Source organism: Passer domesticus, chromosome 5 (assembly GCF_036417665.1).
Source record: "Passer domesticus isolate bPasDom1 chromosome 5, bPasDom1.hap1, whole genome shotgun sequence".
NCBI classification, from domain to species: domain Eukaryota; kingdom Metazoa; phylum Chordata; class Aves; order Passeriformes; family Passeridae; genus Passer; species Passer domesticus.
The window spans coordinates 442,399-583,871 of NC_087478.1; the positions used below are offsets into that span (position 1 = coordinate 442,399).

Genomic DNA, 141,473 nt, shown 5'->3' on the forward strand with positions numbered 1-141,473 from the left:
ATCCCAAGGATGGAAATCCATGGAAGCCTTCCCAAAAATCCATCCCAAGGGTGGAAATCCATGGAATCCTTCCCAAAAATCCATCCCAAGAGTGGAAATCCATGGAATCCTTCCCAAAAATCCATCCCAAGAGTGGAAATCCATGGAATCCTTCCCAAAAATCCATCCCAAGGGTGGAAATCCATGGAATCCTTCCCAAAAATCCATCCCAAGAGTGGAAATCCATGGAATCCTTCCCAAAAATCCATCCCAAGGATGGAAATCCATGGAATCCTTCCCAAAAATCCATCCCAAGGGTGGAAATCCATGGAATCCTTCCCAAAAATCCATCCCAAGGATGGAAATCCATGGAATCCTTCCCAAAAATCCATCCCAAGGATGGAAATCCATGGAATCCTTCCCAAAAATCCATCCCAAACTTGGAAATCCATGGAATCCTTCCCAAAAATCCATCCCAAGAGTGGAAATCCATGGAATCCTTCCCAAAAATCCATCCCAAGAGTGGAAATCCATGGAATCCTTCCCAAAAATCCATCCCAAGAGTGGAAATCCATGGAATCCTTCCCAAAAATCCATCCCAAGGATGGAAATCCATGGAATCCTTCCCAAAAATCCATCCCAAGAGTGGAAATCCATGGAATCCTTCCCAAAAATCCATCCCAAGGATGGAAATCCATGGAATCCTTCCCAAAAATCCATTCCAAGAGTGGAAATCCATGGAATCCTTCCCAAAAATCCATCCCAAGGATGGAAATCCATGGAATCCTTCCCAAAAAATCCATCCCAAGGGTGGAAATCCATGGAATCCTTCCCAAAAATCCATCCCAAACTTGGAAATCCATGGAATCCTTCCCAAAAATCCATCCCAAGGATGGAAATCCATGGAATCCTTCCCAAAAATCCATCCCAAGAGTGGAAATCCGTGGAATCCTTCCCAAAAATCCATCCCAAGAGTGGAAATCCATGGAATCCTTCCCAAAAATCCATCCCAAGGATGGAAATCCATGGAATCCTTCCCAAAAATCCATCCCAAGGATGGAAATCCATGGAATCCTTCCCAAAAATCCATCCCAAGGATGGAAATCCATGGAATCCTTCCCAAAAATCCATCCCAAGGATGGAAATCCATGGAAGCCTTCCCAAAAATCCATCCCAAGGGTGGAAATCCATGGAATCCTTCCCAAAAATCCATCCCAAGAGTGGAAATCCATGGAATCCTCCCCAAAAAATCCATCCCAAGGATGGAAATCCATGGAATCCTTCCCAAAAATCCATCCCAAGTGTGGAAATCCATGGAATCCTTCCCAAAAATCCATCCCAAGGGTGGAAATCCATGGAATCCTTCCCAAAAATCCATCCCAAGGATGGAAATCCATGGAATCCTTCCCAAAAATCCATCCCAAACTTGGAAATCCATGGAATCCTTCCCAAAAATCCATCCCAAGGATGGAAATCCATGGAATCCTTCCCAAAAAATCCATCCCAAGGATGGAAATCCATGGAATCCTTCCCAAAAATCCATCCCAAGAGTGGAAATCCATGGAATCCTTCCCAAAAATCCATCCCAAGGATGGAAATCCATGGAATCCTTCCCAAAAATCCATCCCAAACTTGGAAATCCATGGAATCCTTCCCAAAAATCCATCCCAAGAGTGGAAATCCATGGAATCCTTCCCAAAAATCCATCCCAAGGATGGAAATCCATGGAATCCTTCCCAAAAATCCATCCCAAGGATGGAAATCCAAGGAATAGTCCCAGGGATGTTTTGTTCCCCATGTTGGAAGAGCAGGGTGAGGGAGGTGTGGTTGTGGGGTTCCAAAAATTCAGGTGGGTTTGGGGTGGGAAGAGCCAGGGGCAGGAGTGGGGTTTGGAATCAGCTCCAGGCAGGAGGAATGGGGGAAAAAAAAATAAAACTACCAAAATTCCTGAGAATCCAAGGAAAAATTGGAGGTTGATTTTCCGTCCCACCAGAATTGTGGGCAGCAAAATCAAATTTCTTTCTTCAAAAAGAAATTTCCACACCCAGGAGTTTGGGTTTGGAATCAGCTCCAGAGATCAGAAGGGGGGAAAAAAATCCTCCAACTTCCCAAAACTCCTAAAAATCCAAGGAAAAATTGGAGCCTGGAGTTTGATTTTCCATCCCATGAAAATTATGGGCAGCAAAATCTCAAAGTTCAAATTTCACAGAGAAATTTCCAATGGGAAGAGTTTGGGATTGGAGTCAGCTCCAGACAGCAGGAAGGGGGAAAACCCTCAAAATTCCCAAAATTCCAAGGAAAATTTGGAGTCTGATTTTCCATCCCACCAAAATTATGGGCAGCATTAAAAAAAAAAAAAAGAGAAAAAGAGAAATAAAAAGAGGAATTTCCAGTGTGAAGAGTTTGGGTTTGGAATCAGCTCCAAACAGCAGGAAGGGGAAAAAACCCTCAAAATTCCCAAAATTCCAAGGAAAATTTGGAGTCTAATTTTCCATCCCACCAAAATTATGGGCAGCAAAATCTCAAAAGTTCAAATTTCAAAGAGAAATTTCCAATGTCAGACTTAGGGATTGGAGTCAGCTCCAGACAGCAGGAAGGGGAAAAAAACCCTCAAAATTCCCAAAATTCCTGAAATTCCAAGGAAAAAAAATGGATTCTGGAGTTTGATTTCTAGGCAATTAAAAATGTGGGTTTTACCTTGATGAGTTTGCAGATGACAATAAATCCTGATTTTCCCTGGTGCCAAGGGCTGGGATGGAGGCAGTCGGAATATTTGGAAATATAAACCCCTGGAAAATAAAAAAAAAGGGAATTATTTGTCAGCAGGGAAAGATATTCCCAAAAAACTCTGTAAAGAAAAAGGGGGGAATTCTGGAATATTCCCAAAAAATCAGTTATGGGGTGATAAAGGGTGTTAATGTTCCCAGAAAATGAGAAATATTCCAAGAAAAATAAGAAATATTCCAAGAAAAATAAGAAATATTGCCAGGAAATGAGAAACATGAGCAGGAAATGAGGAATATTCCAAGAAAAATTATAAATATTGCTAGAAAAGCAGATCTTGGGTAACAAAAGCAGTTCCTATTCCCAGAAAATGAAGAGCTGAAGGAATGCTGCCATTCCCTGGGAAAAATCCCACCCTCGCCTGGCAGAAGGATCAGAAAAAAGGGAATTTTCCAGGGGTTTTTGCAGAAAAACCCAGGAATTTTGACCTTTTGCCTTGGCTTTGGAAGGAGTTTATTCCCAAAATGGGAATTTGGAAAGAGTTTCACTCCCAGAGTGGGGATTTGGAAGGAGTTTTAATCCCAAAATTGGAATTTGGAAGGAGTTTGGAAGGAGTTTATTCCCTAAATGGGAATTTGGAAGGAGTCTATTCCCAGAATGGGGATTTTTTAGAAGGAGTTTCATTCCCAAAGTGGGAATTTGGAAGATATTTTATTCCCAAAATGGAAATTTGGAAAGAATTTGGAAGGAGTTTCATTCCCAGAGTGGGGATTTAGAAGTGATGTGAAGGAATTTCATTCCCACAGTGGCAATTTAAAGGAGTTCCATTCCCAGAGTGGGAATTTGGAAGGAATTTTGTAGGAATTTTATTCCCAGAGTGGGAATTTAAAGCAGTTTCATTCCCAAAATGGGAATTTGGAAGTGATTTTATTCTCAGAGTGGGAATTTGAAGGAATTCCATTGCCAGAATGGGAATTTGTAAGGAATTTGTAAGGAATTTGAAGGAGTTCCATTCCCAAAGTGGGGATTTTGAAGGAATTTGGAAAGAGTTTCATTCTCAGCATGGGAATTTGAAGGAATTTGGAAGGAATTCCATTCCCAGAGTGGGAATTTGGAAGGAATTTATTCATAAAATGGGAATTTGGAAGAAGTTTTTGAAGAAGTTTTATTCCCAAAACGGGAATTTGGAAGGAATTTGGAAGGAGTTTCATTCCCAGAGTGGGAATCTGAAGGAATTTGGAAGGAATTCCATTCCCAGAGTGGGGATTTGAAGGAATTCCAACCCCAGAGTGGGGATTTGAAGGAATTCCATTCCCAGAGTGGGGATCAGAAGGAATTCCAGTCCCAGAGTGGGGATCTGAAGGAATTCCAACCCCAGAGTGGGGATTTGAAGGAATTCCATTCCCAGAGTGGGGATCAGAAGGAATTCCAGTCCCAGAGTGGGGATCTGAAGGAATTCCAGCCCCAGAGTGGGGATCTGAAGGAATTCCATTCCCAAAGTGGGGATCTGAAGGAATTCCAGCCCCAGAGTGGGGATGATCTGAAGGAATTCCAGTCCCAAAGTGGGGATGTGAAGGAATTCCAGCCCCAGAGTGGGGATCTGAAGGAATTCCATTCCCAAAGTGGGGATCTGAAGGAATTCCAGCCCCAGAGTGGGAATCTGAAGGAATTCCAGCCCCAGAGTGGGGATCTGAAGGAATTCCATTCCCAAAGTGGGAATCTGAAGGAATTCCAGCCCCAGAGTGGGGATCTGAAGGAATTCCAGCCCCAGAGTGGGGATCTGAAGGAATTCCAGCCCCAGAGTGGGGATGATCTGAAGGAATTCCATTCCCAGAGTGGGGATCTGAAGGAATTCCAGCCCCAGAGTGGGGATCTGAAGGAATTCCAGCCCCAGAGTGGGGATCTGAAGGAATTCCATTCCCAGAGTGGGGATCTGAAGGAATTCCAGTCCCAGAGTGGGGATCTGAAGGAATTCCAGCCCCAAAGTGGGGATCTGAAGGAATTCCATTCCCAGAGTGGGGATCTGAAGGAATTCCAGCCCCAGAGTGGGGATCTGAAGGAATTCCAGTCCCAGAGTGGGGATCTGAAGGAATTCGAGTGCCAGAGTGGGGATCTGAAGGAATTCCAACCCCAGAGTGGGGATCTGAAGGAATTCCAGTCCCAGAGTGGGGATCTGAAGGAATTCCAACCCCAGAGTGGGGATTGGAAGGAATTTGAAGGAATTCCATTCCCAAAGTGGGGATTTGAAGGAATTCCAACCCCAGAGTGGGGATTAGAAGGAATTGGAAGGAATTCCAACCCCAGAGTGGGGATTAGAAGGAATTTGAAGGAATTCCATTCCCAAAGTGGGGATCTGAAGGAATTCCAACCCCAGAGTGGGGATTAGAAGGAATTTGAAGGAATTCCATTCCCAAAGTGGGGATCTGAAGGAATTCCAACCCCAGAGTGGGGATGATCTGAAGGAATTCCATTCCCAAAGTGGGGATCTGAAGGAATTCCAGCCCCAGAGTGGGGATCCCCTCCCCAGCAGGACCTCACCTTTGGCAGGGTCCCCCAGGCTGCAGCTGCTGCTGCTGTTGACGCGCAGCCCGCGCTCACACACCCGCTGGGCCTGCGAGGGAACAGCAAAATCCCTCTTTTCCATCTTTTTCTTCCAGGATTTACTTCCAGGAAATGAGAGACATTCCCAGGAAATCAGTTACTGGGTGTTAATATTCCCAGAAAATCAGAAATACTCCCAGGAAATCAGAAATTCCAAGTAATTCCGAATAATTCTGTATAATTCCACGGGCAACAAGGAAAATTCCTTTTTTTCCAATCAGATCCATACCTAAAGTCCCTCAGGAGCCAAATAATTCCCAAGAATCCCAAATAATCCCAAAGCATTAAAAATAATTCCAAAGAATTACAAAGAATCACAAGGAACTAAAAAAAAAAAATCCCAAGAACTGCAGTGGCAAAGGAAAATTCCTTTTTCTCCAATCAAATCCATCCCCAAAACCCTCCAGGAGCCAAAGAATTCCAAATATTTCCAAATAATTGCAAATAATCGAAAAGGATCCCAAAGAATTCCAAAGAATCCCCAAAAAATTCCATTTAATTCCGGTGGCACCAAGGAAAATTCCTTTTTCTCCAATCAAATCCATCCCTAAAACACCCCAGGTGCCAAAGAATCCCAAAGAACCCCAAATAATTCCAAATGATTTCAATAAGGATTCCAATAAGAATTCCAAATAATTCCAAATAATCCCCAAAATTCCTAAAGAATCCCAGAGGAACCAAGGAAAATTCCTTTTTCTCCAACCAGATCCATCCCTAAAACCCCTGAGGAGCCAAATAAATAATGCCAAGTAATTGCAAATAATCCCAAATAATCCCAAATACTTCCAAATAATCCCAAATAATCCTAAAGAATCCCAGAGGCACCAAGGCAAATCCCCTTTTCCCCCTGAGAGCCACCCCAAACGCCCCAGGAGCCAAATAAATAATCCCAAATAACTGTAAATAATCCCAAAGAATCCCAAATAATCCCAAAGAATTCCAAATAATCCTAGAGAATCCCAGAGGCAGCAAGGCAAATCCCCTTTTCCCCCATCAGAGCCATCCCTAAAACCCCCCAGGAGCCAAATAAATAATCCCAAATAACTGTAAATAATCCCAAAGAATCCCAACAAATCCCACTGGCACCAAGGCAAATCCCCTTTTCCCCCCTGAGAGCCACCCCAACCCCCCCCCCAGGAGCCAAATAAATAATCCCAAAGAAACCCAAATAATTCCAAATAATTTCTAATAATTCCAATAAGAATTCCCATAAGAATTCCCATAAGAATTCCAATAAGAATTCCAATAAGAATTCCAATAAGAATTCCAATAAGAATTCCAATAAGAATTCCAATAAGAATTTCAATAAGAATTCCAAAAATCCCAAACAAATCCCCGAGGCACCAAGGCAAATCCCCTTTTCCCCCCTCAGAGCCACCCCAAACCCCCAGGAGCCAAATAAATAATCCCAAATAACTGTAAATAATCCCAAATAACTGTAAATAATCCCAAAGAATCCCAAAGAATCCCAAAGAATCCCAACAAATCCCAGAGGCACCAAGGCAAATTCCCTTTTCCCCCTGAGAGCCACCCCAACCCCCCAGGAGCCAAATAAATAATCCCAAATAACTGTAAATAATCCCAAATAATCCCAACAAATCCCACTGGCACCAAGGCAAATCCCCTTTTCCCCCCTGAGAGCCACCCCAACCCCCCAGGAGCCAAATAAATAATCCCAAAGAAACCCAAATAATTCCAAATAATTTCTAATAATTCCAATAAGAATTCCCATAAGAATTCCAATAAGAATTTCAATAAGAATTCCAAAAATCCCCAAAGAATCCCAGAGGAACCAAGGAAAATTCCCTTTTCCCCCATCAGAGCCATCCCTAAAACCCCCCAGGAGCCAAATAAATAATCCCAAATAACTGTAAATAATCCCAAATAATCCCAACAAATCCCACTGGCACCAAGGCAAATCCCCTTTTCCCCATCAGAGCCACCCCAAACCCCCAGGAGCCAAATAAATAATCCCAAATAACTGTAAATAATCCCAAATAACTGTAAATAATCCCAAAGAATCCCAAAGAATCCCAACAAATCCCAGAGGCACCAAGGCAAATCCCCTTTTCCCCCTGAGAGCCACCCCAAACCCTTGAGGAGCCAAACAAATAATCCCAAATAACTGCAAATAATCCCAAATAACTGTAAATAATCCCAAATAATCCCAAAGAATCCCAACAAATCCCACCGGCACCAAGGCAAATCCCCTTTTCCCCCCTCAGAGCCACCCCAACCCCCCAGGAACCAAATAAATAATCCCAAATAATTGCAAATAATTGCAAATAATCCCAAATATTTCCAAATAATCCCAAATAATCCTAAATAATCCCACCTGCAGCAAGGCAAATCCCCTTTCCCCCTCAGAGTCACCCCCCAAACCCCCGGAGCTGCTCCCGAGCCCTTCCCAGCAGGATCCCCGGGTGTGAGGGGACACGGGGCAGGGATGTGACCCCAAACCCCGGAGCTGCTCCCGAGCCCTTCCCAGCAGGATCCCGCGGGTGTGAGGGGACACGAGGCAGGGATGTGACCCCAAACCCCGGAGCTGCTCCCGAGCCCTTCCCAGCAGGATCCCCGGGTGTGAGGGGACACGGGGCAGGGATGTGACCCCAAACCCCCGGAGCTGCTCACAAGCCTCTCCCAGCAGGATCCCCGGGCAGATCCCGCGGGTGTGAGGGGACACGGGGCAGGGATGTGACCCCAAACCCCCGGAGCTGCTCCCGAGCCCTTCCCAGCAGGATCCCCGGGTGTGAGGGGACACAAGGCAGGGATGTGACCCCAAACCCCGGAGCTGCTCCCGAGCCCTTCCCAGCAGGATCCCGCGGGTGTGAGGGGACACGAGGCAGGGATGTGACCCCAAACCCCCGGAGCTGCTCCCGAGCCCTTCCCAGCAGGATCCCCGGGCAGATCCCATGGGTGTGAGGGGACACGAGGCAGGGATGTGACCCCAAACCCCGGAGCTGCTCCCGAGCCCTTCCCAGCAGGATCCCCGGGTGTGAGGGGACACGGGGCAGGGATGTGACCCCAAACCCCGGAGCTGCTCCCGAGCCCTTCCCAGCAGGATCCCCGGGCAGACCCCGTGGCTGTGAGGGGACACGGGGCAGGGCGTGACCCCAAACCCCACAGAAATCCCCCCCAGGTCACCTCCTCCTCCTGCTCGAAGGGCAGGAACGCAAAGGTCTCCTGCAGCTCCTCCTGGCTGTACCCTGCAGCGGCCTTGGCGCGGGCAAACGCCTGCAGCTGGAAAAAAAATCCAAATATTTTGGTCTCAGGTGGTGCTGATCCCAGAAAAAAATGATTTTTCCCAATTTTTTTTTTGAAGGATTAGGGGGAAAATGGAATGTGGTGCAGCACAGCTGGGAAAACAGCTGGATGTGGTTTAATTGCTGAGACTTAAAATGAAAAATAAATAATGAGGTGTGAGGAAAATGAAATACAGTAGTGACAGGAAAAATCAGCAGTGGGAATGGGGTGAGGGGATTTCGGAATGGGAATGAAGGGATTGGAAAAGGGGGAATGTGGGATTTGAAAAGGGGGAATGAAGGGATTGGAAAAGTGGGAATGTGGGGGTTTGAAAAGTGGGAAATAAGGGACTGGAAAAATGGGAAATAAGGGATTTGAAAAGTGGGAATGTGGGGATTTGAGAAAGGGGGATTGTGGGGATTTGGAAAGTGGGAATGAAGGGATTGGAAAAGTGGGAATGAAGGGATTTAAAACTGGGAATGGGATGAAGGGATTTGGAAATGGGAATGAAAGGATTGGAAAAGGGGGAATGTGGGGATTTGAAAAGTGGGAATGAAGGGATTGGAAAAGTGGGAATGAAAGGATTTAAAACTGGGAATGGGATGAAGAGATGCGAAAATGGGAATGTGGGATTTGAAAAGTGGGAATGGGATAAAGGGATTTGAAAAGTGGGATTTGGAAAGTGGGATAAAGGGATTTGGAAATGAGAATGAAAGGATTGGAAAAGTGGGAATGTGGGATTTGAAAAAGTGGGAATGAAGAGATTTAAAACTGGGAATGGGATGAAGGGATTTGGAAATGGGAATGTGGGATTTGGAAAGTGGGAATGGGATAAAGGGATTTGGAAAGTGGGAATGAAGGGACTTTGAAAGTGGGAATGTGGGAACGCAGGGATTTTGAAAATGGGAATGTGAGGACACAGGGATTTGAAAAGTGGGAATGAAGGGATTTTAAAAATGGGAATAAAAGGATTTTGAAAGTGGGAATGTGGGGATTTTAGAAGTGGGAATTAAGAATTTTAGAAGTGGGAATTAAGAATTTTAGAAGTGGGAATGTGGGGATGAAGGGATTTTGGAAATGGGAATGACAGGATTTGAAAAGCAGGAATGGGGTGAAGGGATTTTGAAAGTGAGAATGTGGGGATGGAGGGCTTTGAAAAGTGGGAATGTGGAGATTTGAAAAGTGGGAATGAAGGGATTTCAAAAGTGGGAATGAAAGGATTTCAAAAGTGGGAATGAAGGGATTTCAAAAGTGGGAATGAAGGGATTTCAAAAGTGGGAATGAAGGGATTTTTCAAAGTTCATATAGCTGGAAAAAATAAAGTTAAAAAGAAAAGAAAAGTGGAGACAGAGACATCCCAAAAATCTGCCTTGAGGTCACTCCAACAGAAAGCAACCCATGGAAGGGAATTCTCCCAATTCCAAAGGAATTCTGGAATTCCCAAGGCTCCGGGAATTCTGAGCACCACTGGCTGCATGGATTGTGGGAATGGAAGTGCAAGGAAGGGGGAAAAACGTTGGGAATTTCGAGAGGGAGATGAAACAGAGCTGGCATTCCCAGCATTCCCAGAAAATCCCGTTTTTCCTGGGATTCCTCACCTCACTCAGGAAAAACTCGTTTTCCACCAGGATGGCTCTGCTGTACTGGAAACCCTGCTGGGAGCTGGAGTGCAGCGAGGAGCTCTGCAGCACGGCCACGGCCCGCTGCAGCAGGGAGCCCTGCTCCTCGGGATCCGGGGAAAATCCTGGAAAACAGGGAATATCCCAGTCAGGAATTGTCAGATTGGCTCCTCGGGATCCTGGGAAAACCCTGGAAAACAGGGAATATCCCGGTCAGGAATGGCTGCAGCAGGGAGCCCTGCTCCTCGGGATCCGGGGAAAATCCTGGAAAACAGGGAATATCCCGGTCAGGAATGGCTGCAGCAGGGAGCCCTGCTCCTCGGGATCCGGGGAAAATCCTGGAAAACAGGGAATATCCCGGTCAGGAATGGCTGCAGCAGGGAGCCCTGCTCCTCGGGATCCGGGGAAAATCCTGGAAAACAGGGAATATCCCGGTCAGGAATGGCTGCAGCAGGGAGCCCTGCTCCTCGGGATCCGGGGGAAATCCTGGAAAACAGGGAATATCCCGGTCAGGAATGGCTGCAGCAGGGAGCCCTGCTCCTCGGGATCCGGGGGAAATCCTGGAAAACAGGGAATATCCCGGTCAGGAATGGCTGCAGCAGGGAGCCCTGCTCCTCGGGATCCGGGGGAAATCCTGGAAAACAGGGAATATCCCAGTCAGGAATTGTCAGATTGGCTCCTCGGGATCCTGGGAAAACCCTGGAAAACAGGGAATATCCCAGTCAGGAATGGCTGCAGCAGGGAGCCCTGCTCCTCGGGATCCGGGGGGAATCCTGGAAAACAGGGAATATCCCGGTCAGGAATGGCTGCAGCAGGGAGCCCTGCTCCTCGGGATCCGGGGGAAATCCTGGAAAACAGGGAATATCCCGGTCAGGAATGGCTGCAGCAGGGAGCCCTGCTCCTCGGGATCCGGGGGAAATCCTGGAAAACAGGGAATATCCCGGTCAGGAATGGCTGCAGCAGGGAGCTCTGCTCCTCGGGATCCGGGGGAAATCCTGGAAAACAGGGAATATCCCGGTCAGGAATGGCTGCAGCAGGGAGCCCTGCTCCTCGGGATCCGGGGGGAATCCTGGAAAACAGGGAATATCCCGGTCAGGAATGGCTGCAGCAGGGAGCCCTGCTCCTCGGGATCCGGGGAAAACCCTGGAAAACAGGGAATATCCCGGTCAGGAATGGCTGCAGCAGGGAGCCCTGCTCCTCGGGATCCGGGGGGAATCCTGGAAAACAGGGAATATCCCGGTCAGGAATGGCTGCAGCAGGGAGCCCTGCTCCTCGGGATCCGGGGAAAACCCTGGAAAACAGGGAATATCCCGGTCAGGAATGGCTGCAGCAGGGAGCCCTGCTCCTCGGGATAATGGGGGAATCCTGGAAAACATTTTTTTCTAAATGCAGCTCCAAAATGAAAATCCAGAAAATGGGGAAATTTTTTTTTAATTAATTAATTAATTAGTTAACGAGAGGAAACGGAGCCCAAGTGGCTGCACCCCTCAATTCCCTCCTGGATTTTGGGAAGATGTATCCCAACCCTAAGGGAAAAAATTCCCAGGGAAAAAAAAAATCCCAAATCCTGGCAAATGCCAGGGCAGGAGCAGAAGGTGAAAGTGAAAGTGGCCACGGCAGAAGGGAAAGTGAAAGTGAGAAACTCGGGAATGGCACCGGGAAACTCGGGAACAGGGAACTTGGGAATGGGAACTTGGGAATGGGAAACTTGGGAATGGCACTGAGGGAATGGGAAACCTGGGAATGGAAAACTTGGGAATGGGAAACTTGGGAATGGGAAACTTGGGAATGGGAAACTTGGGAATGGCACTGGATCCATGGGGGGAAATTTGGGAATGGGAAACTTGGGAATGGCACTGGATCCATGGGGGGAAATTTGGGAATGGGAAACTTGGGAATGGCACTAGATCCATGGGGGGAAACTTGGGAATTGTGCTGGATCCATGGGGAAATGCCAGGAGAAAGAAAAGGAAAAACTTGGGAAGAAGGAGAAGGAAAGAAGGAGAAACTTGGGATTGGCACTCTGGGAAATTGAGAAACTTGGGAATGGCACTGGATCCAGTGGGAAAAATTCAGGAAACAAGAAACTTGGGAATGGCACTGAGGGAAGGAGAAACTTGGGAATGGCACCGGATCCATGGGGCAAACTCCGGGAATGGCACCAGATCACTTGGGAAAAACTCGGGAAACAAGAAACTTGGGAATGGCACTGAGGGAATGAGGAACTTGGGAATGGCACCGGATCCACTGGGAAACTCTGGGAAGGAGAAACTTGGGAATGGCACTGGATCCATGGGCAAACTCCGGGAATGGGATCAGCCAATGGCACAGGGCTGGGAGATCCAGAGGGGATGGATGATCCCTGCCCCGAAATCCTCGGGAATTCCAACTGGCCCTGGGGAATTCCCACCCTTTGAGCCGGGCACTCCTGCAGCTCCCAACATCAGCTCGTTGGAATTCCTTGGAATTCTGTGGATCTGCTGCTCCCTCTCCTGGGCAGGATGGGCGGAGCCAGGGAATCCTTGGGATGGGGAAAGATTTCTGGGATGGAACCCAACATTCCCAGCACTGCCAGGGCCACCACGTCCCCAAGTGCCACATCCACAGGGATTGAAATCCCAACAGGAATGGGGGATCCATCCTGCCCTGACACCTTTTCCACGGGGAAATGTTCCCTAAAACCCAATCCAAATGTTCCCTAAAATCCAATCCAAACCTCCCCTAAAATCCAATCCAAATGTTCCCTAAAATCCAATCCAAATGTTCCCTAAAATCCAATCCAAATGTTCCCTAAAATCCAATCCAAACCAACCCTGGCTCAGGTGGAGGGATCAAAAATGGGACCAGGGAATGCTGAGCTGCTCCAGAGCACGGAATTCCCAGCTGGAATCAGCCCTGGGCACCCCTGGGTGGGATCAGCCTCCCACACCAACCCACTGGGAATGGTTTATCCAGTCCTGCCTTGCTGGAATTCCTGGAGCCAGGGAATCCTTGGGATGGGGAAAGATTTTTGGGATGGGACCCAACATTCCCAGCACTGCCAGGGCCACCACGTCCCCAAGTGCCACATCCACAGGGATTGAAATCCCAACAGGAATGGGGGATCCATCCTGCCCTGACACCTTTTCCATGGGGAAATATTCCCTAAAATCCAACCCAAAGCTCCCCTGGCACAGCTGAGGCCGTGGACTTCCAAAATGCAGGATTTTCCTGTGGCTCATCCCGTTTTCTGGGATCTCTGGATGGCCTCAGCACTCAGCAACTTCCAAGGGAGTTTTCCCAGCCCAGGAGTGCAGAATTCCCCTTTTTTAAAACATTTTTAACCTTAACATTTCAGCAGCATTCACTGCAGGCATTTGGATGCTGCCAAACCCTCAAAATTCCACGATCCAGCAATTTTCCTGGCTTGATCCCAAGGCTGGAATGAGCTGGAATATTTGGAATCAGCAGCAGGATCAGGTCTGGCACCACCACATCCCACTGTGGATTTACACCAAAATTTGGGATCCATCCAGGAGCTTTTCATCCTGCCACAATTCTCCCAAAAACCAGTTTGTGTTCTTCCAGAGATTCCTTGGGATCACCTTTCCCAAATTATTTTGGAGTTTAATTCCAATTTCATCCCAATTTCCTTCTTTCCCTGTGGGAAATCTCCCAGAAAAACCCGAGTCTCCCCCTGGCTGATCCAGAGATTTTTTTTTCCTTTTCCAGCTGAGATCCAGGGATTTTCCTTCTCCAGCTGATCCCACTGCCGGGAGCTGTTTGCTGAGTGGACTGGGAACAACAGGAATTTCAGGAAAAATTGGATATTAGGGAAAATTTCCCCCCTAAAGAGCGTGGGAAGAGGTTGCCCAGGGCACTGGAGGGATTTAAAAGCTGGAAGTGACGCTTGGGGACACCAGTGGTGGCCTTGGCAGGTTTGGGAATGGCTGGGCTGGATCTCTGAGGGCTTTTCCAACTCTGGAATTCCACTTTCCCAGTTCTTCCCCACCCCAGGACACAGGGAATGATTTTAACCCTGGATGTGCTGGTGGCTGAAGCAGCCACGGGATGAAGGATCTGACCTCACCCCAGGAGGGATTTTCCACGTTTTTCCAGGCAGATTTTGGGAATGGGATGAGAACAAAACCTCTGGGACAAACTGGCCTGATGTTTCCCTGTGTCTCCTGGAGATCCTGCCCCAGGATGCTGCAGAGGAGGAATAAAAACCACCCACAAATGCAAAGATTCCACCTTTTCCTCAGGAAATGGAGCTTCCATGGGTTTTCAGGATGCAGCTCCACGTTCCTAAATTAATCCTCCTTGGCCCTAGCCTCAGGAATTACATCCTGCCTTGGGGTGGGATCATTCCTGTTGCTGTTTTGAACTCGGTGAGCCAAGCTGGTTGTTCCTAAGCAAACCCAGCTGCTGGACTGCATTCCCAATTTTTTTTCCCATTTATTTTTTTTTCCCAATCACCCAGGGCTGATTCCAGCTGGGAATTCCACGCTCTGGAGCAGCTCAGCATTCCCTGATCCCATTTTTGATCCTGTTTTTGCTTCCAGCCATTCCAGGGGAGGTTTGGATTGGATTTTAGGGAACATTCCCCCATGGAAAAGGATGTGGAGGCTGCAGGATGTTTTCAGGGCCTGACAGGATTTATTTGGATGGGTTTAGGTGCTGCAGGGAATTCCTGGCATCTTTTCAGGGCACTCTGCAACCTCCAGAGAGAGCTGCACTCAAGCTCTGATTTGATCCCACAGCAAATTCCAAATCCCATTGGATGGGCAGGGAATTTTAGCAGTTTCCTCGTGGGAAGGGAAAGGGATGTTCCTGCATCATGTTTAAAAAAAAAAAAAAAACAAAAAGAAAAAACCCTCTTTGTGTCATCAGAAATTGCAGCAAATCCGGGTGTTTCCAAATTCCCAGCCGGAATTTTGTTCCTTCTGTTCTTTTGTTTGGCTCCAACAAAAGAATTCCAAAGGAAATGTTTCATCCAGGAGGGAAAAGCTGGGAAAACCCAGCCTGGTGGAGAAATGATGGAGCCTCTCTTGCTGCAGCAGCAGATGGAAAAATTAAAGGGAAAAAAACCCAAAAAACCAAAAAAAACCTCCTTGGGAGGTTCAGGCTGGATGAGAAGTTGCAATTTTCCCTCTGGAAAAGGACAGGTCCCCATTCCTGGCTGGACAAAGCCACATCCACCCCACTGTGATAAAAAAAAAAAACTCCTCAGGGCAGGAATCCTCCAGCTAAAATCCTTCCAAGAGCAATTTCGTGGATTTTACAACCTCCCTCCTGCTCCCTTCAGCTGCTGGGGGAATTCAAAAGGTGGTTTTTACACATTAATTGATAAAAATCAGGAGTTTTTGTCCCCAAACTTCAATTTTGTCACCACACCCAGGGCTGTGGCTTCACTCAGGTGACACCTGACTCTCCCCAAGTCACCAGCACAGGAATTTTGGCACTTGGACAACAAAAAAGGAACATTTTCTTTACAAAATCAGCCAGTTCTGTGATTTTCCAGAGCTGAGCAAGCAGCAGTGTTAGGAACAACCTCCCCAAGGCAGAGAAATTCCCTTTGGGAAAAGGGAAAAAATCAAAACAAATCCCTCCAACCAAACTCCCTATGGATCCTCTGGCTGGGGAAATCACACCCTGAAAATTCCCAATAACAACAACCAAAGCCAAGCACTCCAATCCAAAGATTCCCTCAGAATTACTGGGGTCTTGCCATCAAAAAAATATTCCAGATTTGGCAAAAAAATGAATTTATCCCCCCAAAAAACCAACATTTCACTTTCTGGTCTCAAAGGGGTTCTAAGCAAGAGCAAGGAATTGGTGACTTTGGGGAAGAAAATGCCAAAAAACTGAATTTATCCCCTCAAAAAATCAACATTTCACTTTCTGGCCTCAAAGGGGTTCTAAGCAAGAGCAAGGAATTGGTGACTTTGGGGAAGAAAATGCCAAGGTGGGATTTCAAGGAATACTGAGGGTGAAGATCTGGGAGTGGGGAATATTCAAGCTGGCTCTGGTGTTGCCAAAAACGGCAGGTTTAAGAGGAACACGAAAAAGAAATAAAGGAAATTATGCATAAAACCAATTTCAGAGCTACCTCACAGCCTGTGGTGCAAGGCAATGAATTGTAATTAATCACAATCCCTACCAGAGGAGATAAGAGTTTCTGAAATGCTCTGATAATGATTTCTTGGCTGGAAAACAATTTCTGTGAAATCAGACACTTCAGTTACAGCAGAACTTATAGAAAAAAAATTCCTTCTGGAGCAGAGCAGTGATTTCCAGCCCTGTGTTTTATAAAAACCAAAATGAGCTTGGAGCTGCACTAAGAAATATCCATTTCATCAAAGACTTGGGGTAAATCCATTAATTTGATGTTCTGACTTGAGCAGCCCAAAAAAAGCAGAGCACCTCCTGCACCATTCTGGATCATTCTGGATCATCACAGAACACACGTTTTTTATGAAAAAAATTGTGGTTTCCATGGAGCAAGGACTACAATTTACAATTCTTTTAGTGCCATCCAACCTCCTGCTTTTTGCATCTATCCCAGATTATCCTCCCTTCAGCAGACCTAGAGCTGGGCAAGCTCTGCTGCAATCCAAACCTCCGTGGGATAATTTGAGGACAATCTGGGATTAGAATTGTGCAAGACCAGAGCACAAACGTATTTTTCTCCCCTTATAAGGCCAAATTTCAGCCCTGCAGCCCCTCCAGGAGAGGACCAGCACCCACCCACGCTGCCTTTATTCCCAAATCCCACTCCTGGAGGGCACCCACATCGCCACACGTGCGCCCAAAACAGCACCGCGATTCATCCCAGCTGCTCAGGCCTTGGGATCCACCACTTGGAAAAGCCAACGTGTCGCTGGTGAGGCAGAAAATCTCAAAACCATCTGGTTCCTACGTGTCCGAGGCTCGCAGGAGCTCGGGGCCGGGGCCTCGCAGCAGCACCGGGGACGGGAGAGGGGCAAGGGCGGCGTGGCCGCTCCCCGGCTGCCCGGGGAAGGACGGCATGGAGCCGGGAACCCGCTCGCACCCAGGGAAGGGCGGCATGGAGCCGGTAAATCGTCTTTTCCCCGGGGGAAAATGCGATGGAGCGGTAACCCTTTGCTTGCCAGAGAAGGGCGGGATGGAGCCTGTAATCCCCCACAGAGACAGACACATTTCTCCCAGGGCAGGGCGGGATGGAGCCGGGAACCCTTCTCTCTTTAAGGAAGGGCACGATGGAGCCGGGAACCCTTCTCTCTTTAAGGAAGGGCACGATGGAGCCGGGAACCCTTCTCTCCTTAAGGAAGGGCACGATGGAGCCGGGAACCCTTCTCTCTTTAAGGAAGGGCACGATGGAGCCGGGAACCCTTCTCTCTTTAAGGAAGGGCACGATGGAGCCGGGAACCCTTCTCTCCTTAAGGAAGGGCACGATGGAGCCGGTCGCCTTCTCCTCTCGAAAGGAAGAGCGGCATGGAGCCAGCAATTCCCCCCCTCCTAGGGAAGAGCCGAACGAAGCCGCTTGCCTTCCCTTCTCCCAGGGAAGAGCGGTCTGGAGCCGGCCGCCTTTCCCTCCCTCACGGAGGAGCGGCACGGAGCCGGTAACCACCGCCCAAGCCGCAGAGAAGGGCGCGATGCAGCCGCCCGCCCTCACGCCCCGGCCCCGCTTACCCGTGCCCGGCTCGCCGCTCTCCCCGCGCCGCCTCTCGCCCATGGCCGGGCTCGCTCGGAGCCGTCCCTCAGGCCGCCCTCATGGCCGCCCCGCCCGGCGCCCGGTGCGCCGCCGCTCCCGGGCCGGCGGCATGAGGCGGCGCGGGGCGGCCCCCGCCATCCGCCGGCCCCAGGAAGTGGAAGGACGGAGAGGGAGGAGGGAGAGAGAGAGAGAGAGGGAGGGAGGGAAGGAGGGGACGAGGGGCGGGAGCGGCGGGGAAAAAAACAGAAAGTGAAAACTGAACCGGAAAGACAGCGAGGGGCCGCCCGCGGGTTTTCCTCTTCCCGCGGTCACCGGCCTTTGGCTGGCCCTGGCCGGCTTTTCCTCTTCCGTCCCTCGGCGCTGCTCCCTCGTTGTCAGCTCCCGGCTCGGCCATGGATGTTTGCCGTTGGTGGGGATTTTCCCCAGTCTTGCCTTGGTCTCCTCCTCCATCACCTCAGCCCCTCCATGCCTGACTCCAGCTCTTCCCGCTGCCCTTTCCCTCATCCCCTCACGTCATGGGGAGTGTGAAAAATGTGGATTTTGTGATTGGCTTTTCGCAAGTATTAAAATGAATATTGTATGTGTATGTTAGAAAGTTATGCTGTATTAGTTTTCTTAAATATAGTTTTAGGTTATAACATAATGTTAAAACAGAAACTATGCTATGCAATATATTTGTTTAAGAAAGGACTCACACCAGATAGGAGCCACAGGACACCTGAATCTTTCAGAGAAAGGGAATTTATTGCTCCCTTATCAGCAGAAAACTAACTTCTTCCCACCTCGCTCAGACTGGAAGATGGCATGAGGATTAAGAGGAAGAAGTTGACAGTGACCAGACAGAATCCTGTGTTTGAATGGAATTTATGCATCATGTATGAGATGTACGAATATGCAACGGGCAATTGTTTTTAAGGGTTAATCCTCTGTTAACGGGTGTCCTTTTTCGGGCTTGTGTTGCCCTGAGAAAGGTATCCAGACGTCCGAATCTCTTTGTTTTTATTGTCTCATATTGTCCTAATCTCAAATGTTCAAATTTTATTATTCTAATTATATTATTATTTTTATAACTATTTTATTACTATTAAACTTTTAAAAATTCAAAAACAAGTGATTGGCGTTTTTCACAGGGAGAGACCCTTTTCTCCTCCTCAGTCCTTCCCCATCAGTGTTTTCCCTCTTTTGGGTCTTCCCTCAGTTTCCCCCGATTCCCCTCCTGACTAATTCAGTGTTTGTTCAGCTCTTCCCACTGCCCCTTCCCTCATTTTCCTTCTGCTTTGAGCTCTCATCTCAGTGTCTTTCCCAGAGCCATGTTTGGACCTTCCCTCAGTCCCCAAACTCCTTCCCTTGTCCCCTCACATCACGGCCAGAGCTCCTTTTCTCGCCTCAATCTTTCCCCCTCAGTATTTTCCCTTTGTGTTCCTTGTTTTGGGCCTGTCCTCAGTCACAAAATTTCTTTCCTTAATCCCTCACACTTTGCATCATGGCCAGAGCCCCCTCCCTCCCCTCAGTCCTTCTCCCTCAGGATTTTATCTCAATCCCCTTCCTGATCCCCTCAGCCCCTCCATACCTGACCTCAGCTCTTCCCTCCACAACAAACTCCTTGCTGGGCTGATCCTGGCAGATTCTGCATGGTGCAGAAAAAATTGAATTATTTATCTTCTTTTTTTCTGCTTAGACATCCATTTCCGTGTGTGTGTGTGTGTGTGGCCTGCAGGCACCCCGTGAGGGATGTTGGGGGTATCCCAGTCCATGGGGGGCAAGGGGACATCGGGAACAGGGATGGGCTGAGGGTTGAAGGGAAGCACTGAGGTGAGGGACACAATAATGGGGTGAGGAGATGAGGGAAGGGGATGGAATGGATAATGAAGTATGGAGGGAAGGCCCTGAGGGGATCAGGGAAGGGGTTTTAGGGGGATTGAGGGAAGGCTCTGAGGGGCAAGGACTGAGGTGAAGGAAGGGGTTTAAGGAATGATGTGAAGGAATGAGGACAGATCCAAAACAAAGATCTGGGGAAGGTGCTGAAGTGAGTGATGGGCTCAGAGCAGGAGAAGACTGAGGGAATGAGGGTGAGTGACACAGAAATGGGGTGAGGAGGTGAGCAAAGGGGATGGAATGGATGAAGAAAGATGGGGAAGGCCCTGAGGGAAGGGGCTGAGGGAAGAGCCAAAATGAGGGGATCAGGGAAGGGGTTTTGGGGGGATTGAGGGAAGGCTCTGAGGGGGAAGGACTGAGGTGAAAGAAGATCCAAACTGAGGAAAAACCCTGGGCCAGAACAGATAGAAAATGATGGGGGGAGGCCCTGAGGGAAGGGGCTGAGGGAAGAGCCAAAATGAGGGGATCAGGGAAGGGGGTTTGAGTGAAGGCACTGAGGGGGAAGGACTGAGGTGAGGGAAGAGGTTTAAGGGATGGTGTGAGGGGTGAGGAAAAGAAGGAATGAGAAGGGCCTGAGGGAAGGTCCAAAATGAGGGACTGAGGAAAAACCCTGGGCCAGAACAGATTGAAAATGATGGGAAGGTCCTGAGGGAAGTGCCAAAATGAGGGGATCAGGGAAGGGGTTTTGAGGGAATTGAGTGAAGGCACTGAGGGGGAAGGACTGAGGTGAGGGAAGGGGTTTAAGCAATGATGTGAGGGAAAGAAGGAACAAGAAATTATAAACAAGGAACAAGAGGAAGGGGACTGAGGGAAGAGACAAAATGAGGGGCTGAGGAAAACGACTGGGCCAGAACAGATAGAAAATGATGGTAAAGGCTCTGAGGGAAGAGCCAAAATGAGGGGATCAGGGAAATGGTTTTGGGGGGATTGAGGGAAAGCTCTGAGGGGGAAGGACTGAGGTGAAAGAAGATCCAAACTGAGAAACTGAGGAAAAACCCCGGGCCAGAACAGATTAAAAATGATGGGGAAAGGCCCTGATGGAAGGAGCCGAGGGAAGAGCCAAAATGAAGGGCTGAGGAAAATCACTGGGCCACAACAGATAAAAAATGATGGGAGAAGCCCCTGAGGGAAGAGCCAAAATGAGGGGCTGAGGAAAAACACTGAGGGGTGAGGACTGAGGTGAAAGAAGGGGTTTAAGGAATGTTGTGAGGGAATGAGGAAAGATCCAAACCAAAGATCTGGGGAAGGCACTGAGGTGAGGGAAGAAGATTGAGGGGATGAGGGTGAGTAACAGAGAAATGGGGAGAGGAGATGAGGGAAGGGGACAGAATGGATAAAGAAAAGAAATATGGGTGAAAGGCCCTGAGGGAAGTCCCTGAGGGTATCAGGGAAGGAATTTTAGTGGGATTGAGAGACGGCTCTGAAGGGGAAGGACTGAGGTGAAGGAAGGGACTCAGGGAATGATGTGAGGGGTGAGGAAAACAAGGAACAAGAGGAAGGGGACTGAGGGAAGATCCAAAATGAGGGACTGAGGAAAAACCCTGGGCCAGAACTGATAAAAAATGATGGGAAGGTCCTGAGGGAAGAGCCAAAATGAGGGGATCAGGGAAAGGGTTTTGAGGGGATTGAGGGAAGGCTCTGAGGGGGAAGGACTGAGGTGAGGGAAGGGGTTTAAGGGATGGTGTGAGGGATGAGGAAAAGAAGGAATGAGAAGGGCCTGAGGGAAAGTCCAAAATGAGGGACTGAGGAAAAACCCTGGGCCAGAACAGATAGAAAATGATGGGGAAAGGCCCTGAGGGAAGAGCCAAAATGAGGGGATCAGGGAAGGGGTTTTGAGGGGATTGAGTGAAGGCACTGAGGGGGAAGGACTGAGGTGAGGGAAGAGGTTTAAGCAATGATGTGAGGGAAAGAAGGAACAAGAAATTCTAAACAAGGAATGAGAGGAAGGGGACTGAGGGAAGATCCAAAATGAGGGACTGAGGAAAAACCCTGGGCCAGAACTGATAAAAAAATGACGGGAAGGTCCTGAGGGAAGGTCCAAAATGAGAAACTGAGGAAAACCACTGGGCCAGAACAGATAGAAAATGATGGGGAAAGGCCCTGAAGGAAGAGCCAAAATGAGGGGATCAGGGAAATGGTTTTGGGTGGATTGAGGGAAGGACTGAGGTGAGGGAAGAGGTTTAAGGGATGGTGTGAGGGGTGAGGAAAAGAAGGAATGAGAAGGGCCTGAGGGAAGGTCCAAAATGAGGGACTGAGGAAAAACCCTGGGCCAGAACTGATAGAAAATGATGGGGAAAGGCCCTGAGGGAAGAGCCAAAATGAGGGGATAAGGGAAGGGGTTTTGAGGGAATTGAGTGAAGGCACTGAGGGGGAAGGACTGAGGTGAGGGAAGGGGTTTAAGCAATGATGTGAGGGAAAGAAGGAACAAGAAATTCTAAACAAGGAATGAGAGGAAGGGGACTGAGGGAAGATCCAAAATGAGGGACTGAGGAAAAACCCTGGGCCAGAACTGATAAAAAAATGATGGGAAGGTCCTGAGGGAAGGTCCAAAATGAGAAACTGAGGAAAACCACTGGGCCAGAACAGATAGAAAATGATGGGGAAAGGCCCTGAGGGAAGAGCCAAAATGAGGGGATCAGGGAAATGGTTTTGGGTGGATTGAGGGAAGGACTGAGGTGAGGGAAGAGGTTTAAGGGATGGTGTGAGGGGTGAGGAAAAGAAGGAATGAGAAGGGCCTGAGGGAAGGTCCAAAATGAGGGACTGAGGAAAAACCCTGGGCCAGAACAGATAAAAAATGATGGGGAAAGGCCCTGAAGGAAGAGCCAAAATGAGGGGATCAGGGAAGGGGTTTTGAGGGGATTGAGGGAAGGCACTGAGGGGGAAGGACTGAGGTGAGGGAAGAGGTTTAAGCAATGATGTGAGGGAAAGAAGGAACAAGAAACAAGGAATTATAAACAAGGAATGAGAGGAAGAGGACTGAGGGAAGAGCCAAAATGAGGTGCTGAGGAAAACCACTGGGCCAGAACAGATAGAAAGTGATGGTAAAGGCTCTGAGGGAAGAGCCAAAATGAGGGGATCAGGGAAAACAGTGGGCCAGAACAGATAAAAAGTGATGGTAAAGGGCTCTGAGGGGATCAAAGAAGGGGCTCATTAAAGTCCATTCTGATGGTTCTGAGTTGCCTCACCCCAGTATTGAACCCTACATGAAAAAAAAGAAGCCGAGGATCATTTTTAGGCTTCACTTGGCAGAAACACCAAAACCACATCCAACGGCAAATGTTGCAATGACTCAAGCAGGGAACAGGGAGATCTGGACTTGCCCAAGCTCTTGCACAAGAGGATTTAGGAACACCCCGTCCTGAACGCTGGGGCAAAGGTTGTGTTTGGCTGAGCAAGGAGCCTTGGAGGGGATTCCACTTGGCGTTCCCTTTGGCAGAGAGATCCGTGCTGCTGAATCCATAATAAATTCATGGAGGGGCTGATTCCTGATCCTGCCTGAGCTGTCTCCATGCTCAGTGCCCAGGCTCTGCTTCAGCTCTGCTGAGCTTTGCAGGAAAGATCGGCCAGCAAATTAAAACACAAAGAACAACAATGGGCCAACTCATTTATGAGTCACTTATTAGCCAAATAAGTCAGGAATGTGCCCTTATGGATATTTCACCCACCCTAAGAATTTGCTATGGCAGGAGCAGAGTGCAAAGTGCTGCTGCCCAGTGAGAAAAATTAAATTGGGGGGAGAAAAAGTGATTTTTTGTTGGGGCAGGGCACCATTGACAGCAATTTTTATTTATTAGTTAGCAGGTTTTATTTCTTTTTAGCAGTTTTAATTTATTATTTTTATTTATTAGCATTTTTTATTATTTGTTTATCTATCATTTATTATTATTTATTAATTTTTTTTTCATAGTATTTATCACAGCAAATTTGTCAGATCTGTGGGTTTTTCTAGCTCCTTCTGGCAGATAAAAACCTGGAATTCTTGCTGGGACAGAAATATGGTCCTGGTTGCCCTTAAAGGGGGAAAAATCCACAGCCTTGACCTGCGAGGTGCGAGGAGGTCTCTGATTTTGGGGCATCTCAAGAGCAGATCTGCAGGCAGAACACCCAAGCTCCCACCTCCAGTGGGATCACCCAGTGAAATCCGAGTATTTTAGTGCTGGGAGATAATTCTGGTGAGCAAATGCAGAATTTCATGTGGCATCTCCTTTTTCAGTGCTGAGAACAGCAAAGAATTCAAAGGAATTTCACCAGCAGCACCTCTGATGCTTTGGACTGGATCACCCTAAGAATCTTTTCCAAACTTAATTATTTCGTTGATTTTGCTGAGGAGAGGAAGTGGAGCCCATTTTTGGGTGGAGTTTCTCTGTCCCCTTTCGGTGCCTCACGGCTTTTGGGGTGGTGACAAGCCAAGCCCGTGATGTCACCGTGGTGGGGACCCGGTTCCTGGCAAGGCTTTCTTCTGGCTTCTTTGAAACCTTGACTCACCAGGTCCTGGCGCACTTAAATGTGAATTTCAAGAAGTCATTGGCAGTTTTATTTCCCTCTTTTATTAAAAAAAAAATGGAATTATTCCGTCGGTCTCTCCGTGAAGGAAAACAGTTGGAATGGAATGACTCAAGTGAGGGGGGAGCAGCAGTTCCTGATGACATCAGGGTAAAATAAATCAATTTATTAATTATTGACTGTGTGGAGCAGTGCCACAACCTGCAAACACCAGAGGGATCCTTCTCCTGCCCTGGGTTAATCCCAGAAATTCATGGAAAAAGCTGAATTTTTCTCTTTTCTCTTATTTATTATAATGGAAATGCTGATTTTTCTCCCATTTCCTCATGCCCATGAAATGGTTTGGGTGGGAAGGGACCTTCCTGATGACATCAGGGTAAAATAAATCAATTTATTAATTATTGACTGTGTAGAGCAGTGCCACAACCTGCAATCACCAAAGGGGATCCCTGCCCTGGGTTAATCCCAGAAATTCATGGAAAAGCTGAATTTCTCTGCTTTTCTCTTATTTATTATCACATTTTTCTCCCATTTCCTTATGCCCATGGAATGGTTTGGGTGGGAAGGGACCTTCCTGGTGACATCAGGGTAAAATAAATCAATTTATTAATTATTGACTGTGTGGAGCAGTGCCACAACCTGCAATCACCAGAGGGATCCTTCTCCTGCCCTGGGTTAATCACAGAAATTCATGGAAAAAGCTGAATTTCTCTGCTTTTTTCTAATTTATTATCACAGAAATGCTGATTTTTCTCCCATTTCCTCATGGTTTGGGTGGGAAGGGACCTTCCTGGTGACATGAGGGTAAAATAAATCAATTTATTAATTACTGACTGTGTGGAACAGTGCCACAACCTGCAATCACCAGAGGGGATCCCTGCCCTGGGTTAATCCCAGAAATTCATGGAAAAAGCTGAATTTCTCTGCTTTTCTCTAATTTATTATCACATTTTTCTCCCATTTCCTCATGCTTATGGAATGGTTTGGGTGAGAGGGGACCTTCCTGATGACATGAGGGTAAAATAAATCAATTTATTAATTACTGACTGTGTGGAACAGTGCCACAACCTGCAATCACCAGAGGGGATCCCTGCCCTGGGTTAATCCCAGAAATTCATGGAAAAAGCTGAATTTCTCTGCTTTTCTCTAATTTATTATCACATTTTTCTCCCATTTCCTCATGCTTATGGAATGGTTTGGGTGAGAGGGGACCTTCCTGATGACATGAGGGTAAAATAAATCAATTTATTAATTACTGACTGTGTGGAGCAGTGCCACAACCTGCAAACACCAGAGGGGATCCCTGCCCTGGGTTAATCCCAGAAATTGATGGAAAAAGCTGAATTTCTCTGCTTTTCTCTTATTTATCATCACAGAAATGCTGATTTTTCTCCCATTTCCTTATGCTCATGGAATGGTTTGGGTGAGAAGGGACCTTCCTGGTGACATGAGGGTAAAATAAATCAATTTATTAATTACTGACTGTGTGGAGCAGTGCCACAACCTGCAAACACCAGAGGGGATCCCTGCCCTGGGTTAATCCCAGAAATTGATGGAAAAAGCTGAATTTCTCTGCTTTTCTCTTAATTATTATCACAGAAATGCTGATTTTTCTCCCATTTCCTCATGGTTTGGGTGAGAAGGGACCTTCCTGGTGACATGAGGGTAAAATAAATCAATTTATTAATTACTGACTGTGTGGAGCAGTGCCACAACCTGCAATCACCAAAGGGATCCTTGCCCTGGGTTAATCCCAGAAATTCCTGGAAAAACCTGAATTCTCTGCTTTTCTCTAATTTATTATCACATTTTTCTCCCATTTCCTCATGCCCATGGAATGGTTTGGGTGGGAAGGGACCTTCCTGGTGACATCAGGGTAAAATAAATCAATTTATTAATTACTGACTGCGTGGAGCAGTGCCACAACCTGCAAACACCAGAGGGGATCCTTCTCCTGCCCTGGGTTAATCCCAGAAATTGATGGAAAAAGCTGAATTTCTCTGCTTTTCCCTAATTTATCATCACAGAAATGCTGATTTTCCTCCCATCTCCTCATGCTAATTCCACACTGCAGGAATTCTCCCTTCCATATCCCAGTTTTTCCAAGCTCCCCTTGGGCCCTTCCCGGCATCCCCAGCTCCCCTGGGAATTCCATCCCTCCCAGCTCATTTGGGAGTCACAATTTGGGTTGGTTTCCCTCGATTTCCTAAAGTTTGGAATAATTTCTGTCTCTTCCATCAATTTTTGAAGCCAATTTTGCCAGCAAGGCAGCGATTTCCCCAATTCTCCCCAAAATCTGTGGCTTTCTGCTCATCAGCTCCAGTGGGCAGAAGTTTGCTCCCCTGTTTCTGCTCTGTGTTCTCTAAAGGGGTGTCAAACAAAAAAACAAAAAAAAAAAACCCAAAAAAACCAAAACAAACCAAAAAAAGAACCATAAAATGCAAAATCTGGACCTTTTAACCCAAAATTTTGCTTTATTTCACATCAGTGGTGAGGTGGGTGTCACCCCATTCTTCACTCAACTCATAAAAAGTCCTTTGATCTCTAAGATCTCACAGCAAATTTTATTTATTTTATTTTATTTTATTATTTTATTATTTTATTTTAATTTATTTTATTTTAATTTATTTTACTTTATTTTACTTTATTCTATTTTATTATTCTATTCTATTCTATTCTATTCTATTATTTTATTTTATTGTTTTTTAATTTTTTAAATTCAAATTTTATTTATTTATTTGTTTATTTGAGGCCCAATCTTCTTTTATTTCCCCTTTAATTTTGTCACACCTGTTAAAAAAATGGTGAAAACCATCAAAAACACCCCATGGAAAAGCAGTTTATTTTATTCCCCCTTTAATTTTGTTAATTCTGACTCAAAAATTTTGTGAAAATCATCAAAATTACCCCATGAAAAAGCAGTTTACTCTTTAATTTTATTAATTCTGCCCAAAAATTTGTAAAAACCATCAAAAACACCCCATGAAAAAACAGTTTATTTTATTTCCCCTTTAATTTTATTAATTCATTCCTTCATTCTTAAAAAATATTAATTCCTGCTGCTGCTTAGCTGAGAATTTTCAAAATAAACCTGGAGATTTCTGAATATTGAGTTTAAATATCAATTATTGACGTTAATTATTGCTGCTGATAATTTGGGATATAAACCTGGAGATTTCTAAATATTAAATATCAATTATTGACATTAATTATTGCTGCTGAGAATTTGGGAATATAAACCTGGAGATTTCTAAATATTAAATATCAATTATTGACGTTAATTATTGCTGCTGAGAATTTGGGATATAAACCTGGAGATTTCTGAATATTGAGTTTCAATATCAATTATTGACGTTAATTATTGCTGCTGAGAATTTTCAAAATAAACCTGGAGATTTCTGAATATTGAGTTTAAATATCAATTACTGACATTAATTATTGCTGCTGAGAATTTCGGGATATTAACCTGGAGATTTCCAAATATTGAGTTTAAATATCAATTATTGACGTTAATTATTGCTGCTGAGAATTTTGCAATATTAACCTGGAGATTTCTAAATATTAAATATCAATTATTGACGTTAATTATTGCTGCTGAGAATTTTCAAAATAAACCTGGAGATCTCTAAATATTGAGTTTAAATATCAATTATTGACGTTAATTATTGCTGCTGAGAATTTTGCAATATTAACCTGGGGATTTCTAAATATTAAATATCAATTATTGACATTAATTATTGCTCTTTGCCAGGTACAGCTGCAGCCAGCAGGGATGAGCTCTGCCCAAAAGGTTTGATCAAAAAAAAATCCAAAATCTTGGAATTATGGAATGGTTTGGGTGGGAAGGGACCCAAAACTCCAATTCCATGGCCAGGGATATTTCCACTATCCCAAATTTTTCCAAGGATGGAGCAGCCACAATTTCTTTGGAAAAATCTAATTTTTTTAAATTTTTTTTTTTGAGAGATGCCAGCCTGAAAAAAATCCTCCATTTTTCCCTTGGCAGGATGGAACAATTGTGGTTTTTACGGAATTAAATTTTTTTAATTCCATTTTTAATAATTAAATTAATTATTGCCATGGATTTTCCATTTCAAACCAGAATGGATTGATGGAATTTCATCCTCCTGCAGGGGAAAAATTTTTATTTTCTCCAAAACTGGTATTTTCTCCCAAATGGATATTTTCTCCCAGATCGGAATTTTCAGGAGAAAAACATACATGAAAAAATCCTCCATTTTTCCCTTGGCAGGATGGCACAATTGTGGTTTTTATGGAATTATTGCCATGGATTTTCCATTTCAAACCAGAATGGATTGATGGAATTTCTAGCTGGGGCAAACTTGGAATTATTTATTATCTTATTATTAACTTATTGTTATTTATTATCTTATTATTAACTTATTATTATTTATTATCTCATTATTAACTTATTGTTATTTATTATTTTCTCCAAAATTGGATATTTTCTCCCAGATCGGAATTTTCAGGAGAAAAACATACATGAAAAAATCCTCCATTTTTCCCTTGGCAGGATGGAACAATTGTGGTTTTAATGGAATTAAATTTTTTTAAATTCCATTTTTAATAATTAAATTAATTATTGCCATGGATTTTCCATTTCAAACCAGAATGGATTGATGGAATTTCTAGCTGGGGCAAACTTGGTATCATTTATTATCTTATTGTTATTTATTATTTTCTCCAAAATTGGATATTTTCTCCCAGATTGGAATCTGGGAGATTCCCAGATCCCCCACCATTGCCCCCAGTCCCCTGCTCCCCATCCCAGTCCCCCCAGTTCCCCATCCCAGTCCCCAGTTCCCCATCCCAGTCCCCAGTTCCCCATCCCAGTACCCCCAGTACCCTGATTCCCCATCCCAGTCCCCTCAATTCCCCATCCCAGTCCCCCGGTCCCCCCAGTTCCCCATCCCAGTCCCCAGTCCCCCATCCCAGTGCCCCCAGTACCCTGTTCCCCTATCCCAGTACCTTGTTCCCCTATCCCAGTTCCCCCAGTTCCCCATCCCAGTCCCCCAGTCCCCCATGCCAGTACTCCCAGTACCCTATTTCCCCACTCCAGTGCTCCAGTTCCCCATCCCAGTCCCCCCAGTCCCCCATCCCAGTCCCCAGTCCCCAATCCCAGTCCCCAGTTCCCATCCCAGTCCCCAGTCCCCCATCCCAGTCCCCAGTTCCCCATCCCAGTCCCCAGTCCCCAATCCCAGTCCCCAGTTCCCATCCCAGTCCCCAGTCCCCCATCCCAGTCCCCAGTCCCCAATCCCAGTCCCCAGTTCCCCATCCCAGTCCCCAGTCCCCAGTTCCCATCCCCATCCCAGTCCCCCAGTTCCCATCCCAGTCCCCAGTTCCCCATCCCAGTCCCCCCAGTTCCCCATCCCAGTCCCCCCAGTTCCCCATCCCAGTACCCCCAGTCCCCCCAGTACCTTGTTCCCCCATCCCAGTCCCCCCAGTTCCCCATCCCAGTCCCCCCAGTCCCCCATCCCAGTATCCCCAGTACCCTGTTTCCCCATCCCAGTCCCCAGTTCCCCATCCCAGTCCCCCCAGTTCCCCATCCCAGTACCCCCAGTCCCCCCAGTACCTTGTTCCCCCATCCCAATCCCCCCAGTTCCCCATCCCAGTTCCCCATCCCAGTCCCCCCAGTTCCCCATCCCAGTCCCCCCAGTCCCCCATCCCAGTATCCCCAGTACCCTGTTTCCCCATCCCAGTCCCCCCAGTTCCCCATCCCAGTTCCCCGTCCCTCTGTGCCCAGCCGGGCCGGTCCCGCACTACAACTCCCGGCGTGCCCCGCGCGGTCCCGGCAGCCCGTGCGGCCGTGCGGAGCGGGCCGGGCCGGGCCATGGAGGGCCCCGGCGAGAGCGGCTCCGTGCGCGGAGAGCTCGGTGCGTGGCACGGGCAGGCCGGCAGCGGAGCGGGGGCGGCCGGCAGCGGAGCGGGGCAGCGAACGCGCCGGGAGCGGGGCTGCGGGAGGGGGCTCGGGGCTCGCGGGGTGGGTTTGGGGTTTGCAGGGTGGGTTTGGGGGTTAAAGAGTGGGTTTGGGGGTTAGAGTGTGGGTTTGGGGGTTAAAGTGTGGGTTTGGGGGTTAAAGAGTGGGTTTGGGGGTTAGAGTGTGGGTTTGGGGGTTAGAGGATGGGTTTGGGGGTTAAAGAGTGGGTTTGGGGGTTAGAGGATGGGTTTGGGGGTTAAAGAGTGGGTTTGGGGGTTAGAGAGTGGGTTTGGGGGTTAAAGAGTGATTTTGGGGGTTAAAGAGTGATTTTGGGGGTTAAAGGATGGGGTTTGGGGGCTGCAGAGCGGTTTTGGGGTTTAGAGTGCGATTTTGGGTGTTACAGAGTGGCTGGGGGGCTAAAGTGTGGGTTTGGGGTTTAGAGTGCGATTTTGGGTGTTAAAAGTGGTTTGGGGGTTAAAGGATGGGTTTTGGGGGTTGCAGGACGGTTTTGGGGTTTAGAGTGTGATTTTGGGTGTTACAGAGTGGTTTGGGGGTTAGAGGATGGGTTTGGGGGTTAGAGGATGGATTTTGGGGGTTAAGGATGGATTTTGGGGGTTAGAGGATGGGTTTGGGGGTTAGAGGATGGGTTTGGGGGTTAGAGGATGGGTTTTGGGGTTAGAGGATGGGTTTTGGGGGTTAGAGGATGGGTTTTGGGGTTAGAGGATGGGTTTGGGGGTTAAAGGATGGGTTTGGGGGTTAGAGGATGGGTTTGGGGGTTAGAGGATGGGTTTTGGGGGTTAGAGGATGGGTTTTGGGGTTAGAGGATGGGTTTGGGGGTTAAAGGATGGGTTTGGGGGTTAGAGTGTGGGTTTGGGGGTTAGAGGATGGGTTTTGGGGGTTAGAGGATGGATTTTGGGGGTTAAAGGATGGATTTTGGGGGTTAAAGGATGGATTTTGGGGGTTAGAGGATGGGTTTTGGGGGTTAAAGGATGGGTTTGGGGGTTAAAGGATGGATTTTGGGGGTTAAAGGATGGATTTTGGGGGTTAGAGGATGGGTTTGGGGGTTAAAGGATGGGTTTGGGGTTAGAGGATGGATTTTGGGGGTTAGAGGATGGATTTTGGGGTTAGAGGATGGGTTTGGGGGTTAGAGGATGGGTTTGGGGGTTAGAGGATGGGTTTGGGGGGTTAGAGGATGGGTTTGGGGGTTAGAGGATGGGTTTGGGGGTTCAGGGAGCGAGCGGCCTCTCGCAGGGAAAGGGACGAGAGGACGCTCTGGGGACAGCGTTGGGACACCGGCAACGACCCTGATTCCCGGGGAACATCCCTGCTCCTCCCTGATTCCCGGGGAACATCCCTGCTCCTCCCTAATTCCCGGGGATCATCCCTGCTCCTCCCTGATTCCCGGGGAACGTCCCTGTTACACCTCCCTGAATTCCCGGGACATCCCTGCTCCTCCCTGAATTCCGGGACATCCCTGAATCCCTGCTCCTCCCTGAATCCTGGGACATCCCTGAATCCCGGGACATCCCTGAATCCCAGGACATCCCTGAATCCCAGAGAACATCCCTGCTCCTCCCTGAATCCCGGGACATCCCTGCTCCCCCCTGAATCCCGGGACATCCCTGAATCCGGGACATCCCTGCTCCTCCCTGAATCCCGGGAACATCCCTGAATCCCGGGACATCCCTGCTCCTCCCTGAATCCCGGGACATCCCTGCTCCCCCCTGAATCCCGGGACATCCCTGAATCCGGGACATCCCTGCTCCTCCCTGAATCCCGGGAACATCCCTGAATCCCGGGACATCCCTGCTCCTCCCTGAATCCCGGGACATCCCTGAATCCCGGGACATCACTGAATATCCCTGAATCCCGGGACATCCCTGAATCCCGGGACATCCCTGAATCCCGGGAATGATCCCTGCTCCCCCTGGACCCCTCCCTGCTCCCCCGGCTCTGCTCCTGCTGCCGTGACCCCCGCGGAGCTCCAGGCACGGAAAGCCGCCCTGCCCTGCCCTGCCCTGCTCTGCCCCGCCCTGCCCCGCCCTGCCCTGCCCCGCCCTGCCCCGCCCCGCCCCGCCCTGCCCCGCCCCGCCCTGCCCCGCCCTGCCCTGCCCCGCCCTGCCCCGCCCCGCCCTGCCCCGCCCCGCCCTGCCCCGCCCCGCCCTGCCCCGCCCCGCCCTGCCCCGCCCAGGGATACCGGCACGCAATGAGGGTCTCCCAACCCGGGGGGGGGGGGGGAAATTCCCTGTGGGAATTCCATCCCAGCCCCTCCCCCCCCCCCCCCAGCCAGAAATTCCTGCCTGTGGGATGCCAAATTTCCCCCATATCCACGGTTTTACTGAGGAACTTCCCAACGTTTTTATGGAGTTATTATGAAATTAATGTTAATTTATGGAATTACTGCCATGGATTTTCCAGCTCCATCATTTCCAACCAGAATGGATTTGTGGAATTTCATCCTCCTGCAGGGGCAAAACTGGGTTTTTCCAAAATTGGATATTTTCTCTGAAACTGGTATTTTCTCCAAAATTGGATATTTTCTCCAAAATTGGATATTTTCTCTGAAATTGGTATTTTCTCCAAAATTGGATATTTTCTCCCAAATTGGTATTTTCTCCAAAATTGGATATTTTCTCTGAAACTGGTATTTTCTCCAAAATTGGATATTTTCTCCCAAATTGGTATTTTCTCCAAAATTGGATATTTTCTCTGAAACTGGTATTTTCTCCAAAATTGGATATTTTCTCCAAAATTGGATATTTTCTCTGAAATTGGTATTTTCTCCAAAATTGGATATTTTCTCCCAAATTGGTATTTTCTCCAAAATTGGATATTTTCTCTGAAATTGGTATTTTCTCCAAAATTGGATATTTTCTCTGAAATTGGTATTTTCTCTGAAATTGGTATTTTCTTCAAAATTGGATATTTTCTCCCAAATTGGTATTTTCAGGAGAAAAACATACATGGAAAATCCATATATGAAAAATCCTCCAATCCTCCCTGGCAGGATGGAGCAATGGTGGTTTTTATGGAATTATTGCCATGGATTTTCCAGCTCCATCATTTCAAACCAGAAGTTTCCCACTGGATTTATGGAATTTCATCCTCCTGCAGGGGAAAAATTTGGTTTCTCCAAAATTGCTATTTTCTCCAAAATTGCTATTTTCCCCCAGAATTGCTATTTGCTTCAAAATTGTTATTTTTCACCAAAATTGCTATTTTCTCCCAAAATTGCTATTTTCTTCAAAATTGCTGTTTTCTTCGAAATTGCTGTTTTCTTCAAAATTGGTATTTTGCCCCAAAATTGATATTTTCTCCCACATTGCTATTTTCTCCCAAAATTGCTATTGTCTCCCAAAACTGCTATTTTCTCCAGAACTGGTATTTTCTCCCAAATGGATATTTTCTCCCAAAATTGCTATTTTCTCCCAAATTGCTATTTTCTCCCAAAATCGCTATTTCCTCCCAAATTGCTGTTTCCTCCCAAATGGATATTTTCTCCAGAACTGGAATTTTCTCCAAAAATTGCTATTCCCTCCCAAAATTGCACTTTCCTCCCAAAATTGCTATTTCCTCCCAAATGGATATTTTCTCCCAAATTGCTATTTTCTTCAAAATTGCTATTTTCTCCCAAATTAGTATTTTCTCCCAAAATTGCTATTTTCTTCAAAATTGCTATTTTCTCCCAAATTAGTATTTTCTCCCAAAATTGCTATTTTCTTCCAAAATTGCTATTTTCTCCAAAAATTGATATTCCCTCCCAAATGGATAGTTCCTTCCAAATGGATATTTTCTCCAGAACTGGTTTTTTCTCCCAAAATTAGTATTTTCTTCAAAACTGCTCTTCCCTCCCACACTGCTCTTCCCTCCCCACCATTAACCCCTACAACCCCACTCGTGTTCCCATCCCATCGATGGCCACCCCAGCGCGCTTTTCCACACACCAAGCCACACCGCCCCACAACAGCAACCCCACGCCCTCCCCGTTACCCCCCAAAAAAACCCCGTAACCCCCAATCCCACACCCCATAACCACAAACCCCACACCCATAACCCCACACCCATAACCCCACACCCCATAACCCCACACCCCATAACCCAAACCCCACACCCCATAACCCCACACCCATAACCCCACACCCCATAACCCCAAATCCCACACCCCATAACCCCACACCCCATAACCCCACACCCCATAACCCCACACCCCACACCCCATAACCCCACACCCCACACCCCATAACCCCATAACCCCCAATCCCACACCCCATAACCCCACACCCATAACCCCAAACCCCACACCCATAACCCCACACCCATAACCCCAAACCCCATAACCCCAAATCCCACACCCCATAACCCCACACCCATAACCCCATAACCCCACACCCCATAACCCCACACCCCACACCCATAACCCCAAACCCCAATCCCACACCCATAACCCCACACCCCATAACCCCCACACCCCATAACCCCATAACCCCACACCCCATAACCCCCAAACCCCACACCCATAACCCCATAACCCCACACCCCATAACCCCACACCCATAACCCCACACCCATAACCCCGTACCCCACACCCCATAACCCCATAACCCCACACCCCATAACCCCCAAACCCCATAACCCCACACCCATAACCCCACACCCCATAACCCCACACCCATAACCCCACACCCATAACCCCCAAACCCCACACCCCATAACCCCATAACCCCACACCCCATAACCCCACACCCATAACCCCACACCCCATAACCCCCAAACCCCACACCCATAACCCCACACCCATAACCCCGTACCCCATAACCCCATAACCCCACACCCCATAACCCCCAAACCCCACACCCCATAACCCCACACCCCATAACCCCCAAACCCCACACCCCATAACCCCATAACCCCGTACCCCACACCCCGTACCCCATAACCCCACACCCCACACCCCGTGCCCCATAACCCCGTACCCCGTACCCCATAACCCCGTGCCCCATAACCCCGTACCCCGTACCCCATAACCCCACACCCATAACCCCACACCCCGTACCCCATAACCCCACACCCCATAACCCCATAACCCCGTACCCCGTACCCCTTCTCTCCCGCAGCGCTGTGGGCGGCCCGCACGCCGCTGCACGAGGCCGCGCGGCGCGGCGAGGCGCGGCAGCTGCGGCGCCTGATCGAGAGCGGCGCGTGCGTCAACGCGCTCACCTTCGACTCCATCACGCCCCTGCACGAGGCCAGCCTGCGCGGGCAGGCCCAGTGCGTGCAGCTGCTGCTGGACGCGGGCGCGCAGGTGGGCACCGCGCTCCCCTCCGCCTGGGAATGTGCCTGGATGGGGTTCCCGAGGGGGGTTGTGGGGCTGGGGTCACGGTGGGAGGGCTGGGGGGAAATAGGGTGGGGGGGAAATGGGGGTTTGTGGGGTTGGGGTCGTGGTGGGAGGGCTGGGGGGGAAATGGGGTGGGGGTTCTGGAGGGGTTTGTGGGGCTGGGGGGAAATGGGGTGGGGGTTCCGGGGGGTTTGTGGGGTTGGGGTCACGGTGGGAGGGCTGGGAGGTCTGGAGGGGTTTGTGGGGCTGGGGTCATGGTGGGAGGGCTGGGGGGAAATGGGGTGGGGGTTCCAGAGAGGTTTGTGGGGTTGGGGTCGCGGTGGGAGGGAAATGGGGTGGGGGGTCTGGAGGGGTTTGTGGGGTTGGGGTCACGGTGGGAGGGCTGGGGGGGAAATGGGGTGGGGGGGAAATGGGGGTTTGTGGGGTTGGGGTCGTGGTGGGAGGGCTGGGGGGAAATGGGGTGGGGGGTTCAGGGGGGTTTGTGGGGTTGGGGTCACGGTGGGAGGGCTGGGAGGTCTGGAGGGGTTTGTGGGTTTGGGTCACGGCGGGAGGGCTGGGGGGGAATGGGGTGGGGGGGAATGGGGCGGGGGGTTCCTGAGGGGTTTGTGGGGCTGGGGTCGCAGTGGGAGGGCTGGGGGGGAAATGGGGTGGGAGGTCTGGAGGGGTTTGTGGGGTTGGGGTCATGGTGGGAGGGCTGGGGGGAAATGGGGTGAGGGGGAAATGGGGTGGGGGTTCCAGAGGGTTTTGTGGGGCTGGGGTCGCGCTGGGAGGGCTGGGGGGGAATGGGGTGGGGGGGAAATGGGGGTTTGTGGGGTTGGGGTCGTGGTGGGAGGGCTGGGGGGGAAATGGGGTGGGGGGGTCTGGAGGGGTTTGTGGGGCTGGGGTTGTGCTGGGAGGGCTGGGGGGTAAATAGGGTGGGGGTTCCAGGGGGTTTGTGAGGTTGGGGTCACGAAGGGAGGGCTGGGAGGTCTGGAGGGGTTTGTGGGGTTGGGGTCGCAGTGGGAGGGCTGGGGGGAAATGGGGTGGGGGTTCCGGGGGGGTTTGTGGTGGTTTGGGGGGTTCGGTGTGAGGAGGTTCTGGAGGGGTGGAATGGAGCTGGGCAGGGGCTGGAGAAGCAGGAGGGGCTGAGGGAGCTGGGCAGGGGCTGGAGACACGGATCCGAGCTGCTTTAGCATCGCTGCTTCGGCTGACCTCCCCCCCATCCAAATCACTGCCAGCCTTCACAATTCCATCATCCCAGCTCAGATTTTCCCTGCTTTTTACCTGCTTTTCTCTACTTTTAACCTGTTTTTCCCTGTTTTTAACCCGTTTTCCTGTTTTTAACCCATTTCCCCCTGTTTTTAGCCCGTTTTTCCCTGTTTTTCACCCATTTTTCCCTGTTTTTAACCCATTTTCCCCGTTTTTCTGTATTTTTAACCCGTTTTTAACCCATTTTCCTCTTTTTTTACCCCTGCTTCTCCCTGTTTTTAACCCATTTTCCCGTTTTTAACCCGTTTTTAACCCATTTTTAACCCATTTTTAACCCGTTTTTCCCCTGTTTTCCTCTGTTTTTAACCCATTTTCCCTGTTTTTAACCCGCTTTTCCCTGTTTTTCTCTTGCTTTTCCCTGTTTTTCCCCTGTCTTTCCCTGGTTTTAACCCGTTTCCCCTGTTTTTGACACGTTTTTCCCCTGTTTTTCCCCTGCTTCTCCCTGTTTTTAACCCGTTTTCCTCTGTTTTTAACCTGTTTTTCTCTGTTTTTTCCCCGTTTCCCCGTTTTTCCCTGTTTTTCCCCGTTTCCCCCCATTTTCCCCCATTTTTAACCCATTTTTAACTTGTTTTTAACCCGTTTTTCCCTGTTTTTCCCCCGTTTTTCCCGTTTTTAACCCATTTCCCCTGTTTTTCCCCATTTTCCACTGTTTTTAACCTGTTTTCCCCTATTTTTGACCTGTTTTTCCCTACTTTTGACCCGTTTTCCCCTGCTTTCCCTGCTTTTCCCCTGTTCTTAACCCGTTTTCCCCCCGTTTTCCCCTATTTTTAACCCATTTTTTCTGTTTTTAACCCATTTTCCCCTGTTTTTCCCCTGTTTTTCCCTGTTTTTAACCTGTTTTTCCCTGGTTTTAACCCGTTTTTCCTTGTTTTCCCCGTTTTCCCCCCGTTTTTTCCCCGTTTGCCCCCGTTTTTAACCCGTTTTTAACCCGTTTTTCCCCGTTTTCCCGTTTTCCCCTGTTTCTAACCCATTTTCCCCTGTTTTTAACCTGTTTCCCCCGTTTTTAACCCGTTTCCCCTGTTTTTGACACGTTTTTCCCCTGTTTTTCCCCTGCTTCTCCCTGTTTTAACCCCTTTTCCCCTGTTTTTAACCTGTTTTTCCACATTTTTCCCTGTTTTTAACCCATTTCCCCCTGTTTTTAACCCGTTTTTCCCTGGTTTTCCCCTGTTTTTCCCTGGTTTTTAACCCCGTTTTTCCCTGTTTTTCCCCCATTCTTCTCCTGTTTTTAACCCGTTTTCCCCTCTTTTTAACCCATTTTCCCCTGTTTTTTCCTGTTTTCCCCCCTTTTTCCCTGTTTTTCCCCCATTTTTCCCTGTTTTTAACCCGTTTCCCCCTGTTTTTAACCCCTTTCCCCCGTTTTTAACCCGTTTCCCCCGTTTTTAACCCGTTTTTCCCCCGTTTTTAACCCGTTTTTCCCCCGTTTTTAACCCGTTTTTCCCCGTTTCCCCTGTTTTTAACCCGTTTTTCCCTGTTTTCCCCACTTTTTCCCTGTTTTTCCCCCATTTTTCCCTGTTTTTAACCCGTTTCCCCCTGGTTTTAACCCATTTCCCCCCGTTTTTAACCCGTTTTTCCCCCGTTTCCCCCCGTTTTCCCCCCGTTTCTCCTCCCGTTTCCCCCGTGCCCGCAGGTGGACGCGCGGAACATCGACGGCAGCACGCCGCTGTGCGACGCCTGCGCCTCGGGCAGCGTGGAGTGCGCGCGGCTGCTGCTCGCGCGCGGCGCCAGCGTCAACCCGCCGCTCTTCACCGCCTCGCCCCTGCACGAGGCCTGCATGAACGGTGAGGAATCCCGCGGGATCCCGCCGGAATTCCGGCGGAATTCCAGGGGAATCCCGGGGGAATTCCTGGAGAATTCCCCGGCAGTTCCAGGGGCATTCCAGGGGCATTCCAGGGCAATACCAGCAGAATTCCAGGGCCATTCCTGGGCCATTTCAGGGATTATTCCAGGGTCACTCCTGAGTCATTTCAGGAGAATTCCAGGGCAATTCCAGGAGAATTCCAGGGTCATTCCTGGGCCATTTCAGGGATTATTCCAGGGTCACTCCTGAGTCATTTCAGGAGAATTCCAGGGCAATTCCAGGAGAATTCCAGGAGAATTCCCCAGCAGTTGCAGGGGCATTTCAGGAGAATTCCAGGATTATTCCAGGGTCATTCCTGGGTCATTCCAGAGTCATTCCACGATTACTTGAGGGCAATTCCAGGGTCATTCCAGGCAGTTCCAAGGTCATTCCAGGGCAGTTCCTGGGTCATTCAAAGGCAGTTCCAGGAGATTTCCAGAATTCCAGGAGAATTCCAGGGTCATTCCAGGACAGTTCAGGGCAATTCCAGGAGAATTCCCTGGCAGTTCCAGGGGCATTCCAGGAGAATTCCAGAGTCATTCCAGGGGCATTTCAGGGATTATTCCAGGGTCATTCCTGGGTCATTCCAGGAGAATTCCTGGAGAATTCCCCGGCAGTTCCAGGGGAATTCCAGGGTCATTCCAGGGCAATTCCAGGGTCATTCCTGGGCCATTTCAGGGATTATTCCAGGGTCACTCCTGAGTCATTTCAGGAGAATTCCAGGAGAATTCCAGGGTCATTCCAGGGGCATTCCAGGAGAATTCCATGGTCATTCCTGGGTTATTTCAGGAGAATTCCAGGATTATTCCAGGGCCATTCCTGGGTAATTCCAGAGTCATTCCACGATTATTTGAGGGCTATTCCAAGGTCATTCAAGGGCAATTCCAGGGTCATTTCAGGAGAATTCCAGGGCAATTCCAGGAGAATTCCAGGGTCCTTCCTGGGTTATTCCAGGGTCATTCCAGGGCAGTTCCAGGGCAATTGCAGGGTCATTCCAGAAGAATTCCAGGGCCATTCCTGGGTCATTCCAGAGTCATTCCACGGTTATTTGAGGGCAATTCCAGGGTCATTCCAGGCAGTTCCAAGGTCATTCCAGGGCAGTTCCTGGGTCATTCAAAGGCAGTTCCAGGAGATTTCCAGAATTCCAGGAGAATTCCAGGGTCATTCCAGGACAGTTCCAGGGCAATTCCAGGAGAATTCCCTGGCAGTTCCAGGGGCATTCCAGGAGAATTCCAGAGTCATTCCAGGGGCATTTCAGGGATTATTCCAGGGTCATTCCTGGGTCATTCCAGGAGAATTCCTGGAGAATTTCAGGAGAATTCCTGGAGAATTCCCTGGAAGTTCCTGGGTCATTTCAGGAATTATTCCAGGGTCATTCCTGGGTCATTTCAGGAGAATTCCAGGAGAATTCCTGGAGAATTCCCCGGCAGTTCCTGGGTCATTCCAGGAGAATTCCAGGGTCATTCCTGGGTAATTCCAGAATCATTGCACGATTATTCAAGGGCAATTCCAGGGGCATTCCAGGAGAATTCCATGGTCATTCCTGGGTTATTTCAGGAGAATTCCAGGATTATTCCAGGGCCATTCCTGGGTAATTCCAGAGTCATTCCACGATTATTTGAGGGCTATTCCAAGGTCATTCAAGGGCAATTCCAGGGTCATTTCAGGAGAATTCCAGGGCAATTCCAGGAGAATTCCAGGGTCCTTCCTGGGTTATTCCAGGGTCATTCCAGGGCAGTTCCAGGGCAATTGCAGGGTCATTCCAGAAGAATTCCAGGGCCATTCCTGGGTCATTCCAGAGTCATTCCACCATTACTTGAGGGCAATTCCAGGGTCATTCCAGGCAGTTCCAAGGTCATTCCAGGGCAGTTCCTGGGTCATTCAAAGGCAGTTCCAGGAGATTTCCAGAATTCCAGGAGAATTCCAGGGTCATTCCAGGACAGTTCCAGGGCAATTCCAGGAGAATTCCCTGGCAGTTCCAGGGGCATTCCAGGAGAATTCCAGAGTCATTCCAGGGGCATTTCAGGGATTATTCCAGGGTCATTCCTGGGTCATTCCAGGGTCATTCCTGGGTCATTTCAGGAGAATTCCAGGAGAATTCCTGGAGAATTCCCCGGCAGTTCCAGGGGCATTCCAGGAGAATTCCAGGATCATTCAGGGGCATTTCCAGGGTCATTCCAGGGCAGTTCCAGGGCATTTCCAGGGCCATTCCAGGGTCATTCCAGAAGTCCAGGAGAATTCCGTGGTCAATCCAGGACAGTTCCAGGGTCATTCAAGGGCAGTTGCAGGGTCATTTCAGGAGAATTCCAGGGTCATTCCTGGGGTCATTCCAGGAGAATTCCAGGAGAATTCCTGGAGAATTCCCCGGCAGTTCCAGGGGCATTCCAGAAGAATTCCAGAATTCCAGGGTCATTCCAGAGTCATTCCATGATTATTCAAGGGCAATTCCAGGGTCATTCCAGGGCAATTCCAGAGTAATTCTTGGATCATTCCAGGGCAATTTCAGGGTCATTCCAGGGTTATTTCAGGGCATTTCCAAGGTCATTCCAGGGCAGTTCTAGGGCAATTCCAGGGCAATTCCGGAGTCATTCCTGGGTCATTTCAGGAGAATTCCAGGGTCATTCCTGGGTAATTCCAGAATCATTGCACGATTATTCGAGGGCAATTCCAGGGGCATTCCAGGAGAATTCCATGGTCATTCCTGGGTCATTTCAGGAGAATTCCAGGATTATTCCAGGGCCATTCCTGGGTAATTCCAGAGTCATTCCACGATTATTTGAGGGCTATTCCAAGGTCATTCCAGGGCAGTTCCAGGGGCATTTCAGGGTCATTCCAGGAGAATTCCAAGGTCATTCCAGGGTCATTCAAGGGCAATTCCAGGGTCATTTCAGGAGAATTCCAGGGCAATTCCAGGAGAATTCCGGAATTCCAGGGTCATTCCAGAAGAATTCCAGGGCCATTCCAGGGTCATTCCTGGGTAATTCCAGAGTCGTTCCACCATTATTTGAGGGCAATTCCAGGGTTATTCCAAGGTCATTTCAGGGCAGTTCCAGGGGCATTTCAGGGTCATTCCAGGAGGATTCCACAGTCATTCCAGGGCAATTCCAGGAGAATTTCAGGGTCATCCCAGGGGTATTCGTGAAGAATTCCAGTTTCCAGTGGCCATTCCCAGTTTTCAGTGGGCATTCCCAGATCCCAGCAGCCATTCCCCGTTCCCAGCAGCCATTCCCAGTTTTTAGTTGCCATTCCCCATTCCCAGTTGCCATTCCCCATTCCCAGTTGCCATTCCCCCATTCCCAGTATCCATTCCCACATTCCCAGTATCCATTCCCATTCCCAGTTACCATTCCCACATTCCCAGTTGCCATTCCCACATTCCCAGTATCCATTCCCACATTCCCGGTATCCATTCCCAGTGGCCATTCCCCATTCCCAGTATCCATTCCCAGTTCCCATTCCCGGTACCCATTCCCCATTCCCAGTACCCATTCCCACATTCCCAGTTCCCATTCCCCATTCCCAGTACCCATTCCCACATTCCCAGTTCCCATTCCCCATTCCCAGTACCTATTCCCGCATTCCCAGTACCCATTCCCACATTCCTGGTATCCATTCCCAGTATCCATTCCCACATTCCCGGTATCCATTCCCAGTGGCCATTCCCCATTGCCAGTATCCATTCCCAGTTCCCATTCCCATTCCCATTCCCACATTCCCGGTACCCATTCCCAGTACCCATTCCCACATTCCCAGTACCCATTCCCACATTCCCAGTGTCCATTCCCAGTTACCATTCCCATTCACCATTCCCATTCCCAGTAACCATTCCCATTCCCAGCAGCCATTCCCAGTTCCCAGTTACCATTCCCACATTCCCGGTATCCATTCCCAGTTACCATTCCCAGTATCCATTCCCACATTCCCAGTACCCATTCCCACATTCCCAGTACCCATTCCCACATTCCCAGTGTCCATTCCCAGTTACCATTCACCATTCCCATTCCCAGTAACCATTCCCATTCCCAGCAGCCATTCCCAGTTCCCAGTTCCCATTCCCCATTCCCAGTACCCATTCCCACATTCCCGGTATCCATTCCCACATTCCCGGTATCCATTCCCACATTCCCATTCCCATTCCCAGTACCCATTCCCACATTCCCAGTATCCATTCCCAGTTCCCATTCCCGGTACCCATTCCCAGTATCCATTCCCAGTTACCATTCCCATTCCCAGTATCCATTCCCAGTTCCCATTCCCACTGTCCATTCCCACATTCCCAGTACCCATTCTCAGTATCCATTCCCATTCCCAGTTCCCATTCCCAGTTCCCATTCCCCATTCCCAGTTCCCATTCCCAGTTCCCATTCCCAGTTCCCATTCCCCATTCCCAGTTCCCATTCCCATTCCCCATTCCCCATTCCCGTTACCATTCCCATTCCCAGTTCCCATTCCCATTCCCAGTACCCATTCCCCATTCCCGTTACCATTCCCACATTCCCAGTTCCCATTCCCAGTTCCCATTCCCATTCCCAGTACCCATTCCCACATTCCCAGTACCCATTCCCATTCCCAGTACTCATTCCCATTCCCAGTACCCATTCCCAGTACTCATTCCCATTCCCATTCCCCATTCCCCATTCCCAGTATCCATTCCCCATTCCCAGTTTCCATTCCCAGTTCCCATTCCCCATTCCCACATTCCCAGTACCCATTCCCAGTATCCATTCCCATTCCCACATTCCCAGTACCTATTCCCAGTATCCATTCCCATTCCCATTCCCCATTCCCAGTTCCCATTCCCAGTACCCATTCCCATTCCCAGTACCCATTCCCATTCCCATTCCCAGTTACCATTCCCATTCCCCATTCCCCATTCCCAGTACCCATTCCCATTCCCCATTCCCATTTCCAGTTCCCATTCCCATTCCCAGTACCCATTCCCATTCCCCATTCCCATTTCCATTCCCATTCCCCATTCCCCATTCCCATTCCCAGTTCCCATTCCCATTCCCCATTCCCCATTCCCAGTATCCATTCCCATTCCCATTCCCCATTCCCAGTTCCCATTCCCAGTACCCATTCCCCATTCCCATTCCCCATTCCCATTCCCCATTCCCATTCCCCATTCCCATTCCCGTTCCCATTCCCACATTCCCGGTTCCCATTCCCATTCCCATTCCCCATTCCCATTCCCAGTTCCCATTCCCATTCCCAGTACCCATTCCCCATTCCCAGTACCCATTCCCATTCCCGGTTCCCATTCCCATTCCCCATTCCCCATTCCCGTTCCCATTCCCACATTCCCATTCCCCATTCCCATTTCCATTCCCATTCCCATTCCCCATTCCCATTCCCATTCCCATTCCCGTTCCCATTCCCACATTCCCGGTTCCCATTCCCAGTACCCATTCCCATTCCTAGTACCCATTCCCCATTCCCCATTCCCCATTCCCATTCCCATTCCCCATTCCCCATTCCCGTTCCCATTCCCATTCCCGTTCCCATTCCCACATTCCCGGTTCCCATTCCCAGTACCCATTCCCATTCCTAGTACCCATTCCCCATTCCCCATTCCCCATTCCCATTCCCATTCCCCATTCCCCATTCCCGTTCCCATTCCCATTCCCGTTCCCATTCCCACATTCCCGGTTCCCATTCCCATTCCCGTTCCCATTCCCACATTCCCGGTTTCCCTCCCAGGCAGCCCCGAGTGCGTGCGGCTGCTGATCGAGCTGGGTGCCAACCTGGAGGCGCACGACTGCCACTTCGGCACGCCGCTGCACGTGGCCTGCGCGCGCCAGCACCTGGACTGCGCCAAGCTGCTGCTGCAGGCGGGTACGGCCGGGGGGGGACTGCCCTGGGCACTGCCCGGGGCACTGCGTCCTGGGGCACCGCGTCCTGGGGCACCGCGTCCTGCGCGGGAGGGGCTGCAGGCGGGTACGGCGGGGGGGGGACTGCCCTGGGCACCGCCGTGGGGCACCGCGTCCTGCGCGGGAGGGGCTGCAGGCGGGTACGGCCGGGGGGGACTGCCCTGGGCACCGCGTCCTGCGCGGGAGGGGCTGCAGGCCCTTCCTGGTCCTGGTCCTCTTCCTGATCCCCTTCCTGATCCCCCGTTCCTGATCCCCTTCCTCATCCCCTTCCTCATCCCATTCCTCATCCCGTTCCTGATCCCCTTCCTCATCCCATTCCTCATCCCCTTCCTCATCCCATTCCTCATCCCGTTCCTGATCCCGTTCCTCATCCCCTTCCTCATCCCATTCCTCATCCCGTTCCTGATCCCGTTCCTCATCCCCTTCCTCATCCCATTCCTCATCCCGTTCCTGATCCCCTTCCTCATCCCATTCCTCATCCCCTTCCTCATCCCATTCCTCATCCCGTTCCTGATCCCCTTCCTCATCCCGTTCCTGATCCCGTTCCTGATCCTGTTCCTGATCCCGTTCCTGATCCCATTCCTGATCCCATTCCTGATCCCGTTCCTCATCCCATTCCTCATCCCGTTCCTGATCCCGTTCCTGATCCCGTTCCTGATCCCGTTCCTGATCCCCTTCCTCATCCCATTCCTCATCCCGTTCCTGATCCCGTTCCTGATCCCGTTCCTGATCCCGTTCCTGATCCCATTCCTGATCCCATTCCTCATCCCATTCCTGATCCCGTTCCTGATCCCATTCCTGATCCCATTCCTCATCCCATTCCTGATCCCGTTCCTGATCCCATTCCTGATCCCGTTCCTGATTCCATTCCTGATCCCGTTCCTGATTCCATTCCTGATCCTGTTCCTGATCCCATTCCTCATCCCGTTCCTGATCCCATTCCTCATCCCGTTCCTGATCCCATTCCTCATCCCGTTCCTGATCCCATTCCTGATCCCGTTCTTCCCTGCACAGACCTCTCTGGTCCCATTCCTGATCCCATTTCTCTTCCCATTTCTGATCCCTTTTCTCTGGCTAAATCCCCTTTTCCCTGAATAAATTTCCTTTTCCTGCCAGGATTTCCTTTTCCCAGGTTAAATCCCCCTTTCCCTGGCCAAATCCCCTTTTCCCAGGGTAAATCCCCTTTTCCCTGGCCAAATCCCCTTTTCCCTGGCCAAATCCCCTTTTCCCTGGACAAATCGCCCTTTCCCTGGTTAAATCCCCCTTTCCCAGGTTAAATCCCCCTTTCCCTGGCCAAATCCCCTTTTCCCTGGCCAAATCCCCTTTTCCCTGGCCAAATCCCCTTTTCCCTGGACAAATCTCCCTTTCCCAGGTTAAATCCCCTTTCCCAGGTTAAATCCCCTTCTCCCAGGTTAAATCCCCCTTTTCCCAGGTTAAATCCCCTTTCCCAGGTTAAATCCCCTTCTCCCAGGTTAAATCCCCTTTCCCAGGTTAAATCCCCTTTTCCCAGGTTAAATCCCCCTTTCCCAGGTTAAATCCCCTTTTCCCAGGTTAAATCCCCTTCTCCCAGGTTAAATCCCCCTTTCCCAGGTTAAATCCCCCTTTCCCTGGCCAAATCCCCTTTCCCAGGTTAAATCCCCCTTTCCCAGGTTAAATCCCCCTTTTCCCAGGTTAAATCCCCCTTTCCCAGGTTAAATCCCCCTTTCCCAGGTTAAATCCCCTTTTCCCAGGTTAAATCCCCTTTCCCAGGTTAAATCCCCCTTTCCCAGGTTAAATCCCCCTTTCCCAGGTTAAATCCCCCTTTCCCAGGTTAAATCCCCCTTTCCCAGGTTAAATCCCCCTTTTCCCAGGTTAAATCCCCCTTTTCCCAGGTTAAATCCCCCTTTCCCAGGTTAAATCCCCTTTTCCCAGGTTAAATCCCCTTTTCCCAGGTTAAATCCCCTTTTCCCAGGTTAAATCCCCTTTTCCCAGGTTAAATCCCCTTTTCCCAGGTTAAATCCCCCTTTCCCAGGTTAAATCCCCTTTCCCAGGTTAAATCCCCTTTCCCAGGTTAAATCCCCTTTCCCAGGTTAAATCCCCCTTTCCCAGGTTAAATCCCCTTTTCCCAGGTTAAATCCCCTTTCCCAGGTTAAATCCCCTTTCCCAGGTTAAATCCCCCTTTCCCAGGTTAAATCCCTTCTCCTGGCCGTTCCCTGTCCCAGGAGCCAACGTGAACGCGGCCAAGCTGCACGAGACGGCGCTGCACCACGCGGCCAAGGTGAGGAACGTGGACCTGGTGGAGCTGCTGGTGGAGTTTGGGGGCAACATCTACGCCCGGGACAACCGGGGCAAGAAACCCTCGGACTACACCTGGAGCAGCAGCCCCACGGCCAAGTGCTTCGAGTTCTACGAGAGTGAGTGGGGAACCCCATTTGTATTGGGAATTCGGCCATCAAATCCCCTTTGTCCTGGGAATTCGGCCATAAATCCCCTTTGTCCTGGGAATTTGGTCATCAAATCCCCTTTGTGCTGGGAATTGGGCCATCAAATCCCCTTTGTCCTGGGATTTTGGTCATCAAATCCCCTTTGTCCTGGGAATTCGGCCATAAAATCCCCTTTGTCCTGGGAATTCAAACATCAAATCCCCTTTTTGTTGGGAATTCAGCCATAAAATCCCCTTTGTCTTGGGAATTCGGCCATCAAATCCCCTTTTTATTGGGAATTCGGCCATCAAATCCCCTTTGTCCTGGGATTTTGGTCATCAAATCCCCTTTGTCCTGGGAATTCAGCCATCAAATCCCCTTTGTCCTGGGAATTCAGACATCAAATCTCCTTTTTGTTGGGAATTCAGCCATCAAATCCCCTTTGTCCTGGGAATTCGGCCATCAAATCCCCTTTGTCCTGGGAATTCGGCCATCAAATCCCCTTTGTCCTGGGAATTCGGCCATCAAATCCCCTTTTTATTGGGAATTCGGCCATCAAATCCCCTTTGTGCTGGGAATTCGGCCATCAAATCCCCTTTTTATTGGGAATTCGGCCATCAAATCCCCTTTTTATCGGGAATTCGGCCATCAAATCCCCTTTTTATCGGGAATTCGGCCATCAAATCCCCTTTTTATCGGGAATTCGGCCATCAAATCCCCTTTTTATCGGGAATTCGGCCATCAAATCCCCTTTTTATCGGGAATTCGGCCATCAAATCCCCTTTGTGCTGGGAATTCGGCCATCAAATCCCCTTTTTATTGGGAATTTGGCCATCAAATCCCCTTTGTGCTGGGAATTCGGCCATCAAATCCCCTTTTTATTGGGAATTTGGCCATCAAATCCCCTTTGTCCTGGGAATTCGGCCATCAAATCCCCTTTTTGTTGGGAATTCAACCATAAAATCCCCTTTGTGCTGGGAATTTGGCCATCAAATCCCCTTTCTCCAGGGATTTTGGCCATCAAATCCCCTTTTTATTGGGAATTCGGCCATAAAATCCCCTTTTTGTTGGGAATCTGGCCATCAAATCCTCTTTCTGATCCCGTTTTTGTCCCATTTCTGACCTTGTTTTTATCCTGTTTCTGATCCCATTTTGATCCCGTTTCTGATCCTGGTTTTCCCGTTTTTCTCCCATTGCTGATCTCATTTTTATCCTATTTCTGATCCCGTTTTTCCCATTTCTGATTCCCTTTCGATCCCATTTCTGATCCCATTTTCCCCTGTCCCTGATCCCGTGTTTATCCTGTTCCTGATCCCGTTTTCTCCCATTTTTACCCCATTTCCCCCATTTTTACCCCATTTCCCCCCATTTTTACCCCATTTTTATCCCGTTTTCCCCCATTTTTACCCCATTTTCCCCCATTTTCACCCTGTTTTCCCCCATTTTTACCCCGTTTTTATCCTGTTTTCCCACATTTTTACCCCATTTCCCCCGATTTTCACCCCATTTTTCCCCCATTTTCACCCCATTTTTACCCCATTTTCACCCCATTTCCCCCCATTTTCACCCCATTTCCCCCATTTTCACCCTGTTTTTTCCCATTTCCCCATTTTTACCCCGTTTTCCCCCATTTCCCCCCATTTTCCCCCATTTTCACCCCGTTTCCCCCCATTTTCACCCCATTTTCCCCCATTTTCACCCCGTTTTCCCCCATTTTTATCCCGTTTTCCCCCATTTTTACCCCATTTTCCCCCGTTTCTATCCCATTTTTACCCCATTTTTACCCCGTTTTTCCCCATTTTCCCCCCGTTTTCCCTCCGTTTTCCCCCCGTTTCCCCCCGGTTTTCCCCATTTTTATCCCGTTTTCCCCCATTTTTACCCTGTTTTTCCCCATTTTCACCCCATTTCCCCCCATGTTTATCCTGTTCTCCCCCATTTTCACCCCATTTTCCTCCATTTTTATGCCGTTTCACCCCATTTTCTCCCCGTTTTCCCCCGTTTCCCCCCATTTTCCCCCATTTTCCCCCATTTTCCCCCCGTTTCCATCCCCGTCCCCGCAGAGACGCCGCTGAGCCTGCTGCAGCTGTGCCGCGTGAGCGTGCGGAGGGCGGCCGGGCGCCGGGGGCTGCGCCAGCTGCCCAAGCTGCAGCTCCCGCCGCGCCTCATCCAGTACCTGTCCTACGACTGACCCGGCCGGGAGCGCCCGAATCCCGGGACAGAAACGGGAATTCCCGGGAAAAACCCCGCAGTTCCCGGGAAAAACCCCGCAGTTCCCGGGAAAACCCCGCAGTTCCCGGGAAAACCCCGCGCGCTCGGAGTTCTCCTTCTCTCCCGCCTCCCCCCCCACAAAATCCCCGTTTTAATTTAATTTCAGGCACTGCTGTAAATAGGATTTGTCGGGAATTCCTCTTTCCTGTGACTTCTCGTGGAATTTCCCGGGTGGAATTTTGGCCTCTCCCTGCTTTTCCTGGATTTCCTCTTTGGGATCCAGCCGGGGGGGGGAGAAATGGGATAAGTGTGGGGTGGGAACCGTTCCAGCTGGGAATTCCGTGCTCTGGAGCAGCTCTGATCCCATTTTGATCCCATTTTTCCCATTTTGAGCCCATTTTGATCCCATTTTTCTCCCATTTTGATCCCATTTTTCCCCTGTTTTTCCCATTTTTACCCCATTTTCCCCTGCACAGACCCCTCTGATCCCAATTTTCCCGTTTTTATCCCATTTTTCCCTTTTGGATGATCCAGCCTGGAATGACCCAGGATCCCTTTCCCTGCTGGGGGCAAATTAATTCCCCTTCACTCATTCATTCCCTAAATTAACGATTCCCTAAATTAGCAATCCCCTAAATGAATTCCCTAAGTGAATTCCCTAAATTAATCAGCTCAGGGCTAATTAGAGGCACCGCAGCTCGTTCTTTTAGGGAATTTTCAGGGTTTTCCAGGAGCATCCAGAGGCTCTGGATCAACACCAGGAATGAGGAGAGGCCGGGCCGGGATTGGCTGTGTCCCATTCCCAATCCCAATCCCAAACCCAAACCCATTCCCATCCCATTCCCATCCCAATCCCAGTCCCAGTCCCAGTCCCATCTCAATCCCATTCCCAATCCAGTTCCCAGTCCCATTCCCAATCCCAATCCCAAACCCATTCCCATCCTATTCCCATTCCTAATCCCAGTCCCAATCCCATTCCCATCTCAATCCCATTCCCAATCCCAATCCCAATCCCATTCCCATCCTATTCCCATTCCTAATCCCAGTCCCAATCCCATTCCCAATCCCATTCCCATCTCAATCCCATTCCCAATCCAGTTCCCAGTCCCATTCCCAATCCCATTCCTAATCCCAGTCCCATTCCCAGTCCCATCCCATTCCCATCTCAATCCCATTCCCAATCCCATTCCCAATCCCATTCCCAATCCCATTCCCAATCCCATTCCCAATCCCATTCCCAATCCCATTCCCAATCCCATTCCCAATCCCATTCCCAATCCCATTCCCAGTCCTAATCCCATCCCATTCCCATTCCCATCCCATTCCCAGTCCCATTCTCAATCCCATTCCTAATCCCAGTCCCAATCCCATTCCCAGTCCCATTCCCATTTCAATCCCATTCCTATTCCCATTCCTTTCCCCCATCCCAATCCCATCTCAGTCCCATTCCCAATCCCAATCCCATTCCCAATCCTATTCCCAGTCCCATTCCCAGTCCCATTCCCATCTCAATCCCATTCCCAATCCCATTCCCATTCCCAATCCCATCCCCATTCCCAATCCCATTCCTTTCCCCATCCCAATCCCATTCCCAATCCCATTCCCATTCCCAGTCCCATCCCATCCCAATCCCATTCCTTTCCCCATCCCAATCCCACTCCCATCCCATTCCTTTCCCCATCCCAATCCCATTCCCAATCCCATGACATTCCCAATCCCATTCCCAATCCCATTCCCAATCCTATTCCCAGTCCCATTCCCAGTCCCATTCCCATTCCCAATCCCACTCCCATCCCATTCCTTTCCCCATCCCAATCCCAATCCCAATCCCAGATCTGTTTCCCCGTCCCCGGGGATCCCATGGGATACAGCAGCACTGGGTTCTGCCTGGAGGTTTGGGAATTTTGGGATTGATTTTCCTCCTTTGGAGCTCCTTCCCCAGTGCCAGTTTGGGATTCCAGGGATTGGGGTTGGGATTGCAGGCCTGAATCCCGGCTGGAATTCCTGGAATTCCGGGAATTCCTGGGGCTTTGTCCTTGGCTGCTGAGCCGGGATTCCCCTCCCCCTTCCAGCTTTCCCATTTTCCCAATAATCCTGGAAAACCCCCAAGCTTCCCCCAGAGGCAGCTCCAGAGATCCGGGATCCGCCGGGATCTGCCGGGAATGCTGAGCTGGGCCTGAGAGCACCTCATGGGCTGTGGTTGCCTTTTATTTATTTTATTTTATTTTATTTTATTTTATTTTATTTTATTTTATTTTATTTTATTTTATTTTATTTTATTTTATTTTATTTTATTTTATTTTATTTTATTTTATTTTTTTATTTTATTTATTCCTCCTTTCACCCTGAAAATCCCAAACCCCGCTGTTCTCACCCCGAGTTTGGGGCTGGGATTCCCGGAATTGGGGAAGCTCAGGGAAGCCCCAGGGGGTTTTTTTTTGTGGGATTCATCCCTAGGAACGGCAGGGAAGAGGTTCTGTGGGGCAATTTAGGGATCCCAAATCCCTTTTCAGGATCCCAAATCCCTTTATAGGATCCCCAAATTCCTTTTTAGGATTCCAAATCCCTTTTTAGGCGTTCCCAAATCCCTTTTCAGGATCTCAAATTCCCTTATAGGATCCCCAAATTCCTTTTTAGGATCCCCAGATTCCTTTTTAGCATTCCCAAATCCCTCTTTAGGGTTCCCAAATTCCTTTTTAGGATCCCCAAATCCCTTTTTAGCGTTCCCAAATTTCTTTTTAGGGTTCCCAAATCCCTCTTTAGGATCCCAGATCCCTTTTCAGGTGTTTTTCCCCCACAATCATGGAATTTCCAAATCCAACCAAGAAGATTCCTCGGAGAGCCAGCACGGAGCTCCCCCAATCCCGTGGATTCCATCTTCACTTCCCTGGTTCTGGAGCCTTTCTGGGAGATCCCAAAGTTTTTTTGGGATTTTTATTTCAAATCCGTTGGCGGAATTCCTGCTGCTGGGATTTAGGAGAGCTCCAGGCACCACCCTGCAATTCCAGCTTGGAAAACTGGGAATGACTGGGAATGTTTGGGCTGTGGCCGCTCCTGATCCATCAATTGCTGGGAAAAATCCCATTTATTCTGTTCTTTATCCCATTAATTCCATTCCCCCGTTTATCCCATTCATCCCAATTCCCAGCTGGAATTCTGGGGGATTTTCCCTGGATTTTTGGGAGCAGCTGGATCTCCTCTGGATCGAGGTTTGGGATGGAAACCTCAGAATCCAAGGATCCCTCCTGGATCACGGGGCCTGGGGTTTTGGGATTTCTGGGAATGCCAGAAGCAGCTGAATCCCTGGAATAATGGGAACAAACTCCTGGATTGGGCCTCGTTGATTTGGGATCACTTTGGGCCAATCCCTTCACCCTTTATTCCCAAATCCAGGCCTGGATCCCAAATCCCACCAGGCCATCCCTGCTTTATCCTCCCCGGGCTTCCCAAACCCCAAACCCAGGGATAATTTTGGGATAATTCCTCTTCTGGGGGTTTCCTGTGGATCCAGCAGGGCAGGGAGCGATCCCAAATAATCCCAGCCAGTTCCAGCTGGGAACAGGGGTTGGATTTCATCCCTGGGAATCTTTGGGATTTCTCCTGGCTGGAATCTGGGCTGGAGGAGGGGAGCTGGATCCCGGCAGCTTTTCCCAAAAATTGAAGTTTATCCTGGGAAAACAAGGTGGGATTGGAGCCATTCCTGGGGAAGCTGCAAAGTTCCACCCCTGGATGAGGGAAATCCCTGCGGGGTTTGTGCTGAGCTTCCCAAATCCCTGGGAAATCTGGGAAAGGGAACGCTCCCCCCAAACCAGGGCTGGGATTCCTGATTCCACCTTCGGGCTCTTGGAGTGAGGGGGGAAATTCCCAGGAGTTTTCCTGAGCTTTTTTCCCTCTGGAATGGGGCAGGAGCAAAGCTGGAATTCTGTCCCAGTGCTGGGTTTGGGAATAAATCCACCCAAAATCCGGAGATTTCCCTGAGTTTTTCCACGCCCTCTTCCCCCCTCCCTCCTTTTCCCAGGAGAATCCAGGCTGATCCTGCAGATCTTTGTGTGCCCATCCCAAATTTTTGGGTGAGTCTGGAGAAATCCCCTGGAGCTCCAGGTCGTGGTTTTCATCCCAAAATTGACATTTTTCCAACTGCAGCCCTCAAACCCACAGCAAAGCCCGGGAGGGATCAATCCCACGGATTTCTTGGGATTTCTGGAAAACTGGGTGGACCCTTGGGCTGTTCCCACCTCTCCTGCACGTCACAAAATCCTTGGATCCTAAAAAAAACCCCAAACTCCCTCAGAGATGGATCCTGAGCTTTTGGAGATGCCCTAAATCCGAGATCCCGGATTTTCCCTGGATTCAGGCACTCGGGAAATGCTGGGAAGGGGAGGAACTCTTCAGAGCCGGGAATTTGGGCACCTGGAATTGATTCCTGATTAAAATTCCCTCTGGAAAAGCCTCACCTGTGTCTGGCTGTTGTGGGATCTGCCCTGGAATTCTCTTCCTCCAGCAGCCTCATCCCAAATTCCAGGCTGGGAGAGCTGGGAATGTTCCCTGGAGAAGGGAAGGATCCAGGGAGAGCTTCCAGAGCATTCCAGGGGCTCCAGGAGAGCTGCAGAGGGACTGGGGACAAGGGACAGGAGCCAGGGAATGGCTGCCAGTGCCAGAGGGCAGCCATGGATGGGATCTTGGCCATGAGGAATTGCTGGCTGGGCTGGAATTGCCAGAGCAGCTGGGGCTGCCCCTGATCCCTGCAGTGCCCAAGGAAGGGTTGGAGCAGCCTGGGACAGGGGAGGTGTCCCTGGAATGAGCTCTGAGGTCCCTTCCCAGCCAAACTGCTCTGGGATTCTGGGATTTGGGACACTCAGAATCCATCCCCAGGGATTTTTATGGAAAATGGGGATGGAAAAGGGAAGGGAGACCCTTCATGGAGTCCTGAGATTCCCAGTGAAGGCCCTGGGTCAGAGTTGGGGTGGGGATGGATCCAATCCCAGGCTGGGAGAGCTGGGAATGGAGGGAATTCCCTGGGAAAGGGAGATTGGGGTGGGATTTTGGGAAGGAGGAATTGCTGGCTGGGCTGGAATTGCCAGAGCAGCTGGGGCTGCCCCTGATCCCTGCAGTGCCCAAGGAAGGGTTGGAGCTCCCTGGGATGGGGAATTGTCCCTGCCCTTGGAACGGGGCTGGAATTGGGTGATCCTGAGGGTCCCTTCCCACCCAAACCATTCCATGATTCCATAAAAAAACCCCACAATGTTCATCCCCTTCCCAAAACCTTTCACTCCTCGTTTCCCAGGGAAAACCTGGCAAGAAAATCTGGGACTGGAGAACCTTCCCAGAGAAATCCTGAGCTCTGGAAGGAACCAGAGGCTGGAAACATCCCAAAGGAACGGGAGGGAAACTCGGGAAAAATGGGATAATCCCGTTTGAGGGGATTTTTTAATTGGAGGAATTCCTGCTGCTGGGATTCAGGAGAGCTCCAGGCACCACCCTGCAATTCCAGCTTGGAAAACTGGGAATGACGTTTGGGCTGTGGCCGCTCCTGATCCATCAATTGCTGGGAAAAATCCCATTTATTCCGTTCTTTATCCCATTAATTCCATTTCCCCCGTTTATCCCATTCATCCCAATTCCCAGCTGGAATTCTGGGGGATTTTCCCTGGATTTTTAGGAGCAGCTGGATCTCCTCTGGATCGAGGTTTGGGATGGAAATCCATAATCCCGTTTTTTCCCCTAAGGAATCCTCTCCAGCCGATTTCCCCGGAGCCGGCTGCGATGGGGAAGTGAATTTGGGAGGAGGAATTATGGATGAAATTCCCACAATTCCCACAAAACCCTCGGGAACCGCAGGATCGGGGCTCGGGAGCTCCTCCCGGCGCCGCTTGGCGGAGCTGCTCCCCCGGGAAGCTCCGGGATGGAATTCCCGACCCCCGCTCATCCCAAATCCTGCCAAACCGGGAATGCTGCTCCTCGCACAGGGAATCCCAAACCGGGAATGCTGCTCCTCGCACAGGGAATCCCTAACCAGGAATGCTGCTCCTCGCACGGGGAATCCCAAATCCTGCCCAAACTGGGAATGCTGCTCCTCGCACGGGGAATCCCAAATCCTGCCAAACCGGGAATGCTGCTCCTCGCACGGGGAATCCCAAATCCTGCCCAAACTGGGAATGCTGCTCCTCGCACAGGGAATCCCAAACCGGGAATGCTGCTCCTCACACAGGGAATCCCAAACCGGGAATGCTGCTCCTCACACAGGGAATCCCAAATCCTGCCGAACCGGGAATGCTGCTCCTTACACAGGGAATCCCAAACCGGGAATGCTGCTCCTCACACAGGGAATCCCAAACCGGGAATGCTGCTCCTTACACAGGGAATCCCAAACCGGGAATGCTGCTCCTTACACAGGGAATCCCAAACCGGGAATGCTGCTCCTCGCACAGGGAATCCCAAATCCTTCCCAATCCCGGGAATGCTGCTCCTCGCACAGGGAATCCCAAATCCTGCCCAAACCGGGAATGCTGCTCCTCGCACGGGGAATCCCAAACCGGGAATGCTGCTCCTCGCACGGGGAATCCCAAACCGGGAATGCTGCTCCTCACAAGGGCAGGAACCGCAATCCCAAATTCCCTCTGACCCAGCAAACACGGACCCGCTATTCCCGGGTTGGGAATTCGGGATTTTTGGGGTTTTTAGGGATAACAAATCGCCTCCAGGGGGTTCGGCTCCCACCTCCAGGCTCCGATTGTCCCGGTGGCAAAAAGACCGGGAATTCCAGATCTGAAAGGAAATTCCCTCTGGTCTCGGGTCAGGGCATTTTTAAGGAGAAAAGCAGGAATTTCGGGAAAGAATTGGACAGGGAGGGAAGGGGAGCACGGGGCAGGTTGTGCCTCCATGGATGGGCTGGAAATCGGGAAAACGGGGAAAATTGTTATTCCTGCTTTTCAGCTTTGCCTGGGCAATTTTTAAAAATATAATTGTTTTATTATTTTATTTTATTTTATTTTATTTTATTTTTAATATTTTGTTTTATTATTTTACTTTATTTTATTTATTTTTATTGTTATTTTTTAAATTTAATTTTTAACTTTAATTTTTATTTTAATTTTTATTTACTTTTATTTTTATTCTTATTTTTATTTTTATTTTTATTTTTATTTTTTTATTTTTATTTTTATTTTTATTTTTATTTTTATTTTTATTTTTATTATTTTAATTTTATTTTTACTTTTATTTTTCCTCCCCAGAGCTGATTTGGGATTCGTTTGGGAATTCCAGATGGGTTTTTAACGGGGGAAAAAGCAGAGCTGGGAATGCGGACTGTTGGAATTTAAATTATTTATCCCCGGGGGTGTTTTCTGGAGCAGCAGCCCCAACCTCCTGCTTATCCCGGAGGAATCCCGCCCCATGGAATCTGGGAATTTGGGATCTCTCCCGCTGTTCCCAAAGCCCTCCAGGCGCCCCCAAACTCCTGTTAATTAATGAGCATTAATTTAATTAATGAACATTAATTCCCTGGAGCCGCCTGTGCCCATCCCGGGCTGCTGCAATTCCCTGCTGGGAATTTTGGATTTCCCCGGGATTGATCCCCCGGGAACATTTTGGGAATTGGGGCTGGGGAAGGCCCTGGGCAGCGAAGGGCAGAGGAGGAATGGGCCCGAGGAGCCCCAGGGCCCGGCAGAATCCCCGGGGATTTAATTTGGGAATGCGATGGGGGCTGGGGCCCTCCCTGCAGGAGCAGCGGGGTTGTCTCATCCCAAAGCTCCTCCCTGTCCTGTGGTCCCACGTGTGCCTCTTGCTCCTGCTTCTCCTGTCCCCAGGTCCCTTTTCCTCATCCCCAGATCCCTTTTCCTGTCCCCAGGTCCCTTTTCCTGTCCCCAGGTCCCTTTCCCTGTCCCCAGGTCCCTTTTCCTGTCCCCAGATCCCTTTCCCTGTCCCCAGATCCCTTTTCCTCATCCCCAGATCCCTTTTCCTCATCCCCAGATCCCTTTCCCTGTCCCCAGATCCCTTTTCCTCATCCCCAGGTCCCTTTTCCTGTCCCCAGGTCCCTTTTCCTGTCCCCAGGTCCCTTTCCCTGTCCCCAGATCCCTTTTCCTCATCCCCAGATCCCTTTCCCTGTCCCCAGATCCCTTTTCCTCATCCCCAGATCCCTTTCCCTGTCCCCAGGTCCCTTTCCCTGTCCCCAGATCCCTTTTCCTCATCCCCAGATCCCTTTTCCTCATCCCCAGATCCCTTTTCCTGTCCCCAGATCCCTTTCCCTGTCCCCAGGTCCCTTTCCCTGTCCCCAGATCCCTTTTCCTGTCCCCAGATCCCTTTTCCTGCCCCCAGATCCCTTTTCCTGCCCCCAGGTCCCTTTTCTGTGTCCCACTGCTCTCCTGCTCCCACGTATCCCAAACCCAAAGACTCATTCCTGGTCCTGGTTCCTCTTTTCCCACTTTTTCTTGCGCTGGTCCCTTCTCCTGGTCCTGCTTTTCTCCATCTCCTGCTCCCAACTTTTCCCTGTGCCCTGGTCCCACTCGTCCCTTCTCCTTGTCCCCTTCTCTCCTGCTCCCAAATCCCAAGGCTTGGCCTCATCTCCTTGTCCCCTGCTCCTGGTGCCACTCGTCCCCCTCTCCTGGTTTTTCAGGTCCCCTTTTCTTGTCCCCTTTTCTCCAGTTCCCATTTTTCCCCAGCCCAAAGTCTCGTCCTTGTCCCTCTCCTGATCCCAAATGTCCTTGTCCCCTTGTTCCTTCTCTTGATCCCTCATTTTTCCTTGTCCCACTGGTCCCTTCTCCTGATCCAGCTTGTCCCCCTCTCCTGGTTTTCAGGTCCCCTTTTCCTCCTATTCCCATTTATCCCCAGCCCAAAGTCTCGTCCTTGTCCCCTTGTCCCTTTTCCTGATCCAGTTTTTCTCTACTTTTCCTTCTCCCCTGGTCCCTCCTGCTCCCACTTTTCCCAAACCCCAAGACTCATCCTTGTCCCCTGCTCCCTTCTCCTCGTGCCACTCGTCCCCCTCTCCTGGTTTTTCAGGTCCCCTTTTCTTGTCCCCTTTTCCTCCCGTTCCCATTTTTCCCCAGCCCAAAGTCTCGTCCTTGTCCCCTCTCCTGATCCAGCTCTTCTCCACCTCTTGCTCCCACTTTTCCTTGTCCCCTCTCTTGTCCCCATCTCCTGTTTCTTTCATTCCTCCCACAGATGGGATTTTCTCCTTCCACAAATTCCCCAAAAGTGGAAAACCAGGGAGAAAATCCCTTTCAAGCCAGTTGAACACACACCCCTGGGAAAGGGAACCATTTCTTTTTTCCCTGTTTTGGTCCCATTTTCCCTCTCCTGTGCCCCATTCCTGGTCCCTCCTGTCCCCTCCCTGGTCCCCAGCTCTGCTCTCCTTTATTTCCCTCTCCTTTTTTTCCCTCTCCTTTATTTTCCTCTCCTTTATTTCCCTCTCCTTTTCCCCCCTCTCCTTTATTTCCCTCTCCTTTTTTCTCCCTCCTTTATTTTCCTCTCCTTTATTTCCCTCTCCTTTTTTTCTCTCTCCTTTTTTCCCCTCTCCTTTTTTCTCTCCTTTATTTCCCTCTCCTTTTTTCCCCTCTCCTTTTTCCCCTCTCCTTTATTTCCCTCTCCTTTATTTCCCTCTCCTTTATTTCCCTCTCCTTTTTCCCCTCTCCTTTATTTCCCTCTCCTTTATTTCCCTCTCCTTTTTTTCCCTCTCCTTTTTCTCCTCTCCTTTTTTTCCCTCTCCTTTTTTCTCTCCTTTTTTCCCTCTCCTTTTTCCCCTCTCCTTTATTTCCCTCTCCTTTATTTCCCTCTCCTTTCCCCCTCTCCTTTTTCCCTCTCCTTTTTCCCCTCTCCTTTATTTCCCTCTCCTTTTTCCCCTCTCCTTTATTTCCCTCTCCTTTATTTCCCTCTCCTTTTCCCCCTCTCCTTTTTCCCCTCTCCTTTATTTCCCTCTCCCCACCCCATTTTTCCCTCTCCCTCTCCCCTTTCCCCTCTCCCTGTCCTGCTCGTCCCCTCTCCTCATCCCCAGAATTCCATGAGGAATTAACGCCAAAACCCCAAATTTGGAGACAAACCCAACCCCGCAGCCCCAAAATCAGGGATTTTCCCCCAAAGCTTTTCCCCACCTGGAACAGCCTCAGCCTCAGGGTTGGAGCTGGCACCGAATTTTTCCATTTTCCACAATTTTGGCCATCCCTGGACAACGTTTCCCACATTTCCCCGTGCCTGATTTTGGGATGATTTGTGTGGTTTTTTAATTTCTCCCTCAGACAGGATTTTCTCCTTCCACAAACAACCCGAGAGTGGAAAACCAGGGAGAAAAATCCCTTTAAAACAGGTCACAAAAACAGGGAAATGGAACCTTTTTTTTTTTTTCCAAAGCAAACATTGGGAAAAACGAGTTTACAAACGGATTTTTGGGCTTTGTTTTTATGCCCTGGTGCAGAACCTGCCTTGATTTCCCAGCCCAGCTCCCCTCACCCCTCCAGCCTGGAGCATTCCCCATTCCCAGCCGTTTTTCCAGACTTTTTTCTGGCAGCTGGACGTGGAGGGGCCTCCTCCTCCCGCTGACATTTCCCAGGCACCACGTCACGTTTGAGAGTTATTGCTGGGGAGGGGGGCCACGGGTCCAGAGGGCTTGGAAAGGGGAAAAATGGGAAAAAAATGGGGGAAAATGGGGGAAAATAAATGGGGAAAAATAAATGGGGAAAAATAAATGGGGAAAAATGGGGAAAAATGGGGGAAAATAAATGGGGAAAAATAAATGGGGGAAAATAAATGGGGGAAAATAAATGGGGAAAAATAAATGGGGGAAAATGAGGAAAAATGGGGAAAAATGGGGAAAAATGGGGAAAAATGGGGGAAAATAAATGGGGAAAAATAAATGGGGGAAAATAAATGGGGGAAAATAAATGGGGGAAAATAAATGGGGGAAAATAAATGGGGGAAAATAAATGGGGGAAAATAAATGGGGGAAAATAAATGGGGAAAAATAAATGGGGAAAAATGAGGAAAAATGGGGAAAAATGGGGAAAAATAGGAAAAAATGGGGGAAAATGGGAAAAAAATCCTGCTTTTGCATTGGGAAAACCTCGGGAGGTGTCGGTGCTGTTTCCCCAAATTGAATTAATGTGTTTTTAAAGGCTCGCTGTTGAAACGGGGTGGAAACATCTCGGGTTGCTAAAATTAAAGGGAATGGGGAGAATTTGGGATGGATTCCACAGGATTGGAGCAAACATCTCCGGTCCTTTAGGGTGGGGGAGTTCCTGAGCTGCTTTTTTTCCCTTAAAAATCCCATTTTAGGGGGAAAAGTGTCCAGGTGAGCAGGGAAAGGGGAGCAGTGGGGGCAGAGGTGGATCCCTGGTTTTGGGTGGTGCTGGAGCCCTTGGTGGATTTTTTTTGATGGAAAATACCTGGAGAAGTGGTGGGAGATTGTCCGTGGTGGAGGTGGGAGCAGGAGATTTGGATCCAGGAGATTTCCCCTCCAGTCAGACCCCAAGGGACCCCCCCAGTCACATCCAGGTGATCCCACCCCAAACCCAGCCCAGCTCCCATCCCAGGGGTTCCTCATGGTCCATCCCCGGGATCTGGCCACTCCATGTGCTCCCATCCCAGGTTATCCCTACTCCAGATCCCACCCTGGATGATCCCACGTGACCCCATCCCCAATCCCACAGCAGGTGATCCCGCAGGATCCATTCCAGGTGATTCCCCATCCCCAATCCCACACTGGATGATCCCGCAGGATCCATTCCAGGTGATTCCCCATCCCAAATCCCACAGCAGGTGATCCCGCAGGATCCATTCCAGGTGATTCCCTGTCCCAGATTCTGCACCAGATGATTCCCCAAATCCCATTCCAGATTATACCTACCCCAGGTCCTGGCTAAGATGATCTCCCAGGATCCATCCCAGGTCATCCCTGTCCCAGTTCCCAGATGAGCTGATCCCACAGGACCCATCTCAGGTGACCCCTGTCCCAAATCCCACACCAGATGATCCCACAGGACCCATCCCAGGTGATCCCTATCCCAAATCCCACACTGGATGAACCCCCAGCTCCCATCCCAGGTGATCCCTGTCCCAAATCCCACACTGGATGAACCCCCAGGTCCAGTCCCAGGTGATTCCCTATCCCAGATTGTTCCCAGTCCCAATCCCAGGTGATTCCCTATCCCAAATCCCACACTGGATGAACCTCCAGGTCCCATCCCAGGTGATTCCCAAATCCCACACCGGATGATCTTCCAGGATCCATTCCAGGTGATCCCTGTCCCAAATCCCACACTGGATGAACCCCCAGGTCCAGTCCCAGGTGATTCCCTGTCCCAAACGCCACCCTGGATGAACCCCCAGTTCCCATCCCAGGTGACCCCTATTCCTCATCCCATCCTTCAATCCCCATGCCTGGGTGCAGGGAACATCCTGACCAAGCTTTAGGGTGGAAAATTGGGATCAGGGAGAGACCAGGGACCCTCCAAACTTCCCAGTGCATCCCCTGGACCTTAATTAATTTAATTATTAACCAATACCAGATGGAATTCCACTGGTCATGGATCTGCCGGGCCGGATCCTGCAATTCCATCAGCTCCTTCTCCTCCAGAGGGACACTCTGGGGAGGAAAACCTGGATTTGGGAAGGAAAATCCCCTCCTTTTCCTGCTGAAAAACATCGGGACCATCCTGTCCATCCATGTGTCCATCCCAAGGAATCTTCCAAGGTGGGAATCAGCAATCCTGAGCACCAAACTGGGGGGAAAATGGGAGAACATGGATGAGCTTCCTCCACTGTTGATGGAGCTGCTGGGCCGGATCCAGGCTCCCGTTCATCCTTGGGAAAAACCATCCCGGGATCAGCGGAGTGAAAAAACGCTCCGGAAGTTAAACAACCCCAAAATAGAAGGAGAAAAAAAGGTCAGGCCTAAAAATACCGGGATCGGTTTGGAGTTGGATCCTGGCAGGAAATAAATAATCCAGGTTTGTGGGCAGGACCCGGCGTGAGCCTGGAATCCTTTTGGCTGGATTTTTCTGGATTTAGGGATGTTGGGGCTGGGCTTTGCCCCGCTGCCATCCCGGGAGGGGAGGGAGAAGGTGCTGGCAGCGAGCGTGGGCGCGCTGGGCCCTGCCAGGACCCGCCCGGTTTTCCCGGGAAAACAACTGGGATTGCCAAAGTTCCCGGCCCCAGGGATGGGCTGAGCCGGGGCTGAAGCCCTGGCGGATCCGAAATTCCCCACGGAGCAGCTCGGCCCCCTTCGCTCGTTAGCGACGGAGCAGTAATTAGAGCCATTAAAATGAACTTTCTTTCCAATTCCTCTGTGGAGGGAATGATCCCATCCCAGGATTGCCCCTCATTGTGGGGAAACTGAGTCAGGGCGAGTTTGGGAAAGGTGAATCCTGCTCTGCTCGGCGTTGGGATGGGGATTGGGGATAAATCCAGTTTTTCCTAGGTGGGAGGAGGGATAAATCCAGTTTTTCCTAGGTGGGAGGAGGGATAAATCCAGTTTTTCCTAGGTGGGAAGAGGGATAAATCCAGTTTTTCCTAGGTGGGAAGAGGGAAAAGGACCCCTGAGATCCTGGGGGTGGAGACAGATCCCAAAAGTGATGAGATTTGGGATGGGGGTGGCCACATCCTGGTCTCCAGCACCTTTCCAGGGTTTTGGGCAGAGGGATGGAAGGGGAAGAGGATGGGGATGAGGAGGGGTTCGAACCTGACCAGGGCGATTTGAGGGAATGTTCTTCAGCCGGGATCCCAAGGAGAAGCTGAATGAAGCAGCCACCAGGATGTGGGGGGGACGTTTTTATTGGACTCAGGGATGTCAGGGAATTTTCAGTCTGGAATATCTACAGACACGAGGCATCCCACGGGGACCCCACATCCATCTGCACCCCACATCTGGTGCAGACGCCGGTTGGTGAGGCTCCAACTGGGACAAAAGAGGATTTTTCCAGCCTGGAGAAGGTGGGAGGGGATGGAGGGGCTGGGGGAGAACCACCACAACCTCTGTTCCCTATGGGGAAAAAAAAGAAGGAAAAATTTAAAAAATTTAAAAAATAAAAACACCACAAAAATCAATTTTTCCAACCACCACCACGAGGAGGGAGAGCTGGGGGTTTGCCTCCCAGGGAGTTACCTGCGAGTGGAGCTGGAGCTGGCCCGCGGCGGCCGTCACTTCTCCGTCATCATCCTCACGAACTCCTCGTAGTTGACCTGCCCGTCGTTGTTGCAGTCGGCCTCCTTGATCATCTCGTCCACCTCCTCGTCCGTCAGCTTCTCGCCCAGGTTGGTCATGACGTGCCGCAGCTCCGCCGCGCTGATGTAGCCGTTGCCGTCCTTGTCGAACACGCGGAACGCCTCGCGGATCTCCTCCTCGCTGTCCGTGTCCCGCATCTTCCTGGCCATCAGCGACAGGAACTCCGCGAAGTCGATGGTGCCGCTGCCGTCGGCGTCCACCTCGCCCACCATGCCCTGCAGCTCGGCCTCGGTGGGGTTCTGGCCCAGCGAGCGCATGACGGTGCCCAGCTCCTTGGTGGTGATGCAGCCGTCGCCGTCGCGGTCGAAGAGGGAGAAAGCCTCCTTGAACTCGGCGATTTTCTCCTCCGACAGCCGCTCGGCCATGGTGCTGCCCGCGGCACGCGGCTCTGTCCCGGCACGCCGCGGCGAGGAGGAGGAGGAGGAGATGGAGCCTCCTCCCTCCCTGCAGCAGGAGGAGGAGGAGGCAGGGATGGGAATGGATCCAGAGGGTTGGGGAGCTGGGGAAGAAGAGCGACCCAACCCCTCGGGCCACCCCGGCGCTCGTCCCGCTGCTCCCACGGTGGCATTTCCCGGGGCCAGATCCCTAATTGGGGATTTGGGCTCCGTGGTTTCGGGGGGAGGCGGCAGTGGGGGTGACACACGGGATTTTCCCAGTTTTAGGGATATTTTGGAGAGGGTTGGAGCTGTACAAAGGAGTTGGAGGCTCCCCCCCCAGTCGCCCCAGGCGGTGCTGGCAGCACATCAAAGGCGCTGAGGGAGGATCCCCGTGCAGGTCCCGGCAGATCCCGGCTGGCCAGAGCTGCCGCTCCTGCTCGGAGCTGCCGGGGCCCTGAGTCACCTCCGGGCCTCCTCCAGGGCTGGATCCAGGGCGGTGACGTGGGGCTGGAGCAGGGGAGGGGTGCGGGGTCCTGTCCTGTGACTCAGGGTGAGCTGAGGGATCTCCCCATTGTAAGGCTGGGTTTACTCATCTCTTACTCAGGGTGTAAAGGAGGGGATAGTGACGAATGAGGGAGTGTTTCTCCATCCGTCCATCCACGGAACCCATCCATTCATTCATCCATCCATCCATGGAACCCATCCATCCATCCATGGAACCCATCCATCCATCCATGGAACCCATCCATCCATCCATGGATTCCATCCATCCATGGATTCCTTCCTTCCATATATCCATGGAACCCATCCATCCATCCATGGAACCCATCCATCCATCCATCCATCCATGGATTCCTTCCTTCCATCCATCCATCCATCCATGGAACCCATCCATCCATCCATCCATCCATCCATGGAACCCATCCATCCATCCATCCATCCATCCATCCATGGATTCCATCCATCCATCCATCCATGGATTCCATCCATCCATGGATTCCTTCCTTCCATATATCCATGGAACCCATCCATCCATCCATGGAACCCATCCATCCATCCATCCATCCATGGATTCCTTCCTTCCATCCATCCATCCATCCATGGAACCCATCCATCCATCCATCCATCCATCCATGGAACCCATCCATCCATCCATCCATCCATCCATCCATGGATTCCATCCATCCATCCATCCATCCATCCATCCATCCATCCATCCATCCATCCATCCCTCTTTCCTCCGTGCCCACAACACTCCAGTGACCTTCACCAGCCGGATCAAGTAGCTGCTGGACGCAGAAGTTCCGCAGCAGAAGACAATTTGACTTTCTCAGCTACAGGAAATCGGCACCAGTTGATCCCAGTTTAACCCAGTGAGGAATTCCTCCTATGGGATTTGGAGGGAAGGGCACAACCCAAACCCCAGCCCAGGGGACAGCTGAGGGACACCTGAGGAATGGTGGGAGAGATGTGGGAAGGGACCTCCCTCCTGGGGAAAACCTCACGTGGAAAAAGCTCTGGGTGTGTGGAACGCCGCAGTTCCCGGGAGGAATTGTGGGAACCGTGCTGGGAACCTGTCTGGTGAGAGGTTTCGGGGAGGAGGCCCTGGCAGCTCCTCCTGTGCAAGAGCTGCTCCCTAATTATCTCTGATTGCCCACACTCGCTGCTCTGCTCCGGGTTTAATCCAACCCAAAGTGGCGGGAAGAGCCCAGGGAGGCGGAGCTGGATCCACCCGGGAGAAGCAAATCCCAACAGATCTCCGGGGTCTGCAGGCCTGGGAGGGTTCAGGTGTTGGTTAAACTGTGGGAGAGGGGCTGGAGCTCACATGGGGGGATTTGGGGTCCCTGTGTCACCGGGCTGAGGGTGGAGGGGTTGTGCTGTCCGGTGTGGTGCGGATCAAAGCTGGAATCTGCTGCTTCCTTCCCATGAAATCCCCATGACTGGCATCCCATTGGTGGCATCCATCATCTCCCATCCCATAGATCCCATCCCATCCCATCCCATCCCATCCCCTCCCATCCCATCCCATCCCAGTGACTGGAATCCCATTGCTGGCATCCACCATCTCCCATCCCATCCCCATGACCAGCACCCATCACTTCTCATCCCATTCAATCCCGTTCCCATGACCAGCTCCCATTCCATTCCATTCCATTCCATTCCATTCCATTCCATTCCATTCCATTCCATTCCATTCCATTCCTCTGACCAACACCCATTCCCAGCAGTCACCATCTCCCATCCCATCAACCAGCACCCACTGCCAACATCCACCATCTCCCATCCCATCCCATGGATCCCATGCCATCCCATCCCCATGACCAGCACCCATCATGTCCCCATGACCTCTCATCCCATCCCATCCCACGCCATTCCATTCCCATCACCCATCCCATCCCATGATCCCATGACCAGCACCCATCCTGTCCCCATCACCTCTCCATGACCAACACCCATCGTGTCTCATCCCATTCCATTCCCGTGGCCAGCACCCATCACCTCCCATCCCATCCCATTCCTTTACATCCCTGTGAGCAGCACCCACTGCCAGCACTCCCCATCTCCCACGGATCCATCCCATGGATCCATCCCATGGATCCCATCCCATGGATCCCATCCCATGGATCCCATCCTTACACCAATTTTCAGCAGAAGGTCAAAGCCAGCCCTTGATTTCGTCTGTGCTTAACTGCGCCTCATTTATCAGGATAATTATCCCAATAAAAGCTCCTGCTGGCCCATAGAATCCCACGATTTATGGCCTAATTCCAGCATGCGGGGTGGGCTGCGGGGTCGGGCAGGGAAGGGGAGACCACCACGGTGGGACCGGGAGCACGCCGCCGCCACCGCCGCGGTTTTGGCAGCCGAGTTTCCCGGGATGTCTCCACCTGGAGCTGGAGAAGTTGGGGCTTTGATGAAGGAGGGCCCCGTTGAAGCCTCACACGGAGTTTTCCAGGCTCCGTGTCTGGCTTTGAGGGGCCTAATCCAGGGAACGGGGGGGAAATTCCCCCAGTCCAGAAGGTGAAAAGCTTCCAGCTGGATTCTCCCGAGGCGGCTGGGCTGCCAGCGCCAGCCCAGATGTGCACAGATGTGTCTGGGTTTGCAGCTGCAGACACGGCGGGGGGTGGGAGGGGGATGAATTCATGGAAAAAGAGAAAGTTGGGAGGCGGAGAGGGAAACAGCTCCGACAGGGAGAGCTCCGTGGGGCCCCCGTGTCCCTGCACGAGCCCAGACTGATCCAGGAGCGCCTGTGGGGAGGGGGAGGAAACTCCACAAATCCCGGCAAAAGCTACACTGAGACTGAGTGTGGAAAATGGGATTTTGGAGAGCGTGGTTGATCCCAGAATGGCTGTGAGGGTCTCGGGGCTGTTGGAGTAAAATTTGGGGTTTGGTGGTTTGTGGTTTTAGACTTTGCTTCCACGGAGATTCCCAAATCCAAGAGCAAAATGAAGAGCAGCTCCTAAAGCTGGAGTGAAAGGACCCTGATCCTGATGTGCCCATGGAAAAGAGGCTGGGACTGGGATGTGGGAATTCTCGGAGAGGACTCTGCCCCACAGTGACCCCGGCCCCGGGAAGGTCCCACCTGGAAGCCCTGGAGGCGTCGCTGCGCTCCGGAGCTGGGCGGATCCCCAGGGCAAACACGGATCCCAGCTGCTCACCCAGGGCGGAGGTGCCACGTCCACGGGCACGGCCAGTCCCTTCCTGGCACAGGGATGTCACCACAGAGTCCCCTCTGCCCTTGGGAATTTCATCCTGCTCTATCCCGGGGCTCCACACCCGCAGAGGCACGGAGAGAGCCGGGATGCCATGGAATTCCATGGGAGGAATCCAGGGGAGCAGGGCTTGTTTAGTCTGGAAGGGAGGGCTGAGACGGCTGCACATTCCTGCAGGAGGGCCGGGGCAGGGCGAGGAACCAGCAGGAGTTGTGGGGAATCAATGAAAGGGAATTGCTTCCAAAGGGAATGAAGGATTTTTGGCTGGTTTGCTGTCGGCTGCAGGATGAGCAGACACAGACTCAGCCCAGCAGACAATCCATGGGATTTCCTCTCCCTGTGCTCCACTGATACTTTTTTGCAGGAGCTGTTTTTCCAGTTTCTCCCTGCTCGGGAAGGGCTGAATTCCCCCTGGATCCAATCAGCTTCAGAGGTCAGGGCTCAGCTGTAAATCCTGTGCCTAGAACCGAGCTGCTCCTTCCCTCCTGGGGGAGTGGGGAGAGCCTGGAGCTGGGATTGCTCACCCTGGGAGAGATCCTGGCACCCATCAGATCCCATCCCACGGATCCCACCTGTAGATGTGTGAATCCTGTGCCTAGAACCGAGCTGCTCCTTCCCTCCCAGGGGAGTGGGGCCAGCCTGGAGCTGGGAGAGATCCTGGGAGAGATCCTGGCATCCATCAGATCCCATCCCACGGATCCCACCTATAGATGTGTGAATCCTGTCCCTAAACCGAGCTGCTCCTTCCCTGCCAGGGGAGCAGGGCCAGCCTGGAGCTGGGAGAGATCCTGGGAGAGATCCTGGCATCCATCAGATCCCATCCCACGGATCCCACCTGTAGATGTGTGAATCCTCTCCCTTAACCGAGCTGCTCCTTCTGGGGGAGTGGGGAGAGCCTGGAACTGGGATTACTCACCCTGGGAGAGATCCTGGCATCCATCAGATCCCATCCCATGGATCCCATCTGTAAATGTGTAAATCCTCTCCCTTAACTGAGCTGCTCCTTCCCTGCTGGAGAGCAGGGCCAGCCTGGATTGCTCACCCTGAGAGATCCTGGCATCCACCAGATCCCATCCCACAGATCCCACCTGTAGATGTGTGAATCCTGTCCCTAAACTGAGCTGCTCCTTCCCTGCTGGGGGAGTGGGGAGAGCCTGGAGCTGGGAGAGATCCTGGGAGAGATCCTGGCACCCATCAGATCCCATCCCACGGATCCCACCTGTAGATGTGTGAATCCTGTCCCTAAACCGAGCTGCTCCTTCCCTGCCAGGGGAGCGGGGTCAGCCTGGAGCTGGGAGAGATCCTGGCACCCATCAGATCCCATCCCACGGATCCCATCTGTAGATGTGTGAATCCTGTCCCTAAACTGAGCTGCTCCTTCCCTCCTGGGGGAGTGGGGCCAGCCTGGAGCTGGGATTGCTCTGCTGAGCTGCAGTGGAGCCCACACACCCCACACAAGGTCAGGCTGGAGGTTTTTGGGAAAACTGGGAAGACTGGATGGCTTTATCCTGGTACAACAACTCCCTGGAAGCTTCCTTGGGATGAGCCCAGCAGGATCCCCTTCCCAAGGATTGAACATCTACTAAATGAGGACCCTCCTGCCGATGTTTGGTCAGAAACCAGCACATCCCTCTGGGTGCCCTGGAGGGCTCAAAATCCTGGCAGGGGCACCTGGGAATTCCATCTCAACCCATGGAGCAAATTACCAACTCTGTATGAAGAATTAAAGGTCACAAAAGTTTAAGTAGCATAACAGTAGTTGTCAGAGAGTGAAAGGTGAAATTGCAAAGAATTTGTGGGGGTCCAGGAGGCAAGATGGAGGGATTTGGGCACTGTCCTGTTCTCCCTTTTTTTCCCAGCCTCCATCTTCTGGGTGATGGTGGCACTCTGGGATTGGTTTAGGGTACAAAGTCACTGTCTGACATGGGTGATGGGTATTGGAAAATAACTGTAAATATCAAATATGTAGTTTGTAGTATAAAACACAACAGCAGCCCTGTGGGAGGGCAGTGTGCCTCAGGCCGACCTGCAGATCAGACCTCGGCAGGCCAGACACAAAATGTGTTAGATAAGAAATAATAAACAACCTTGAGAACAACAGCTGAAGACTTCTGACTCCTTCTTGGACAGCTGGGCTGGAAAAAGAGACTTTTAAAACACCTTGGGGTCATCACCACCAGGGAGAAAGTCCTGAGATCTCCTCTGTGGGCAGGGAGAATCCCACGGCTCCCTTTCCCTGACAAACTGAGCAGAGTCCATGAACCCAGCTCTGTGTTGGACACAGAACAACAGGACAGGGAGCTGTGAAATTCCAGCTTGTCCTGCCTGGAAGAATCTTGTCCAGGGAAGAATCCTGGCAGGAGGAGAGGGGCTCCTCCTGGAGCCTCAGCTTGCAGAGATCTGTCTGTCCAGAGGCAGCTCCCGAGCACGGACACAACCCTCCCTCCCTCCCAGGCAGGACTCGGAGCAGGCAGGAGAGGCCGTCAGGAATTTAATGGAGCTTGGCACTGGAAACTGTACAACATTTACAGAGAACCACACGCTGTGTCTATGTACACCCCTGCCCCCTCCCAGAGCTCCCGGCCGGACACGGCACAGGCAACGGCAATCCTTGGATGTGGAGTCACCAACAAGCTCCCCGAGCCTGGATTTCGGGATATGGCTCCCCAGTCCTGGATCTCAGGGTCACAGGGATTGCAGGATCTCACTCCCCAGTCCTGGATTTCAGGTGACAGGGACTGCAGGATCTCATTTCCCAAGCCTGGATTTCGGGATATGGCTCCCCAGTCCTGGATTTCAGGACCCCACTCCCCACACCTGGATTTCAGGTGACAGGGACTGCAGGATCCCAGTCTGGATTTTGGGATATGGCTCCCCAATCCTGGATTTCAGGACCCCACTCCCCACACCTGGATTTCAGGTGACAGGGACTGCAGGATCCCAGTCTGGATTTTGGGATATGGCTCCCCAATCCTGGATTTCAGGTGACAGGGACTGCAGGACCCCACTCCCCACCCTGGATTTCAGGATATTTCTCCCCAGTCCTGGATTTCAGGTGACAGGGACTGCAGGATCCCAGTCCTCAGTCTGGATTTTGGGATATGGCTCCCCAATCCTGGATTTCAGGTGACAGGGACTGCAGGACCCCACTCCCCACCCTGGATTTCAGGTGACAGGAACTGCAGGATCCCAGTCCTCAGTCTGGATTTTGGGATATGGCTCCCCAATCCTGGATTTCAGGTGACAGGAACTGCAGGACCCCACTCCCCATCCTGGATTTCAGGTGACAGGAACTGCAGGATCCCAGTCCTGGATCTCAGGTGACAGGGACTGCAGGACCCCACTCCCCACCCTGGATTTCAGGGACACCCCGCCGTGCTCAGAGCTGTCACCACTCTCCTTCCCACAACACCCTGCAGCGCCATTCCTAAGCCGGCTCTTTCCCTGGATTTTCCCTGATCTTTGGAGTGCTAGAAGATGGCAGTGCTGCCACCCTGAGTATTTACAACCACTCCTCCTCCTCTCCTCACACCTCCAACACTTCCTCTCCTCTACCTTTCTACCACATGCAAGAACCCCTTGGTTGCCTCCAAGTCCTGCTTCCCGTTGGGAAGCGTTTCATTTCCAAAAGGCAACAAAAACACGGAATCTACCTTCGCTCCCTGCTACCCCCTCTACTCACTGCTCCCCCAACCCTTTACAACGTGCCTACAACCTTCCTACACCCTAGAGTAAAGCAGTTCTCTTTCAGTAGTGTCTCCCCCCAGCCCGTGGATTGCTCCGGGGTGATGTGAGGGACAGTTGGGATGTCACCCCTCGGAGCACGAAGGATCAAGTACTGGAAAGGAAATGCCAAGTCTGAGCAACAAAAATACAAAAATAAAAAATAAAAAATCCAATCAAAGGAAACAAAAAAAAAAAACCCCACCCCAAAATCCCAACCCCCAAACTCGAAACAAAACTAATAAAAAAATTAAATAGTTGGCAGGATACAAGAGTGAGACAGAGGAATGTACAAAGGACACACAGAGATCAAAGATTCCAGTAGGTGAATTGAGAACCTGTTGAACCTGGGGTCTGTTTTTGTAGGGTTTTTCCTTTTGGAACATGCAAATTTGCAGGAATCACCATAACCACACACCAGAGTGACTCCAGGTGTTGAGTCCTTTAAAGGACTTTTGCGGTGTTGATCAAAACCCCTGGTGCTGCCCAAAATTCCACTTTATTTTCCACCCTCTACCACAGCTGTGGAAAACTTCAGGAACCCAAATTTGCTCTTTAGATTCACCATGAGGGTTTTGGAAAGCCCTCATGGATTCAAAGAGTAAAAACAGACCCCAGCTCAACAGTACCTGCACACCAGTAGCTGCCATTCCAACATAAACCCAGGATCTGATCCGCGGAGCGGCTCCCAAGGCGCTCCCGGCACAAAAATGTACAAAAATTATTTATAAATTAACAGTTTTCCCCCACCCCAGGGGGGCACCAGGGCTCCTTTTCCCCCTTACACCAGCGTTTCTTTCCGCTTCCCGCTGAGCTGCTTCTCCCTGGGTTTCCTGTGCCCGGATGAGGTTCTGTGGGATCTCACCCCTCTGGCTCCCTCCGAGTCCAGCGCGGCCGCGCTCCCATCCAGCTCCATCTCGGATATTCCCGGCTGGGCTGGCACGTTGGGCACGGAGGGGTTGTTCTCCTCGGACTCCTCGCTCAGCTCTGGCAGCTCCGTGAGCTCGGGGCTGGGAATGTTCCTGTGGAAGGGGGCGATGGCCGTGCGGATGCAGTTCACCCACTGCTGCTTGTGGAAGACGTCGTTGGCCTGCAGCGTGTGGGACTGGCCCGGGCTGGGCTCTTGGAAACGCACCCGGAAGATGTTTTTGGCTGGGGATAAAGGGAAAAGCACATCAGCTCCGAGGTGATGTTTAGAGGTTCCATTGGTAGGTTTGAAATCCCAACAAACCGCCCCCCAAATCCCCAAAATCCAGCAGGGAGACTGTGGGAACTCAGCACATCACTGCGGATGTCCAGAGCTACCGAGACAACCCCTGGGGGGCTCGGAGGCCCTGCAATGTTGCCAAAAGCACCTGGTGGCTTGACTTTGATCCTTCTAAAGAAATGACACCTGAAGGTGAGGAAATGAGAGAATTTCAGGCCTGAATGGTGAGGGGATGACATTCACTAGATAAAACTTAAATTATAAAACACTGTACAGGGGGGTTTGTGTGTTGTACAGGGGGTTTGGAATTCTGTGCATGGATCAGGAGTCCCAAGATGGAAGGATTTGGGCGTGCCCTGTCCTTCTTCTCTCTTCTCCTTGGCATCCATGTTCAGGATGATGTTGGCACGTGTGGATTGGTTCATGGTGAAGGTGCACTTGCCAACAAGAGCAGAAAGTATTGGAAATTGAAGGTAAATATCTTATAAGTAGTTTTCACTATAAAAGAGACCCCGTGGGCAGGAGAGAGTGCCCTTGGCTGTCTTGCTGATCAGACCTCGGCTGGACAGACAGAAAAACTCTGTAGATAAGGAACAATAAACTCAACTGAAGACCAAAAGCAAGAGTCCAGACTCCTTCTTTGAAAGTGCAGCCTGCCCAGAACCACCTTTTCCCATGCTGGGGCAGAGACCAGTGACAGCCGAGCCCGGCAGGAGACAAAGATGTTTCCTAATCCAAGCCCCAGCTGGGAATTCATGGCCACCACGGGGCTGATTGGATCCGTACCTTTATCAGAGTTTCCAAAAGCTCCTCGGAAGGAGCCTCCCATTTTGACATCTCCATCCTGGAGGTCCTCAAGGAGCAGCTCCTGGACAGGGATGGGCTGGCGGTACACCTGGAACGCCTGGCGCTCGTTGCGGGTCACCGGCCGCGTCAGCACCAGGATTTCTTGGAAGAGGAAAACGTAGAGCTTCTGGAAGGGAAAACATTCCAGTATTCACTCTCCATTCCATGAGGTCACACATCCTGTGGGATTCAAGGCCACTTTATCTGCAGTTTCACCCACAGTAATTTTCAGAGTCTCCGGTGACAATGCCAGGGTCTGGCACACACCAGGATTACATCAGCAGCTTTATTATTTTATTGATCCCTAGAAAGGGAATGATGATTCCCAGATGCCCGGGATAGGATGATTAGGAGCCATATCTTTCCTGTGTGCATGGAATGCCTCGTGTGCAGGAGTTAAAGCAGCCAATTAAACAACACCACCAAGCCAAATCAACAGAGAAAACATGAGAAGATTTGAGGTTGAAATCAGGACAAAAGGCAAAGCCCGGAGTGCAGGGGGTGGGAGATAAACTCCAGGCCCAGCCCAAAGGCAAACAGGCTTTTGCAGGAACCCTTTTGTTTGAAGAGCCAGGACTCCTAATGGGGAATGTCAGAGCATTACTGGGAAGTAAACAGTGGCAGGAAATCCCTCTGGATGGAGAGCACTTGCTGTGGGCATTCTGTGCTAATGATTTTCCAGCTTCCCAAAGGCAATTGTGGAGCTGTCAGCAGGAAACTTTCCCTTACACCCTGAAATGAGGCTGACAATTAAGGGATTTTCCTGTGCTCTTTTATCCGATATCCAAACTATCCCTAAGGATGGAAGGCTCCCTGCTCTGAGTTTAAACCAGCTCTGAGGGAAGGTTTGAGAATTAATTAGTGAAAAAGAAGGGACTTACGTGTCCATTTTTATTCTTCAGCTCCCCGTGGCACAGTAAAGCTTTGCTGCCTTCAATCCTTGGATCCTTCTGCTTCTCATCCAGGTATTCCAGCTTGTCAATGTAGTACTGGCACTCAGACTCGCCCTTCTTCAGGTTGATGTCAGCGAGGACTCCTTGGATTATGGAGATCTAAAAACCCAAACAAATGATTAAGAGGGATTAACAATTCTTCCCTGTGTGACCTCTGCTTGTGCTCCTTCACAACTCCAAAGGGTGCAATCCACATGGATTGTTCCCTCACTTTCCCTGTCACTTTGTGCCCCTCAAGAAAACCCCCCCTGGAACTGCTGAGGGTTTAAGGAAGGTTTCTGGAGCTCCCACATCCCATCCCTGGGTCAGAAGAACCAAATCAGGATGACTCACGGCTTCCTCCAGGATGTGGATGTCGGGGTGGTCTTTGGGAGTGTGCCTCAGGATCTCCTTGAGGAGCAGGGGGTATTTGACCAGGCGGCTCCGAGGGATGTCCAGGAAGCTCCAGAGGTCCAGCTTGCGGCTGAAGGGAGACTCCAGGCAGCGCTGCAGGAAATCCTGCACTCTCCTGTCCTGCTTCTTCTGATCCAGGAGGGCTTTGGCTGCCAGCTGGTTGCTGCAGTAGCCTTTGTAGGCGTGCAGTCGGGGTAACTGCAGGGAACAGAGCAGATTTAGGAGTCAGATTCCCTGAGGGAAAAGCTGATGTCACTCACATGGAGAACTCACGGAGTTCTACAGCACTCACTGGGGTATTTTTCCCATTAAAAAGGGAGGATTTTGTGAGGAGGATGAGCACAGGGAGCCCATGAAGCTCCCAATGTCTGGAGGAGCACACAGAGCCCATGAAGCTCCCAATGTTTGGATGAGCACAGGGAGCCCATGAAGCTCCCAATGTTTGGATGAGCACACAGAGCCCATGAAGCTCCCAATGTCTGGATGAGCACACAGAGCCCATGAAGCTCCCAGTGTTTGGATGAGCACAGGGAGCCCATGAAGCTCCCAATGTTTGGATGAGCACACAGAGCCCATGAAGCTCCCAATGTCTGGATGAGCACAGGGAGCCCATGAAGCTCCCAATGTCTGGATGAGCACACAGAGCCCATGAAGCTCCCAATGTCTGGATGAGCACACAGAGCCCATGAAGCTCCCAATGTCTGGATGAGCACAGGGAGCCCATGAAGCTCCCAGTGTTTGGATGAGCACAAGGAGGCCATGAAGCTCCCAATGTTTGGATGAGCACAAGGAGCCCATGAAGCTCCCAATGTTTGGATCCTGTGAGGAGAATGAGCACATGGAGCCCATGAAGCTCCCAATGTTTGGATGAACACACAGAGCCCATGAGGCTCCCAATGTTTGGAGGAGCACACAGAGCCCATGAAGCTCCCAATGTTTGGATGAGCACACAGAGCCCATGAAGCTCCCAATGTCTGGAGGAGCACACAGAGCCCATGAAGCTCCCAATGTTTGTTTGGATGAACACAGGGAGCCCATGAAGCTCCCAATGTCTGGAGGAGCACACAGAGCCCATGAAGCTCCCAATGTTTGGATCCTGTGAGCAGGATGAGCACACAGAGCCCATGAAGCTCCCAATGTCTGGAGGAGCACAGGGAGCCCATGAAGCTCCCAGTGTTTGGGATTAGCAGGGATAACACTTCTGGAATCACACTGGGACAAGGAGTCCAGGAGACACAGACATTTCAACACTTAATAAGTGAATCATTCCAAGTCTCTGGGGTGAAACTGGGGCAAATTCCAGCTGACAGAATCCCATTGTTTTCAGCACTGCCAGGATTTCCCTTCCAGTCTTATGCTGATGGCCACAAAAGCCCCAGAGCTTTGCAGCTCCTGCCTTTAAATGTTCTCTAAGCTCAGTTTTAGCCCGTTGATTCCAAGTTCTGAACTCACCCACTTCACAAGGATGGGCCCAATCTGCTCCACCGTTCCATCTGGTTTTGTTGCTTCTCCCAAACTTGCCAGTAAGTCTGGAATGGAAATGGGGAAAGAGGAATTGCACCAATGCCTTCACAAGTAACAGGAGAAAGCAGAGAGGTGAAACCCCAGCAAGCACAAAGCACCCAGCTGCTCTTACCTTCATGCAGAGGAATGTAGGAATCCAAATCCCCAAAAATGTGGGTGAGCTCCTCCTCAGACATGATGGAGAGTTTCAGCATGGGATCGTGGTAGGCCTGTCAAATAAAATATATTCCAATGTGCCTCAAAGCTGATGATTTAAACTGATTTATCAGGTGAAAGAAGTGAAGGCAGCAGAAAGAGTAACACTGATCTGATGCTGGAATATTTACTCTGTGTGAAGCATGGAGGACTGAAATGAAAAGCATTTTCCTGTCTGAACTATTCCCAGCTGGGAGAGGGAGTCCCCAAGCAGCCCTGCACAATCCTTTTATGGCTGGGTTTGCTGCAATCATACCACTGCTGACGCCAGCTTTCTGGGCCAGCTTTCAAACTGGGGGTTCTGGGGCTGATAAAGCTCCCACGTCATGTTTGCAGGTGAAAAAAAAACCCTCATTATTCCCTGGAATGTCGTCACTGACTGCAGGAAAAATCCCACTCACCTTTCTGGCCAGCTTCAGGTCTTCAATCAGGTCCTGCTCCCCCCTGGACATTTCATAGATGGCCTGGGAGGAAGGGGTAAAGCACCCAGAGTTATTTGGAATGCCAGCCTTGCCCAGAAAGAGCCTTTCAGCCCCCGTGATGTACAGCCTGCCCTGAATGGGCCTTTGGCCACCCCAGGGCCTCGGTGGCACCTGGGCATGACAACCCCGAGGAAATCTGCTCTCCCAGCCCTGAGAAAGCAGCCTGGCTTCCAAGGGTGTGAAAGCCCTGCTGGCCCCTGCACGAGCCAAATTAAATACTAGAGCCTTTTAAATCACTGCTTTTTGCCAGGCAAGGCTGCAGACACAAAAGCCCCGAAACCGCAGAGGTCAAATCCCAGGCGGCTTCCGGCGGCTCCTGTGCCGTCTCCAGAAGATTTGTCCAAGAACTCCAGGAAAAAGGCAAGCCAAGGCCTTGCTGCTTGGCTTCCCACCAATTGTCAGGAGCTTTAGGAGAAAGACAGCTGGCTCTGCGAGGAACCTGAGGTTGGGGCAGCTGCAGAGCAGCCAGCGGGGCCGGGGCTGGGATTTCAGGAATGCCGTGGAAAGTTTGGCATCTCCGAAGGGTCACACTGGGGAGATGAATTCCAGAGTGGAATCCACCTTTTCCCATGGCTGATGCAGACATAAATCTTAGGTTTAGGTGCACAGGAAGATGCAGCCCCCCACCAAAGGCTGTTACTCCTTTCCCAGCAAGGGAAGGCACAAAAGGCTCAGCTGCTGTTCCCTGTTTTCCAGGGGCAGTTACCTCCTGGCGCTTGATTTCCTTGGTGCTCAGGGATTCTTTTGTGTTGACATCCAACATCTCAGACCAGAGGACGCTGTTCCTTCTCTTGGGGGGAGTAGGAGCAGCAGATCTGCTGCATGACTTCTGGGCACAGCCAGGGGATTTGCTGTCGCTGCGAAGGGTGAACGACTGCAGGGATTGAAAAGAACCATGAAAAACATTAAAAACAAGCACGGAGAGCCAACATTTCAGGAGTGTTAGATTATCCATCTATTCATCCTCCTGGGTTATCCAGGGCAGGAAAACACACCCAGACACTTTTCCTCAGATAAAGGAAAGCTTTAATCAAGCTGCTGAGAAAGGCCAGAGCTTGGCAAGGCTTTCCATGCCCCTCTGCCTGCACTGAGCCGCTGGGGAGGAAGATGGGAAGGCAAAGCTTGGCTTTATTTCCAAGCTATGAGGAAGTAAATAAAGGAGGATCATAACTCTTGCTCTGAAGAGGTTAATGAGAAGCCACTTGAACTTTGCCCTGGTGTTTTGCAAGGTTTCTGAAGGGCAGACGTGCTGTTATCTGCAGGTGAGGGCACAGAGCTCCTTGGCACACACTCTGTGCCAGCGCTGGGCAGCAGGGTCAGCTCCCTCATGCTGCAGCACACGTGTGCCCGGGGCACTGCACCAGCTCTTTATCTGCAGCAGTTGATTTTGTTTACTCTTGAACCTGTTTGCACAGCACTTTACACCCGTGCTCTCCTGAGAGAGCATTTCCACCCCCAAGGCCCAGGGAAGTGCACACAGAGCTCCAAGAGACACCCCAGAACCCTGCTCCACCCCATTAACCAACCCCTTGCCCAAATCTCCAGGTTTTGCTCTGATTTTACCTGGATTGTCTGCCCAAAGCGCCGAACTGCCCCATTTCTGACAGGAGAGATCAGGTTAGCCAGGGAGGTGACTCGTGCTAAAGGCCGGACCCGTTTGGTGCTTGGCTCCTGCAAAGCAAGCACAGAACAAATTGTCCTGGCTGTGCCTCCCTTGGAAACTTCTCAGGCAGCTTCCAAAAGCACAAACCCACTTAAGGAGTGGCAAACACAGCAAGGAGAGTGTTTGGAAGCAGCCATTCATCTTTCAAGGCTATAAATATTTGTCTGAACTTTAAGGCAGCAATTAAACTGCAGAGGTTTTTGCCCAGTGTTAAAAGAGGTGAGAGAACATCAGTGAGAATTCAAAATAGGGCTCCAGCAGGGACTGTTATGCTTTGAACAGAAATAGATTAAAGTGTTCTCTGACACTCTGTGGCAGCTAAAGACGGAGCTGGGAGCTGCTTCTCCATTTTCTCATCTTTTCCTCTGGAGAAAGAATGTGTTTTTCCATTTTATTTTGGAGAGCAGGGCAGCAGTGGGGGCCCAGCAGAGCCTCGGCAGCTCCTTTAACACAACCACAAGCTGAACATTCCTGTGAGGGACACGCACACAGATAAAGCTGAAATCCCTCCGTTTGCAAAGTTTCCTCCTCCTCCTGCTCTCCCCCACCTCCTCAATGACTGCAATTTTTCTTACACGTTGTTTAGATTTGAAAGTTGGAGCTTCTGCTTTTCCCCACCGCTAATCCCTGCCGGGAGCTCAAGTCTGTCCTGACCCAAGCACTGCCAAGAAAGAGGAGACGCCCCTGCAAAGCTCCTGCTGCTTCAGTTTTGAAAATTCTGTTGGCAACTCGACGTGTTTGACATCAAAAATATTGTGTGGCGAGGGCTGGGCAGGAAAGGTGTGCACAGGGAAGAGATGGGCCCCGAGTTAAGGCCTGGAAAGGGCTGCAGGATTGTCCTGGTGCTCCCAAACATCTGGCACGGGGTTGGACGTGACTCATCCTCAGCACCAAGCTCAGATCAGGACAAGGAAGCACAACAGCCTCAATTTGGGTTCATCTCGGTTAAAACTGGTTAATTATTGTTGAATTTGTACTGTTCCAAAAGGCTGTGGAGGCTGCTGAGGACGAGCTCTGGGCTGTTTCCATTCCCAGCCCAAACCCTTCGCTCAGAAGTGACAAATGCCGAAAACAAAACAAAAAAAAGAGGAATAGGAACACCCAGAGCTGGATTCCAGTCATGAAGACTGAAGGAGCACAAAAGCTACGTGTGTGTAAGATCTGATTTCAGCAACTCGAGCCCAGCAGCGGCCCTGCCCACACGCGGCGTTGGGCAATGGAGGAGGAGGAGGAGGAGGAGGAGGAGGAGGAGGAGGTGAGCTCACCCTGAGCTCAGCCTTCAAACTTGCAGGGGGGAACATGAAAAGAAACAATTTATGAGCCGTGCAGGAAGAAAAGAGCTCTTGGCACAGCACAGGGCTGTGCTATAAGCGTTTGGGGAATGTCGGAGTTAGGAGGGCACCATAAAAATGGAGAAAAGCTGTAAAAGTGTCCTCGAGCACAGGAACCTCAGCTGGGTTTAAGGGGGACACCAGGAACTCCAAGGGGGGACACCAGGAACTCCAAGGGGGGACACCAGGAACTCCAAGGGGGGACACCAGGAACTCCTCCACTGAGCTCAGGACAGGGACAGCCAGGGAAAGTTAGGCCGGGCTCAAAGACAACAAGGAAGGTTTAATTTATTGCAGATGTTTCTGAGTGGAGGAAAAGGGAGGTGTTTACTTCCAGAAAGTGCAGGATGGATAAATACAGGGATGTGGCCTCGGGAAGCTTAAGAAAGTGCAGGACTGAATCAGGGAAGATGCAGACACAAAGCCACCCACGGCTCTGGCAAGGCCAGGGATAAAAATAACCTGGAAAAGCAAAATGTCACACTGCAAACGAAAAGCAAGAAACCTCCAACAGGTCAGTGGTGAGGGGTCAGCTCTGCAGAGATCCAGTGACAGTGTGGGAATGTGGGAATGCCTTCCCTGCACATCTGTGCCCGCCTGAAGTGACACGTGCACGTGCCCAAGGGCTGGCAGCAGGAATTCCTCAGTTCTGCTCAGCAAAAGGCCATTTTTCCTCTCTTAAAGGAGGAAAAAAAATTAAAAAAAAAAATCCCATTTTGTGTCTGAGCGCTCCTCAGACACTCCCCGACTGCCAAAAAAACCCCATCTGGCTGTTCTTCTCCTGGTTTGATCCAGGGCGGGGAGGAGGAGAATCAAATGCCCGCTTTTGGGAACTGCCCGGCCGGGCTGTGCTGGAGCCGGGGTCACGGACTGACTGCCCGCTGTAAGCCGAGCCGGGCGGCTCCTGCTGCGGATAACTCGGGCTCAGGAGGGGCTTTTTTTAGCTCTCTACTTGCAAACAATGACTCTCCTGTCTCCACGCCGTCTTCCTTACAGGAGCCAGATTACAATGAAGTCTGGGAGGTTTCTGTAACAATCCAGGCGTGTTACAGCACTCGCAAATAATTAAAACCCCAGCGGGGTCAACAGCTCCATCAGGAAATATTATTTTTCCAGAGGACTCTTTATTAAAATTGAGTTAGTACATCAGGAGAGCAGCCACTAAAGCTAATTTTGTGCCAGGCGAGATTTCACACCCCTGAAATTCCTTCAAGTGCTTCTAAGTGCAGGTTAACTCCTGAAAAGATTGCACCTTGCTGGAAAGAAAACCAGGCATTACTTTTGAGCAAGGGTTTGTTTTTTTTTTTTTTTCCCAGCAGCACGCCCACAACCTTTCCCCTGTGCTGGGTAATAATTAGTGGTTTTTACGAGGATCCCTTGCTCGAGTGCAATTCCTACGTGCCGCACACGGCCCCACACAAGCACGGTGAGCAATGGCAAAACCACGCGTGACAGAAACTTTTCCTCCCGAGCCAATTCAGCAAAAAGGGGATTTTAGTCAGCAGCCTGAGTAATTCCTGCCAGAAATCATCAACCAGCTGACCACCCCATGGAGGATTCACACGCAGAGCCCCAGGATGGACAACCAGCCCATTCCCAAATCCAACAGCCCATTCCCGACCACACTCCGGCTCAGACAGAAGTGCTGGCTCACTGCAGAATTCAGAATTAGGGACGATCCACTCCCCTCCCAGAGCTCTGGTTTCTGTTACTTCTCCCCCAACATCTGGTTTCCCTTTTGCACAATGAGATTGCCCAAGTTTGGCTGTCGCAAAGCCGGGATTTGCTGAGCGCGGTGACTCGGCGCTGAGCCCTCAAACCCCAGCCATGTCTGGAGACGCCTTTTTTTTTTTTTAATTTAAACTTTTCCACCTCATCTCGCCACTAATCCGAGCAATAAACCCAGCCCAAGGCAGCCGGGCCCTACCTGGCTGCTGAACTTTTGCTCCTGTCGCAGCAGGAGGCTCGGGAACACCTACGAGGAGCGCAATTATTGCCATCAGCATAACAACACGCGATAAAAATAACAACACTTCCATCGGACACACCAGCCCGCAGCAGGCCGACAAACCCCGCGAGGGGCTTCGCTAAGGTTTAAGCGGCAAATAAGCACCTAATTAGGAAAAATCCTGTCAGTGCAAAGAGCGCTGAGAGATAGGCGATTTCATAATGGGAAGAGGCGATTTTTAAATGAGAACAGGCGAATTTTTGATGAAAAGCCACCTGGGGGGAGCGGGGTCAGGTGAGGCACCGAGGCCGGTTTTGGCTCACGCTTTGGGGACTATGAGCTTAAATATATATGTATCTGTAACGTATACAGACGTATATAAAACGTATATAAATGTATATAAACCGTGTATATATATTTATATAAATATATAAGATATACACCGACTTAAACATATATACAGTCTATAAATCGCTGAGGCGCTGACATTGGTTGTGGCTGCCTGGTCCCACTCTTTGGGGGCTATGAGTTTAAACATATTATACATATATATATGTATATATATATACACACACAAACAAAATATATGTACACACAGTGATGAACTTAAACACACATATATATATATAGAGAGAGATTTTTAAACCGCCGGCTACCCCGCGCTCTGCCCGGCTCGCCCCCTCCCCTCAGACGCGGAGAGCGGGAAGCTGAGGGCGCTCCCCCTCCCCACTCTCCCCTCAACTAAACCCCATTTTTCCCCCTCTCCAGCCCCTGCTCCGCTCACCTCCTGCTCCCTGAAGTGCTGGTTCTGCGCGTCGATGACGCGGATAGTCCTTTTGATGGGCAGCAGCCCGCCGAGCTCGTCGTGCGCCACCATGGCCGCAGGACGCGCGACCCTCCCTCAGCCCGCGCTCATCGCGCTCTGCGCCCGGCGCGCGCCGCGCCCCGAACCCCACCGCAGGGGGCGGGGCCAGCACACACCACGCCCCCTCAGGAAGCCACGCCCCGCTCCATGCCCGGGGTGCTGCGGACCCTCCCGGAGCCCCAAATCCTTCCAGAATTCCCCCAAAAAACCTCGGCTGAGCGAGCCCATCCATGGGGATCCATGGCCAGGGAGCTCCAAAGGATGGAGCAGGCTGTGCAGGGCAGGGGACAGGGCTGAGGGAGCCCATCCATGGGGATCCATGGCCACGAGATCCCAAAGGATGGAGCAGGCTGTGCAGGGCAGGGGACAGGGCTGAGGGAGCCCATCCATGGGGATCCATGGCCAGGAGATCCCAAAGGATGGAGCAGGCTGTGCAGGGCAGGGGACAGGGCTGAGGGAGCCCATCCATGGGGATCCATGGCCAGGAGATCCCAAAGGATGGAGCAGGCTGTGCAGGGCAGGGGACAGGGCTGAGGGAGCCCATCCATGGGGATCCATGGCCAGGGAGCTCCAAAGGATGGAGCAGGCTGTGCAGGGCAGGGGACAGGGCTGAGGGAGCCCATCCATGGGGATCCATGGCCAGGAGATCCCAAAGGATGGAGCAGGCTGTGCAGGGCAGGGGACAGGGCTGAGGGAGCCCATCCATGGGGATCCATGGCCAGGGAGCTCCAAAGGATGGAGCAGGCTGTGCAGGGCAGGGGACAGGGCTGAGGGAGCCCATCCATGGGGATCCATGGGCAGGGAGCTCCCCAGGGATGGAGCAGGCTGTGCAGGGCAGGGGACAGGGCTGAGGGAGCCCATCCATGGGGATCCATGGCCAGGGAGCTCCAAAGGATGGAGCAGGCTGTGCAGGGCAGGGGACAGGGCTGAGGGAGCCCATCCATGGGGATCCATGGCCACGAGATCCCAAAGGATGGAGCAGGCTGTGCAGGGCAGGGGACAGGGCTGAGGGAGCCCATCCATGGGGATCCATGGCCAGGAGATCCCAAAGGATGGAGCAGGCTGTGCAGGGCAGGGGACAGGGCTGAGGGAGCCCATCCATGGGGATCCATGGCCAGGAGATCCCCAGGGATGGAGCAGGCTGTGCAGGGCAGGGGACAGGGCTGAGGGAGCCCATCCATGGGGATCCATGGCCACGAGATCCCAAAGGATGGAGCAGGCTGTGCAGGGCAGGGGACAGGGCTGAGGGAGCCCATCCATGGGGATCCATGGCCACGAGATCCCCAGGGATGGAGCAGGCTGTGCAGGGCAGGGGACAGGGCTGAGGGAGCCCATCCATGGGGATCCATGGGCACGAGATCCCAAAGGATGGAGCAGGCTGTGCAGGGCAGGGGACAGGGCTGAGGGAGCCCATCCATGGGGATCCATGGGCACGAGATCCCAAAGGATGGAGCAGGCTGTGCAGGGCAGGGGACAGGGCTGAGCGAGCCCATCCATGGGGATCCATGGCCAGGAGATCCCAAAGGATGGAGCAGGCTGTGCAGGGCAGGGGACAGGGCTGAGGGAGCCCATCCATGGGGATCCATGGCCAGGAGATCCCAAAGGATGGAGCAGGCTGTGCAGGGCAGGGGACAGGGCTGAGGGAGCCCATCCATGGGGATCCATGGCCACGAGATCCCAAAGGATGGAGCAGGCTGTGCAGGGCAGGGGACAGGGCTGAGGGAGCCCATCCATGGGGATCCATGGCCAGGGAGCTCCAAAGGATGGAGCAGGCTCTGCTCTGGGCACTGAGGTTCCACCAGGGGAACGGGCAGGGGCTGAGGCCAGGAATTCCCCCTGGATTTGGGCAGTGCCCAGCCCAGAGGGGCTGGAGTCTCCTCCCTGGGCCATTCCAGAGGCACCTGGACACTGCCCTGTGCCCTGGGATGGCCCTGCTGGAGCAGGGACCCACTGGGGTCCTTCCCAACCTCACCCATCCCGGGAATCTGTGAAAAATCCAGGACCTCCAAGAGACTCTGCTGCTGCTCTCCCATCCCACAAAGCCAAGCATACATTTGGTTTTTTTTTCCCCCATTTTTAGTGTTTTTTCCTGGCTGGACAACCTCCTTTTAACAGCAGCTCTCCTTGCCAGCGCCGGAGCATATAAAACCTTTGCTGCTGCAAAATGTTTAAAAAAATAATAATTCTTGTCTAGACCTGTGCTTTTGAGTCTGCTGTGAGCTTTCAAGCTGTGCTGGCAGGGCTCTGGGGCTGGGCTGAGCCTCTGCCCTGCTCTCCCAGGGGAGCCTGTCTCGGCAGGCCCGGCTGGGGCTGCACAGCTCTGCATTTGCTGTTTGTTTGTTCAAGTGCTTTTTATTCCTGGCACTGCTGCAAATCTCAAATAAAAGCTTTCTTGTGCTGGTAAAAATAAACTGGAGTTGATTTGGCTGCCTACCTGTGCTGACAAGGAGAGAAATCTGGGGTGGGTTCCAGCAGGAGGTTTGCAAACAGGCAGGGGGAGGAGAAAAAGGAAAATCCTGCTGTCCCCTCCCCTGGATTTTTAATTTTTTGGCTTTGTTTGCTTGTCTCAGCAAATCTGCAGCCACTTAACCTCTGCCATGCAAGGCCAGGACATTGAGGATTCCCAGAAATTCAGGATACAGAGTCTCCCCGAGCTGAAGGGACAGACTGTGACTCTTCCAGACACAAAAATGCTTTCCTGGATTACCGAAATCCGCTATTTTTAACACCAAAGTGACGCCGACTCTGGGAGGAGCAGACAACCCCTCCCTTGAACTGATCTTTTTTTAGAGAGTAAAAAAATCCTAAAATCCAAGGTCCAAGCCTGGTTCAACTCCACCTAAAGATTCAGGAGCTCTTTCTTTGCAGGGAGATGGAAAAAGCCCAACTAAAAGCAGGGGATGAAGAGCCAGAGCGAGGGGAGCTGTGAGGCAGAGTCACACCGAGGTGACACCTCCTGGTGTGTGTGTCCCGTGTCCCAGAGCTGCCACGGGTGATCCCTGGCTTTGCGGTGACCTTGGGCAGGTGACACCTCCTGGTGTGTCCCGTGTCCCAGAGCTCCTCCTGCTGCCCTCTGAGGTGTTTGGTGACACTTGGTGACGTGAGGGTTGCATTGTCCTCACGGTGCAGCCACGGGTGATCCCTGGCTTTGTGGTGACCTTGGGCAGGTGACACTTCCTGGTGTGTCCCATGTCCCAGAGCTCCTCCTGTGCCACGGGTGACCCCTGGCTTTGCGGTGACCTTGGGCAGGTGAGGAATTTGTGGTGATGCAAGGCCCGGGCGAGGTGACAGTGAGGAAACGTTCCTGGCCTGAGGGGACACAGCTCCTACGGCATTACCACCCTGAGGACGCCCGATCTCGGAAGCTAAGCAGGGTCGGGCCCGGTTAGTACTTGGATGGGAGACCGCCTGGGAATGCTGGGTGCTGTAGGCACTTGGCCAATGGCACCTGGCCAGTACCAGGAATGGCCTGGCCAGCAGGAGCACTTGGCCAGTACCAGGAATGGCGTGGCCAGCAGGAGCACTTGGCCAATGGCGCCCTGGCCAGTACCAGGAATGGCGTGGCCAGCAGGAGCACTTGGCCAATGGCACCTGGCCAGTACCAGGAATGGCGTGGCCAGCAGGAGCACTTGGCCAATGGCGCCCTGGCCAGTACCAGGAATGGCGTGGCCAGCAGGAGCACTTGGCCAATGGCACCTGGCCAGTACCAGGAATGGTGTGGCCAGCAGGAGCAGGGAGGTCATTCTTGCCCTGTTCGGCCAAGGGAGACACAGGCTAGACTTAAGGAGGAAGTTTCTAGACTTGAGGAGGGAGTTTCTAGACTTAAGGAGGGAGTTTCTAGACTTAAGGAGGGAGTTTTTCACAGAAAGAGTGGTCAAATACTGGAATCATCTGCCCAGGGAGGTGGTGGAGTCACCATCCCTGGATGTGTTTAAAAAAAGGCTGAATGTGGCCCTTGGTGCCATGACCTAGCTGAGGTGTTAGAGCACGGGTTGGACTCAATGATCTTAAAGGTCCCTTCCAGCCCAGAAATTCTGTGATTCAGGGCTGGCTCTGGGCCGGGCACAGGGATTTGTGTCCTGGGAAATTCCCTGGCTGTGGAGAAAGGCCTGAGAGGCACCAGGTCCCTGAGAGGAGCAGGTCCCAGCTGGCCACTCTGGGGTGGGATGGTTTCTGTGGGGCAGCTGCATCTGTACTGGTCATCAACAGCATTTCGGGGTAAAATCCATCCTGAGTGGTGGAGATGAGCACCACAAACCCATCCCGAGGGATGGGCATGATCATAAATCCATCCCAAGTGCACATGAGCACCATAAACCCATCCTGATGGACAGAGATCATCATCATAAATCCACCCCAAGGGATGGACATGAGCACCACAAACCCATCCCAAGGGATGGAGATGAGCACCACAAATCCATCCCAGGTGATGGACATGAGCACCATAAACCCATCTTGAGTGATGATCACCAAAAATCCATCCTAAGGGATGGAGATGAGCACCATAAACCCATCCCAAGGGATGGAGATGAGCACCATAACTCTGTCCCAAGGGATGGAGATGATGACCATAAACCCAACCCAAGGGATGGACATGACCACCACAAACCCATCCTAAATGATGAAGACAAACACCAAAAACCCATCCCAAGGGATGGAGATGAGCACCATAAACCCATCCCAAGGGATGGACATGGACATCATAAATCCATTCCAAGGGATGGAGACAAACATCACAAACCCATCCCAAGGGATGGAGATGAGAACAACAAATCCATCCCAGGTGATGGACATGAGCACCATAAACCCATCTCGAGTGATGATCACCAAAAATCCATCCCAAGGGATGGAGATGAGCACCATAAACCCATCCCAAGGGATGGACATGGACATCATAAATCCATCCTAAGTGATGAAGATAAACACCAAAAATCCATCCCAAGTGACGGAGATGAGCACCACAAACCCATCCCAAAGGATGGAGATGAGCACCATAAACCCATCCCAAGGGATGGAGATGAGAACCACAAATCCATCCCAAGTGATGAAGACAAACACCAAAAACCCATCCCAAGGGATGGAGATGAGCACCATAAACCCATCGTGAGTGATGATCACCAAAAATCCATCCCCAGGGATGGCCACCACAAATCCATCCTAAGCGATGAAGACAAACACCACAAACCCATCCCAAGGGACGGAGATGATCACCACAAACCCATCCCAAGGGACGGAGATGATCACCACAAACCCATCCCAAGGGACGGAGATGAGCACCACAAACCCATCCCAAAGGATGGAGATGAGCACCACAAACCCATCCCAAGGGACGGAGATGATCACCACAAACCCATCCCAAGGGACGGAGATGAACTCCCAGGGAAGGCCACACACCAGGAGAAGCCAGCAGAAGCCGGGCTGGGCTGTGCCCAAGGACAGCTCCAGGAACCCTTTCCCAGGATCACATTCCTGGTGGCTCCGGGCGTGCTCCGATACCTCCACGTCCCTCCCCTGCCTCTGCTCCACTTCTGCCGTGGAGGAGGGAATATCCTGAATTTCCTGGAGTCCTTTGGGTGCCAACCCATCTGAACAAGGCTGTGCAATTGGGAATGCCTGGATAAAAGCCAAAATATGGGAAAAGGAAGGAGCAACAACCCAGATTGAAGATTTCCCTATAATCCATCATTCCAGCTTGGGACACTCCAAGGGATCTCCCAGTGCTCCCTTCCCCTCCTCCTGTCCTTCCAGGAGCGTCAGGAACGCGCCCGGGCCGGGCCATGGACACCAGGCATGGAGACCAGAGCAGTTCTTCCTGCTCTCCTGCCAGGGGTACCCACAGCATTCCTGGCCTGGATTTCCACGGAGATTTTCACTTCCAGGAGCAAAATCCTTCAGTGGCTTTTATCCTGTTATCAAATCAGGGAGCTGGGAAGAGCTGGAGGGACAGGGAATCATCCAGCCCTCAGCTTTCCTCTCATTTTCAGGCTGGGGTTTCACTCCCTCAGAGATGTTTTCCTTGAGTCCTGGGCAGCCTCATCCCTGTGACATTCCTGGAATTTATTCCTGGAAGAGCTGCCACCAAATAAAAATCCTCTCCGGGGTATTGCCGTGCCAGTTTGTTATTTCAGCCCCAGAGCATCATCCAGTAAATTTGAGATTAACAAAGGATGAGCTCCGAAGAAAACACACATTCAAATTCCAAAATTCCAGCATGCGATTCCAGGCTGATGGAAATTTTTAGGGATAAAAATGCTGGGTTGTTGAAGTGCCACCTGGCATCTGCCTCGTGCCAGGGGCTGCCAAAGCGTGGACACGCAGGAATGTTGTCCCCAACAGCTGAAAATGTCCCCAGGGTGGACACGCACAACCTGATCCTGTTTTTTCTCTTGGAAATCCTCACGGCAATGAGGTGTTGGAGCAGCAGGATTGGGATTTCCAGCCCATCATCATCAGGAGAATCCTTGGAGCACCCTGCTCTGGCCATGCCACCAATCCCAAATGATCCCCCAGGGTTTCATTTTCTATTTCCACATTTTGAGCTGCTTTGGGGTGTGGGTCTGGGCTCACATTATGGGATGGGGAGCTCTGTGCACAGAGCAGGGAGACAAAACAATTCCTGCTGAGCTGGGCACCAAGGACAAATGATCCCAATGCCAGCCCAGGAGCACAAACACCACAAACACCTCTGTGTTCTCAGAGGCAAAAGAGTAAAATGTTGTGGTTTGACTAAGAAATAAGATTCTAAAAAAAGTGTGGTCAAACCAATCAAAAACCAAATTTAAAAATTAACACCTAATGTAACCATTAAAAACCTAAATACGCCTCTGAGAACACACAGGAGTTAAAAGCAAAAGATTCCCAAAAAAACACTCCTTTAAGTCTAGCTGGTAAGTTGATCTGACCTGCTCCCCTGCCCAGCTGCATCTAAATAAAAAAAAAACCAAAAAAACCACAACCTATTAAAAAAACCCAAAACCCCCTACAAAAACCAAAAATTTAAAAAAAAATCTAAAATGTTTCAAACAAGCAGGATGGGAGTGCAGGGGCTGCACTGGGGTTGGACACTGAACTGCAATGTGCACATGGAGCAGAGCTGAGCCCAGGGAGAGACCCCGGCAGCGCTCGTGCATTTTGGGGCCATTTGGGGTCATCCTGGGTGCATTTTGGGGCCATTTGGGTTCATCTTGGGTTCATTTTGGGGCCATTTGGGTTCATCTTGGGTTCATTTTGGGACCATTTGGGTTCATCTTGGGTTCATTTTGGGACCATTTGGGTTCATCCTGGGTGCATTTTGGGACCATTTGGGTTCATCTTGGGTTCATTTTGGGACCATTTGGGTTCATCCTGGGTGCATTTTGGGACCCTTTGGGTTCATCCTGGGTTCATTTTGGGACCATTTGGGTTCATCCTGGGTGCATTTTGGGACCATTTGGGTTCATTTTGGGACCATTTGGGTTCATCTTGGGACCATCTTGGGTTCATTTTGGGACCATTTGGGTTCATTTTGGGACCATTTGGGTTCATCCTGGGGGCAGCCCTGGCTGGGCTCTGGTGCTGCCCAAGCTGCATCCATGGAGGAGATCCTTTCCATCAATCCCTGCTTTATTCTGGAGCTCTGCCCAGCTCTGTCCTGGGTCAGGTTCTCAGTTTTTGGTGACCACGAGGGGACACGGGGCAGCTGGGAAACCCCTGGAGCAGAGGAGTGTCCCGCTCTGGGATGGCTCCAGCCCCACTCCAAGAGCCAGGAATCTTGGCTGGAGAGGAGGATTTGGGGCACTACAGAGCCTGCTGGGTGCTCCCCAGTTTCCCCAGATCCTGGAACGTGGAATCCATCAGGATTTGATTCCCTCCAAGCAGGAACCTGGGACGTTTTAACCCCTTGTGCAGCCACGAGTTTCAAGGAAAACAAACTCCTCCAGTCCCTCCCCATGTCCAGTCTGCTGGGAAACCCCTGGAGCAGAGGAGCGTCCAGTTCTGGGATGGCTCCAGCCCCAATCCAAGAGCCAGGAATCTTGGTTGGAGAGGAGGATTTGGGGCACTGCAGAGCCTGCTGGGTGCTCCTCAGTTTCCCCCAGTTTTCCCAGATCTTGGGATATGGAATCCATCAGGATTCCCTCCAAGCAGGAACCTGGGACATTTTAACCCCTTGTGCAGTAGCTCTGGGATGGCTCCATCCCCAATCCGAGAGCCAGGAATCAAAGCTCTCGGCTGGAGAGGAGGATCTGGGGCACTGCAGAGCCTGCTGAGTGCTCCTCAGTTTCCCCAGATCCTGGAACGTGGAATCCATCAGGATTCCCTCCCAGCAGGAACCTGGGATGTTTTAACCCCTTGTGCAGCCACGAGTTTCAAGGAAAACAAACTCCTCCAGTCCCTGCCCATGTCCAGTTTAATCCCATTTCCTGGGAGCTGCCGGCCACCTGAGCCATCCCTTCCCAGCTATTTTTGCTGGGATATTTTTGGGAAAGGCCCAGAGTGGGACAAACAGGCCCCGGGGCCGAGGCCGTGCACTGGCCACGAGCTGTGTTTAACATTCCACTCCTGGATATTTATATTCCCAGCCAAATTCAGAGCAGGATTCTGGAAAATGAGCAAAAGGAGGCGATGACACAACCAGAGACCATTGGGTCATCCAAAAACTTCAGGAGCTGCTCTGGAATCCAGCGTTTTTTTGGGATGCTGGGAGCTGACTATAATTAGCAGCCACTCAAATCCTGTAAACAGCCACAAGAAAATCAACTCTGACTTTGCTGAAACCCATCCTTGAGCAATTTGGGAATATTTAGGGAAGGTAAAATCCACCCTTGAGCATTTGGGAATATTTAGGAAAGGTAAAATTCACCCTCAAACATTTGGGAATATCTAGATTTTAAAAAATCCCTCCCTCAATATTTTGGGAATCTTTAGGAAATGTAAAATCCACCCTTGAACATTTGGGAATATTTAGGGAAGGTAAAATCCACCCATGAACATTTGGGAATATTTAGGGAAGGTAAAATGCACCCTCGAACATTTGGGAATATCTAGATTTTAAAAACTCCCTCCTTCAATATTTTGGAAATATTTAGGAAAGGTAAAATCCACCCTTGAATATTTTGGGGATGTTTAGGAAAGGTAAATTCTACCCTTGAACAGTTGGAAATCTTTAGGAAAGGTAAAATCCACCCTTGAATATTTTGGGAATATTTTGGAAAGGTAAAATCCACCCTTGAGCATTTGCAAATGTTTAGGGAAGGTACAATTCATCCTTGAACATTTGGGAATATTTAGGAAAGGTAAAATTCATCCTTGAGCATTTGGGAATATTTAGGGAAGATAAAATTCACCCTCAAATATTTAGGAAAAATAAAACCCCTCCTTGAACATTTTGGGAATATTCAGGAAAGGTAAAATCCACCCTTGAGAATTTGGGAATCTTTAGGAAAGGCAAAATCCACCCTTGAACATTTGGGAATATCTAGGGAGGGTAAAATTCACCCATGAACATTTTGGGAATATTTAGGGAAGGTAAAATCCACCCTCAAACATTTGGGAATATCTAGATTAAAAAAAAAAAAAATCCCTCCCTGAATATTTTGGAAAGATAAAATCCACCCTCGAACATTTGGGAATATTTAGGAAAAATAAATATAAAAACCCTCCTTGAATATTTGGGAATACTTAGGGAAGGTAAAACCCACCCATGAACATTTTGGAATATTTAGGAACGGTAAACCCCACCCTCGATCATTTGGCACTGAGCTCCCCCAGCCCTCCCTGTGCAGGGGCAGGAACGCAATTTCCATCTCATGAATATGCATGAGCGAGCAGCAACCCGGCCGGGCCAATCCCGGGATCCATAAACACCAATCCCATTTTCCCAGGGATTAACGGAGCCAGGAGCTCCCGGTGCCCCCAGCCCCGAGCCAGGAGCTCCCGGTGCCCCCAGCCCCGAGCTCCCGGTGCCCCCAGCCCCGAGCCAGGAGCTCCCGGTGCCCCCAGCCCCGAGCCAGGAGCTCCCGGTGCCCCCAGCCCCGAGCTCCCGGTGCCCCCAGCCCCGAGCCAGGAGCTCCCGGTGCCCCCAGCCCCGAGCCAGGAGCTCCCGGTGCCCCCAGCCCCGAGCCAGGAGCTCCCGGTGCCCCCAGCCCCGAGCTCCCGGTGCCCCCAGCCCCGAGCCAGGAGCTCCCGGTGCCCCCAGCCCCGAGCTCCCGGTGTCCCCAGCCCCGAGCCAGGAGCTCCCGGTGTCCCCAGCCCCGAGCCAGGAGCTCCCGGTGCCCCCAGCCCCGAGCCAGGAGCTGCCGGTGCCCCCAGCCCGGAGCCAGGAGCTCCCGGTGCCCCCAGCCCCGAGCTCCCGGTGCCCCCAGCCCCGAGCCAGGAGCTCCCGGTGCCCCCAGCCCCGAGCCAGGAGCTCCCGGTGCCCCCAGCCCCGAGCTCCCGGTGCCCCCAGCCCCGAGCCAGGAGCTCCCGGTGCCCCCAGCCCCGTGCCAGGAGCTCCCGGTGCCCCCAGCCCCGAGTCAGGAGCTCCCGGTGCCCCCGGCCCCCAGCCCCGAGCTCCCGGTGCCCCCAGCCCCGAGCCAGGAGCTCCCGGTGCCCCCAGCCCCGAGCCAGGAGCTCCCGGTGCCCCCAGCCCCGAGCCAGGAGCTCCCGGTGCCCCCAGCCCCGAGCCAGGAGCTGCCGGACGGGATCAGAGCCGAGTCTCAACCCCAAATGTGGGACTCCACGCACGGGCACAGAACATTCCCAAAAAAACCTTTGGGATGAGGCACGGAGAGGCTCGGTGGGTTCTTGGGACCTCGGGGGTGTTGGAATGGAAGGAGATTATTTATTGGGGTGTTTAGGCTGGGTTAGCCCTGCCTGAAGCCAAGGGGGTTGGGGGGAGTTACAGGGGTTTGGGGGATATTTGTGAGCTTTGGGGAAGAATTACGAGGTTTTGGGGAGGGATGAGAAGTTTTTGGGGAGGGATGAGAAGGTTTTGGGGAGGGATGAGAAGGTTTTGGGGAGGGATGAGAAGGTTTTGGGAGGAATGAGAAGGTTTTGGGGAGGAATGAGAAGGTTTTGGGAGGAATGAGAAGGTTTTGGGAGGAATGAGAAGGTTTTGGGGAGGAAAGAGAAGGTTTTTGAGAAGAATGAGAAAGTTTTTGGGAGTAATGAGAAGGTTTTTAGGAGGAATGAGAAGGTTTTGGGGAGAATTATGAGGTTTTGGGGAGGAATGAGAAAGTTTTGGGGAGAATTATGAGGTTTTTGGGAGGAAAGAGAAGGTTGTTGGGAGGAATGAGAAGGTTTTTAGAGAGAATGAAATTTTTGGGAGGAATTACAAAGTTTTGGGAGTAATAAGAAGGATTTGGGGTGAATTACAAGGTTTTGGGGAGGAATGAGAAGGTTTTTGGGAGGAAAGAGAAGGTTTTGGGGAGGAATGAGAAGGTTTTTGGGAGGAAAGAGAAGGTTTTGGGGAGGAATGAGAAGGTTCTTGGGAGGAATTACAAAGTTTTTAGGAGGAATGAGAAGGTTTTTAGGAGGAATTATGAGGTTTTTGGGAGGAAAGAAGGTTTTTGAGAAGAATGAGAAGGATTTTAGGAGGAGTGAGAAGGTTTTTGGGAGGAATGAGAAGGTTTTTGAGAAGAATGAGAGGGTTTTTGGGAAGAATGATAAAGTTTTGGGGGGAAAGAGAAGGTTTTTGGGAGGAATGACAAAGTTTTTTGGAGGACTCCAACCATGGAATGCCACTCATTGATGGCTTCAGGTGGTCTGCACTGGTAAGAATCCAGGATTTTCTGGAAATAAGGATTTTTTCCCCCTCTCCTCTTTTTTCAAAGCAATTTTCCACACTATAAATAAAATTAAATCCGCGTTTTCTGCCTTGCCTGTTGTCCCCAGCAGCTTTATCATCCCAGCCTGTTCCTTTTTCCCTGCCAGGCTGAGATGGATTTAAAGCCCTTTCCAACCCAAACCATTCCATAATTCTGCTGCCCAAACTTCTCCACCTCCAGGAGTTGGAAATTTGGGCTGAAATCCCCCCTAAAATGTGAGGGACACTTGGAGAGGACACAGCAAAAGGATCCTCACCGAGATTTCTCTTCCCTCCTGAAACCCCCGTCCCTAAATCCTCACAAGGACAACCCAAAAGGAAAAAACATCACCCAAAATTGATTTTTTCGCTCGTTTTGCCTCGGGGGAAGTGGAGTGTCTGCCCTGGCAGTGTTTGTTCAGTTGCTAACAAGCAGCAAGGTGCACACCCAGCCCTTGGAAAAACACCCTGCTGCTTCCTGCCTGACTCACGGGGCCCGGGCGCTCTGGGATCACCCGCGGCCCCAACGCACCTGAAGGGAGAAATAATTCGGGTTTAGAGCAGGAAAAACTCAATTTCCTGCCCAATTTCTTATGGTCAGGTTTGGGGGAAGTTTGGGATCACCAACGGCCCCAACCTCACCTGAAAGGAGAAATAATTCAGATTTAAAGCAGGAAAAACTGAATTTCCTGTCCAATTTTTATAGTCAGGTTTGGGATCACAAATGGACCCAAACTCACCTGAAATGCAGAAATTAAAGCAGGAAAAACTGAATTTCCTGCCCAATTTTTATAGCCAGGTTTGGGGGAAGTTTGGGATCACAAATGGCCCCAAACTCACCTGAAATGCAGGGATTAAAGCAGGAAAAATGGAATTTCCTACCCTCCAAACACCCCTAAATTCACCTGAAGTGCAGAAATTAAAGCAGGAAAAACTGAATGTCCTGCCCAATTTTTATAGCCAGGTTTGGGATCACAAATGGCCCCAAACTCACCTGAAATGAAGAAATTAAAGCAGGAAAAACTGAATTTCCTGCCCTCCATTCCTATGTTTGTTGTAGTAAATTATGGAGGTGATTTGGGATCACCAACGCACCTGAAAGGAGAAATAATTCAGCTTTAGAGCAGGAAAAACTGAATTTCCTGCCCAATTTCTTATGGTCAGGTTTGGGGGAAGTTTGGGATCACCAACGGCCCCAAACTCAGCTGAAAGGAGAAATAATTCGGGTTTAGAGCAGGAAAAACTCAATTTCCTGCCCAATTTTTATAGTCAGGTTTGGGATCACAAATGGACCCAAACTCACCTGAAATGCAGAAATTAAAGCAGGAAAAACTGAATTTCCTGCCCAATTTTTATAGCCAGGTTTGGGGGAAGTTTGGGATCACAAATGTCCCCAAACTCACCTGAAATGCAGGGATTAAAGCAGGAAAAATGGAATTTCCTACCCTCCAAACACCCCTAAATTCACCTGAAGTGCACAAATTGAAGCAGGAAAAACTGAATTTCCTGCCCAATTTTTATAGCCAGGTTTGGGATCACAAATGGCCCCAAACTCACCTGAAATGCAGAAATTAAAGCAGGAAAAACTGAATTTCCTGCCCTCCATTCCTATGTTTGTTGTAGTAAATTATGGAGGTGATTTGGGATCACCAACGCACCTGAAAGGAGAAATAATTCAGCTTTAGAGCAGGAAAAACTGAATTTCCTGCCCAATTTCTTATGGTCAGGTTTGGGGGAAGGTTGGGATCACCAACGGCCCCAAACTCACCTGAAATGCAGAAATTAAAGCAGGAAAAACTGAATTTCCTGTCCAATTTTTATAGTCAGGTTTGGGATCACAAACGGCCCCAAACTCACCTGAAATGAGAAATAATTCAGGTTTAAAGCAGGAAAAACTGAATTTCCTGCCCAATTTTTGTAGTCAGGTTTGGGGGCAGTATGGAATCACAAATGGCCCCAAACTCACCTGAAAGGCAGAAAAAAATCAGCTTTAGAGCAGGAAAAACTGAATTTCCTACCCTCCATTCCTAATTTTTATAGGCAATTATGGAGGTGATTTGGGATCACCAACGGCCCCAAACTCACCTGAAATACAGAAATAATTCAGCTTTAGAGCAGGAAAAACTGAATTTCCTGCCCAATTTTTATAGCCAGGTTTGGGGGAAGTTTGGGATCACAAATGGCCCCAAACTCACCTGAAATGCAGGGATTAAAGCAGGAAAAATGGAATTTCCTGCCCTCCAAACACCCCTAAATTCACCTGAAGTGCAGAAATTAAAGCAGGAAAAACTGAATTTCCTGCCCAATTTTTATAGCCAGGTTTGGGATCACAAATGGCCCCAAACTCACCTGAAATGCAGAAATTAAAGCAGGAAAAACTGAATTTCCTGCCCTCCATTCCTATGTTTGTTGTAGTAAATTATGGAGGTGATTTGGGATCACCAACGCACCTGAAAGGAGAAATAATTCAGCTTTAGAGCAGGAAAAACTGAATTTCCTGCCCAATTTCTTATGGTCAGGTTTGGGGGAAGTTTGGGATCACCAACGGCCCCAAACTCAGCTGAAAGGAGAAATAATTCGGGTTTAGAGCAGGAAAAACTCAATTTCCTGCCAATTTTTTAAAGTCGTGTTTGGGATCACCAACGACCCCAGCCTCACCTGAAATACAGAAAAAATTCAGCTTTAAAGCAGGAAAAACTGAATTTCCTGCCCAATTTTTTTAAGTCGTGTTTGGGATCACCAACGGCCCCAAACTCACCTGAAATACAGAAATAATTCAGCTTTAAAGCAGGAAAAACTGAATTTCCTGCCCATTTTTTTAATAGTCAGTTTTGGGGGCAGTTTGAAAGACAAACAGCCCCAAATTTACCTGAAATGCAGAAATTAAAGCAGGAAAATGGAATTTCCTGCCCTCCAAACACCCCTAAATTCACCTGAAGTGCAGAATTTAAAGCAGGAAAACCTGAATTTCCTGCCCAATTTTTATAGCCAGGTTTGGGGGAAGTTTGGGATCACAAATGGCCCCAAACTCACCTGAAATGCAGGGATTAAAGCAGGAAAAATGGAATTTCCTACCCTCCAAACACCCCTAAATTCACCTGAAGTGCACAAATTGAAGCAGGAAAACCTGAATTTCCTGCCCAATTTTTATAGCCAGGTTTGGGATCACAAATGGCCCCAAACTCACCTGAAATGAAGAAATTAAAGCAGGAAAAATGGAATTTCCTACCCTCCAAACATCCCTAAAATCACCCGAAGTGCAGAAATTAAAGCAGGAAAACCTGAATTTCCTGCCCTCCATTTCCATTTCTCATTGTCAATTATAAATTGCATTTCACAGCAGCTCTAGGCATGATCCCAAGAGCAAATTCCCAATTTTCTCCCCAGAGGAGGCACGAGAGAAGAGGCTGAAGGAATCCTACACAGGTTTGGGGAATATTTGGAAGGTTTGGAAACAGAAGTCTCAAAGATTTGCTGGATCTGGTTGGGTTTTGAGGGAAAAGCGAGGAAATAAATCAAAATAAAGGAATTTCGTGGCTCTGGATGATCCCCCTGACCATCCCACATCCCCAGCGTGTGGAATAATCTGGATATGGGAGCTTTAAAAAGAATTGCTGAAGCTTTTCAGAAAAAAATCCCAATTTCAGGAAAAAAAATCCCAATAAAAGAGATCACAGTTGATAAAAATAAAATCCCAATTAATAAAAAAATCCCAATTAATTGAAAATTAAATAATCCCCTTACCTTTATTGTTATTATTTTAATGCTTTATTTTAAAAGCATATGGGGTAGGGTGGCAAATTTGGGATTTTTCAGCTAAATTTGCTGGAGCTGAAATCCCATTTTTGCTGCAGATTTAGAGAGAAAAACCTCAGAAAATCAAGTTATCAGGGACTAAAAATAGATGTGGTTTGATCAGTACATGACTGAATTATTGAGATCATTGAAATTATTGACAAGATTTTCTCTTGTGGTTTTATTTCAGCTGGGGTGGAGCCAAATTTGAGGTTTTGGGTTCATTTTGGTTAAGTGCAGACAGAGGAAAGAACAATTTAGGGGCAGCTCAATGGGGCTGTGTATTTTGAAATTTTAAAAATCCTGGAGATTTGGGATTAAAAAGCCTGGAAATTTCAATTCCAGCAGCATCATTCATGTGTTTTAACAAAAAATTGGAGTTTCTTTGGTGGGTGTGCCTCAAAATCCCACAAGTCCAGCAGAGGCTGATCCTTTTTAAAGAATAAATTCAAAAATGAAGTGAAAGAGAAGCTGACCTTCAGCCCAGGGATTTCCCTGTTTTCCTTCTGTGATATTTTAATTTCACAATTGCTTGGTGGCAGAATCCCTAACACAGGGAATTTTTTCTCCACATGAAGAGCTTGTCCAATTAAAAAAAAATAAAGAAAATCAGAAAGTCCTCCTCCCTTAGGGCAGATTTCCCTGCCTGAACACTCTCGTTGCATCAGGAGCCCAGAATTCCCTCAGGAACAAAGAAAAACTAAAATAAAAATCAGGTTCAGAGGGTCACAACCCCTTTTTTTTTTTCCTCCTCCCATCCTGGAATGTCAGGATGATCTGAGCTGGAGCAGATCCAGGTTGGAGAGGTCAAAACCAGAATTTGCCTGGGCAGGATCCAGAAATGCCAGGGGAATAATGAATTCTGAATAAGTAATTCACAAGAAATAATTCAGAAGAATTAATTCAGAATAAATAACCCAGAAAAAATATTCAGAATAAATAATTCAGAATAATGAATTCAGAGGAAATAATTCTGAAGAAATAATTCAGAAGAAATGAATGAGAATAATTAATTCAGAATAAATAATCCAGAAGAAATAATTCAGATGAATCCTGAATAATAAATTATGAATAAACAATTAAGAATAAATAATCCAGGAAAATTAGTCCAAATAAATAATTCAGAAGAAATAATCCAGGAAAATTATTCCAAATAAATCATTCAGAATAATTAATTCAGAAGAAACTATTCAGACGAATCCAGAATAATGAATTATGAATAAACAATTAAGAATAAATAATCCAGGAAAATTAGTCCAAATAAATAATTCAGAAGAAATAATCCAGGAAAATTATTCCAAATAAATCATTCAGAATAATTAATTCAGAAGAAACTATTCAGACGAATCCAGAATAATTAATTATGAATAAATAATTAAGAATAAATAATCCAGGAAAATTATTCCAAATAAATAATTAAGAATAAATAATCCAGGAAAATTATTCCAAATAAATAATTCAGAATAATTAATTCAGAAGAAACTATTCAGAATAAATAATTCTGATGAAATAATCCTGAATAATTAATCCAGAAGAAATAATTCAGAATAAATAATCCAGAAGAATTCTGAATAAATTCTTTAGAATAATCCAGAAAAATTATACAGCACAAACAACTTGAATAAATAACCCAGAAGAAATAATTAATTCAGACATGCAAATGAGGTGACATCAGCAGGATGTTCTGGTCATGAGGTCACACAGGAAATGCCCCACTAGCAAATTGCCTTTAATCTCAGCCTAATAAACCTTAAACCCCACTTAGTTAAGCCTCAGCTAAAGAGGTGTTACACAGGAAAATTCCTTTTTCTCTTCCTTCCCCTCTCCGAAGAGATGGGGAGGAATTTTTTCACTCAAAAAAGCAGGAAAAGCTTCACCTCAGGAGGGATGAAGGAGTTTTTCCCTCAGGAAAAAAAAAAAATGAAAAGCTTTACCTCGAGACAAATGTAGGAGTTTTTCCCTCAGAAAAGTGGGAAAAGTTTCTCCTCAGGTGGGGTAAAGGAATTTCTCCTCCAGAAAACCAGGAAAAGCCTCACCTCAGGAGGGATGAAGGAGATTTTCCCTCAGAAAATCAGGAAAAGCTTCATCTCAGGACAAATGTGGGATTTTTTTTCCCTCAGAAAAGGAGGAAAGGCTTCACCTCAGCACAAATGTAGGATTACTTCCCTCAGAAAAATGGGAAAAGCTTCACTTTGGGATGGATGAAGGAATTTCTTCTTCAGAAAAGCTGGAAAAGCCTCACCTCAGGATGGGTGAAGGCATTTTTCCCTCAGAAAAGTGGGAAAAGCTCCACCTCAGGAGATTGGGAAGGAGTTTTTCCCTCAGAAAAGTGGGAAAAAGCTTCTCCTCAGAACAAATTTAGGAGATTTTCCCTCAGAAAAGAAGGAAAAGCTTCTCCTCAGGACAGTGGAAGGAATTTTTCCACAAGAAAAGCCTCACCTCAGAAGGAATGAAGGATTTTTTTTCCCTCAGAAAAGCAGGAAAAGCTTAATCTCAGGACAGATAAAAGAGCTTTTCCCTCAGAAAAGCAGGAAAAGCCTCACCTCAGAGTGGATGAAGGAATTTTTCCCTCAGAAAATCAGGAAAAGCTTCACCTCAGGAGGGATGAAGGAGTTTTTCCCTCATTAAAAAAAAAAGGAAAAGCTTCATCTCAAGACAAATGTAGGAGTTTTTCCCTCAGAAAAGTGGGAAAAGTTTCTCCTCAGGTGGGGTAAAGGAATTTCTCCTCCAGAAAACCAGGAAAAGCCTCACCTCAGGGAGGATGAAGGAGATTTTCCCTCAAAAATCAGGAAAAGCTTCACCTCAGGAGGGATGGAGTGTTTCCTCACAAAAAGCAGGAAAAGCTTCACCTCAGGACAAATGTAGGATTACCTCCCTCAGAAAAGTGGGAGAAGCTTCACTTTGGGATGGATGAAGGAATTTCTCCTTCAGAAAAGCGGGAAAAGCTTCACCTCAGGACAGTGGGAAGGAATTTTTCCACAAGAAAAGCCTCACCTCAGAAAGGATGAAGGATTATTTTTCCCTCAGAAAAGCGGGAAAAGCCTCACCTCAGGTGAGATGGAGTTTTTCCCTCAGTAAAAAAAAAAAAAAAAAAAGGTGGGAAAAGCAGGGAAAGTTTCACCTCAGGAGGGATGAAGGAGTTTTTTCCCCAAGAAAATCAGGAAAACTTCATCTCAGGACAAATGTAAGATTTTTTTCCCTCAGAAAATCCGGAAAAGCTTCACCTCAGGACACATTTAGGATTTTTCCCCTCAGAAAACCAGGAAAAGCCTCACCTCAGGACAAATGTAGGATTTTTCCCCTCAGAAAATCAGGAAAAGCTTCACCTCAGGACAAATGTAGGATTTTCCCCTCAGAAAACAAGGAAAAGCTTCACCTCAGGACAAATTTAGGATTTTTCCCCTCAGAAAACAAGGAAAAGCTTCACCTCAGGACAAATGTAGGATTATTCCCCTCAGAAAATCAGGAAAAGCTTCACCTCAGGACAAATTTAGGATTTTTCCCCTCAGAAAATCAGGAAAAGCTCCACCTCAGGACAAATTTAGGATTTTTTCCCCTCAGAAAATCAGGAAAAGCTTCACCTCAGGACAAATGTAAGATTTTTTTTCCCTCAGAAAATCCGGAAAAGCTTCACCTCAGGACACATTTAGGATTTTTCCCCTCAGAAAATCCGGAAAAGCTTCACCTCAGGACAAATTTAGGATTTTTCCCCTCAGAAAATCCGGAAAAGCTTCACCTCAGGACAAATTTAGGATTTTTCCCCTCAGAAAATCCGGAAAAGCTTCACCTCAGGACAAATTTAGGATTTTTCCCCTCAGAAAATCCGGAAAAGCTTCACCTCAGGACACATTTAGGATTTTTCCCCTTAGAAAATCAGGAAAAGCTTCACCTCAGGACAAATTTAGGATTTTTCCCCTTAGAAAATCAGGAAAAGCTTCACCTCAGGACAAATTTAGGATTTTTCCCCTTAGAAAATCAGGAAAAGCTTCACCTCAGGATACATTTAGGATTTTTCCCCTCAGAAAACCAGGAAAAGCTTCACCTCAGGACACATTTAGGATTTTTCCCCGTAGAAAATCCGGAAAAGCTTCACCTCAGGACAAATGTAGGATTTTCCCCTCAGAAAATCAGGAAAAGCTTCACCTCAGGACAAATGTGAGATTTTTTTTCCCTCCGAAAATCCGGAAAAGCTTCACCTCAGGATAAGTTTAGGATTTTTCTCCTCAGAAAATCCGGAAAAGCTCCACCTCAGGACAAATGTAGGATTTTTCTCCTCAGAAAACCAGGAAAAACTTCACCTCAGGACAAATGTAAGATTTTTTTCCCACAGAAAATCAGGAAAAGCTTCACCTCAGGACACATTTAGGATTTTTCCCCTCAGAAAATCAGGAAAAGCTTCACCTCAGGACACATTTAGGATTTTTCCCCTTAGAAAATCAGGAAAAGCTTCACCTCAGGACAAATTTAGGATTTTTCCCCTCAGAAAATCCGGAAAAGCTTCACCTCAGGACAAATGTAGGATTTTCCCCTCAGAAAACAAGGAAAAGCTTCACCTCAGGACAAATTTAGGATTTTTCCCCTCAGAAAACAAGGAAAAGCTTCACCTCAGGACAAATGTAGGATTATTCCCCTCAGAAAATCAGGAAAAGCTTCACCTCAGGACAAATTTAGGATTTTTCCCCTCAGAAAATCAGGAAAAGCTCCACCTCAGGACAAATTTAGGATTTTTTCCCCTCAGAAAATCAGGAAAAGCTTCACCTCAGGACAAATGTAAGATTTTTTTTCCCTCAGAAAATCCGGAAAAGCTTCACCTCAGGACACATTTAGGATTTTTCCCCTCAGAAAATCCGGAAAAGCTTCACCTCAGGACAAATTTAGGATTTTTCCCCTCAGAAAATCAGGAAAAGCTTCACCTCAGGACAAATTTAGGATTTTTCCCCTCAGAAAATCCGGAAAAGCTTCACCTCAGGACAAATTTAGGATTTTTCCCCTTAGAAAATCAGGAAAAGCTTCACCTCAGGACAAATTTAGGATTTTTCCCCTCAGAAAATCCGGAAAAGCTTCACCTCAGGACACATTTAGGATTTTTCCCCTTAGAAAATCAGGAAAAGCTTCACCTCAGGACAAATTTAGGATTTTTCCCCTTAGAAAATCAGGAAAAGCTTCACCTCAGGACAAATTTAGGATTTTTCCCCTCAGAAAATGAGGAAAAGCTTCACCTCAGGACAAATGTAGCATTTTTCCCCTCAGAAAACCAGGAAAAGCTTCACCTCAGGACACATTTAGGATTTTTCCCCGTAGAAAATCCGGAAAAGCTTCACCTCAGGACAAATGTAGGATTTTCCCCTCAGAAAATCAGGAAAAGCTTCACCTCAGGACAAATGTGAGATTTTTTTTCCCTCCGAAAATCCGGAAAAGCTTCACCTCAGGATAAGTTTAGGATTTTTCTCCTCAGAAAATCCGGAAAAGCTCCACCTCAGGACAAATGTAGGATTTTTCTCCTCAGAAAACCAGGAAAAACTTCACCTCAGGACAAATGTAAGATTTTTTTCCCACAGAAAATCAGGAAAAGCTTCACCTCAGGACACATTTAGGATTTTTCCCCTCAGAAAATCAGGAAAAGCTTCACCTCAGGACACATTTAGGATTTTTCCCCTTAGAAAATCAGGAAAAGCTTCACCTCAGGACAAATTTAGGATTTTTCCCCTCAGAAAATCAGGAAAAGCTTCACCTCAGGACAAATTTAGGATTTTTCCCCTCAGAAAATCCGGAAAAGCTTCACCTCAGGACAAATTTAGGATTTTCCCCTCAGAAAACAAGGAAAAGCTTCACCTCAGGACACATTTAGGATTTTTCCCCTCAGAAAACCAGGAAAAGCTTCACCTCAGGACAAATTTAGGATTTTTCCCCTCAGAAAACCAGGAAAAGCTTCACCTCAGGACAAATGTAGGATTTTTCCCCTCAGAAAATCAGGAAAAGCTCCACCTCAGATCCGTAAATCCCTTTAATCCCCATCTTTAAGGAGAATTTCCCACCCAGCCAGTCCAGCTGGTTCTCACCCCCACCCAGGACACTGAAATCAAAATAAAACAACATTTGAAGAGGCTTTGCAGAGTTTGCCTTCCTGGCCCTTGAGAAATGCTGATTTTGTGGGGAAAACACATTTATTAATTAATTAAATTAACTATATAAATATATTTAGTATATATAATATATTATTATGATATATAATATTTAATATAAATATTAAAAATTGTGGTTTTATGGCCGAAAAATACCATTAAACACAAATAAAAGGGTATTTGAGAGGCCTCAGATTCTCAAAGGGACTTGGAAACTGGGCTGGTCAGCATCTAAAAAGAATTTTAATGAATATTTCTATAGAAATAACTCCCAAATTTCAGCTTTAACAGAGCTCTGGCATCATGGAAAGTGTCTGTAAATATTTGGATGCATTTTTAATGGCAAGAAAAGAGGAATTGCACCTTTGCTCCTGCCAGGAGCTCAAAGTGCTGCAGTGGGAGGGCACAAAAAGTGAAATTTTTTGGGTAAAACTCATTTATTTCACACCACATCCACCTTGGAGTGGGTTTGGAATTCGGGATCGAGAGAGGAGCAAACCCAGCTGGGCACGACCCTCAATTCAAACCACAGAGAACTGCACAAAAATTGCCAAAAGAGGGGATTGGAAATGTTGGAAATTCATTTTTAGTTGTTATAAATTCATTTTTAGGTGTTGTAAATTCATTTTTAGGTGTTATAAATTAATTTTTAGGTGTTGTAAATTCATTTTTAGGTGTTGTAAATTCATTTTCAGGTGTTGTAAATTCATTTTTAGGTGTTGTAAATTCATTTTTGGGTGTTGTAAATTCATTTTTAGGTGTGGTAAATTCATTTTTAGGTGTTATAAATTCATTTTTAGGTGTTGTAAATTCATTTTTAGGTGTGGTAAATTCATTTTTAGGTGTTATAAATTCATTTTTAGGTGTTGTAAATTCATTTTTGGTTGTTGTAAATTCATTTTTAGGTGTGGTAAATTCATTTTTAGGTGTTGTAAATTCATTTTTAGGTGTGGTAAATTCATTTTTAGGTGTTGTAAATTCATTTTTGGTTGTTGTAAATTCATTTTTAGGTGTGGTAAATTCATTTTTAGGCGTTGTAAATTGATTTTCAGTACCTTGAAGTCGAGGCTGCTCAGGCTGACAGCGTCGTCGTCCTTCTCTCGGCGCTTCCTCTTCTGTGAGAAACCAAACACAATTTTGGGTTTGGGGTCAGAAATGTAATTTTAAATACAGTAATCTGGAGATATTTCCCTTTTTTACATCCCCAGCCCAGTGTGAGAACTCAAAAATTAAAAGTTGAACACAATTTGTTTTGTTATTTAATGAAGTTTGTCACCTGGAAATTAAATTATTTGTCTTAAAGCTCCTTATTCCTTAATTCTGGTTGGGAATTGAATTTTTAAGGAGGAAGTGGCAGCAGCACTGGGAAATTATTTGTGATTTAATTTAATTTAATTTTTTGTTTATTATTATTTAGGAAGTCCCTGCCTTTGGGCATGGCCAGCTCAGATCTGTGGCTGCAGAATTCCTGCTGGGAATGTGAAGGATTTTTGGGGGAGAAAAATGAGATTTTTGGCCTGGGAATTCTCAGCTCTTCTCCCTTCCCAAGAACAGAACCACTGGAATAATGACCAAAGGCATCTGCACTGAGATTCCTGCTGTTTCTGGAATATTAAAGGAGAAAATTCCTCTTCTCCCGGCCCCCAAATTGTGTGGAAAAAATTATTTCCCCAAAATTATTGAAGTAGAAAATTCCCCTTCTCACAGACTCCAAATCCTGTGGAAAAAATTCCTTTTCCTACATTTATTTGAGTAGAAAATTCTCCTTTTCCCATCTCCAGATTGTGTGGAAAAAATTCCTTTTCCCAAAATTTATTAAAGTGGAAAATTCCCCTTCTCCCATCCCAAAATGTGTGGAAATAATTCCTTTTCCCAAAGTTATTCAAGTAGAAAATTCTTTCCTCCAGTCCCCAAATTCAGTGAAAAAATTCCCTTTTCCCAAAATTTATTAAAGTGGAAAATTTCCCTTTTGCCATTCCCAAATCCAATGGAAAAAACTCATTTTTTCCAACATTTATTTATGTGGAAAATTCCCCTTCTCCCATCCCAAAACCTGTGGAAAAAAATTCCTTTTCCCAAAGTTATTAAAGTAGAAAATTCTTTTTTCCAGTCCCCAAATCCAGTGGAAAAAATTCCCTTTTCCCAAAATTTATTTATGTGGAAAATTCCCCTTCTCCCATCCCAAAACCTGTGGAAAAAAATTCTTTTCCCAAAATTATGAAACCCCCAGACCCAATTTAGGGACTTTGTGGAGCAGAAACTTTAAAAACAAAATGTTGCTCAGGAAGGAAAATGAAAATATTTTGGGATTTGATTTCAGAACACCTCAGGAGCGGGGCTGGAAATGGAATTTCAGGGATTGTGAGGGAAGCCCCAGGAATTCTTTGGAAGCAATTTTGGGTTTGAACTGGACAAGAATTCCAATTAAATTCTCCTTTTTTGCAGGGATATTTTGGTTTGGAAGGATCTGGAAGGTTCTTGGTGCTTTTTGCCCAATGAAGTCAGAAATTTTAATGAGGTTTCAGGATCATTAAATCCACAAAGCTGCAATTTCCCAGAAATGAATCCTCAAAAATTAAACTGAAATGTAAGAAAATTAAACTGAAATGTAAGAAAATTAAACTGAAATGAAATAAAATTAAACTAAAATGTAATCAAATTAAACTGAAATGAAATAAAATGAAATGAAGGGAAATAAAATGAAATGAAGGGGAATAAAATGGAATGAAGGGAAATAAAGTGAAATTAAGGCAAACATTCCATGAGGAATTTTGCTTCCTAAAAATCCTTCTCATTTTGGCAGACATGGAAAATTCTGCCTTAGAATTTTAAATTTTTTTCCCAAGCCAGGTTTATTTTTCAGCCTTTTGGCCAAATTTCTGCATAAATTATCCCATGAAAAGAGGATTTTTGGGACTGGCATAGGAATATTTGGGGAAAAAAAAACAGAAAAAAAAATTAATTTGTGTTGTTAGAGCACAGAATTTTCAGATTTGACAGAAGAATTTTTAAGGCTTTGTAAGAATTAAAAATCTGGGTTTAATGGAGCTGAAATTTTTAAAATTCATCAAGAGAATTTGTGGGTTTGGTTGTGCTAGATCAGCTCATCCCAAAATTCCAGGGCTTGGAAAAGGAAATTTTTGAGGTTTGAGGATGGGATCAGCACCTCCAAGGGAGCAAATGATGGGAAGGAGCTTTAGGAATTCCTTCAACCCACCCCAAAAATCCCAAAGGGAAATCCCAAAAGGAAATTCCAAAGGGAAATTCCAAAGGGAAATCATTCCCTACCTGCTCCAGCCTTGGAAATAAAGGATGGAAAAAATAATTTACAAAAATTCCCTCTGAGGAACTCCTCCACACCCCTAAAATCCAGATTTTTTGTGCATTTCAGGAATAAAACCCCCTCATTTTATTCCCCCACCTGGCCAGGGCTAAAACAAATCAGAAAACCAGGAATTCAGTGAGGAAAAATATCCAGAATTTCCCTGATGGGAACGAGCTTTAGGAATTCCTCCAAACCCTCCCAACAATCCCAAAGGGAATTCCAAAGGGAAATCCCAAAGGGAAATCCCAAAGGGAAATCCCAAAGGGAAATTCCAAAGGGAAATCCCAAAAGGAAATCCCAAAGGGAAATCATTCCCTACCTGCTCCAGCTCTTGGAAATAAAGGATGGAAAAAATATTTCACAAAAAGACCCAAAAATTCCCTCTGAGGAACTCCTCCACACCCCTAAAATCCAGATTTTTTGTGCATTTCAGGAATAAAACCCCCTCATTTTATTTCCCCCCCTGGCCAGGGCTAAAACAAATCAGAAAATCAGGAATTCAGTGAGGAAAAATATCCAGAATTTCCCTGATGGGAACGAGCTTTAGGAATTCCTCCAAACCCTCCCAACAATCCCAAAGGGAAATCCCAAAGGGAAATCCCAAAGGAAAATTCCAAAGGGAAATTCCAAAGGGAAATCCCAAAGGGAAATCCCAAAGGGAAATCCCAAAGGGAAATCCCAAAGGAAAATTCCAAAGGGAAATCCCAAAGGGAAATCATTCCCTACCTGCTCCAGCCTTGGAAATAAAGGATGGAAAAAATAATTTACAAAAATTCCCTCTGAGGAACTCCTCCACCCCCATAAAATGCAGATTTTTTGTGCATTTCAGGAATAAAACCCCCTCATTTTATTTCCCCCCCTGGCCAGGGCTAAAACAAATCAGAAAATCAGGAATTCAGTGAGGAAAAATATCCAGAATTTCCCTGAATTCTGGCTCAGCTCAGGAACCTGGAAAACTCAGGAGTGATTCCAAGGAATATGTTGATTTTCCCTCTTTTCCAGAGGCGTTTTCACCTCTGGATTCCTGCTTTTCCTTCACCTCTGAATTCCTGCTTTTCCTTCACCTCTGAATTCCTGCTTTTCCTTCACCTCTGAATTCCTGCTTTTCCTTCACCTCTGGATTCCTGTTTTTCCTCCACCTCTGAATTCCTGTTTTCCCTTCACCTCTGAATTCCTGTTTTCCCTTCACCTCTGGATTCCTGTTTTTCCTTCACCTCTGGATTCCTGTTTTCCCTCCACCTCTGAATTCCTGTTTTTCCTTCACCTCTGGATTCCTGCTTTTCCTTCACCTCTGGATTCCTGCTTTTCCAGCTGTTCCACTCACCAGGGTGAAATCCCAGTGGGAGCTTGGGGTCAGGAATGTGAAGGAGCTGCCTCGTCTCAGGGGGTACCTGTGAGCAGAAAAAATAACAATCATTATTATTATTATCCCTATTATTATTATTTTCCTATTATTATTGTTACTATTATTTTCCTATTGTTATTATTATAGTTCCTATTATTATTTTCATATTATTATTATTACTATTATTATTATTATTTTCCTATCATTATTATTATTATTACTATTATTATTTTCCTATTGATATTATTATTATAGTTCCTATTAATATTATTATTTTTCTATTATTATTACTATTATTATTTTCCTATTATTATTATTGTTATTATTATTACTATTTTCATATTGCTATTATTACTATAGTTCCTATTATTATTACTATTTTCCTATTATTATTATTATTATTATTATTATTATTATTATTATTATTATTATTATTATTATTATTGTTATATTTAATTTGTGCTGCAGAATTGATAAATTCCATGTTTTCCCACAGCTGCCAAGACAAAGAAAAGTGGAGTTTTTTGGGAAGGAGGAAGCCAAAGGATTGCCAGTGTTCCACACCAAAATTTGGGATTTTGGAATCAAAACCTTGATTTTCTCTAATAAAAAGGGCTCTGTGTGAAACTCCCCACTGGGAATTGCAGGAAAAACTCTTTTTGATCCCAAATTTCAAAGAAAGACAAAGGACACAACAGCAAAAATAAGAAGTAATCCTAATTCCCAGCCTCATTTTCCTCCTTTCCCATGGAATTCCAGGCTGGAATTGCAGCGGGGCATTTCCTGGGGGGATTTTCCTGCAGGGAAGTTGGGACCCCACAAAGAGCCCTTTGAAATCCCAATTTGGAACAAAGCTCAGCCCTTTAGGAGCCGGTCCCACCTGAGCAAACAAATCCTGCTCCCAACCTGGATCGAAGGGATTTTTTCCTGCTCCCAACCTCCCCTCTGCTGGGCCGAAGGGATTTTTTCCAGCCGGGATTTCTTCCAGGGTGGAGAAATGGATTTGTGTCTCTTGGTGGGGTTTTTGTGGGGTTTAGTCCCAAATTGGCCACGCCAGTTTTTTCCACTCTTTTTTTGGGGAGAGATTTTCCCTTTTCTGCGTTTTTTCCTCCCCTCCTTCATCCTGAGATCCCACTTGGAATAACCAAAGGGTGCAAATCCTCTGAATTTCAGGGATTTGACTCCCTTCATTCCCAAATTCTGGGGAAGGAATGTGCCTGATCCCAAACTGGTCACACCAGTTTTTTTCCCACACTTTTTTGGGGGAGATTTCCCCTTTTCTGCATTTTTTCCTCCCTTCCTTCATCCTGAGATCCCATTGGATTGTGGAAAAACTTGGAATAACCAAGGGCTGCAAATCCTCTGAATTTCAGGGATTTCACTCCCTTCATTCCCAAATTCTGTGGAAGGAATGTGCCTGATCCCAAATGAGCCACACAACTTTTTTCCCATTTATTTTTGGGGGAGATTTCCCCCTTTTTCTGTCTTTTTTTTCCTCCCCTCCTTCATCCTGAGATCCCACAGGATTACAGAAAAACTTGGAATAACCAAGGGCTGCAAATCCTCTGAATTTCAGGGATTTCACTCCCTTCATTCCCAAATTCTGGGGAAGGAATGTGTCTGATCCTAAACTGGTCACACCAGTTTTTTCCCCATACTTTTTTGGGGGAGATTTCCACTTTTCTGCCTTTTTTCCTGCTGTTCCTCATCCTGAGATCCCATTGGATTGTGGAAAATCTGGGAATAACCAAGGGCTGCAAATCCTCTGAATTTCAGGGATTTCACTCCCTTCATTCCCAAATTCTGTGGAAGGAATGTGCCTGATCCCAAATGGGCCACACAACTTTTTTCCCATTTTTTAGGGGGGAAATTTCCCCTTTTCTGCCTTTTTTTCCTGCTGTTCCTCATCCTGAGATCCCACAGGATTACAGAAAAACTTGGAATAACCAAAGGGTGCAAATCCTCTGAATTTCAGGGATTTCACCCCCTTAATTCCCAAATTCTGTGGAAGGAATGTGCCTGATCCCAAATGAGCCACACAACTTTTTTCCCATTTATTTTTGGGGGAGATTTCCCCTTTTCTGTCTTTTTTCCTCCTCTTCTTCATGCTGAGATCCCAAGGGATTACAGAAAACCTGGGAATAACCAAGGGCTGCAAATCCTCTGAATTTCAGGGATTTCACTCCCTTCATTCCCAAATTCTGGGGCAGGAATGTGCCTGATCCCAAACTGGTCACACCAGTTTTTTCCCCACACTTTTTTGGGGGAGATTTCCCCTTTTCTGCCTTTTTTTCTCCCCTCCTTCATCCTGAGATCCCATGGGATTGTGGAAAACCTGGGAATAACCAAGGGCTGCAAATCCTCTGATTTTCAGGGATTTGACTCCCTTCATTCCCAGATTCTGGGGCAGGAATGTGCCTTTTCCATGGAAAAACCTGGAGAAAATGCCACAAGCACAAATGCAATGTATTTAAGGTCAGAGGAAGCTTTTCCCTGGATCACACAAGCTCGGGCAGTTTGGGATTAGCCCTGGACACGTCCCTGTGGCCAGGACACTGCTCCAGGAGGAAAGTGGCATTTCCAAGAGCTGCATTCCACAGAAACCTCTGGAAGGGAACAGTTTCTGGGATTTAGAAGAGTGCATTCCACTCAGGAAGAAAATCTGAATTGGAAATTTCAAATAGAGCTGGGGTTTTTTCAAGAAAAAATTAAAAATCCCAACATTTCACCTGAGGAAAATGAGGAGTTAGATTAAACCTTCCTTGATTAGAGATGGAAAATTAAAGATAATTAATGGCCTGCAAACTGTGCCCAAAGGCAGAATGGATGGAGCTTTCAGGAAGGCAGGAATTTGTATTTTTGGGATGAAGAATATCCCAGGAATCTTCATTTCCCAGCCCAGCAGCAGGCAGGTGCTGCCCTGGCAGCCCCAGGAGTTGGAAAAGCACTCAGAGAAATCCCAGCCATGAAGAGAGGGTGGCACAGCCATGAAAACAAGGAGGAAGGAGCAGGAGAGGAAGGAATTTGGGAATTGCAGCGATTTTGGCTGGAGGCAGGAGGTGTCTGAGGGGGTTCAGCCTCCCAAACCCCACAGGAAACTTTGGATTTCCAGGGAAATTCCTGCAGCTCCTGAACTTTGTCCCTCAAACCCTGAGCTGGGGGAGATGCAGTTCCAGCTCCCAGGAAAGGGGGGGATGCTGGAATAGGGAATTCCATGTTTTCCCACAGCTGCCAAGACAAAGAAAAGTGGAGTTTTTTGGGAAGGAGGAAGCCAAAGGATTGCCAGTGTTCCACACCAAAATTTGGGATTTTGGAATCAAAATCTTGATTTTCTCTAATAAAAAGGGCTCTGTGTGAAACTCCCCACTGGGAATTGCAGGAAAAACTCTTTTTGATCCCAAATTTCAAAGAAAGACAAAGGACACAACAGCAAAAAGAAAAAGTAATCCTAATTTCCAGCCTCATTTTCCTCTTTTCCCATGGAATTCCAGGCAAAATTCCCTTCAGCTCCAGGGGGGTTTTGTGCAGCCCAGAGCTGAACCAGAGCTGCTGCTCCTCCCTCCTGGGGCTCGGGAGCACCGGGATGGGCAGGGATGGAGCTGGGAGCCAGGCTGGGAAAGTGGGAATGTTCCCTGGAGAGAGAGGAGGATCCAGGGAGAGCCCAGAGCCCCTGGCAGGGGATCCTGGAATGAGGAATTGCTGGAATTGCCAGAGCAGCTGGGGCTGCCCCTGATCCCTGCAGTGCCCAAGGAAGGGTTGGAGCAGCCTGGGACAGGGGAGGTGTCCCTGGAATGAGCTCTGAGGTCCCTTCCCAGCCAAACTGCTCTGGGATTCTGGGATTTGGGACACTCAGAATCCATCCCGAGGCATTTTTATGGAAAATGGGGATGGAAAAGAGAGGAAAAGGGAAGGGAGACCCTTCATGGTTTCCTGAGATTCCCAGTGAAGGCCCTGGGTCCATGAATGTCCTGGAGAGGAGATGGATCCAATGTCAGGCTGGGAGAGCTGGGAATGTTCCCTGGAGAAGGGAAGGATCCAGGGAGAGCTTCCAGCACATTGCAGGGGCTCCAGGAGAGCTGCAGAGGGACTGGGGACAAGGGACAGGAGCCAGGGAATGGCTGCCAGTGCCAGAGGGCAGCCATGGGTGGGATGTTGGCCATGAGGAATTGCTGGCTGGGCTGGAATTGCCAGAGCAGCTGGGGCTGCCCCTGATCCCTGCAGTGCCCAAGGCCAGGCTGGACATTTTGGGACACTGGGAGGTGTCCAGGGGAAGGTGGGAACTGGAGAGGCTCTGAGGTCTTCTCCCACCCAAACCATTCCATGATTTCATCCTCAGCAGTTTAATTAGGAGTCACACGAGAAGAGAGCAAAGCAGAAAGATGACCATGATGATGAAGAAGATGATGCTGATGATGATGGTGCTGAGCTCCCATTCCAGCCTGGGCTGGGTTTCTCTCCCTGCAGCCCTTCCACAGCCCAGAGTCCCCTGGCTGTGCCCGTGCATTCCTGCACTCGGGGCTGACCCAGGACAGCTCTGGGGCCATCCCTGGCACGGGTCTGAGCCCGCTCCAGCTGGGGTGAAGGTTGGGGCTGGTGACCCTGGCTGTGCCCGTGCATTCCTGCACTCGGGGCTGACCCAGGACACCTCTGGGGCCATCCCTGGCACGGGTCTGAGCCTGCTCCAGCTGGGGTGAAGGTCGGGGCTGGTGGCCCTGGCTGTGCCCGTGCACTCCCGGGCTCGGGGCTGACCCAGGACAGCTCCAGGGCCATCCCTGGCACGGGTCTGAGCCCGCTCCAGCTGGGGTGAAGGTTGGGGCTGGTGGCCCTGGCTGTGCCCGTGCATTCCTGCACTCGGGGCTGACCCAGGACAGCTCTGGGGCCATCCCTGGCACGGGTCTGAGCCCGCTCCAGCTGGGGTGAAGGTCAGGGCTGGTGGCCCTGAACCATCCTGGAGGTTTTCCCCCCACAAATCAGCGTGAGCAGAAGCAGGGCTGAGCGCTGCTGCAAACACTCCGTGATGGATTGAGCCCGGCTCGGGGCGGCCTGCTGGAATATTTTAGGATCTGGAGTGCCCAACGAAGTGTGCAGCTGGTGCCAGCTGGAGTTCGTGGCCCTGCTCACTCCAGAGGGACAGTGGCACTGCCAGTGGCACTGGCACTGTCACCAGGCTGTGTCAGGGGCAGATCTCTGAGTGGGCAGAATTCCTGTGCTCGGGGCAGGACGAGCAGCCACTCTCACCTCAGCAGGAGCACAAAGGGTTAATTAGGCTGATTCATACCTCACAGTGATTAAGGAGCTCAGGGTTATGGCACGGCACAAAAATAAAGTTTGCAGATGCAAAACATCGAGGCAAAACAAATCCCTCCAAACTCAGCCAGCCTTGTAGAGAAAAGAACAAAACATTTCTGTTTTGGTACCCTCTGTTTGCTTCAAGCAATGAAATGTTCCAGGCTTTTCCCCAGCAATGATGGCACTGCCAAGAGAAAATCACTCTGTCCAAACAGAGATTGCCACGCTGATGATCCACAGGGAATATACGAATATTTTTAATTTATTTTAATTCTCCCTTTGAAAAGAGAGAATCCCAGTTGGGTTTTCAAGTTAGAAAAGTGCTTTTCAGGCTAGAAAAAGCTGGGAGAGAAGCCCTGAAGGCAAAACCCGTTTGGCAGCATAGCAGAGGAGGAGAGGTGGCCCCAAAAACGTGACGGGAGGAAGTTTGGGTAATTAATAGATAAGGGATTGATAAAGGAGAGCGGGCAGCTCCATGTTTGGCCTGGGGAGCAGGGCAGGAAACGCTCTTTGTTCCCCACCTTCCTTGGGCAAACAGGGATCCTCCTGCCAGGATCAGGGCAGCACCCAGCACTTGTTTGTCCTGGGAATGATTCACCTCAGAGTTCAGCAGCCCTGCACAAACACCCTCAAATCTTACAGCTATTTGTCAAAAAAAGCCAAGTTTTCTATCCAGTCCTACGTTGTTTGTGATCTTTTCACTGCTTCTCTTCACCAGATGCAGGTTGGGGTTTTGGTACGTTGGTTTTTGCTGCTTGGTTTTAGGAAGGGAGGGGGGAAAGCCATAAATGAGATTTTTGGGGTCAGCAAGAATGCAGAAGCCATAAAGGGCGTGCAGAGAGCTTCCACAGGCAGAGGCTGAGAGCAAATTCCCAGTAATGTCATTTTTCTCCCTTTTTTTCCCTGTAAATCAGCACTGCCCAGTCAGCACCACTCGACAGCCTGCCCCCTTCTTTCCCTTCTTTTTGATGGCTTCTCCAGGAAACTGCAGAAATGCTTTCATCTGGCAGGACTCTGAATTTTTTGCAAGTTCCAAAATAAATTCTTCAGGCTGGGTAGCAATTTTGTGTTTCCTTCCCCTCTGACTTCCAACCTCCTTTTTTTTTTTTTTGGTGTTTTCAGAGCAAGATGTTCTTGAACATAAACCAGTTTTAAGATGAACAGAACAGGTATAGGTTAAAATTAGGTTTTTTTCCCCTAAAACAGTCAGTGAATCCTGCTTGGAATGGTAAGAACAAGCAAGCTCCACATGGATTTTTGAATTTTAATTTAAAGCTTTTCTGCAGGGACAAAAAAAGAAGATTTTGAACTTGTCAGAGCTGATATTTCCACAATCTCCAGAGGCTCTGGCTGCTGGAAGAGGCCTCCCAAGCTGTGTGCAAACAAACCTGACCCAAGGCACTTAGGCTGGGCTTGTCAGGTCCTTATCTTGCAAAGCTCCAGGGGAAAAGCTTTGCTTGAAGAAAACTATTGACAAACGTTTGAAACATCTAAAAGCAGGAGAGAAGAAGAGAGTATTTCAATTTTGTTGAGTAGGAAAACTTGGTGAAGCCAGCCTGGAGTTGAAGAGGGATCCTTGCAGCCCTAATTAAACAGGATTAAATAAGAATGCTGGGTGGCTCTCTGGAAATGTGGTTTGAAAACTGCAATAATTTATGGGGTAATTCCAATTTAGGAATTCCAGCAGGCTCAGCTTGCCAACAGGAGCCAAACAGGGATGGGAACACTGCCAAGCAGGGAAGGTGCTGGAACCCTGAGAATTCCAGACTCTGTGCTGCAGGCTCTGAGCTCCAGGAGAACTCTGCACTGACCTGAGGCCCTGGAGAAGCTTCCAGAATGGAATGGCAGAGCTGGGATTGTGGCTGTGCAGTTTGGACAGAAGTGTGTGATAGCACAGGGTGGAAACTCAGAGTTTAAGGGTTTAGAATACAGTAATATCAATAAAGCAAGATGGGGGTTTGGGGCAGTGGCTGCTCCTTCTCCTCCACGGGTTTGGGTGCTTTTGTGTAATTGGATAAAGAATTCCCACATTTCAGGGCATGGGTGGTTGGTTATTGGGTTAAAAGTGAAAATAATTAGGTGTCATTTCTCAATTGGACAGTTTATCCTTAAAAGGCCTTGAAGAGAGAGCTGGGGCTCCATTTTGAGTTTCTCAAAGTGCTGAAGAACTCAGGGTTTGTGAGACTGTGACATGGATAAGAACTGATAAACATCTGAGTCCAACAAGAAATTCCATCTCACACATTTAATCCCAACCCTGGCAAGAAGATTCCTAATTCCTGAATTCCTAATTATCCCAAAGGAAACCAACAATTAACTTCTTGGGAATTCCAGCCTCTCTGTGCTGCAGGCTCTGAGCCCCAGCAGAACTCTGCACTGAGCTGAGGCCCTGGAGAAGCTTCCAGAATGGAATGGCAGAGCTGGGATTGTGGCTGTGCAGTTTGGACAGAAGTGTGTGAGAGCACAGGGTGGGAAACTTAAATATTTCACTGTATTCTAAACTCTTAAACTCTATAAAACAAGATGGAGGTTTGGGGCAGTGGCTGCTCCTTCTTCTCCACCTTCTCCTCCACGGGTTTGGGTGCTTTTGTGTCATTGGATAAAGAATTCCCACATTGCAGGCACAGGTGGTTGGTTATTGGGTTAAAAGTGAAAATAATTAGGGTGTTATTTCTCAATTGGACAGTTGATCCTTACAAAGTCTTATAGAGAGAGATGGGGCTCCATTTTGAGTTTGTTATTGAGGTGCTGCAGAGCTCAGGGTTTGTGAGACTGTGACATGGATAAGAACTGATAAACATCTGAGTCCAACAAGAAATTCCATCTCACACATTTAATCCCAACCTTGGCAAGAAGATTCCTAATTCCTCAATTCCTAATTATCCCAAAGGAAACCAGCAATTAACTTCTTGGGAATTCCAGCCTCTCTGTGCTGCAGGCTCTGAGCCCCAGCAGAACTCTGCACTGACCTGAGGCCCTGGAGAAGCTTCCAGAGTGGAATGGCAGAGCTGGGATTGTGGCTGTGCAGTTTGGATAGAAGTGTGTGAGAGCACAGGGTGGGAAACTTAAATATTTCACTGTATTCTAAACTCTTAAACTCTATAAAACAAGATGGAGGTTTGGGGCAGTGGCTGCTCCTTCTCCTCCATGGGTTTGGGTGCTTTTGTGTCATTGGATAAAAATCTCACATTTCAAGGCATGGGTGGCTGGTTGTTGGGTTAAAAGTGAAAATAATTTAGGTGTCAATTCTTAATTGGACAGTTTATCCTTAAGAGACTTTGTAGAGGAAGATAGTGAGCCATTTTGCAGCTACAAAATCAGAATTAGTAATTCTGATCTAATTCTGTTGGTAGAATGCTGTAGAAGTCAGGACTGTGATCTAGATAAGAGCCAATACCAAACACCATCTCCAGAGCTTCAGCTCCCACCCTGACAGAGGCAGAAGGGAATTAAAGAACCCACAGGATGGGACTGAGCAGCACTCCCTGTGCTTTTCTGCAATTGCCATCATTTTGTTCCTCTCCTTTGGCACCAGCTCTGCCTCTCAAAGGTTGGAACTGCAGAGAGAACGCTGAGTTTGTGCTGAGTTTGATGGGATTCAGCACAGACTGGCTGGGAAAAGCCATTTTCGGGTACTGGAATATCCCAGCAGCAATCCCTGCACTCGAGTGAGGCCTGAGGAGATGAAAGAAGCACAGCTATCCCAGAATAATCCCCTCAGCAGCTCCAGCTGAGGATCCAGGGATGTCTGCCCACCACTCACGTCCCTCTGACCCAAACACTTCCTCACACTTCCCATCCGTCTGCTCCAAGCAAATCCAGAGCTCCCTGAGGCTCCACAGGCTGAGCTTTGCACAGGGGAGAAGATGTTTTAGGGGGACACTGCAGGCTCTTTTCCCACCCCAATAGCAGAAAAAAGGACACTCCAGACTCTTTTCCCCATCACAATAATGGAAAAAAAACCCCCAACACTCCAGGCTCCTCTTTTCCCACCCCAAAAGTGGAAAAAAGGACACTCCAGACTCTTTTCCCCATCACAATAATGCAGAAAAAAAAACCCCAAAAAACCAAGAACACTCCAGGCTCCTCTTCCCACCCCAATAGCAGAAAAAAGGACACTCCAGGCTCCTCTTTTCCCACCCAAAAGTGGAACAAAAGACACTCCAGACTCTTTTCCCCATCACGATAATGGAAAAAAACCCCAAAACCCCAACACTGCAGGCTCCTCTTTTCCCACCACAATAGCAGAAAAAAAACACTCCAGGCTCCTCTTTGCCCATCCCAAAGGTGGAAAAAAAGACACTCCAGACTCTTTACCCCATCACAATAATGGAAAAAAACCCCCCCAACACTCCAGGCTCCTTTTCCCATCCCAATAGCAGAAAAAAGGACAATCCAGGCTGCTCTTTTCCCACCCCAAAAGTGGAACAAAAACCACTCCAGGCCCCTCTTTTCCCATCCCAAAAGTGGAAAAAAAGACACTCCAGACTCTTCCCCATCACAATAATGAAAAAAAAAAAAAACAACCCCAACACTCCAGGTTCCTCTTTTCCCATCCCAACAGTGGGAAAAAGGGACACTCCAGGCTCCTCTCTTTCATATCCCAGTAGTGGAAAAAAAGGACACTCCAGGCTCCTCTTTTCCCATCCCAATAGCAGAAAAAAGGACAATCCAGACTCCTCTTTTCCCATCCCAACAGTGGAACAAAAAGCACTCCAGGCCCCTCTTTTCCCATCCCAACAGTGGGAAAAAGGGACACTCCAGGCCCCTCTTTTCCCATCCCAAAAGAGGAAAAAGGGACACTCCAGGCCCCTCTTTTCCCATCCCAAAAGAGGAAAAAGGGACACTCCAGGCTCCTTTTCCCCCCCAGTCCCTTTGCAGCTGTCCAGGTTATTCCCATGTTTGTGCAGGGCAGCTCAGCAGTGACACGAGCCAGGTACCAGAGGTCCCCAATCCCTGTGGGATTGTCATTCCAGTGAGTTATAAAGCACTGCACAGGGGGGTTTGTGTGTTGTACAGGGGGTTTGGAATTCTGTGCATGGATCAGGAGTCCCAAGATGGAGGGATTTGGGCGTGCCCTGTCCTTCTTCTCTCTTCTCCCTGGCATCCATGTTCAGGATGATGTTGGGATTGGTTCATGGTGAAGGTGCACTTGCCAACAAGGGTGAAAAGTATTGGGAATTAAAGGTAAATATCTAATATGTAGTTTTCACTATAAAAGAGACCCCGTGGGCAGGAGAGAGTGCCCTTGGCTGTCTTGCTGATCAGACCTCGGCTGGACAGACAGAAAATCTTTGTAGATAAGGAACAATAAACTCAACTGAAGACCCAAAGCAAGAGTCCAGACTCCTTCTTCAAAGCTTGGCCTGCCCAGAACCACCTTGTCCCGTGCTGGGGCAGAGAGAACTGACAGCTGACCCCGGCACAAAGGAACCCGGGGCCAGGCTCACATTTAAGCCACGGGCTTTGAGGTGAAATGAATCTCGCCTAGGAGGCACCAGCTCCTGACATTTCTAGACAGAACGTTCATAAATCCGTTTTTGCCTCGTGTCATCCTAGCTGGGCATTGATAGCAGGTACTTGGGAAGGCTTAGAATAAAGCCTGGCTAAAGATTACCCAAAATAGTTCTTCAGCAATTTTAGTCCCAAGGTCAGCAGGGAGTTCTGCGGTCTAGAAAAACCACCAGCAGTACAAAGGAAATAAAAATAAAAGGTTTGTTGATGCAGAGATGTTAGAAAATGCCACAGAGGAAGGTTGAGGAATCTGTGTCTGAGGGAAAATAAAGGAAGCCAATGTTGGACACAGAAATTCTCCAGGAAAGCAGTGTCCCATAGAGACTGGATGGGGAGATAAGGAATTTCCAGGGAGTTTTTATGGAGCTCTCTGGATGTTTAATGAACCACTGACCTTCCTAATTAACTTTACCTGCCTTTTCTTCACTCCCACAAAATCAGCCTCTCGAGGCTCCAGGAGAGCACTGAAATTTGAACATTTCCAGCCAGCTCAGCTGGCATCAGGGGGATTTGAACATCCCCGAGTGTCACCCCTGAGCCCCTTTCCCTGGGATCCCTATTTTGGGCACTCCCTGGGGCCAGGGGTCTGGCCAGAGGAATTCCAAGTGCCCAGAAGCCCTGGGAGCCAAGGAGGAGCACGCTGCTTCAAATCCAGACAACTATTTTGGGTTCTTGTGGGAACGGAGCTGGATCTAATAAATATCAGGAGTTATCACGAGAGAGCCCAGAGGAAAACACAACTGAGTGCTGACAGACACAAATTCCCCTTTTTAGCTGGGATTTCAAATGAGCCAAGGCAGCATTTTTCCAGTTCTGCAGAAGCCATAAAATTCAGTGGGGCTGAGGTGGGGGAGGTCAAATCCCTTTTTATCCTGCCAGTTTCGGTGGTGGGAATGATACCTTGAGAAGGCTGAGCTGGGACAGAGGCTGGGCAGAGCTCCAGAATAAAGCAGGGATTGATGGAAAGGATCTCCTCCATGGATGCACCTTGGGCAGCAGCAGAGCCCAGCCAGGGCTGCACCCAAATGAACCCAAATGGCCCCAAAATGAACCCAAGATGAACCCAAATGGTCCCAAAATGAACCCAGGATGAACCCAAATGGTCCCAAAATGAACCCAGGATGAACCCAAATGGTCCCAAAATGAACCCAAGATGACCCCAAATGGTCCCAAAATGAACCCAAGATGAACCCAAATGGTCCCAAAATGCACCCAAATGGTCCCAAAATGAACCCAGGATGAACCCAAATGTCCCCAAAATGCACGAGCGCTGCCGGGGTCTCTCCCTGGGCTCAGCTCTGCTCCATGTGCACATTGCAGTTCAGTGTCCAACCCCAGTGCAGCCCCTGCACTCCCATCCTTGTTTTTCTCTCTGCAGCCCACGGGGTTTGTGCTCCTGGGCTGGGATTGGGATCATTTGTCCTTGGTGCCCAGCTCAGCAGGAATTGTTTTGTCTCCCTGCTCTGCGCACAGAGCTCCCCATCCCATAATGTGAGCCCAGACCCACACCCCAAAGCAGCTCAGAATGTGAAAAATATAAAAACTAAACCCTGAGGGATGAGGAACATCCCAAATAAACAACTGAGCTGCAGGATTCCTGCTAAAATTCCTGGTGGGATCAGGATGACACTGGACAAGGATTGGAAAAGTTGATGAATTTGTCAGGTCAAGCTGAAAACCCCAAAAGTGGTGAAGGAAAAAGGAACCTCACAAACATCAGCCTCATCCTACTGAGCAGCCAAACCAGTGCTGGGAGCAGAGGGAGCCTGCTCCTCAGGGAAATTCACCTTGCTGCCTCAGCAGGGCCATAAAAACCTGCATTGCTCAGGGGGATTGGCATTTATCCCACGGGAGAAAAAGGAAACGGGGCCAGCAGCAGAGTTGGGCAGGAGGACAGTCTGGGAATCCTGGAGGAGAAAATGGAGCTGGAAGGAGAATCAGAAATAATCCTGGAGGAGAAAATGGAGCTGGAAGGAGAATCAGAAATAATCCTGGAGGAGATAAAGGAGCACAAGAATAATCAGAAAAAATCCTGGAGGAGAAAATGGAGCTAGAAGGAGCACAGGAATAATGAGAAAAAAAATTGTGGAGGAGATAAAGGAGCTGAAAGGAGCAAAAGAAGAATCAGGAAAAAATCCTGGAGGTGAAAATGGAGCTGAAAGAAGAATCAGAAATAATCTTGGAGGAGATAAAGGAGCTGATAGGAGCACAGGAATAATCAGGAAAACATCGTGGAGGAGAAAATGGAGCTGAAAGGAGCACAAGAATAATCAGGAAAAAATTGTGGAGGAGATAAAGGAGCTGAAAGGAGCAAGAGAAGAATCAGAAAAAAATCCTGGAGGAGAACATGGAGCTGAAAGAAGAATCAGAAATAATCCTGGAGGAGATAAAGGAGTTGAAAGGAGCAAAAGAAGAATCAGAAAAAAAATCCTGGAGGTGAAAACGGAGCTGAAAGGAGCACAGGAATAATCAGGAAAAATCCTGGAGGTGAAAATGGAGCTGAAAGAAGAATCAGAAATAATCCTGGAGGAGAAAATGGAGCTGAAAGGAGCACAGGAATAATCAGGAAAACATCGTGGAGGAGAAAATGGAGCTGAAAGAAGAATCAGAAATAATCCTGGAGGAGAAAATGGAGCTGAAAGAAGAATCAGAAATAATCCTGGAGGAGAAAATGGAGCTGAAAGAAGAATCAGAAATAATCCTGGAGGAGAAAATGGAGCTGAAAGAAGAATCAGAAATAATCGTGGAGGAGAAAATGGAGCTGAAAGAAGAATCAGAAATAATCGTGGAGGAGAAAATGGAGATGAAAGGAGAACAAGAATAATCAGAAAAAAAAATAGTGGAGGAGAAAATGGAGCTGAAAGAAGCAAAAGAAAAATCAGGAAAAAATCATGGAGGTGAAAATGGAGCTGAAAGGAGCACAAGAATAATCAGGAAAAATCGCGGAGGAGAAAATGGAGCTGAAAGGAGCAAAAGAAGAATCAGAAATAATCCTGGAGGAGATAAAGGAGCTGAAAGGAGCACAGGAATAATCAGAAATAATCCTGGAGGAGAAAATGGAGCTGGAAGGAGCACAGGAATAATCAGAAATAATCGTGGAGGAGAAAACGGAGCTGGAAGGAGCACAGGAATGATCAGAAATAATCCTGGAGGTGAAAACGGAGCTGAAAGGAGCACAGGAATAATCAGAAATAATCCTGGAGGAGAAAATGGAGCTGAAAGGAGCACAGGAATAATCAGGAAAAATCCTGGAGGAGAAAATGGAGCTGAAAGAAGAATCAGAAATAATCGTGGAGGAGACAACGGAGCTGGAAGGAGCACAGGAATAAGAGGAAGGAGCAGAGCAGGAAATGGCTGCGGGGCAGCTGGGGGCTGGGATGCCTGTACCATTTCAGGGAAATGCAGAGCATCAGGCCTGGCTGGCTGGGTGGTAAAGCAGCACCGAGTGACCTCATATTTGAAATATTTCAACATCACCCGGAGCTGAAGGTGTACTTTGCCCTGACAAAAGAGTTTGTTTAATGCTTTTACTTTTGGAGGCACAATCCCCTTCATTGTGCCCTTGCTAAATGCAACAAAAGCAAACAAAAAGCAATTTGGGGCTGAGAGGGCAGCAGTGACCTGGGCTGGGTGACACAGCCATGAGGGCTCCAGCAGGGTTTGCTCTCTTTCATTTCAGTCATTTCCAGCCCTTTCACTGTGCCTAGGCACGAGAAATTCCCTTTCTTCAGGCTGCTTTAACCTTGAACCTCCCTTCTGCACACTTGGGAGATCCCTGGATTCTCCTCTCCTGCAGCATTTCAGCCAGGAGATCTGGGAGAGGTGTTGGGATCCGTGTCTGAGCTGAACCTGCACTCACAGAACGCCAAGAGAAAATCAAAACTGAAATTTCCTCAGCCCTCCCTGCCCCTCTGTGTGGGTTTGGATATCTCCTGGTTTTCCTGTGACCTTTCCCTCCTTCCTGGTGGGAAAGCAAGAGAGGAAAATCAGCTCTGCAGTGATTTGGGTCAAGTCCTGGATGGATTTTCCACCTTGAGATCTTTTCTTTTCCCCTAACCCAGACATGAGTGGGGCAGGGATCAGGTCTGACTCAAATTCTCCTTGAGGGGATGAAAATCTTGGATTTTTTTTTGGGTTACTTGCCCATGGAGGCTTTGGAGGCAGGAGCAGAGAAGGGACAAAGAAAAATAGGCCTGCAAGGAGGAAAAAAAAAAAGAGCCTCTTCTCCTTCCTGGTGGGAAAACAAGAGAGGAAAATGAGCTCTGCAAGGATTTGGTTCAAGTCCTGGATTCCTTTTTCCACCTTGAGATCTTTTCTTTTCCCCTAACCCAGACATGAGTGGGGCAGGGATCAGGTCTGACTCAAAATTCCCTTGAGGGGATGAAAATCTTGGATTTTCTCTGGTTATTTGCCCATGGAGGCTTTGGATACAGGAAAAGAAAAAGGGCAAAGAAAAGAAAGGCAAAGAGGATAAGGTTTTCCCACCTCTCCTTCCTGGTGGGAACACAAGAGAGGAAAACTCTGCAGTTGTTGGATTTTTATTTCCACCTTGAGATCTTTTCCCCTAACCCAGACATGAACGGGGCAGGGATCAGGTCTGACTCAAAATTCCCTTGAGGGGATGAAAATCTTGGATTTTCTTTGGTTATTTGCCCATGGAGGCTTTGGATGCAGGAACAGAAAAAGGGCAAAGAGGATAAGAAGGTTTTCCCCTCTCCTTCCTGGTGGGAACACAAGAGAGGAAAACTCTGCAGTTGTTGGGTTTTTATTTCCAGCATGGATTGATCTGGTTCAGGTCCTGCATGGATTTTCCACCTTGAGATCTTTTCTTTTCTCCTAACCCAGACATGAATGGGGCAGGGATCAGGTTTGACTCAAATTCTCCTTGTGGGGATGAAAACCTTGGATTTTTTTTTGGGTTACTTGCCCATGGAGGCTTTGGATGCAGGAAAAGAAAAAGGGCAAAGAAAAGAAAGGCAAGAGGATAAGAAGGTTTTCCCACCTCTCCTTCCTGGTGGGAACACAAGAGAGGAAAACTCTGCAATTGCTGGATTTTTATTTCCACCTTGAGATCTTTTCTCCTAACCCAGACATGAGTGGGGCAGGGATCAGGTCTGACTCAAATTCTCCTTGTGGGGATGAAAATCTTGGATTTTCTTTGGTTCTTTGCCCATGGAGGCTTTGGATGCAGGAACAGAAAAAGGACAAAGAAAAGAAAGGCAAAGAGAATAAGAAGGTTTTCCCACCTCTCCTTCCTGGTGGGAAAACAAGAGAGGAAAACTCTGCAATTGCTGGATTTTTATTTCCAACATGCAATGATCTGGTTCAGGTCCTGCATGGATTTTCCACCTTGAGATCTTTTCTTTTCCCCTAACCCAGACATGAGTGGGGCAGGGATCAGGTCTGACTCAAATTCTCCTTGAGGGGATGTAAATCTTGGATTTTCTTTGGTTCTTTGCCCATGGAGGCTTTGGATGCAGGAACAGAAAAAGGGCAAAGAGGATAAGGTTTTCCCCTCTCCTTCCTGGTGGGAACACAAGAGAGGAAAAGCAGCTCTGCAGTTGTTGGGTTTTTATTTCCAGCATGGATTGATCTGGTTCAGGTCCTGCATGGATTTTCCACCTTGAGATCTTTTCTCCTAACCCAGACATGAATGGGGCAGGGATCAGGTCTGACTCAAATTCTCCTTGTGGGGATGAAAATCTGGGATTTTCTTTGGTTCTTTGCCCATGGAGGCTTTGGTAAAGGGCAAAGAGAAGAAAAGCCTGCAAGGAGAAAGAAAAAAAAGAGTTTGAAAGTCAGACAAAACAAGAGTGGAGGATTAAGAAATGCAGGGAGATGCAGCAGCCAGGGAACTGCTGCCTGCAGGGGGATTTTATGGAGCCTGGCAGGAAAAGCAGCCCAGGGGCCAAGGCAGAAAAGGCAGCAGAAAAGGAGAGTTCCGAGCCTCTCATCTCTGCCACGGCAGAAATACAAATATTGTTTGCAGGGCTGAATCACAGAGCAGTGAAGGAGGTTTATTGGAGCCTTGCAGTAATTCCCAGTTCTTACAACAAACACACCAACCGCCCACACACAAATCTCCCAGTGCAGGGGGAAAGAAGATTTTAATTTAATTTTTTTTTAAAGAGAGGGGAAAGTCTGCTGGACATGGCCACAGGAAAACCACGATGAAACCTCCCTCAGCTGAACGTCGCGCTCAGGAGAACATTCCTGGGCAGAGAGCAGGAAAATGGATCTGTCCTAAAGATTATTCCCAACAAAAAACAGAGAAAAGGGATTGAAGGCGCAGAGCAGGCTCAGAGCATTCCTGGGCAGAGAGCAGGAAAATGGATCTGTCTGTCCTAAAGATTATTCCCAAAAAAAAACAGAGAAAAGGGATTGAAGGCGCAGAGCAGGCTCAGAGCCGGCCCTGATGTGGAGAGTGAGAGTGCAAGGAGAGAACCCCAAAAATCAGAATTCACCTGAAACACCGGGGCTGTGTCGGAGCTGGGCAGCAGCCGGGGCATGCAGCAATATCCAGGGAATGCAGCAATATCCCAAGGAATTCACAAATATCCCAAGGAATTCACAAATATTCCAAGGAATTCACAAATATTCCAAGGAGTTCAGCAATATCCAAGGACATCAGCAATATTCCAAGGAGTTCAGCAATATTCCAAGGAATTCTGCAATATTCCAAGGAAATCAGCAGCATCCAGGGAATTCTGCAATATCCAAGGAATTCAGAAATATCCAAGGACATCAGCAACATCCAAGGACATCAGCAAAATTCCAAGGAATTCTGCAACATCCAAAGAAATCAGCAATATTCCAAGGAATTCAGAAATATTCTAAGGAATTCAGAAATATTCTAAGGAATTCTGCAATACTCCAAGGAAATCAGCAATATTCCAAGGAAATCAGCACTATCCAAGGAAATCAGCACTATCCAAGGAAATCAGCAATATTCCAAGGAATTCTGCAATAATCCAAGGAAATCAGCAACATCCAAGGAAATCAGCAATATTCCAAGGAATTCTGCAATATCCAAGGAAATCAGCAATATCCCAGGGAATTCTGCAACATTCCAAGGAATTCAGCAATATCCAAGGAAATCAGCAACATTCCAAGGAATTCTGCAATATCCCAAGGAATTCTGCAATATCCAAGGACATCAGCAAAATTCCAAGGAATTCAGCAATGTCCATGGAATTCAGCAATATTCCAAGGAATTCTGCAATATCCAAGGAATTCTGCAATATTCCAAGGAATTCAGCAATATCCCAAGGAATTCTGCAATATCCAAGGAATTCAGCAATATCCCAAGGAATTCAGCAACATTCCAAGGAAATCAGCAATATCCAAGGAAATCAGCAATATCCAAGGAATTCAGCAATATCCCAAGGAATTCTGCAATATCCCAAGGAATTCTGCAATATCCCAAGGAATTCTGCAATATCCCAAGGAATTCAGCAACATTCCAAGGAATTCAGCAACATCCCAAGGAATTCAGCAACATTCCAAGGAATTCAGCAGCATCCACGGCAGCTGCTGCCAGGATCAGTGTGCAAAGTCCCATGGAACAAAGAGCGAGGTCATTTGTGAAGGGCCTGAGTGCACGTCATTAATTAATTAATGAATTAATCCTAGTTTTCTGGGTAATATCTTTCAAGCAGTTCACAATAAAACGGTTTGGGGCTGGAAGGGAACTTTAAAAATTCCTGCAATTCCATGGGCAGGGAATGGAATATTGAATGGAATATTGAATGGAATATTTAAGGGAATATTGAATGGAATATTGAATGGAATATTGAATGGAATATTTAAGGAAATATTTAAGGGAATATTGAATGGAATATTTAATGGAATATTTACATGTCTGAATCCATTCCTTGTTATTTTAATCTCAATTTTGCAGTTGCTTGGTTCAGCTGGGGAACCTCAGCCCTTTGCTGGGAGAGATAAAAATAATTCCAGGGTTTCTCCACACGTGGAATGCCAGGAAATCTCTATCCCAGACTGCTCCAAGCCTGGCCTGGGACATTCCAGGGATTCATGAACACAACTGGAATTAAAAATCACCCCTAGGAATGACTCAGATTCACAGGAAAACCTCGTGTGTGGAGTTTAAGCCTGGATTCACAGGAAAACCTCTTTAAAACCTCGTGTGGGGAGTTTAAACCTGGATTCACAGGAAAACCTCGTGTGGGGAGGTTTAAGCCTGGATTCACAGGAAAACCTCTTTAAAACCTCGTGTGTGGAGAGGTTTAAACCTGGATTCACAGGAAAACCTCTTTAAAACCTCGTGTGTGGAGATTAAACCTGGATTCACAGGAAAACCTCTTTAAAACCTCGTGTGGAGTTTAAGCCTGGATTCACAGGAAAACCTCTTTAAAACCTCGTGTGTGGAGTTTAAACCTGGATTCACAGGAAAACCTCTTTAAAACCTCGTGTGTGGAGTTTAAACCTGGATTCACAGGAAAACCTCTTTAAAACCTCGTGTGTGGAGTTTAAGCCTGGATTCACAGGAAAACCTCTTTAAAACCTCGTGTGTGGAGTTTAAACCTGGATTCACAGGAAAACCTCTTTAAGACCTCGTGTGGGGAGTTTAAACCTGGATTCACAGGAAAACCTCTTTAAAACCTCGTGTGGAGTTTAAACCTGGATTCACAGGAAAACCTCTTTAAAACCTCGTGTGGAGAGGTTTAAACCTGGATTCACAGGAAAACCTCTTTAAAACCTCGTGTGGAGAGGTTTAAACCTGGATTCACAGGAAAACCTCTTTAAAACCTCGTGTGGAGAGGGCCATGGCAGCTGCCAGTGTGGGAATTTAAAGATATTTAAAGATAATTAAAAGCAGGTTGGACAGGGCTTGGAGTGGAGGGGTCCCTGCCCATGGTGAGGAAGGAATGAGATGAGCTTTGAGGTCCTTAAAATCCTTTGGGATTTTATTGGCCCCAACCCTAATCTTTCTGTCATTCCATAAATATTCATTCAGTGCAGGAAAGTGAAAATAAAAATCACCTTGAAGTATTAAGGAATGATCTCCTTTGAGCCTTGCTGCGTTTGACTGGGTAAAACAAAATCAATCCCAATTAATTACTGGAAATATTCAATATTCACCCAAAGCAGGAGTGGCTGGAACTGAAAGGAAAAGCTCTGATTCCCAAGCCAGTGGTGACACCTAGAGGGAGAGGGAGGGAAAGGATCTCACCTGAGGGAGAGGGAGGGAAAGGATCTCACCTGAGGGAGAGGGAGGGAAAGGATCTCACCTGAGGGAGAGAAAGGATCTCACCTGAGGGAGAGGGAGGGAAAGGATCTCACCTGAGGGAGAGGGAGGGAAAGGATCTCACCTGAGGGAGAGAAAGGATCTCACCTGAGGGAGAGGGAGAGGAAGGATCTCACCTGAGGGAGAGGGAGGGAAAGGATCTCACCTGAGGGAGAGAAAGGATCTCACCTGAGGGAGAGGGAGAGGAAGGATCTCACCTGAGGGAGAGGGAGGGAAAGGATCTCACCTGAGGGAGAGAAAGGATCTCACCTGAGGGAGAGGAAGGATCTCACCTGAGGGAGAGGGAGGGAAAGGATCTCACCTGAGGGAGAGGGAGAGGAAGGATCTCACCTGAGGGAGGGAAAGGATCTCACCTGAGGGAGAGGGAGGGAAAGGATCTCACCTGAGGGAGAGGGAGGGAAAGGATCTCACCTGAGGGAGAGGGAGGGAAAGGATCTCACCTGAGGGAGGGAAAGGATCGCACCTGAGGGAGAGGGAGAGGAAGGATCTCACCTGAGGGAGAGGGAGAGAAAGGATCTCACCTGAGGGAGGGAGAGAAAGGATCTCACCTGAGGGAGAGGGAGAGAAAGGATCTCACCTGAGGGAGAGGGAGAGAAAGGATCTCACCTGAGGGAAAGGATCTCACCTGAGGGAGAGAAAGGATCGCACCAGAGGGAGAGGGAGAGGGAGGATCTCACCTGAGGGAGAGGGAGAGAAAGGATCTCACCTGAGGGAGAGGGAGGATCTCACCTGAGGGAGAGGGAGGGAAAGGATCTCACCTGAGGGAGAGGGAGAGAAAGGATCTCACCTGAGGGAGGGAAAGGATCTCACCTGAGGGAGAGGGAGGGAAAGGATCTCACCTGAGGGAGAGGGAAAGGATCTCACCTGAGGGAGAGGGAAAGGATCTCACCTGAGGGAGAGGGAAAGGATCTCACCTGAGGGAGAGGGAAAGGATCTCACCTGAGGGAGAGAAAGGATCTCACCTGAGGGAGAGGGAGGGAAAGGATCTCACCTCGAGGAAAAGAAAGGATTTCACCTCCAGGGAAAGAAAGGATCTCACCTCGAGGAGAAGAAAAGATTTCACCTCGAGGGAAAGAAAGGATTTCACCTGAGGGAGAGGGAAAGAAAGGATTTCACCTCGAGGGAAAGAAAGGATTTCACCTGAGGGAGAGGGAAAGAAAGGATTTCACCTCGAGGGAGAGGAAAAGATTTCACCTGAGGGTGAGGAGGATTTCATCTCGAGGGAAATAAAGGATTTCACTTCGAGGAAAAGAAAGGATTTCACCTCGAGGAAAAGGAAAAGAAAGAATTTCACCTAAGGGAGAGGAGGATCTCACCTCGAGGGAGGGAATGAACAAGGAATTTCTCAGGCTGTGCCTGAGTGAGAAGTGGCTCTGGCTCCTCCTCTGGAGGGAGGAATGCCCCAGCAGACAGCAGAGGGGCAGGGGACAGCCCGAGGCCCTGCCCAGGGCTCCGGGAGGGCTCGGGATGCAAACCGGAGCTCTGGGATAGCCCAGCACGGGAGTGCTCCTTAACCCCTTCCTGCCCACCTGCAGGCAAACCCCGAGCTCTGGGAATGCTCCTTAACCCCTTCCTGCCCACCTGCAGGCAAACCCCGAGCTCGGGGAATGCTCCTTAACCCCTTCCTGCCCACCTCCCCTGCAGGCAAACCCCGAGCTCTGGGATAGCCCAGCACGGGAGTGCTCCTTAACCCCTTCCTGCCCACCTGCAGGCAAACCCCGAGCTCTGGGAATGCTCCTTAACCCCTTCCTGCCCACCTGCAGGCAAACCCCGAGCTCGGGGAATGCTCCTTAACCCCTTCCTGCCCACCTCCCCTGCAGGCAAACCCCGAGCTCTGGGATAGCCCAGCACGGGAGTGCTCCTTAACCCCTTCCTGCCCACCTGCAGGCAAACCCCGAGCTCTGGGATAGCCCAGCACGGGAGTGCTCCTTAACCCCTTCCTGCCCACCTGCAGGCAAACCCCGAGCTCTGGGAATGCTCCTTAACCCCTTCCTGCCCCCCTCCCCTGCAGGCAAACCCGGAGCTCTGGGATAACCCAGCACGGGGAATGCTCCTTAACCCCTTCCTGCCCACCTCCCCTGCCGGCTGCAGCCCCCCCAGGCTCTTTGGGGTTTTTAGCCGGGGCAGCTCAGCAGGAATCCGGGAATCCTGTTCATCCTTGGAAGGAACTGCCTGCTCAAACCTGCAGCAAACCCCTGCAGTTGTTCCTCCACCTCCACCCCAGGTGGGGCCCGCCTGCATTTGCAATTCCAAAGAGATTTTTTGGCTCCATGCCTTTTTTTTTTTGTTGTTTAGTCTGAGTTTTCTTTGCTTCACCAAAATAAAGGGGAGCAGAGAAGCCCCCAATGTGTTTTATTTTATAAAATGTGGTTTATATTTTCAGAGAATAAACTCTTTTTTTTTTTAAGTTCCTTGACAAGATGCTGAAGGACAAAAAAAATCCCCTCGTCCATCCGGGATCCATCCAAACATTTCAGAGTCAGGGCTGGGATAATTAAAGAGTTTTTCCGTCACTCTTAAAATGTCTGGGAGAGCCTCACCTCGCCTGAATTTCTGGGCACACTTCAAAGGAACCCCAAATAAAATTGCTGTGATCAAACCTTGCTGCAGCTGCAGCTGTGGGCAGATAATTAATAATAATTTCTACTTAATTCCAATCAGGGCAGCACCTTTAATGAGGGGTTTCCCTCCCCGCCAGGATGTGGGAGCACCACAATTCCAAAGATTTCCTGGAATTCCAGGTGTGGAGAAACCCTGGAATTATTTTTGTCTCTCCCAGCTGAACCAAGCAACTGCAAAATTGAAATTAAATAAAAAAGAAACGGATTCAGACATGTGAATATTCCATTAAAGTGCAGCTGCTTTCCAGAAATTTGTATAAAAATATGGGAAAAGAAAAGCTTGGACTTGACCATTCCTTCCCAGTCCTGTTATCCCAAGCATTTCTGGGAATAATTCCAATTTCCATTTATTATTGCTGTATCTCTGCTTTCCTTTCTTGGGCATTGGGAAAATTTCCTTTCGTTTTTGTGGTTTGAAGCTCCCCAGATCCCAAACTTCCTGCTGCTCCCTCAGGTGAGAGCAGAGAGGCTGAAATGAAAGTGTGAAATACTGGCAGGGAAAGAGAAGGAAGGGAAAAGGGAAAAAACCAAACAACAACAACAAAACCAACAAAAAACCCAAAAAAAAAACCAAAAAAACCCCAAAAAAACAAACAAAAAAACAAACAAAAAAAAAATAAAAAAAAAACAAAAAACCCCCCAAAAACTCCCCAAAAAACAAACCCCCCCAGAAAAAACGAAAAAAAACCCCAAAAAAACCCCAAACAAACAAAAAACCCCAAAAAAACAAAAAAAACCCAAAAACCCCAAACACCAAACGAAAAAACCCAAAAAACCCAACCAAACAAAAAAACCCACCCAAAAACAAACAAAAAAAACCACCAAACAAACAAAAAAAAAACCAAAAAACCCCCCAAAAAACCCCAAAAACCCCAAACACCAAACGAAAAAAAACCCAAAAAACCCAACCAAACAAAAAAACCAACCACCCAAAAAAAAACAACAAACAAACAAAAAAAAAACAAAAAACAAACAAACAAAACAAAAAACCCAAAAAAAAACAAAAAAAACCCCCAAAAACCCCAAACAAAACAAAAAACCCAAAACAAAAAAAACCAACCCCAAAAAACCCCCAGAAAACACAAAAAGTGATGGAAGTGAAACAGGGTGAAGTTTTCCCAGTATCCAGAGAGGAAATTCCCGAAATTCAGCCAAAACTGGAACATCCCTGGCACCAAATTTCCTGGTATTTGAAGTTATCCATTGTCCAAAGCATTTTAGGGAAAAATTGTGGAATATTGGTAAAATATTGGTAAAATATTGGTAAAATATTGGTAAAATATTCCGTGAAATCGGACAAAATCAGGGATTCTGCCTTCAGGGCACTGAATTCTCACTTTTATGTCGTAGTTGTTGTTTAAAATATTGGTTTTTGGTGGAAAGGAGAGAAAATCAGGGATCAGAGAGAGCAGCTTCTGAGTACAAAAATCTCTGTACAGTGGTGGTTCCACATCTGTCATTGGTAGTCACGGTCTGAATCCTGTGCTTTTGGAATTATCAATTTGAGATCTAAGCTCTGGGTTTTTACCAAGGTTCCGCCTCGTTCCTGAACTTCCAGCCCCAAAGTTATTCCCACAAAGAGCAGCGTCCAGAACTGCCAGGGATCCCACTGCCATCGTCAGCAATCACACCATACAGAAAGAAAGATATAAATAAATAAGAAATTATTAGAAATTTATTAGAGTAAATCTATTTGAGATTATTAGAAATTTATTAGAAATATTTGAAATTATTAGAAATTTATTAGAAATATTTGAAATTATTAGAAATATTTGAAATTATTAGAAATTTATTAGAAATATTTGAAATTATTAGAAATATATTTGAAATTATTAGAAATATAATTGAAATTATTATTTATTAGAAATATATTTGAAATCATTAGAAATTTATTAGAAATATTTGAAATTATTAGAAATATTTGAAATTATTAGAAATATATTTGAAATTATTAGAAATATTTGAAATTATTAGAAATTTATTAGTAATATTTGAAATTATTAGAAATGTATTTGAAATTATTAGAAATATAACAGAAATTATTATTTATTAGAAATATATTTGAAATCATTAGAAATTTATTAGAAATATTTGAAATGATTAGAAATTTATTAGAAATATTTGAAATTATTAGAAATATATTTGAAATTATTAGAAATTTATTAGAAATATTTGAAATTATTAGAAATATATTTGAAATTATTAGAAATATAATTGAAATTATTATTTATTAAAAATATATTTGAAATTATTAGAAATTTATTAGAAATATATTTGAAATGATTAGAAATTTATTAAAATAAATATATTTGACATTATTAGAAATTTATTAAAATAAATATATTTGACATTATTAGAAATATATTTGAAATTATTAGAAATGTATTTGAAATATTTGAAATTATTAGAAATTTATTAGTAATATTTGAAATTATTAGAAATATATTTGAAATTATTAGAAATATAATTGAAATTATTCTTAGAAATATATTTGAAATTATTAGAAATTTATTAGAAATATTTGAAATTATTAGAAATATATTTGAAATTATTAGCAATTTATTAAAATAAATATATTTGAGATTATTAGAAATATATTAAAATAAATATATTTGAAATTATTAGAAATTTATCAGAAATATTTGAAATTATTAGAAATTTATTAGAAATAAATATTAGAAATGATTAGAAATTTATTAGAAATATTTGAAATTATTCGAAATTTATTAGAAATTTATTAAAAATATATTTTAAATTCTTCAAAATTTATTAGAAATATATTTGAAATTATTAGAAATGTATTAGAAATATAATTGAAATCATTAGAAATTCATTAGAAATATTTGAAATCATTAGAAATTTATTAGAAATATTTGAAATTATTAGAAATTCATTAGAAATATTTGAAATCATTAGAAATTTATTAGAAATTCTAGATTATTAGAATTTAGAAAATTATTAGAAATAAATAGAAATTATTTCTAAAGAAATATATATTTATAAATATATTTATATACATTAATACATGACATAATTCCCATTAGCAGCTATTTTCTGTACCCTGCAGCCCCTTTGGAGCACCCCTGGATATTCTCTCACTTGAATGATAAATAGGGAATAAGAACAGAATATACAATAATTATGGATTTGTAATAACAACATCATACAGAACAATATAGTATTTAGTAATAATTAATATATTAAGAAGATAAGTGTGTAACAATTGTATTATAAGATATAGACAATATTTCATGTATAATAATATAACATACAGCAAATATATTGTGTTATATTGGTATCATAATTATGTAAAAATCAAATAAATAAAAATAAAGATTAAAATGCAAACCCCATTGCCGCCATTTGGGGACTGGGAGGAGCAGGAGCTTTTCCCAATCCCTAAAGATCCAACCTGAGGGAATCTCTGTGTGGGAATTTCCCTTTCCTTTCCCAGAGATTGGGGACCAGGAGCTTTTCCCAATCCCTAAAGATCCAACCTGAGGGAATCTCTGTGTGGGAATTTCCCTTTCCCAGAGATTGGGGACCAGGAGCTTTTCCCAGTCCCTAAAGATCCAACCTGAGGGAATCTCTGTGTGGGAATTTCCCTTTCCTTTCCCAGAGATTGGGGACCAGGAGCTTTTCCCAATCCCTAAAGATCCAACCTGAGGGAATCTCTGTGTGGGAATTTCCCTTTCCCAGGGATTGGGGACCAGGAGCTTTTCCCAATCCCTAAAGATCCAACCTGAGGGAATCTCTGTGTGGGAATTTCCCTTTCCCAGAGATTGGGGACCAGGAGCTTTTCCCAATCCCTAAAGATCCAACCTGAGGGAATCTCTGTGTGGGAATTTCCCTTTCCTTTCCCAGAGATTGGGGACCAGGAGCTTTTCCCAGTCCCTAAAGATCCAACCTGAGGGAATCTCTGTGTGGGAATTTCCCTTTCCTTTCCCAGAGATTGGGGACCAGGAGCTTTTCCCAATCCCTAAAGATCCAACCTGAGGGAATCTCTGTGTGGGAATTTCCCTTTCCCAGGGATTGGGGACCAGGAGCTTTTCCCAATCCCTAAAGATCCAACCTGAGGGAATCTCTGTGTGGGAATTTCCCTTTCCCAGAGATTGGGGACCAGGAGCTTTTCCCAATCCCCAAAGATCCAACCTGAGGGAATCTCTGTGTGGGAATTTCCCTTTCCTTTCCCAGAGATTGGGGACCAGGAGCTTTTCCCAATCCCTAAAGATCCAACCTGAGGGAATCTCTGTGTGGGAATTTCCCTTTCCTTTCCCAGAGATTGGGGACCAGGAGCTTTTCCCAGTCCCTAAAGATCCAACCTGAGGGAATCTCTGTGTGGGAATTTTCCTTTCCCAGAGATTGGGGACCAGGAGCTTTTCCCAGTCCCCAAAGATCCAACCTGAGGGAATCTCTGTGTGGGAATTTCCCTTTCCCAGAGATTGGGGACCAGGAGCTTTTCCCAATCCCTAAAAATCCAACCTGAGGGAATCTCTGTGTGGGAATTTCCCTTTCCCAGAGATTGGGGACCAGGAGCTTTTCCCAATCCCTAAAGATCCAACCTGAGGGAATCTCTGTGTGGGAATTTCCCTTTCCCAGAGATTGGGGACCAGGAGCTTTTCCCAATCCCTAAAGATCCAACCTGAGGGAATCTCTGTGTGGGAATTTCCCTTTCCTTTCCCAGAGATTGGGGACCAGGAGCTTTTCCCAATCCCTAAAAATCCAACCTGAGGGAATCTCTGTGTGGGAATTTCCCTTTCCCAGGGATTGGGGACCAGGAGCTTTTCCCAATCCCTAAAGATCCAACCTGAGGGAATCTCTGTGTGGGAATTTCCCTTTCCCAGAGATTGGGGACCAGGAGCTTTTCCCAATCCCTAAAGATCCAACCTGAGGGAATCTCTGTGTGGGAATTTCCCTTTCCTTTCCCAGAGATTGGGGACCAGGAGCTTTTCCCAGTCCCTAAAGATCCAACCTGAGGGAATCTCTGTGTGGGAATTTCCCTTTCCTTTCCCAGAGATTGGGGACCAGGAGCTTTTCCCAGTCCCTAGAGATCCAACCTGAGGGAATCTCTGTGTGGGAATTTCCCTTTCCCAGGGATTGGGGACCAGGAGCTTTTCCCAATCCCTAAAGATCCAACCTGAGGGAATCTCTGTGTGGGAATTTCCCTTTCCCAGGGATTGGGGACCAGGAGCTTTTCCCAGTCCCTAAAGATCCAACCTGAGGGAATCTCTGTGTGGGAATTTCCCTTTCCTTTCCCAGAGATTGGGGACCAGGAGCTTTTCCCAGTCCCCAAAGATCCAACCTGAGGGAATCTCTGTGTGGGAATTTCCCTTTCCCAGAGATTGGGGACCAGGAGCTTTTCCCAATCCCCAAAGATCCAACCTGAGGGAATCTCTGTGTGGGAATTTCCCTTTCCTTTCCCAGAGATTGGGGACCAGGAGCTTTTCCCAGTCCCCAAAGATCCAACCTGAGGGAATCTCTGTGTGGGAATTTCCCTTTCCTTTCCCAGAGATTGGGGACCAGGAGCTTTTCCCAATCCCTAAAGATCCAACCTGAGGGAATCTCTGTGTGGGAATTTCCCTTTCCCAGGGATTGGGGACCAGGAGCTTTTCCCAGTCCCCAAAGATCCAACCTGAGGGAATCTCTGTGTGGGAATTTCCCTTTCCCAGAGATTGGGGACCAGGAGCTTTTCCCAGTCCATAGAGATCAAACCTGAGGGAATCTCTGTGTGGGAATTTTCCTTTCTCAGAGTTTGGGGACCAGGAGCTTTTCCCAGTCCCTAAAGATCCAACCTGAGGGAATCTCTGTGTGGGAATTTTCCTTTCCCAGAGATTGGGGACCAGGAGCTTTTCCCAATCCCTAAAGATCCAACCTGAGGGAATCTCTGTGTGGGAATTTCCCTTTCCCAGAGATTGGGGACCAGGAGCTTTTCCCAATCCCTAAAGATCCAACCTGAGGGAATCTCTGTGTGGGAATTTTCCTTTCCTTTCCCAGAGATTGGGGACCAGGAGCTTTTCCCAGTCCCCAAAGATCCAACCTGAGGGAATCTCTGTGTGGGAATTTTCCTTTCCTTTCCCAGAGATTGGGGACCAGGAGCTTTTCCCAGTCCCCAAAGATCCAACCTGAGGGAATCTCTGTGTGGGAATTTTCCTTTCCCAGAGATTGGGGACCAGGAGCTTTTCCCAATCCCTAAAGATCCAACCTGAGGGAATCTCTGTGTGGGAATTTTCCTTTCTCAGAGTTTGGGGACCAGGAGCTTTTCCCAGTCCCTAAAGATCCAACCTGAGGGAATCTCTGTGTGGGAATTTTCCTTTCCTTTCCCAGAGATTGGGGACCAGGAGCTTTTCCCAGTCCCTAAAGATCCAACCTGAGGGAATCTCTGTGTGGGAATTTTCCTTTCCTTTCCCAGAGATTGGGGACCAGGAGCTTTTCCCAGTCCCTAAAGATCAAACCTGAGGGAATCTCTGTGTGGGAATTTCCCTTTCCCAGAGATTGGGGACCAGGAGCTTTTCCCAGTCCCTAAAGATCCAACCTGAGGGAATCTCTGTGTGGGAATTTTCCTTTCCTTTCCCAGAGATTGGGGACCAGGAGCTTTTCCCAGTCCCTAAAGATCAAACCTGAGGGAATCTCTGTGTGGGAATTTTCCTTTCCTTTCCCAGAGATTGGGGACCAGGAGCTTTTCCCAGTCCATAGAGATCAAACCTGAGGGAATCTCTGTGTGGGAATTTTCCTTTCCCAGAGATTGGGGACCAGGAGCTTTTCCCAATCCCTAAAGATCAAACCTGAGGGAATCTCTGTGTGGGAATTTCCCTTTCCCAGAGATTGGGGACCAGGAGCTTTTCCCAGTCCCTAAAGATCCAACCTGAGGGAATCTCTGTGTGGGAATTTCCCTTTCCCAGAGATTGGGGACCAGGAGCAGGGAAGTGGAGCTGGGAATGGTTTAGGCTGGGAGAGCACAAGGAAAAGCTTTGTAGGCTCTGTTTTGGGAACATCTCTGAGCAGGAGAAGAGTTCATTTTCTATAATTTATTGCTTTAGAAAGAAGATTTTAACAAGCTGCCTCAGCCACCAGGAGCTGCTCTGCTGCCCAGCTCTGCTGCAAGTGCTTTTGATTTATAAATGAAGCAATTTTTAATTAAACTCCTGACAGCAGAAGGGAAGAATCTTCTCTGGGTTTTGATTTCACTGGACAGAAAAGCACTGAGGACGTTTTTACAGGAGAGATGCTCTCATTTTTCTGACTTCATCCCCTTTTTGAGGTTTCCCATCCTGCTGTGAGCTTGCCCTGAAAATATTCATTAAAGCAGCACAAATGACTCCACTGGACGTCGAGGATGATGATTTGTGAGGGAAGATAATGATTTGCTAAGTGTAGCTTGACTTCTGCTTTATGAGGCAATAACGAGCAGTCTCTCATCAGCACAAAGTAATTAAAAGCCTGGTGTTAAGATAATCAACATTTACACCGAGGGCTGCTGGGGGCTGAAAGGTTTTTAATCACTGCAGCATGGTTTAAAAATAAGATTTTACAGGTATTTTCTTTCTTCTACCTTTACCTCATCTCTCCTATGAGAAAATTCACTTTTCCAGCATTTCCAAGCACCAAGAAACACCAATTTCACTGGGAACAGAAGATTCCACAGGCCAGAAGGACACGAGTTATCCCTCAGCTTGGTTTGTTCATTCTGCCTGTTCCAACACACCTCACAGAAAAAATGGGAATTACTGCCAGAGCTGCTCAGCCTGCTCTGTCCTGTCAGAACCCAGGACATCTCTGGGTGCCCTGGATGTCCCCAAGCCCTGGCAGGGAGCCAAAGACACCTGGAAATTCCACCTTAATTCGTGGAGCAAATTGCCAACCTATAAAGAATTATAGGCCACAAAAGTTTAAGTAGGAACCACAAGGTGAAGGGAAAAACTTTGGAGCACTGCACAGGGGGGTTTGTGTGTTTACAGGGGGGTTTGGAATTCTGTGCATGGATCAGGAGTCCCAAGATGGAGGGATTTGGGCGTGCCCTGTCCTTCTCTCTTCTCCTTGGCATCCATGTTCAGGATGATGTTGGCACGTGTGGATTGGTTCATGGTGAAGGTGCACTTGCCAACAAGGGCAGAAAGTATTGGGAATTAAAGGTAAATATCTAATATGTAGTTTTCACTATAAAAGAGACCCCGTGGGCAGGAGAGAGTGCCCTTGGCTGTCTTGCTGATCAGACCTCGGCTGGACAGACAGAAAAACTCTGTAGATAAGAAATAATAAACTCGACTGAAGACCAAAAGCAAGAGTCCAGACTCCTTCTTCAAAGCTTGGCCTGCCCAGAACCATCTTTTCCCGTGCTGGGGCAGAGAGAACTGACAGCCGAGCCCGCTCTGTCCCTTGGAGGAACACTCCAGCTACAAGAGCTGTCCAATAAAATCAGGATTTCATCCCACTTCCTAAGGATTTTAATAACCCTGCCACTCAAAATGCAAGGAAAGAGAAAAGTGACCTCAAAACGTTTCACTGAACATTATAGCAGAAAAAAAAACCCAAAACATCAGAAGGTCACAGCCACATCCACTCAGTTTTAGGGATAATTCCTTCCCAGCCCTCTCCCAGTTGCTGGAGGATTGTGGAATTCTTGCCCAAGGAACAAAGGACACGAGTGAGATTTTAAGCACTTGAATAAAACTCTTATTTGATTTTTTTTTTAATTAGTTATTGCACTCACAGATAATTTCTTCCCAGCCCTCTCCCAGTGCTGGAATATTGTGGAATTGTGCCAAGCCCAAGGAACAAAGGACACAGGTTGGGTTTTAACCCTTAAAAACTCTTATTTGATTATTTTTTTTAAAATGAATGATTGCACTCAGGGATAATTTCTTCCCAGTTGCTGGAATATTGTGGAATTGTTGTGCCAAGCCCAAGGAACAAAGGACACAGGTTGGGTTTTAACCCTTAAAAACTCTTATTTGAATTTTTTTTTACATGACTGATTCCCAAAGTATCAATTCCCAAAGTCTTTTCAAGGAACTTCAGGCCAAAAGATGGATCCATAATTTGGGATACTCTGTTCTCCTGGGAATTGTTTGAGGCCTCTGGAAGAACAACTGCCTGCAGTGCTTGTGGGTTCCTCACACCCCAGACACCCACAAGCTGCTCCTGGAAAAAACCCAACCAACCAAACCACTGGGAATTGGAGCCTTTGGACATTTGCTGCAAGCTTGGAGCTTCCAATTCCGCTCAAATGCTGCATTTTAATCACCACCTTCCTCGGGGGAGGAAAAGCTTGGGTTTGGGTGAACTTTGATGTGATAATGGCAAGGAGAAGTGGGTGTTTGTACTCTTGGGAGGCTCGCAGCAGCCCTAGAAAATCTGCTGGAACGGAGCTTTAATCGCAGCCAAGATCAAGAGCAAACAAACACTGCTGGCAGAAAAGCCATCATTAAGGAGAAGAAAGGCAAGAAAAGCATCAGCATCAAAAGCACTTGGCCCTCACAGCAGCGAGGTCAGCGCCAACAAACAACTGCCTTTAATGGGATAAATGTGGCAAGGGAATAAATCAAAGGCAAGTGGATTTATTGCAGCTTGTGCAGGTGATCGGGGAAGATTTTTAAAAGCTTTTTTTGGAAATTTATAGTTCAGGAAGGACTCTCTCTCTTGAGGTGCTTCGTTAAAGCCAATCCTGGTTGAGTGAACAACAAATTCCTTGCAAACAAAGCTGCCCCTGACAAAATTCCTGCATGGATGGGAAGGGTTTTGTTTCACATGAAAGCTCTCAGGTTGCCACCAACAAAATTCCACTTTTCTCCCTTCTCCATCCCTGCAAGCCCAATCCAGCAATGCCACAGCCACAGGGAAAGGGTAAAACTTGACTTTTTCCACAGAATTCCCAGAATGGCCCAACTGGGAGAGACCTTCCAGCCCATGGGGTCCAGCAGCTCAGGCAGAGCCTGGCCCCAGTGCCACAT

At 48.3% G+C, this 141,473-nt stretch overlaps 4 protein-coding genes and 1 pseudogene across 9 annotated transcripts in view; 2 read left to right on the top strand and 3 right to left on the bottom strand.

Annotated features, from left to right (window-relative positions):
• TASOR2 (transcription activation suppressor family member 2) overlaps window positions 1-18,104 on the bottom strand; it is a 56,576-nt gene extending 38,472 nt beyond the window's left edge. For all 3 annotated transcript variants that reach the window (XR_010363224.1, XM_064421652.1, XM_064421650.1), the window contains exons 1-5: window positions 17,820-18,104; window positions 10,146-10,291; window positions 8,449-8,544; window positions 5,242-5,314; window positions 2,677-2,768 (exon numbers count right to left, since the gene is read on the bottom strand). Coding sequence is in view for 2 of the 3 variants with exons in the window: in XM_064421652.1 (XP_064277722.1) it covers window positions 2,677-2,768; window positions 5,242-5,314; window positions 8,449-8,544; window positions 10,146-10,291; window positions 17,820-17,862 (450 nt within the window). In the remaining variant the exon portion in view is untranslated. The remainder of the gene's footprint in view (window positions 1-2,676; window positions 2,769-5,241; window positions 5,315-8,448; window positions 8,545-10,145; window positions 10,292-17,819) is intronic.
• An 11,923-nt stretch (window positions 18,105-30,027) lies between these two features.
• ASB13 (ankyrin repeat and SOCS box containing 13) lies at window positions 30,028-50,663 on the top strand. Of its 2 annotated transcripts, XM_064421653.1 has the most exons (6): window positions 30,028-30,113; window positions 35,272-35,459; window positions 38,368-38,518; window positions 44,278-44,412; window positions 46,649-46,840; window positions 48,910-50,663. In XM_064421653.1, exons 1-6 carry the CDS (start codon window positions 30,071-30,073, stop codon window positions 49,035-49,037), a joined length of 837 nt encoding a protein of 278 aa, XP_064277723.1. In that variant the 5' UTR covers window positions 30,028-30,070; the 3' UTR covers window positions 49,038-50,663. The 2 variants fall into 2 exon arrangements, with proteins under 2 accessions (XP_064277723.1, XP_064277724.1); XM_064421654.1 differs by lacking the exon at window positions 44,278-44,412.
• Window positions 50,664-62,804: 12,141 nt separating this feature from the next.
• On the bottom strand, window positions 62,805-63,707 carry LOC135301498 (calmodulin, striated muscle). The gene is made up of 2 exons (XM_064421657.1): window positions 63,144-63,707; window positions 62,805-63,020 (listed from the first exon to the last, which is right to left on the bottom strand). The coding sequence occupies exon 1, from the start codon at window positions 63,626-63,628 to the stop codon at window positions 63,179-63,181; it is 450 nt and encodes a 149-aa protein (XP_064277727.1). The 5' UTR covers window positions 63,629-63,707; the 3' UTR covers window positions 62,805-63,020; window positions 63,144-63,178.
• Window positions 63,708-69,831: 6,124 nt separating this feature from the next.
• NET1 (neuroepithelial cell transforming 1) lies at window positions 69,832-108,918 on the bottom strand. Of its 3 annotated transcripts, XR_010363225.1 has the most exons (12): window positions 108,811-108,918; window positions 105,217-105,276; window positions 78,240-78,347; window positions 77,383-77,550; window positions 76,596-76,658; window positions 76,112-76,208; window positions 75,928-76,004; window positions 74,416-74,673; window positions 74,011-74,181; window positions 73,070-73,256; window positions 70,171-72,228; window positions 69,832-70,025 (listed from the first exon to the last, which is right to left on the bottom strand). XR_010363225.1 is itself a non-coding variant. In XM_064421655.1 (11 exons), the coding sequence occupies exons 1-11, from the start codon at window positions 108,901-108,903 to the stop codon at window positions 71,858-71,860; spliced, it is 1,653 nt and encodes a 550-aa protein (XP_064277725.1). In that variant the 5' UTR covers window positions 108,904-108,918; the 3' UTR covers window positions 69,832-71,857. The 3 variants fall into 3 exon arrangements, 2 of the variants coding, with proteins under 2 accessions (XP_064277725.1, XP_064277726.1); XM_064421655.1 differs by having other exon boundaries at window positions 69,832-72,228; XM_064421656.1 differs by lacking the exons at window positions 105,217-105,276; window positions 108,811-108,918 and adding an exon at window positions 82,403-82,554 and having other exon boundaries at window positions 69,832-72,228.
• On the top strand, window positions 85,808-85,916 carry LOC135301953 (5S ribosomal RNA; annotated as a pseudogene).
• Window positions 108,919-141,473: the final 32,555 nt, after the last annotated feature.

Bases quoted from the DNA above. Each gene is read 5' to 3' on its own strand.
- ASB13 (XM_064421653.1), top strand. From the start codon at position 30,071: ATGGAGGGCCCCGGCGAGAGCGGCTCCGTGCGCGGAGAGCTCG. The intron at 44,413-46,648 runs GTACGGCCGGGG...TCCCTGTCCCAG, and splicing joins CAAGCTGCTGCTGCAGGCGG to GAGCCAACGTGAACGCGGCC. The intron at 46,841-48,909 runs GTGAGTGGGGAA...CCGTCCCCGCAG, and splicing joins GTGCTTCGAGTTCTACGAGA to AGACGCCGCTGAGCCTGCTG.
- LOC135301498 (XM_064421657.1), bottom strand. From the start codon at position 63,628: ATGGCCGAGCGGCTGTCGGAGGAGAAAATCGCCGAGTTCAAGGAGGCT.
- NET1 (XM_064421655.1), bottom strand. From the start codon at position 108,903: ATGATTGTTATTTTTTCTGCTCACAGGTACCCCCTGAGACGAGGCAGC. The intron at 77,551-78,239 runs GTAAAATCAGAG...CAATCCCTGCAG, and splicing joins GCTTTGGGCAGACAATCCAG to TCGTTCACCCTTCGCAGCGA. The intron at 72,229-73,069 runs GTACGGATCCAA...CTTTATCCCCAG, and splicing joins TTTTGGAAACTCTGATAAAG to CCAAAAACATCTTCCGGGTG.